Source organism: Balaenoptera musculus, chromosome 13 (genome assembly GCF_009873245.2).
Source record: "Balaenoptera musculus isolate JJ_BM4_2016_0621 chromosome 13, mBalMus1.pri.v3, whole genome shotgun sequence".
Lineage (NCBI taxonomy): Eukaryota > Metazoa > Chordata > Mammalia > Artiodactyla > Balaenopteridae > Balaenoptera > Balaenoptera musculus.
This window is the reverse complement of record NC_045797.1, coordinates 50,935,000-51,079,178: the sequence shown is the minus strand read 5'-3', so window position 1 is coordinate 51,079,178 and position 144,179 is coordinate 50,935,000. Positions and strand designations below refer to the sequence as shown.

Sequence of the window (144,179 nt, the reverse complement as noted above, 5' to 3'; positions counted from 1 at the left end):
AGTAATATTCCATTTTGTGTGTGTGTGTTTGTGTGTGTGTGTATATATATATGACATCTTTTTAATCCAATTGTCTGTCGATGGGCACTTGGGTTACTTCCATGTCTTGGCTACTGCAGTAAATAGTGCTGCTGTGAACATTGGGGCACATGTATCTTTTTGAATTAGTGTTTTCGTTTTTTTCCGGATATATGCCCAGGAGTGGGATTGCAGGATCATATGGTAACTCTATTTTTAGTTTTTAAGGAACCTCCGTACTGTTTTCCATAGTGGCTGTACTAATTTACATTCTCACCAGTAGTGCAGGAGGGTTGCCTTTTCTCATGTGCTTTTGCTCTTGCTTATAGCTTGTGGTATCTGCATGATTGGAAGGTGGAAGTTTCTAAGCAAAGGAGTTTCCATATTTCTTTTATACTTTGAATGAAACAAATAATGGACTCCAAAGTGTTTCTGTTAGACTCCACTATTTTCGCCCCTAAGCATCCTGAAAAGCAGACAGAAGGTTTTGTCTTTCAGGGTTGCTTTAATCCAGGTCTGGCTCCCTTCATCTGTGGCTCCCTAGGTTCTACCCTCTTCCCTGTGCAGCCTGCACCCCCAGCCTGGTGGTCAGGTGCCTCAGTCAAGCTGTCAGTGTCCCCAGGAGAAAGAGGAATCAGGTCTCGCCCAGCATTATAAGCAAGAGTCCCAAAAGTCATCCTGATTGGACAGCTCTTCCCACCTGGAATGTTCTTCCTACCATGTCCTCGTAATCAAACACCACCCTTAAAGCTGAGCCCGCCTGAAGGCCCCACCTCCTCTGCAGCACCTACTCCTCCACTCAGGGCTCCTGTGGGATGCTGTGCTCTGGTGTGGAGGAAACAAATGAGCAAAAGTCCGCATCTGCACAACTCTATCCTCTCTCAGTGTGTCCACATTTTCTCAGTCTGTTTCCCCTGTGCCCTGACTGTACTATGGAACGGAGACAAGTGTCATGACCCATACCGGGAGGGGACGTGTGACTCTGGCCTCCCCAGAACAGGCCCTAAATAGCGGAGCTGACAAGGCCTGGAGCACAAAGGTGCACTGATTATACTAACTGGGAGTATTTACTAGTAACCAGGAATTCAGGTAAGTAAGTAGCAAATTGCATTAATTATTAGATAGAAATGAGTTACTCCCTTATTCTCTCAGACCCTGACAGAAACAGCCTTTAAGAGCCAAAGACTGTGCGGGGGGACCTCAGCTGAAATAAATAAGAACTTGTTGAACGTGTTCTTTGTTTAATTCAACCCATATTGTTTGAGCATCTACTACATGTCGGGAAATGTTTTAGATAGTCAGGATATTTCAGTGAACAGATGAAATCACCATTCTTGTGGAATGCCCTTTCTAGAGGAGAATGGCAAATAATAAAGAAGTAAATATATTATTTAGAATGCCTGATGGTAATAGTACATTGGAGGAAAATAAATTTGGGAAATTGGCTAGGGGATGAAGGGAGGAAGAGAAGGTTTGGAATGTTCAATAGGGCCATCGAGGAAAGGTTCATTGATGAAGTGACATTCGAGCAAAGGCCTGAAAGAGAGGAGGGATCAAGGCCTGAAGATTGCTGGGGAAGGGCTTTCTAGGCAGGAGGAGAGCAAGTGCAAAGGCCCTGTGGTGGGGGTGGGTCCAGGGAGATGGAGGAACAGCAGGCAGGGAAGAGTAGCTGGAGCAGAGTCAGAGTACTTGGTGCCCAGACCTGGGCTTGGCCTTCAGAGCAATATGAGAGAAGGGAACAAACAGGATAGTCCTTGGTCTCAAAGAGGCCACAAGCCACTAAAGCCCACACAGCAAATGGTAAAATAATAGCATACCTAGGAAAGATGGAGTCCCAGTCCATTCTGTGCACGTTCAGAAAACTCAAGGCCCGGGACTTCCCTGGTGGTGCAGTGGTTAAGAATCTACCTGCCAATGCAGGGGACACAGGTTCGAGCCCTGGTCCAGGAAGATCCCACATGCCACAGAGCAACTAGGCCTGTGCACCACAACTACTGAGCCCGCGAGCTACAACTACTGAGCCCGCGAGCCACAACTACTGAAGCCTGCATGCTTAGAACCCGTGCTGCACAACAAGAGAAGCCACCGCAATGAGAAGCCCGCGCACCGCAACGAAGAGTAGCCTCTGCTTGCCACAGCTAGAGAAAACCCGCGCATAGCAACAAAGACCCAACGCAGCCTAAATAAATAAATAAACAAAAAAGAAAAGAAAAAAGAAAACTCAAGGCCCTGGAGCAGGCAGAGAGGGCTTCAAGGAGCAGGTGGAGACCAACTGAGAGGCCCTGACAAGCAGGGAGGAAGGGGGTGTGGACTCCGTGCCTGCCGTGGGGCATTCTGACTGAATGTCAGCCACATTCTCTGTGCCCTGAGCAACTTGGAATTATTATAGCTTGAGATTTTTGGAGACAAAGCAACAGAGACTCATAATGTGCAGGTATTTCCTCCCAGGAAGAGAAATTCCATATCAAGGCTCCCCTCATCACAGGGTCTTAACTGCTGTACGGTATGAACGTCTTCTAGACATCAGCATGAAAGCAGTGCATAGGGAATTGTAGCAGACTGACCAGTCAAGGATCTGGACTGCCCAGAGCAGCCTCTGCAGTGAGATTCAGGAGCAGCCCTCCCCCCAGAGCCCTCAAGAGCTCTCTATGCCACAGATTTTTCCTGCTTAGCCTTTGCTTTCTGTTCTAAGGCCAACAACCCTAAGGGGATCATAATTGGAGCCCATCACACATTTACGCCTTGTCGTTTTCCTTTGCTTGTTGTTTTATTCGTTCCTTTGTTTATCCAGCAATTTATTCAGCAAATATTTCTGCTCATTCATTATTCTCAGGTTGTCAGTGGCTACCTGTGTGACCCCCACCCCTAGAGAAGCTGATAAATCAGCTTTAATAAGGACACAGGAACTTCAGATGCCATATAGACAGAACCAGAAAGGTGGTCCCTACCCTCTGCCACAGCCAGGGCCAGCTCCCTAACTGATGAGTCCCACTGCAAAGTGAAAATACAGGGTCCCTTGTTCAAAAAGCAGAGGAAAAGTGCCATTAAAGTCACTAAATATGAAATTTTTTCTTTCTTCCATGGTCTCTCTCACCTTCTCATGGTGTTTCTTATTTGCTCTATAATGTACTGCTTCTTCCTCGGACACAGGGATATTTGTAAAATGAGTGTAGACCCTCACAGGCACTGGGGTGGGGTTGGAGTGGGCTGCCACCTGATTGCTCCAGCTCTGGGATTCCTCCTCCAGCCACCAGACTGACATGCCGTGCTGTGGATGGGAAAGCCCCAGAGGATTAAATCTCTGTGCCAGGACATGCTTGGTACCTGGATCGGGGGTGGGTGAGAGGCTCACCTCTGCTGCTACCTGTCAAATGCACTGTGGCACTGACAGCCCAGGGTAGGGACAGCTGCCACTAAGCCTCTCCCAGAGGTACTGCAGGGCACACGTGCTCAACCGCAATTCTCCCTGTGCCGGTACCCAGGTGGAGGGGGCAGAGAGGAGGAAGCCAGGCAGGGCCCAGGGAGGGAGAGAGCAGGGAACAGACAGCCAAGGACCCATCGCAGGGAGGCAGAGAGGCAGAGAGGCAGCAAGAAGCAGACCTTGCATGCATGAGGCTCCAAGCCTGAGTATACACTTCATTGTCCCATCAGACTTCACATACAAAACATAAAATTCAAAGATAATGTAATTAAGAATGGTGAGGGTGGGGCTTCCCTGGTGGCGCAGTGGTTGAGAATCCGCCTGCCAATGCAGGGGACACGGGTTCGAGCCCTGGTCTGGGAAGATCCCACATGCCGCAGAGCAACTGGGCCCGTGAGCCACAACTACTGAGCCTGCGCGTCTGGAGCCTGTGCTCCACAACAAGAGAGGCCGCGATAGTGAGAGGCCCGCGCACCGCGATGAGGAGTGGCCCCCGCTTGCCACAACTAGAGAAAGCCCTCGCATAGAAACGAAGACCCAACACAGCCAAAATAAATAAATAAATAATTAATTAATTAAAAAAAAAAAAAAAAAAAAAAAGAATGGTGAAGGCTTCCCTGGTGGCGCAGTGGTTGAGAATCTGCCTGCCAATGCAGGGGACATGGGTTCAGGCCCTGGTCTGGGAGGATCCCACATGCCGCGGAGCAACTGGGCCCGTGAGCCACAAGTACTGAGCCTGCGCGTCTGGAGCCTGTGCTCCGCAACAAGAGGCCCCTACAGTGAGAGGCCCGTGCACCGCGATGAAGAGTGACCCCCGCTTGCCACAACTAGAGAAAGCCCTCGCACAGAAACGAAGACCCAACACACCCAAAAATGAAAAAAAATAAAAAAAAAGAATGGTGAAAGTATTCTTAAAATTATCTTCTTTAATAATTCTTAAAGTGATTAAAGGTGAAAGCTTCAAGACAGTGGCCACAGAGCATTAACCCCAAGTGTGGGACCCCTTTGAGCCTGGAGCCCTTCTGAGCATGTGTGACAGTGACTGCAGTGGTTACACACCCATGGCTACGACTTTCAAGGCACACATCTTTCAGTTTGGGTTCTCAGCAAAGTCTCTTGCCCCACTTGCTCCTATCAGAGCTGAGATGGGTTCTGAGACTGGCTTTAGGAGAGGCATGAAGCTCCCCACTCTAATAATAAAACATCAGCGACGGCCTGAGGAGTTGCGGTTGAGCATCTTGACACTCAGCTCACTGCCACTTCCTCAGCTTCTTCCAGAGGCTAAACAGCACCTCAGCGTCTCGGGAGTTTGGGTTGTTTGTGTCACAAGTAATAACTTGCATTTTATTTGCTTTTAGAAATTGGATATGCTTCCATTTGCCAGCCTCTGAAATCAGACCCCTGTTTCATGTTTCCCAGTGTGCTTTGAGAAAGCTCTAAATAACCATACACACTTTCTTTTTTTCTCCCCAAGGTGAAATTTAACCCTAGTACTTAACGCCACTGATTACTGGAGAGTCGTGCTGGGAACATCTTTTTCTTTTAGGCTCCATTTCTTTTTTTTTTTTTTTTTTTAATTTTTATTTATTTATTTTTGGCTGTGCTGGGTCTTCGGTTCGTGCGAGGGCTTTCTCTAGTTGCGGCAAGTGGGGGCCACTCTTCATCGCGGTGCGGGGACCGCTCTTCATCGCGGTGCGCGGGCCTTTCACTATCGCGGCCCCCCCCCCGTTGCGGGGCACAGGCTCCAGACGCGCAGGCTCAGTAGTTGTGGCTCACGGGCCTAGTCGCTCCGCGGCATGTGGGATCATCCCAGACCAGGGCTCGAACCCGTGTCCCCTGCATTAGCAGGCAGATTCTCAACCACTGCGCCACCAGGGAAGCCCTAGGCTCCATTTCTTAACCTAAGGGATTTGATCAATAGCATCCACTCTTCATTATGGAAAGTTCTGAAGGCCTCTGAAGAAAAGAAAAGCAGGTTTTGAGTTAAACATTACCAAGAAATAGAGAGAAAATACTAGGGAAGTTTTCACTGTGATTTCAGAATTGATTTGTGGGAAATTCCCAAGAATGAAAGAAAGCCCCTAAGCATGGACGCTTAATACCCAAACATAACACCAGGCAAATGAGAGCATTTAAGTTGAGTTATTTAGTCATACAAGTATATCTGAATAAATCCCAAATCTCTGCTGGGCCCCTTCTTCCTATGTCTGCACAGAAACTGGCACCAGCCGGAATGGCAGCTGTGGCAGAGCGGAGAATCAGCAGTGCCTGGGCCCCAGTCCGCAGTGTAGCAGGAAAGTCCCTTCAAAGGGCTTAACTGGCCAAGAGTCTCTGTAGAGCCAGGAGCCAGCGAGAAGGGCACGGCGGACTCTCCGTGGTGCCCACAGCCCCAGACCATGTGTCTCTAGCCCCTGAGAGCATTGCCGAGGCTCTGAGGGAGGCTTTGGGAGGTGGCCAAGACCCTGCAATCAGGTGGGTGGGGTTTGGAGCCACTGTTGTTTGAACATTTATACCAATGTGACCTATTTTGCTAAGCACAGGCTGGAGAAGCTAGATATACCTGTTTAAATGCAAACCCAAAAAACACTAAGGAGTGATCTCTGAGGGGGCGTGGTGATGGGAAATCCATTCCACATTTGATTTCTCTCCCACCTCATGTGGAGGGTCAATGCGTCAGTCTTCCCCAGATTGTGGGAAAAGGACTCGGGAGTCATCTTTGGTTTTGATGAGCTATGCCCACTGTAGCCGGCAGAGGGCAGTACTATGTTTCAAAGAGTTAGTCTGAGAACTATTAAAGAATTTAGACAAAGAATTTAAGCCCCCTCCTCACTCCCCACCCCCCTCACATTCTTAGTTACTTGTCTAAAAGAAAAGGCCTTATTTTCTTCTGTTTCCCAGTTCTCAGAAACCTTAAAGAAATTCTGGAATGATTTTGTGGCCGTTATGAGGGAAAAAAATTTTCTTCGTTGGATGGCCTTGAGCAAAATTATACCATACTAGACACCGCCATCACCAGCCCCCTGCCCGGCCAGGCCAAGGCGAACTGGACTTTCATGTCTCCTTCAATGTCATGTATGCTCTCTCTTCTCTCTTTCTCCTCTCACGGTCATTTTAAGCTTCCTCTTTAGTTCTGTAATGCAAGTCTTAGCTCCCTGTTAAAAGGAATGTCAGGAGTCAGTGAGCATGTGGGGAAAACATTTCAGGGGACAGAGAGCTTTCCCAGCACACCTGACATCAATCATACCTTGAAGGCAGGTCAAGCTAAGTAGAGTCTGAATCTGAATCTCTGGTCCCTGAAGCACCTGCTGCTCTAACCTGAGGGCCTGCCTCCTAGCTCCGGACCCAGCTTTCCACGGTGGTGACAGTCATGGCTTCCAAACTCTTTCTTAATCATGCCTGTAACTAAACGTAATGTGTTCACATTGTAACAAGGGGAAAATACACAAAGGAATTAAAGTCTAAAAGTGGGACTCCTAGCTTTGGCCAGAGACATATTTAAGTGGAGGAGACCATCACATAGGTAGCTGCCTCTTCACCCCTCACTGAAGCCAACCTTGAATCTAACCAGATAATACAGGGCCAGACACACCCAGCCAGGTTTGGGAAGCCACCACCTCTGCCAAATACTGTCTCTTTCACAGAACCCCAGGTGATCTCATCATGGAGGCTGCATTCCCTGTTGTCTGTTGCGAGCACAGAATCACCTCTGATAACCTTTGCAGGTGATCCTGAGCTCATTCTATCCGGAGCAGCTCCTCTATATACCACACTGGGCTAAACTCTGAAGAGGGGACAGTCAAAGAACCCATGATCCTTCAGGAAGCTTTCCACCCCCCTCCTCCCAGGAGCTATCTTCCCTCTCCATGTTTTTCTCATGAACTTTTAATGGGTCACTTCAGTAGTCCCCATCCATTGAGCAACATTGCATGTTGAAAAGGTGATGCCAGACTTTATGACACACTCCCATTCAAACTTCAGCAGGTAATAGTTACATCTGCACTGGCTCTCACCAAGGAGGTCAAAGCCATTTATGGATCCTGTCTCATTAGCTCCCACAGCAGCCCTGAAGGCAGAATAGCAGATTCATTCTACCTGGGAAAAAACAGGCTGGAAGAAATTTCCAGGCCTTCTCTGGTATAAGAAAAGAGTTAATCATGGCCATCAATCTGTGCTTTGTAGAAACATTTTGAGTTGATAATTCTAGGGCCATTTTGTGAAACTTGCACGTGCAGGATGATAATCCTCACTCAGGAGCCAATGTTTTCCTATCAAGTTAATGAGGCAAATTAGAACATTGTGAATTCTGTGGCAGGGGTCAGCATAAGGACCAAGGCTTAATAGCTTGCCTGGATGGTCATCCAGACCTAAGCGTTGCAAGCCCTAGGGGATTCGTCTCAGGTTAAAAACAGAAATTAGAACAACCTAGACATTTTTATTAGAATGGCAGTTCGTTATACAGACACACGAGGAAAGGTAAGAGCCCAGATGCGTGATGGCATATTTAGGGAAATGACAACAGGACAGTGTGTGGCCAGGAGACTGAGGGCAAGTGCAGTGTGAGAAGTGGCTGGAGAACCAGGTGGAGGCCAAACCACACATATCCTGTGACTTTCAGACTTTTAGACTTCTAATGGTTCTCTAAAGAGTTTAAATAGGAAAGAGGCCTAATTAGGTTGGCGTTTTGAAAGTATCTCTTGGCCTAAGAGGAGAAGAATAAGTTAGAGAGACCAGAGTAGGTGCAGGGAATCCAGGCAGAGGACAGTCCCCTGGACCAGAAGGGTGGCACGGGAGGCAAAGAAAGTCGATGGATTTGGGCGCTATTTAAGAGAGAATATCCTGAGGGAGATGCGGAGAGAGAGGACTCGATACTAGAAATTGGATTTCCCAGTATAAACTTTGGCTTCTATTACAGTTCTACAGCCCTTGAGCGGCCAGGTATCAGGGAGGATAATAAAGGGGGAATCTAACACCTGAATTCTCAGATTCCTACTATGTGCCAGGCACTGCCTCAAGCTCTTATAACCCATAGGTTAATATGGACTTTGACATAAGAAGGGTTCCAGCTCTGCCTTTATCACGTATTTGACCATGGACAATTTACTTAAACTTTCTTATCTATGCAATGAGGTTAATAATGTCTTTCATTCAGAGTTGTTGTGAAGTTCAAATATATGTGAGATACTTAATATGACTTACTTAGGTTGAGGCCTGGCGCCTACTAAGCACTCAGCAAACGGCAGCTACTACTATAAGCATGTATTATCGCATTTAATCTTCACATTATCTCTGGGATATACAAATCATTGGCTCTGTTCTATAGAAGAAGAAACTTGGGCTCAGAGAGGTTAAGTAATTTACCCAGAATTTTCACTTCTGGCCCACGGTGGAGTTACAGGAATCAGAATTACCTTCTCACTGTAAACAACCAGAAAACTAGACAAAAATATATAAGACAAATGTTGTTAGACATTGGACGGCAGGCAGCACAAGTCTGTGATCCCTAAGAGAAGGAAACAAAGGAAGTGAGACCTACCATTGCCCTGGTTCTGCCTGGAGGCACATTCTAGACCATGGCACAGGGAGAGCCCAGTGGTCTTGCCGAGTTGAGGAGAGAATCAGAGTTCAGGGGCCGGGGATTGAGAGTAGCTGGAATTAGTGGGACTGAATTCCAGGGAGGGTGGGTTTACAAAGGAGAAAGGGCTTGGGGGTCCCCTTGAATCGTTGCTGAATAGTAGGGTATACATGAGGAGTGAAACTCCATGAAAACATGAACACACAGAAGAGAAATGGAAGATGCTTTTAAAAAACCCAAATGGGGGACTTCCCTGGTGGTCCAGTGGTTAAGATTTTGCCTTCCAATTGCAGGGGGTGTGGGTTTGATCCCTGGTCAGGGAGCTAAGATCCCACATGTCTCGGTGCCAAAAAAATCAAAACATAAAACAGAACAATATTGTAACAAATTCAAGACTTTAAAAATGGTCCACATCAAAAAAATCTTAAAAAAAAACCCCAAAAACACCAAATGGAACTTCTAGAGATGGAACTAACAGTAGACTATATACTGCAAAAAACAAAAAAACAAAAAAAAACAAGATTACTGAACTTGAGACACAGAAAGAGAAACCAGCGAAAGTGGAGCAGAGGAAAAAAAAAGACTTTAAAAACTGAACAGAGCCTCAGTGATCTGTGGGACAATATCAAGTGATCTAACATAATTGGAGCCTCCCCAAAACAAGGGAAGGCACAAAAAAAAATTTGAAGAAGGGAATCGCCATTGTAAATCAACTATGCTCTAATATAAAATAAATTAAAAAAAAAAAAGAATCGCCAAAATTTTCCCAAGTTTGATACTATTTGAAGTAAAAAATAATAACAATGTCTCATGGGGTTTATAACATACGTCGAAGTAAAATGTGTGATCACACTAGCTTAAAGGATGGGAGAGAAGTGGAAATACTTTGTTGTGAGGTACTTAAATTTTACATGGAGGTGTATAGGAACATTTGAAAGTATTCTAGGATACGTGGTTTAGCCAAGGTTGCACATATGGAGCTGGGATTCAAATCATGGGTTCTAGCTAGCAAAGCCTCACATGGAGAGAGAAGATGGGAGAACAAATTCACATAGACTTAGAGCCATACATGCTCCAAGACAGAGTTTTACCAAAGGCTGTGGGAATTAAGCTCTTTTATCCCTGTAATGGGTAGAATTATGCCCCCTAAAAAGATATGTTCAAGTCCTAACCCCCCTGTACCTGTGAATATGACCTTATTTGGAAATAGGGTCTTTGCAGGTGTAAACAAGTTAAGATGAGGTCAGACTAGATTAGGGCGGGCCCTAAATCCAATGACTGGTGTCCTTATAAAAAAGAGGGAAATTTGGACACGCAGGGAAAATGCCATGTGACAGTGGAGGCAGAGAATGGAGTGTTTACATCTATAAGCCAAGGAACACCAAGGGTTGCCAGCAGTACAGAAGCTGGAGGAGGTTGGGAGGGACCGTCCCCTATGATCCTCAGAGGGAGTGTGGCCCTTCCCACACCTTGATTTTGGACTTCTAGCCTCCAGAACCATGAGAGAATACATTTCTATGTTTTTTCTTGTTTTTAAGTTGAAGTATAGTTGATTCGCAATGTTTCAGGTGTATTATAAGATAGTGAATATAGTTCCCTGTGCTATACTGTAGGTCCTTGTTGATTATCTATTTTATATACAGTAGTGTACATCTGCTAATCCCAAATTCCCAGTTTTTCCTTACCCCTCCCCTTCCCCTTGGTAACCACAAGTTTGTTTTCTGTCTGTGAGTCTATTTCTGTTTTGTAAATAAGTTCATTTGTATCATTTTTTTTTAGATTCCACATATGTGATGTCATATGATACTTGTCTTTCTCTGCGTTTCTATTATTTTAAGTCTCCAAGTTTGTGATACTTTGTACAGCAGCCCTAGGAAACTAATATAATCTCTAAATCTTTCTTTTCCCTGACGTTCCCAGTCTTTTTTTTTTTAAACATTAAAATTTTTTTAAAAATACATTTTCTTTTTTTTTAAATTAATTAATTAATTTATTTATTTTTGGCTGTGTCGGGTCTTTGTTGCTGCTCATGGTCTTTGTTGTGGTGCGCGGGCTTCTCATTGCAGTGGCTTCTCTTGTTGCGGAGCACGGGCTCTAGGCATGCAGGCTTCAGTAGTTGTGGCACGTGGGCTCAGTAGTTGTGGCTCGCAGGCTCTAGAGTGCAGGCTCAGGAGTTGTGGTGCACGGGCTTAGTTGCTCCGCGGCATGTGGGATCTTCCCGGACCAGGGCTCGAACCCGTGTCCCCTGCATTGGCAGGCGGATTCTTAACCACCGCACCACCAGGGAGGTCCAGTCCCCACTCTTTATAAGCTTTAAAAGCTCTGGGGGCCCAGGTGTGAAGAGAATGCTAAAAGCAGGGCTCTAAGCTGACAAAATAAACCAGCCTCAGGATCTAAGAGCCATGAAGGAGGGAACTGGTTGGACTGGTTTTCTCATAAAACTCAGTGACTTTAATCCCAACCAGGTCGAATTTTAAAGTTAATTGATTCAGTGAGTGGGCCTGAGCAGCTGTGTGTGAGGCCCTGTGCTAAGCCCACTGGGGAAAAGCCAGAGGAGTCAGATGCCCTCTGTCTGTGAGGAGCTCTTTCTAACAGGACTCGACTGAGTGCAAGGTGTAATGGAATACGTGAGTGATTAATCAAAGTGTGACTAACAGGCTGTAGAGGCTCAGTATCAAGAGAGTGATTCATTCCACCTGGAAGAGGGTCAGCCAGCCTGTTCCTCAGAGGAGGAGGAGAGGGTGGAGGAGGAGATGTCACCAAATAATGCCTGACTGTGGAGTCCACAGCCCAGAGGAGATACCAGTCTTATGAGCTGATCAGAGACCAACAGAGGAAAGCAAATCTGCCGGGAATGCTGGTGTTTTTCTGGGGAGTGTTTCACCACCAATTAGGTAGTGCTCTCCGCTCTGTGGAGAGGTATAAAGCTGTCCAGCCCCTGCTTGATCGGGGGCAATTCTCTGGGCTCTTGGAAACTTCTCTTCTTTTTCCACCTGGTTTTCCACTCAGTCAGTGTTCCTTACCACCTTCTGCAGAGGACGAGGAAGGTGTCGAAGTGGAGAAGGTATGGGGGCGATGTGCAACTGCTAACGAATGATCCCTTAACAACTACGTTTTGTTCGAGAGCTGGTGGTGTAAGGAGGAGGGGACAGGCCCTTGTCTGACATTTGCAGTTTCCAGGGTAAGAATACAGCCTGCTTGTCCAAGCTCCATCCACACTGCCAATAAGTGACACTCCTTGGCCCCAGGTGGGCCTCTTCAGTGGCATGGCCCACAGGTCTGGAAAAGGGACCCAGAGAAGAGACCATGTCAGCCCTGAAAGCAGACTTGACCCTTTTGAGAAAGGAATTTTGACGTGCCAGAATGTGGTCCGGAAGCGAGGCGAAGGCTCCAGTGGGCATATTCTCTTGGCTCTGTTGGTCCCTTGTCCCATGGGAAGGGACATGGCTGGGATAGGCCTAGAGCAGGATCCTCTAAAGCCTGGGACCCCAAGCTGACCGACCCTTAGATTTATCTAAGGTAGAACTGGGCAGGAGCACTCTTAAACTCAGCATGTACTGACATTAAGTTTCTTGGTTTTGTTCTGGTAGCTGGATGAACTAATACCGATCATCACAATAGAGTATATGAAGAATTTCACTGAAGGTAACTTGTCTGAGGCAGTGGTTCTCAACTGGGGGCAATTTTGCCATCGAGGGGCATTTGGCAATGTCAAGAGACATTTGGGGGATGTTACTGGCATCTAGTGGGTAGAGGCCAGGATGTTGCAAAATCTACTACTACCCAACAATCCTACAGAACAGCCCCCCTGCAACAAACAATGATCCAGCTCCAAATATCAATAATGCTGAGTGTTTGATAAGTGAATTTTAATATCTTGAGCCTGTGCATTCGGACCTGCCTGCTGCAGGATGCTGCGCCTGGAAAGTATAAGATCACAGGCAGTCAGGGCTCCGAAAGAAGGACCCAGAGTGACTGCTTCCAGAAAAAAAATGGGTCAGTATCAGCAGAAAAACAACTTGATGGCGAACTTGGAACTGTACTATCAGCCTCAACAGGTGCACTTGAGGCCCAGCAACTGGCCATGCCAAGCTCCCATGCGACCAACCAGTCCCGAACCATGGATCCCTCTTCCTTGTGCAACTTTGCCGCCATCGCCCCCCACCCCCAATCCCCTTGTCTTTGGTCTTCACAGGAGCAGCTCTCATTCAACTAAATCTCCAAGGTTGAAACGAATTGGCTGAGTTTTCTTTACAGCTTAACACCATGCCCCACAGTGTCTACTTTTCTTTTATCAGACTCTACACCTCAGGACACAGACAGAATTTGGACTTAGGTCTGTGTGGTCAACAGAGCAACCAGTACTATCTCCCCAGAGCAGCCAGGAGTCTGGGAGAGATGCTTTGGGCAACATTTTACCAAATGTTTCTGTCTTCCCTCTTGCCCAGAGCAGAAAGTGGTGGTCAGGACCGGTTGGGTTCTAAACACCAAGCCCCCTTTACCCCTTCCCCAGGTTGATGACAACTTTTTAAGGTGAGAATACTGCAGCCACTTAATTCTTCTAGACATAAAATAATCAGTAGCTGTGTCCACTCTGAGCCTGTGAGCAGGATGGACCAAGTTCAACACCACTGCCTTGTCTGCACTGTAAGTAAGGCCTGGGATCCCAGCAGTTCTGGGGTCTAAAGGCTTTTCAGGTTCCTAAAACTTCCTCTATGTCCAATAATATTTTTCTCTGAAAATTTCCCCAGTAATTAGCTAAGTGAAAAGGAAAAGGTGTACCTTTATTGACACTCAATTCTTGATTAGTCTAGGAGGAATCCTCCCATTTTAGATATCACCAGTTTCCTCTTTTGTTCCACTGTTCTTCATTCATTCATAAATATTTATCTGACATCTCCCAGGTCCCTTAGCACAGGGGTGTACAGTGGTGAAGGGCCATTTTCCTGTATAATATTACCCAGGCTGACTCCAAGATTTGACATCTCAGTCATGAAAAGGAGAAAAAGTTTTAATGAAATACGTGCCATGCAATTTCACCAGTGTACAAACAACATCCCAGGGAGATAATTCTTTATACCTCAGTTATTTGGGTGATATATGAAGGAGACTTAAAAATAGTGATATCATCCTAGAAAGGGAAGGGAAGGATCCTGAGTGACTGGTTGTCTTTAAAAAGCACCTTGATCTCGCGCATTTCCTACAAGTAAATAGGCGCCCATCTTTCAAGATCTGAGAACTACTAGTGAGTGGCAGTTTTATGGAGAAATAAAACAAAGCTTTCTTTCTGCAGTAAGGATATATTAGATTGATGTTGCTTTTTTTAAAAAGTTTCCACTGACCTTAAAAACACTGAAATCTAGGAAATTGGATACTGGAGTTTGAGGATGAGGGAATCCCAGGGTTGTGGACACAGAGCCATATCGACGAAAAAACAAAAGGAAAATGACAAAAGGAGGCCGCCGCCTGAAAGACTAGGAATCCTGGTCTCTGCAGGGATCCCAGGGGACTGCGAGGCACACGGCCCCATTCGTGCCACGTGACCCTTCTCTCTGCCTCCCCGGGGCCTGGAGACAAAGGAGACGGGAGGAGACTTGAGGACAAAGAGCTGTAGAAACCAGCCCTCAGGTGAGAGTTTCTGCCTTTGTTTTTGATCTCACCCCAAGGAAGTTAAAAAGTAACCCAAGCTGGTAAGAGGACTCAAGTCTGTAGAGGCTGTGAGGATCCTTAAGGGTCCCTGCTCCTCCGGTCTGTTCGCCGTTCTGAGACCGGAGAGCGGACGAGAAAGACTTTCCTGACACGCTCGAGCCCCGCCCCGACCCTCCCAGGAGCTCTGGGCAAACCTCCTCTCCCTGCCACCATCTGAGCGTTTGTGCCTTAAGTTCCCTGTAACCCCGGCCGACTGGTTACAGAAGAGAAACTGTGCAAATGAGTGTCACCGAACAGCCAAGCGTTGAGAAAGGAGATCTTTTGTTATTTGATGTTGTTCAGAAAAATGCAAACATCATGATAATGAGGCCAGACTAGAACAGGTGGGGAAAGCAGGACAGAGATTCAGGTCCCTGCATGGCCCTGGAATCCATTTCCTCTGGGTATGGTGAAACTATTTCCTCTAGCTTCAAACTTATGATGATATTCGTTATTTGGAGTGTTTGTGAGTTTCTCCTTCTCACTCTCTTCTCCCCCTGCCCCCTCCCGGCCGCCCCACACACACACACTGAGAGCGAGATGCAGTTTAGAAATCATATCTCTGTTGAACAGACTATGAAATTAAATTTTGGAGAAAAGGAATAAAAATCCCAGTTCTACAGCTCAATGTTGAGTTTATCTGCCTAGTCTGTTTATTAGTGGTTTTGTCTTGGTTTCCCACCTGCTCTCTTCTCTGATTTCTCTTCTGGCCGATGGAGAGGAATCTTGGAGTTGCAGGCTCTTCTAATCCTTTTCCAGTCTTAGAGTGAGGATGTCCATTGATGAGGTCAGTTTCTCGAAAGCGACCCGGTAGGCAGATATAAGGAAACGGCATGTCATATGTTTTCTTTGGTTGCTTATTAGTCTGTCATTAACTCTAAGGACACCATTTTCCTTTACTTTTCACTTTTTTGAAATTGAGGTACAATTTACAAACAATAAAATGCACAGATCTTAGGGGTAAGGTTCAGGGAGTTTTTCTTTTTTATCTTTTTTTTTTAAAGCATTTTTATTGTGGTATAATCTACACACCATAAAGTTAACTTAAGCATACATTTCAATGAGTTTTAGTAAGTTTATGGAGTTACAACCATCACCACAATCTAATTTTAGGACATTTCTCTCATCCCAAATCTGTCAACGTTTTTTTTTTTTTTAAATAAATTTATTTATTTATTTATTTTTGGCTGTGTTGGGTCTTCGTTGCTGCGTGCGGGCTTTCTCTAGTTGCGGAGAGCGGGGGCTACTCTTCGTTGCGTTGCGTGGGCTTCTCATTGCGGTGGCTTCTCTTGTTGCGGAGTACAGGCTCTAGGCGCGCGGGCTTCAGTAGCTGTGGCACGTGGTCTCAGTAGTTGTGGCACACGGGCTTAGTTGCTCTGTGGCATGCGGGATCTTCCCGGTCCAGGGCTCGAACCCGTGTCCCCTGCATTGGCAGGCAGATTCTTAATCACTGCACCACCAGGGAAGTCCCAATTCAGGGAGTTTTGACAAATGCATATAGTAGTGTAACTCACACTTCTATCAAAATAAAGAACACTTCCATTACCCCCCTACCCAAATTTCCTTGTGCCCTTTCCCAGTCACGCCCCTCCCAATCCCACCCCTGTCCAAGGCAACTCTGTTCTGATTTCTATCACTTTAGATTGATTTTGCCTGTACTAGAATTCCATGTAAAGGGAATCATACAGTATGTCCTCTTTTTATCTGGCTTTTACTGCTTAGCATAATATTCCTGAGATGCATCCATGTTGTTGCAGTTATGTGTAGTTTGTTCTAAAGGTACTTTGATAACAAAACCCCACAATTTATTGGGCACCCTCTGTGTGGAGGCTGATCTTAGGCCCTGTGCTTGGTATTGAGAGCATGTATGGCTTTGTTTTGTGTCAGCTTAGCTGAGCTGGAACTATGGTTCCCAGAATTCCCTTCCCTGTATATTCTAGGTACGTGTTGGCTACAACAGAAATTTGTGTGGTATTTGGAAGATGTACATGGAACAGCAGCCATGTTTTTCATTCTCTGAAGGCAGGTGTGGGGCACCAGGCACTGAGGCAGTTCCCACGCTCTCCTAGTAGTTCATAGGCATGAGGCAACATCCAGGCCGCAGTTTTGCCAGCTCCCGCCAGATCTCCCTTAGCTTCTCCACGGTCCGGGTCAAGTGCGTGTGGCTCCAGGTGAAGGTGACAACGTCTCTGGCAGGGCACCCGTAGCATCAAGACTGGAAGTGGTGAACATCAGGCCTGGGTTTTAGTTTGTCCTCATAAGTTCCCATTGTCCTCGCTCTCATTCAAGTCCAGCTTTCTTTCCTGACTGTCAGTATGGTGACCCATAGAGCCTGAAGGCTAAACACTAGATACACTGACAACCGCCTTGCTGTCTTCCACCAATTTCCACAGTTGTGTAATTCTATATAATCCCTATAATACATTGCCTATTCTGTATCATTCATAAAGTTTCTGCTTCTCTGCTCAAATCTTGACTGATTCAGGAAGAACTAGAAGTCAATATTCCTTGTAGGCAGTAGGCAGTGCATCCAACATAAAACCTAGCCTCCTAGCTCCTTAGATTTAAAACCCAGCAGTCCTGGACTCTGAAAACCCCTGGAACTGCTCCACCTCTACATCTCCCAGCACAAATGCTTTTACTTACCTTCCCCTCACTACATCTGCTCCTGGACCCCATCTAGACTGCCTACCCTTGACTGCTCCTTTTTTTCTCAGTCCATATCCTTCTTCTGGCTTCCCTTTATCTCTTCTCCAGTCTGCGTCTCATAGAAGACCGCCTGAATGACTTTCTTGCCATCAGCTTCAATGCCGTTAAAAAACAATTTCCAAACTTGGAAACTAAGCAAGAGGATGACTACATGTCCTTTCCATGTTAAGCATGGTTTAACAGGCTTACCCATGATTATTTAGTTATCTAGAAGAAAAAATCCAAGATTGACTTTGCTATTTACTATTGATTATATCCCAGGCACTGTGAAGTTACACGTTAACTTACAGATTGTTGTCCAATAGAGATGCAAATGATTTCTGTCCAGTGGGAAAGATAAACTATGGGTTTGTTGCCCTGTTGGCCATCAACCACTTTTGTATCTAACTTAGCAAACATATTCTAGCATTTTGTTTGTTTGTTTGTTTATAAATACCCAATTTCTCAGTGTTCTTAGAACAATATTTACCATCTCACTGGTTCATTCATTAATTGATGAATCTTTGACACGTGTTTGTTTCATATTTCTGTCAGAATCATGTTTTTAAATTTTGAAAATTTTACTTTAAAAAAAAAAAATTTATTTATTTGGCTGCGCCAGGTCTCAGTTGCGGCATACGGGATCTTCGTTGCAGCATGTGGGATCTTCAGCTGCGGCATGTGAACTCTTAGTTGCGGCATGTGGGATCTAGTTCCCTGACCAGGGATGGAAACTGGGCCCCCTGCATTGGGAGCGTGGAGTCTTAGCCACTGGACCACCAGGGAAGTCCCAAAAATTTTACTTTGACAATATCTTCACTCCTGTCCATTTGGAACATCAGGTCTATAAACCACCAACCCTGTGTGCATCCAGCCATTTGCACCAAACTGTTCTGGGATGTGGTTTTCCTCCAGCAGTGTCCAGCAAGGCCAGATGTGGATAAGGCAGTTATGGTTACTCTGCAGTAGCTGCATTAACCACCTCTCTTTCCTATATCTTCCCCTTCTTCCTCCACTCCTCCCCCTCAGCCACCAAATATGCTCAAATTTTGCCTATCTTGAAAAAATATCACTCTTGACCTGAGAGCATCCAAGCACAGGGGCAAACACCATGGTTGTTGCTTGGGTTATCACACTCTTGAATCACTGACCTTTCCTCTCTTGGAGTGGGATGAGCCAAGATTTAGGTAAGAAATTAACGGGGAAAGAGGAAAGACAGGCCTGTTTTGATTCTTGACTTGAGGTTACCCTGACCCCAAGCAAAAGTAGTTCTTCATATTTTCTGTCTTTGCTTACTGGATCCTCCTAGAACCTGAATTTCAAGGCCGAAGTCTCACTTATAACATTGGATTCCTTTGCTAGCCACATACCTTTCCGTGTGTATTTCTTATGAGGACCCTCATTCATTCATCACATATTTTTTGTCTACATAAACAATGCACTGCGCTAATTGCTGGTCCTTGCATCACAGAACCCATGGTCTGCTGTGAGAGATGGACATTATTCAAATAATCCCCCAGTACAGAACTACATCTGTAAAAAGTACAATAAAGGAGAGCTACTTAGGAGTCTAGGAGGATCTGACCTATCTGGTAGGATCAGTAAAGGTTCCTTTGAGGAAACAATGATCATGCTGATGTCTGAAGGATGAGTAGGTATTAATTAGACAAAACTGAGGAACCAGGACATTTTGGACAGGGAACAGAGCATTGGCAAAGCCCTGCAGAATTGGGGAGGATCAAGGGAGAGCACAGCATGCAAGGGAGGAGCAGAAAGAAGACTAGAATGACAGGGCCTCCACGAGGCTGGACAGGGAGGCAGGGCCAAACCACGAGGCCCTTAGGAATTAGGATTTCATTCTTAGAGCAACGGAAGGCCAATGGAATGGAGGTGGGGCAATCAGATTTGTGTTTTGGAAGATTACTCTGGTTGTTGTGTACAGAATGAGTCTAAGGGGTACATGAGTGGATATAGGAAGGGGTGGCTAGTTGAGACCAGGATGCAGCTTGATGCCAGGTCCCTTGACTAAATACATCTTTGTCTCACACCAAGCACTCCCACACACCTTCAACCTCTTCTCTGTTCCTCCTTGGAGGTCTCCATTACCCTATTTCTCCCTCTACCCCCACCTTTATAAAAGTGTATAATTATTGTCTCTTTCACTAGCATGAGCACTTCTCAATGGCAATGACTATGTCCATCACTCTCTCCCTTCCTCACCCTCCCGGTGTTTGTAAACTGATGATAGATGCATAGTAGGCTCTCAAATAATGTCTGTAGACCTGAAGTGTGTCTTCCTCCAGTTTTCACTCCAAGGTCAGGGAAAGGCTGTACTCGCTGCCACCACCCTTCCTCTCCCATTCATTTCCACCTCCTCTACATTCTGCCTCCAACACTCCAGTGAAACTTCTCTTGCTAAGATCACCACGACCTCTGGGTGGCCAAACACGATGGACAACTTTAGTTCTTGTTTTAGCTTGAACTCTGCCCATTAGTTTCTTTCAACTGTTCCTCCCTTTTGAAAACTTCTCTGCCCAAGTTTCTACAACACCACTCTCTTCTGGTACTTTATTTATTTATTTATTTTTAATGTTTTTTGCCGTGCCTCGGGCTTGCAGGATTTTAGTTCCCTGACGAGGATTGAATCCACACCCTCGGCAGTGAAAGCACAGAGTCCCAACCACTGGACTGCCAGGGAACTCCCTCTTCTGGTACTTTAATCCTCTGATTGTTTCTTCTCAATAATCTTTTTTTTTTTTAATAGAGTTTCTTTCTTTTCTTTTTTTTTTTTTGGCTCCATTCCGTCTTCATTGCTGCACATGGGCTTTCTCTAGTTGCAGCGAGCGGGGGTTACTCTTCGTTGCGGTATGCAGGCTTTTCTCATTGCTGTGGATTCTCTTGCTGCAGAGCATGGACTCTAGGCTCACAGGCTTCAGTAGTTGTGGCTCACGGGCTCTAGAGCGCAGGCTCAGTAGTTGTGGAGCACTGGCTTAGTTGCTCCGCGGCATGTGGGATCTTCCCGGACCAGGACTTGAACCCATGTCCCCTGCATGGCAGGCAGATTCTTAACCACTACGCCACCAAGGAAGCCCTCAGTAATCTTTTAAGAACTCTGGTTCTTCCATCTGTCCCTCAAATTGATGTTCCTAGAGATCCAGCCTCAGCTTTCTTTTCTTCTCTTCCTGGCTGATTAATTCATACAAACGTACAATTTCAATTATGACCTTAGGTATTGATGACTCTAATACCTATCCATATATCCATCTGAAAACTTTCTTCTTAGCTCCAGACGTGTATTTTCAACAGTGCTCTAAATAGCTGTACCTCGATTTACAACAAACACCTCAGACTCAAATATCCTCATCCTCTTCTTAGAACCCACCTCCAAACCTGCTCCCTCCCCTTCACTCCTTGATTCTGTAAATGACACAGCCATTTCCCTTGTCACCAAGTCTAGAAAACTAGACTCATCCTAAACTGCTGTCTTTTTCTTATCTCCTACATCCTGTTGACTCTACCTCCCAGACACCTCATAGGTCTGCACCCTCTTCTCTGGGACTTTCTCCCCGTCAATGTCAGTTCAAGCCCTTGTTTGCTCTATCTTTTTTTATGGTCTCCCTGCCTTAGTCCTCTGCCCCTCCAATCAATCCTCTGTATGACTATCGAAGGAATTTTTCCACGCATCTGACCTCATCACTCTCTGGATTAGTCATCACTTAGATAAAATCAAACTCCCTTAACATCTGGCCTTTACTTCATCCATCTCTCATCATCTCCCTGTATGCACCTTTTACTCAGTTTGGGAAGCTAAACTACTATTAGCTTCCCAAACTTGTCACACAGTTTCCCCATCTTTAGACCTTTGTAAAGCTGTTCCCTCTGTTCTGATGCCCTTTCCCCACTTGTTGACCTGACAAATTCCTGTTCATCTTCAGGACAATTTGAGCACCCTCTCCTTTGTAAAGCCTTCTCTGTGCTCTCATAGCACCTTCACATTTGTAAAGCACACTACTTACCTTCTACTCTAGTCATCTTGACCTGCCTGCATCCTGACTATGAAGTCCTTGAGCAGGTTGACCATGTCTTGTCCATCTTAAGATCCCCAGTGCCCAGCACTGTGGCGAATCCAGTAAACGTTGATTGGAAAGACAGATGATTATGTGAAAAGAAAGCCTCTTCAGTCAAGAATTTTACTATTGGATAAAAATAGCTAGTATATAAGTAAAAATGCAAAAGGAATGTAGAGTTATATTCAAGTGAATGGAAATTAGTAAAAAGCCATTAGACTAAGACCAGAACTTACTAATAAGACAAGCATCATGAGTCTCTCATGATGAAATGGGTAATTCGTTGAATGATATTGGAAATATATGTTATTTTTAAAATATATTAATTTAAGGTCTTGACCTCATGCCATGCCCCAAGATTAAGTCCATATGAGTTAAAGAATTACTGCAAATAATAAAATCATTTTTAAAAACTAGGAGAAAAACACATCAAATAGTTATTTGTTTTCTGAATAGGAAATCTCTTTCTAAGCATAACAGTAATAGAAGAAAAAAAACCTGAAACGGCTGAAAGATGTGATCACATGAAAATATAAATCTTCTGTAAATAAAAAAATCATAAAATTACAAGTCAAACAATAAACTGGGAAAAACACTTGTCTATAAATATGACAAAGAGTTTTCACCTAAGTGCTTACAAATTTTTTTCTTCCAGTTTTATTGAGATGTAATTGACATACAGCACTATATAAGTTTAAAGTATAAGCATGATTTGACTTACATATATCATTAAATGATTACCACAATAAGTTTAGTGAACATCCATCACCTTATATGATACAAAATAAAAGAAAAAGTATTTTCCTTGTGATGAGAAATCTTAGGATTTACTCTCTTAACTTTCATATATAACATATAGCAGTATTAATTATATTAATCATGTTGTACATTATATACCTAGTACTTATTTATCTTATAACTGTTACCCAGCTTGGGTCTGCTCACCTGATGCACTGTAGAGCCAATCTACTGACACTGGGTTGTGGTGAAGGAAAGTACAGCGTTTATTGCAGGGTGCCAAGCAAGGAGAACAGGTAGCTCATGCTCAGGAGACCCAAACTTCCCAGTGGCTTTCAGGGAAGGGTTTTTAAAGACAGTATGAGAGGACTTCCCTGGTGGTGCATTGGTTAAGAATCACCCACCAATGCAGGGGACACAGGTTCAAGCCCTGGTCCAGGAAGATCCCACATGCCACAGAGCAACTAAACCCATGTGCCACAACTACTGAGCCTGCGCTCTAGAGCCCACAACCCACAACTACTGAGCCCGTGTGCCACAACTACTGAAGCCCATGCACCTAGAGCCCATGCTCCACAACAAGAGAAGCCACCACAATGAGAAGCCCATGCAATGCAATGAAGAGTAGCCCCCATTCTCCACAACTAGAGAAAGCCCGTGCATAGCAGTGAAGACCCAATGCAGCCATAAATAAATAAATAAATAAATAAATTTATAAAAAAAGAAAAATAAAGACAGTATGAGGGAGAGGGTTGAGGTGTATGTGATCAGCTTGTGCACAGTTCTCTGACTGGTTGATGGTGACGTAACAGGGTTATGTTTCGGTAATCTCAGCATTCAACCTTCTGGCTCCAATTTGTCTAGGGTCTACGTGCTGGTGGTTAACATGCAGTTAATTTCTTCCACCTGGTGGGGGTTTTAGTATCTGCAAAACAACTCAAGGATATGTCTCAGAATAATATCTGTATCTCTTGAGGAGAAACTAAAGGTCCCTGACTTTGTTTTATGGCTAAACTATTATTATTTTGTCTCACTTAATTGTTTTCCTTTGTTTCTGCATTTTCTCATGTCTCTGATTAAACCTGCTGTTTGGAATTTGGGGAAAGCCTAGGAGGCTAAAGCTTTTCTACAAACAAGAGGTAGGGGATACAGGGCGTGGTCCCTCCCCAGGAAGACCCTACAGGGTACTGCTCAGTTTCATAACTGGAAGTTTGTACCTTTTGACCACCTGTATCCAATTCCCCCTCCTTCACCCAGTGCTTATAAAAATTTATTTTAAAAACCACTAAGATTTCAACAGAAAATATACAAAGGACACCTACACATAGTATAAAAAAAAGAAAGTGTAATAGTTAATAAATTAACATCATTTGTTATCAAAGAAATACAAATTAAAACAGTGATTAGGTATTATTTTTTTGCCTATCAAATTGACAAAGATTTAAAAGATGGTAATAGTCGGACTTCCCTGGTGGCACAGTGGTTAAGAATCTGCCTGCCAATGCAGGCAACATGGGTTCGAGCCCTGGTCCAGGAAGATCCCACATGCCACAGAGCAACTAAGCCCGTGCGCCACAACTTCTGAGCCTGTGCTCTAGAGCCTGCGAGCCACAACTACTGAGCCCGTGTGCCACAACTACTGAAGCCCGCACACCTAGAGCCCGTGCTCCACAATGAGAAGCCACCGCAATGAGATGCCTGCGCACCACAACGAAGAGTAGCCCCCGCTCACTGCTACTAGAGAAAGCCAGCGTGCAGCAACGAAGACCCAGCACAGCCAAAAATAAATAAATTTATTTTAAAAAATAGTATATACATTAAAAAAAAAAAGATGGTAATGGTCAATGAAAATGAGGGTCCAATGAATCACACACTCATGCCCAGCAGGAAGACGCTTAAATAGAATAACTTTCAGGAAAGCAATTTGTAAATAAGTATCAAGGGGCTAAAAATGCTCTCATCCTCTTACTCATTAATTCCATTTCAAGAATCCATCCTATGAAGAAAAGAGAAATATATGTAAAGGTTTATATGCAAATACATTTGTCTTGCCATCTCATACTGAAAAAACAAAAAAATAGAAGCAACCTATATGTCCAAGAATAAGGAAGTTATTGCTTAATTATAGCATACTCATACAATGGAATATTATGCAATAATTTTTTTAAATAATGTTTTTGAAGAATAATTAATGGCGTGGAAAATATTTATGATATAATGTTAAATATTCAGTGTATAAAACTATACACCAGGGCTTCCCTGGTGTCGCAGTGGTTAAGAATCTTCCTGCCAATGCAGGGGACACAGGTTTGAGCCCTTGTCCGGGAAGATACCACATGCAGCGGAGCAACTAAGTCCGTGCACCACAACTACTGAGCCTGCGCTCTAGAGCCCACGAGCCGCAACTACTGAGCCTGCATGCCACAACTACTGAAGCCCATGCACCTAGAGCCCGTGCTCCACCAACAAGAGAAGCCACCGCAATGAGAAGCCTGCACACCGCAACGAAGACTAAATAAAAAAAAAAAAAACTGTATACCATGTGATCTAATTTTTTAAATTAAATGTTCTATAGCATTCTAAATATGAATACAAGCAAATATTCTAGAAAAAAAGTAAGTATATGTGGATTTATGAGTGATTATGGTTTCCTTTTTTTATGATTTTCTTCTTTATGCTTTTATATATTCCTCCAAGCATGTGTTATTTTCATAATTATAAATCGGTTTGGAGTTGTTTTTAACATCTGATTATCAATTTATTAAAAAGGTTGGTTTAAGCATCTGCAATGGTGACTTCAGCCTCGACTCCTGGCTCAATACTGATGGAAGTAATCTGCTTGTCAATCTTAGAAGGACTGTGCAAGTCAATGAGTCGCTTGTGGATCCTCAACTGAAAACGACCCCAAGTCTTAGAACCTTCACCACAAGGAGTTTTCCTTGTAGTTATTCTCAGAGGCTTGGTAGGCATCCAAACGGGTCCTTTCACTTTGAGATTGTTTTTCTTTGCACCTCTGATCAGGTTAGCACAGACCTTCTCCAAAGACTTCACGTTGCGGCTGGTTAGAATAATTTTAATTCGGTGAATCCCCACCTCTGGCTCCACCGGAGTCTTTCTGGTATCTTTAAAAGCCAAGGCTGTGGTGAGGCTTCCTGACCGACTCGTTCAGCGAGAGTGAACAGCGGTGAGTCAGGGAAGCGGGCAGTCCGGGGCTCCGTTGCAGCGGCGACGGGCGATCGTGTCTTCCTCAAAGAGCCAGTTTTGTTTTTTGGTTTTTGGTTTTTTTGACCCACGTAGGTTTGAGGGGAAGCTGAAGTCCATGTGGAGGTGAGATCCATCAAGTAAAGCTGACTGCCCAGCAGGCGGCTGATGCCACCTTCACCTCTAGTCTTACCATCTACTGGAGATGCATAAGTTAGCAGCATCAGTTAGGAAACTGTGCTTCTACCAGCCAGTCATCTATCTTGGGCAGAGCTAGCTCATGGGGAAGTGGTGTAGTTCTCTGGGTTGCAGCCTGGCTCTGCTATGCGCTACCACTCTCTCTACTCTTGGGAAGCTACCTGACTGCCCTGCATGCATTTATAAAACGGAGGCAGTAATGGTAACACTTAACACCCATTTCAAAGAAGGAAGGTCCCCTGTAAAGATGAGCATTCAATTACAAGCTTCTTTTGGAATCAGGCGGAAGTTAGTAAGTGCCAAAGTTTATCTGATACACAAATAAACATGTCTTTTTTTAAATATTTATTTTATTTATTTGGTTGTGCTGGGTCTTAGTTGCAGCAGGTGTGCTCCTTAGTTGCGGCACGTGTGCTCCTTGGTTGCGGTTGGCGGGCTCCTTAGTTGTAGCATGCAAAATCTGAGCTGTGGCATGCAAACTCTTAGTGGCAGCACGCATGTGGGATCTAGTTCCCTGACCAGGGATCGAACCTGGGCCCTCTGCACTGGGAGCGCAGAGTCTTAACCACTGCACCACCAGGGAATTCCCACAAATAAACATTTCTGTTAGCCTTCATGACTTAGACATAAACTTTAGGGTTGACATCAGCATTCAGTGGGTTAATGCATATATCCAATCAATGATTTCACAAATTATTGAAATATTGTAGCTTAAGGTCTAAATTGTTACAATTTCTTAAAACTGGACTTGCATGAGAAATTAAAATATAATAATATGGTACTTAATTATTAACCAAAATGCTCTCTCAGCTGAAATGCTTACCCCTTGGGCTGCCATGAATGTGTTCAAATAAGAATCATTCTCTTTGCTGTTAAGGAGAAGATCAGTATCCAGACTGAACTTTGGAGCCCTGAAAGAAAAGCAATTAACTTCTCCTGAAAGATTCTTCTGGGAATTAGTTCATGAACTCCCCAGACCTCAGTCTCATGATGGATTTGGGTACCACAATGTATCTTTCTTCTGGAAAGCTTAATGTTGTACGCTAGTATTATTGTCTGGTGTTAATATGCAGCTCTTTATTTTTTAACTTCACGTGTGTCTGATCTCTCCCAGCTGGGCTGGAGGTTCTTGAGAACAGGCTCTTTTTCTTTTTCTTCCTAGACGCCATTAATTACTCCCTGGATGCCATTAAAGCTTAGTACAGTGTTGTATAACTTAAATAATTTAAGTACTTAGTATATATGTATTAAGTAAACAAGTTACAATTTAATGCCAAGCCAGCCCTGTGCTTCAGGGCGGTGATTTGACAGGTACCGAAAAACCATGCTACCTCAAACACCTCCCTCAGAGACATGCTTCTATGCTTAAGATTCCTATCATCACTTGCCTCTTTTGGATAACAATTGTCTCCAGAAGGCCTGAATTAAAATGTAAATATCTAACCTTGGAGATGTCACTCACTAGCGCATTGTCTTTAATAGTTTCCTAGCAGGGAGCTTGGGCCTAGGATTAGGTCCAGGGAAAGAGCCAGAGAACCTAGCATCCAACTTTGGGGTGCAGATTACATGGAGTACCCCAACAACGTCTGTGACAGAGGAGGGGTGGAGCACAGAGCAGGAGTCCACTGGGCTGGGCATCTGTGGGGTGGGGCCGGGAACGCCTAACTGGGCCAAAGTGCATCTCCCGAATGGAGCTATAGCATAGAGCCTTCGCAAACTAACACAGCGCTGCTGGGTATGAACCAAGTATTAGAGTGAATTCCCATCTGACCAAGAGGCACAAATGACTGGTCCAAGGGTACACTCGGAGCATTGTCTGAGTGGTGACTAGAAGCTGGGTCAGTGCTCTTTGCAGGCTGTTCTACTTTCAGAAATAAGTGCTGATTTCATTGCAATTGCAATGAGAACCTAAAGCAGGAGAGCAGAGGAGAAACAATTTGGGAGGGAACCAGAGGGCTTTATTAACTCAAGCCCTCAAGAGTCATGGGGAGATGGGTCGATGTGGTGTGGCCCTTGACCCACAACCAATATAGCTTCTGAATTCTCAGCCATGTGTACATAAACATACATGTCCACGTGCAACATACCTATGCTCAAGTGCCTCCACATATATAATTCCAATTTTTTTTTTCTATAAGTTTTCTGCTAGGGTGAGGTAGGAGTCAGAAGTCAGCAGCATCCCAAAGTGAATGGAAAGGTCATGGCTACCAGACAGGGTCCTCTCTCCTCTACCAACCCCCAGCAGGAAGCAGACAGGGAGGGTTCCAGTGGTTGTAAGGGCTTGGCTGCTTTATTACGTTCATTCTTATGGGCGTTTTTACAAGAAAGTACAAAATATTGTATAGCCTCTCAGTTAGAAAGTATGACATCCTATTTTAAAGAATGAAGGCCCCCTGTAAAGATGAACACGTATCTACAAGCTCCTTTGCGAATTAATCCAAAGTTATTAAGTGCCTGAGCTTATCTGATACACAAATGTTTATTTCTCTAAGTTTTGACAACTAAGACATAAGCTTTGGGGTTGATAGCACTGAAGCTACATGACGTGGGGAAAGAGTATAGGTTTTGGTGTCACAGACCTAGGGTCAAGCCTTAGCACCACCATTCACTAATGAGATTTTGGGTGTTACTTAACTTTGTTTAACCAGTTCTCTCACTTGTAAAATGGAAATAAGTGATACAGTCTCTGTGATAAGATAATGTGAATAATGTGAAGATAATGTGAAGAATGCACCTTGTGAGTGCGTACCGAATGTTCATTTTCTCTTCTCTTCCTTTCTAAATGGTCAGCTGAATTAACAAACCACTAAGGAAGATTTCTGACCAGGAGCCAAATAAGGCTCTGAAAACTTTTGAGGGTAAGAAGAATCCAAAAAAATAAGCTGAAAAAGAGAAAACAGCCTGTTTCATTAACATTTACAATGATCTAGAACTGGGTAGTAGCCAGACCAATCCAGATCCTATTAATTCTACACACTGGAGTTATCGGTGTGGGTATATGTCTCACCACTGAAGCTGGAAAGTCATCGACTGAGAGCCCTAATTCTGTCTTACTGAAACAGAATCTCCACAGAAGTAGAATGGAGACCCACAGTTTGATTGTTGATTAAAACAGAATCATTTTAATCTCCCCTCCCCTCCCCTCCAATTGGTTCTGAAATATCATTAGGTAATTTTGGATCCCCTTAAGGCTTACTCATTGGCCAACTTTCGCATTTTTGCCCCCACTTTATGCCCCCAAATGAATTTACCTATGCTTTCAGATGGACCTATTTCTACAGGGTGAACTAGCTTGGATGGCATATAAGCTGAGCTACGGCTGTGTCCTTATCTATACTTGTGAAATTCCACTGGTTAGCGATCTCCATTCAACACACCTACAGCTTTCTCCTACAAAGCCTTTTGGACCTAAGGATAGAAGCAGTGTGATGTCCTCCATGTTCACATGGCTTACTAACCCTTCATCAGTCTGAGATATTCTTTGAACTATTCGCAGCATTTAGACCCGCATGCTATTTTTTCTGGGCTGTCTTTTTGACCAAAGAGGAGATAGAAATTGGTCCCTAACAGTACTCCAACTGTGTAAGTGACTCAACTCACCACGCATTAGCTCCTAGCTGTATTCCAGCAAGTTCTGTCAGCAGCTGACCACAGGGGAAAATGCTAACTGTAGATTTGTTCTCTACAGGACTTTGTATCATCACCATCATCACACCACCCCTATTATAACCTGCTGCTTGTTCACCTAATAAATCTTTTGTGGAAATGATAATGTGGTCATTACTTTACCACAAGACTTCCTTACAAACTCCTGGAAGTTCCCATTCTTTTCTTTTTACAAACAGGGAACCAACAAAGAGATGACATGCCCTCCCTCCCCCCTCCTCTATCCACATCAGTGACTGATGATCCTTAGCACTAGGACAGGGGACAGCCCAGACTCCCTGGAACATTGTCAAACCGAGTACTTTCTGAGTCAGTACTATATACAGTGATGTGTGTTGTATGTGGTTCAGCTGGACTGTGACACTTGGTAATTCACTCATCCTGAGTAGGAGTACCAATGAAATTAAGTTTGTGACATTTAGTTCATTCTTATCACACATCTTGATTTTCTAGGGACTTCTCAGGGGTCCCTATTGGGACATACAGATAATTCCAGACAGGAAAGCAATCTAAGTGTGCATTTTTATCCTTTGTTGTTTCCTTATCATGCTTTGTAAACTGCCAATGGATTCATTCTCAACCAGCAACATGAGAACCCAGGGCCACCATCCTGTTGGGCCCTGTCCAGTTACCAGGAGAGGGAACTTCCTCACAGTTGTGTATGTATACTTGGTTGCTTCAGAGATGTCATTAAACATGAACACTGAAAAAAGCTCTCAGGTTTCATCAAGGCTGTTGCCAACACCATAAATGACCCATCATAAAGACCCCACCCCTCTCTGATACTGATAAGGCAAAGGTTAAGGTCCATCTCTGTTTGTTACACTCTTATTTCCTTCTGTCTAGGCCAGAATACAATTTCTGGAACCAACTGATTCCTCTCTCATCTGTCTTTAAGAACACTGTATTCTTTTTACACTGTTGAATTAACTCATACACAAAGTAAATGCCCAATATTTATTAATGATCATGACTCAATCATTCAGGTGGTTATGAGCTAAGACTGGTCACTCCATAGCCCCTATCTTACCATGCTCTCCCAAGAGACCACAGCCACCCCTCTCCATAAGATTGTCACCACCACTACACTCTGCGGGGGTGGGCAGTCATCCTGAAGCTCCTGGACCTTCCTACTAACTATCCAAAATGCACACATCTCAGGCTGATTTCCCATCTCCCTCCAAGAGCCTGTCAGGTTAATCCTGTCATGCTTTATATCTCATTTGCCTCAGTCACTGCCAGGAAAACAAGCCCTCTAGGAGACCCAGCATCAACACTGCACACTCATCCCAGAATCCCTGAGTTCATCGCCTAATCTGATCCAACCCTTCCCTGCCCTCCCTGAACTCTTCCACTGTGCCCTTTGCAACCCCAGATCCGTCACCATCAAACATCCTGATAACCTCCTCTTCTTTGAACATTCCCTCCATCTCCTGGCAGTAAGTGAAACTGGTGGTCCCTGATTATCCCATCTCCCGAGCAGCCCTCTCAGGTAGAAGGTACTCATATCCCAGGCACCTAAGGGCCAGGGGGTATAGTAGGTGTGCTGCTTGTCATTTCCAAATTATTTCTTTCCTCTCCTCCTTCTAAACATCCAGCTCCTTTGAAGTCCCTCCTATCACCTCCTGTCCTTCCAGATCACTTACTCAAGAACTCCCATTGTCACAGCTCTTCAACCTTGTCTGGCAGCTGCTTTTCTCTCCTCTCGTCTTCACTTCCAAACCCTGCTTAGGTCCCACGGCCCAGCATTTTCATCCCACTTCTGCAAACATCTTGCCTAACAATCTTGTCCTTCTCTCTTCTGTCATATTGGCCTGAAATATCCCATTCTCTTTGAACCCAACTTCCTACCTTCTCAGAGCCTGCACCCAAGCAGCTGGTCATTGCTGGAGGAAATCACACAAAGTAGTTGATAGATTTCACTTTGAGTTGGTGATCATGAACCTCAAATGAACACTGCATACTGCCTGGCAAATACTATCAAGTTTTCTGGGAAAGTTCACTTTCCCACTCTAAAATGACTTTCTCCATTTTTCCTCAAAATCTCCCACATTGCAAAGTTTTAAGGAAAAATAGAATGTTTACATAACCTCAAAGTATCTCCCCCAGAATATCTATTAAAATTCTGATGGTTTTAGGGAACTCCCTGGTGGTCCTGTGGTTAGGACTAGGTGCTTTCACTGCTGGTTTGGGCCCTGGTTTGATCCCTTGTCAGGGAACTAAGATCCCGAAAGCCACGTGGCATGGCCACCCCAACCAAAAAAAAAAAAGCAAACAAAAAAACCCAACTCTGATGGTTTTTTAAAATTAATTAATAATTTATTTTTTGGCTGCATTGGGTCTTCATTGCTGCATGGGCTTTCTCTAGTTGCCGCGAGCGGGGCTACTCTTTGTTGCAGTGCGCAGGCTTCTCATTGCAGTGGCTTCTCTTGTTGTGGAGCACGGGCTCTAGGCACGCAGGCTTCAATAGTTGTGTTACACGGGCTCAGTAGCTGTGTGGCTCACGGGCTCTAGAGCGCAGGCCCAGTAGTTGTGGTGCACGGGCTTAGTTGCTCCGTGGCATGTGGGATCTTCCCGGACCAGGGCTCGAACCCTTGTCCCCTGCATTGGCAGGCGGATTCTTAACCACTGTGCCACCAGGGAAGCCCTGATGGCTTTAACATCTGTCCACAGTTTCTTTTATACTTCATCATTCAGGAGGTGATACTTAACTTCCCTCCCCTTGAGTGTGGGCTGGATAGAGTGACTCAAATGAATAGAGTATGAAAATGGAAATGCAGCAACTTCACAGTGGGAAAACCTGGCAGACACCACCCTATACAAATGATCCAAGTAATAAATCATGTTGATATCTTGTACCCCCGATACGATTCAATGAGAAGTGTGTAACACCTCTGCGGCATTCTTCCCCCAAACACATAACCTCTGACTACTCATGAGAAAACCTCAGACAAACCCCAACTGAGGGACATTCCACAAAACTGTACTATACAAAATACTCTTCACAAGTGTAAAGGTCATGAGAGAAAAGGAAAGACTGAGAAGTTGTCACAGATTGGTAGACACTAAGGAGATATGATGCCTTAATGCAATATGGGACCTTAGATTGGATCCTGGAACAGTAAAAGATCATTAGTGGAAAAACTGGGAAATTCCCAATAAAGTCAACAGTTTAGTCAATAATATTGTACCAATGTTAACTTCTTATGGTTATGTGAGATGCTAACACTAGGGGATACTGGATAAAGGACATATGGGAACTCTATACCATATTTTCATCTCTTTCATAAAATCTAAAATTATTTCAAAATAAAATTTAAAATAACTCATATCTCCTCATCCTCATACCCTTCTTGCAGCTGGTCACCTCACCTCATACATCCTTGATAAAATAAAATGGTCAGAACAGTTTCATTGTCCACCACCACATTAGCTAGTATATCTGCATCTGCCTCCATCCTTCTGTTATGGTAGGAAACTGTCCCTGCTCTTCTCAAGGGCTCACCCCTCCACTCTGGGTCCCATCCTCTCTCCTCTCTCCCTTTCTCAAAGTTGTCCCTCCTCTAGCTATTCCTCATCTCCCCTATTTCGTCAATCTCCCTTCTCTCCTGGACCATTTCCGTCACCATAGAAACATGTTATATTATCCCTCAGATTAATAAGACCCTTCCTTGAGCCCTCATGTCTCTCAGGTTACTACCCTATTTCTCTCATTGCCTTGGCTACATAATTTCCAGGGCCCAGTACAAAATGAAAATATGGGTTCCTTATTAAAATATTAAGAATTTCAATATTGTTACAGTAGAGCATTATACCAAGTATGGGGCCCTTCTAAGCATGGGGTCCTATGTGACTGTGCAGGTTGCATACCCATGAAGCTGGCCTTGAGTGCTAGACTAGGCAAACTAATTTATGGTGGAAAAAATCAGAATTGGGATTGCATCTGGAAGGAGCAGGGATTGATTTGAAAGAGAAAAATAGAACTTTCTGAAAATGATGGTTATATTTATCTTGATAAGAGTCCATATCACAGGTGCATGAATTTGTCAAACTCATTTAATGTTACACTTACATTTTTTTCCTTCTTCTTTCACCACACCAAAAAACCCTCTAAGCAAACACTGATCTCTACATAATGATATACGTACTGAAGTAGTTAGAGAAAAATGTGTAATGAAGCCTGCAGTTGACTTGGAAATGCATCAAAATAATAAGACAGATGAGTAGATAAATGGATAGTTATGTGATACAGCAAGTACAGTAAAACATTAATGGTATAATCTAAGGCTGGATCTCTTCTCTCAACAACTGATAGAAGTAGACACAAAATCAAAAGGAATTTACAAGACCTGAAAAATACCATCAACCAACCTGAACACTCCACCTCACAAAATAGTTATTCTTTTCAAGCGCGCATGGAACATTCACCAAGACAGACCATATGCTGGGGATGAAAGACACCTTAAGAAAGTGGTTGCCTCTGGAGGAACAAGAATCAGGACAGGAAGGAAGCTCTTATTTTTTATTTTAAACTTTATAGTACTACTTGACTTTTATACTATGTACATGCATTTCTTTGATAAAAGTAAAACTTTACTGTATTATTTTAATTATAATAGATATCACTTAATAAGCATGTACATATTGATATTAATGTACTAAATAGCATACTAAGTGCTTATTATGTGGTGCTTTGTATTTTATAAAATAATTTCAGGGGTAGAAAGATATGAAAAGGGTTTTTTCATGGAAGGGGTTAGGCATTTTGCTTTGGAGACAAAGTTTACTTTAATGACAAACATAATGACACTTGATAAAAATTATACACACATATGGATATGTATTAAGGTGGACTCTGAATATACAGACTATTTTTATAAACCTAAACCAAACTAAATAATATCTCCCACTCTGCAGAGAGTACATCCTATGAAACCAGGTTCTTTAGGATATGTGAGAAGTAATGAACAAGTAGTATGAATACCAAACTGTTAACAAGGATTATCTAGGAGAGACAGGGGTTTGCTGAATAGTGGTCAAAAAGAGCTTTCATTCTTCATTCTATATAATGTACTTTTGTTTTCTACTAATGTATTATTCATGAAATAACTAAAATTTTAAGAACTAGTAGCCCTTTATAGCAAATGTTTACACATTACAGTCTCCTCTAGCCATCTGCAAGAATAACATTCATCCCATTTAAGGTTTCATTAAATTTTACATATTACACACATATACACACACACACATGCTCTAAAATCTATGTGAAGAAACTATACTATAGAATATTAAATAAGTAATTTTCTTAAATAGTACCCCTAGTTGTTTCTTTTTAAGGAACATGATACTAACTTTTCCCCAATATTATTTATATTTAACATGTTATCTTTTTGATTTAGAAGTATCTCTTAACATTCAAGAGAAAGTCACAACCAAAATCCCTATCCTAGCAATACTTTGCACTACCCATTATATCTTTTCTTGACTAGTTTCTCTCCTTTTCTATCCATTCTTTAGCTTTGATGTTGGTTTTTTAACAGGGTTCTTAACTGACAGACTGCAAGAGTTTGGTCAGAAAAGTTTAAATACAATTTTTAACACTGTCATATTTTTTCTTAGTCAAATATATATCAAACTGACTACTGTGAAAATTAAAAAGCAACATCTGTAAATTTTAAGAACAATCTAAAGAATATACTTAGGTAGGAAATCTTACCAAGATTTTACGAAATGTTCTTAAATACGGCACTGGAACTAAAAAAGATTCACAAAGCATAAAATGAGAGCAATTTTGAGCAGTGACAAATTGAGAAGGTGTTAAAAAGCTATAAAAATAAATAATATCTTGGATGTATACTCAGATACTATGAGTCAGATTAGTGTGGTGTTTTGTCATTTATTTAATAATCATGTTTATTCAATTCACATTATTGAAATGAACCATTTAATAAACAGCTGTCAAGTTATAAAAAGATGGGGTTTTTCTTAATTAGGTAGGTAACAGATTTAGACCTGGCAATGGAACATTTTGCAAATAAAGCCACAATAACCAGTTTTATTCTTGGGAAAAGTGTGTGTAGTTTGGGGGCTGAAGGTAGTGTGTACCTTCCTGAAAACATCCAAAATGCAGAAGATAACAAAAATCTGGTTGATAGTTGTTCCTGACTTGATAGTACTATTCTTTTCATTTAAAGAAATTTTTGAACAGATCACAAAGTTCCAGAACTAGGTCTAGCTCAGATTTACAGATTTAAAATATTGATAGGATTTCCTTAATATGTCAATAATCAAATAGTTAAATAACTTATTTAATGTCCAACTAAAATCACATTATACTGGTATTTACTGCAACAAAGTTATTATTTACATTAATCAACTGGCAATAGGCGGGTACAACACACTTAAATTATTGCTCAATAAAAGCATAATCCATGACTTGATATATATTTGTAAAAATTAATCAAATTTAGTTGAATCTTCAAATTGCCTGTTCACTTTTCCTCTTTTGAACTTTCTCCGATGATTTAAACTGAAAAAAAAAAAAGACTTTTAAAAACAGGTCATAATGATATTACAGCTAACAAAAATACCATTAAAAACACTTAATACTTTTAATAATTATTAAAAGCTTCAAGTCACTACACTTATTTTAAGAGTGTAACCACAGCGTATTGTAATTTGAATTCATTTGCACTGAAATAAATTATTGTCCTTCGTTTCTATTTCCTTCTATTTTCGAAATACTCATCAACGTTGTTCTCTAATATTAATCGACCCTGGTAATCTCAGTTTCCAGCATTTCGCTCTATGGGAACACCTTCAAGTGCTAAAAAGGCTTATAAGAAAAAGAAAAGAATTATTGAGAATAATTATAAAGATCACATGAATTTGTCATCCCGAGAGCTAGGCACATTCTTCTTTTTTTCTAGTTTCAAAGGAGTACAATTAAACGGCCAGGTAAAGCTCGAAGGTCTTTTTTTATTGTGCTTGGGACGGTCTTCCGCTTCTCTTTGTATTCCATTTTGCCTTCCGCCTTCATCCTCCCGGCCCCCTCACTCTTTCCTCCAGGTCCCATTTCTTCGAGGTTTCAGAGTCGTGCTCCCTCCGGTAAAAAGGAAGTCTCAGTATTTTCAAACTTTCTCCGTGGCCACCCAGGGTCCCACCCTTCCCGCCCCCACCGACCGCAGGAGCAAGCACCTGGCGAACCCGGCGCACACCTGGGGAGGGGGTGGTATCCCAACAGCCGCGTTCCGAGTGGGGGAGGGGAGGGGAGTCTGTTCCCTCCCCCCGCCTCCCGGCGGTGACTCATAGCCGAGAACTGGCCGGCAGAGGTGAGCAGCCGTGGGCAGGGGCCGGGGGCGGGGCCGCCAGGTCTGGAAGGTCGGCTCCGCCCCGCCGAGCGTCCAAAGCGCGCAGTCCGTCGGCCAGCTCGTACCGTGCTCTCGGCCCCGGGGCACCTCGCTGTCGTCCTCCCGACGCGCGCGTCCCAGGCCTCGCGCCGTCCCGCCGGCCAGTGGGCTCCCGGCGGCCTACTCTGTCCGCGCGTCCTCCCGCGAGCCCCCGGCCCGCCTCGAGCCCCTCGCGCCCTTGTCCTCGGCGCGCGCAGCATGGCGCTCCCCCACGTCCTTGCGTTCGGGCTCCTGCTCGTCGCAGCGACGGCGGCGGTGGCCGCGGCCCAGGAAGGTGAGGAGCGGAGTTGTGGGGTTAGGAGGACCAGGGGGTGGCGGCCCTCGGCGCCCTAGACGTAGACTGCGGGGACGGGACGGGCGGCCGCACTTCTCCGCCCGGAGACGGACGGCGCGGGGCTGCCCAGGCTCTCTGCGGGTGGGAGGCAGCGGGCAGGCGCCCACTCGCGCGGGCCGGAGGGAGCCGCCTTGCTTGGCGCTCTGCGCGCCTCTCTCGGGAAATGGACCGGGGCGGGCGGGGAGCAGAATGGCTGCGGCCGCGGCCGCCTCGACGTGCCCACCTCCTTCAGCCCCTGCGCACTTGGGGTTTTGGCGAAGCGGAAACCTGCCCGGGCCGGGAGGGGACTCTGCGACTGCGACCTGCGGCCCCGCCCCTCCCCGGGCACCTGCGGTGGGCCCCGGATGTGGGTCTCGGGCGGGGACTGGTGGCAGCGGTGAGGCCTCCGGGGCCGCTACGCACCTGTGCGCGGGGAGGAGGGCCTTGACTACGAGGTGTGTGTATGTTTTCTTTTTAAGGATCATATAAATAATGCCAAGTTTATTGTAGGGAACCCAGATATATCGATAATCGTGAAGAGTAAAAAAAAGTCATATTGGAACCACTTCAAGAGAATCCCGTAATTAATAATTGGGTATATTTTTCTTTTAGACATTGCTCTAAACATTACCCTAAACCTAAACCCATTGTTTTATGTCTTGATTTTTTTACCCCTACATAATATACAGAGTTTTCCGTTTCTTTTAGTCTTGAAAAGCATGATTTAAATGGTACAAAACAATCTATAGCCTGGAAGGTTGCACCATTATCCTAATGTTGGACGTGTAGTTTGATTCCAGTTTTTCTTACTCTGGAATAAACATCTTGGCTGCCGTCTCTTGATTTATTTGTAAGGTGGTGGCTAGCAGTGAATTGTCAGTTAGCCACAGTTTTGTGGAAAGGCTTTTGTAGTCTCACCAGCAGGGCTCAGCCTATTTCATTACACTTTCAAAATAATGCAGTTTAATCAACTCATGTTTTTTCAACTTCAATCTGAGGCTAAATACTTAATTTTAAATTGCTTTAAAGTGATGATAGCTGCCGTAGGAGTATGTTCAGAAAGTCTGATTGGTCTCTTTTAAATTTCACATTGTTTAGGCATAAATATGTGCTCTGAGCAGGTATAGCGTAGTGCTGCATAAGATTTTAACTCCTTGAGGACTGGCAGTATACTTTCTCCTTTTGTGACCTCGATACTGAGTTTAGTGCTGGACAGATTATATAGGTGGTTCGTATTGATTATAATTTAAACAGGGAAAAACTAAAGCCAACTTGAGATATGAAGGAGCAATATATAAATTCTTTGGTCTGTCGTAATTAGTTTTTGTTTGTAAAGATTGCACTCTCTTAGCTAGACGAAGAAATTAGATGTGCTTGCCATTTGAAGTTAAAATGAACTTTTGAGATAGTCGAAGATATAACTATTAAATTGACATCAGTATCCAGGATGGGCTGCTTAATAGCACTTTCAAAATCAGGTTCTAGAATTTAATTTAGTTAGGAAACGCACATCCAGAGGTACCTCCAAATTCAATTGAAAGTATAATTTTTCTAAGATACGAAATTGTCCAAGGGTTGAATATGTTCCCATTAAGTCTCAAGAAGCATCTCTTATTAAGAAAATGGGGTGGGAAGAGGGAGGTAATGTGAGTTATTCACTGATCATAGAATTGGTACTTTTTTAAATTTAATTTTTATTATATATTGGGATCTAGTTGGTTTTACAATGTGTTAGTTTCAGGTGTACAGCAAAATGGTTCAGTTATACATATATCCATTCTTTTTCAGATTCTTTTCCCATATAGGTTATTATAGAATATTGAGTGGAGTTCCCTGTGCTATACAGCAGGTCCGTGTTATCTATTTTATTTTATTTTACTTTTTAAATTAAAAAAATTTTTGGCCACGCCACGTGGCATGTGGAATCTTAGTTCCCTGACCAGGGATGGAACCCACGACCCCTGTACTGGAAGCATGGCGTCTTAACCACTGGACCGCCAGGGAAGTCCCTTGGTTATCTATTTTATATATACTAGTGTGTTGTTGATATTGGGGAAAAGACTCCATGACCGACAGGCAAGTGTTTATCCAGCAGGACAGGAGGAGGGAAGAAGCTGAGTCTGGGAGTATCATGAAGGCAAAGCTGAATCTGGTGTTTGGAGGGTTTATTCTTGGTTTAAAACACAAAAATTGGAATGCATGTAAATTAGACTGTCTATATAATATATGCAAACTATTTAGCATAGTGTCAGCCACTCCAGTTATAGCTGAAAAATGACACATTCATTTTTTAAGGCTGTATGTTCCTGTAACTTGGGCATTATTGTCAACATAATTTAGCTGATCCACCATCAGAGTTGATAGTTGGAGCCTCATTTTTTTTTTTTTTAATTAATTAATTAATTTATTTATTTATGGCTGCATTGGGTCTTCGTTTCTGTGTGAGTGCTTTCTCTAGTTGTGGCGAGTGGGGGCCACTCTTCATCGCAGTGCGCGGGCCTCTCACTGTCGCGGCCTCTCTTGTTGCGGAGCACAGGCTCCAGACGCGCAGGCTCAGTAATTGTGGCTCACGGGCCCAGTTGCTCCGCGGCATGTGGGATCTTCCCAGACCAGGGCTCGAACCCGTGTCCCCTGCATTGGCAGGCAGATTCTCAACCACTGCGCCACCAGGGAAGCCCCGGAGCCTCATTTTTAAAGTGGATTTTTTTCCCCTGCAGGATGTGTGTGTGAAAACTACAAACTGACCACAAACTGCTCTGTGAATGCGCATGGTCAGTGCCAGTGTACTTCAATCGGTACACAACATTCCATCATTTGCACAAAACGTGAGTAGAATATCCTCATTACCTTTAAGTTTTATTTTGACTTATACTTCTTTAATTGATTTGTCTTGAGTCGGGAAGCGTTTAATTGGCTTAAATCTGAATCATGTTATTTTGTCCACATTGTCTCATCTCTGAAGTTTCTTATGATTTAGAAAGTGAACCTGGGAACTTGTAAGTCTACAGTAATCTTTGGCCCTGGAAGTTTGGAGTAAATTAATTTTTTTCCTTAAGCATACAACTGCAGTTATTTTTCACTTTGACATGATGCTTTCTTTGCAGTGGCTTCCAAATGTTTGGTGATGAAGGCAGAAATGAGTGGGTCAAAGGCTGGGAGAAGAGTGAAACCAGAGGGCGCTATCCAGAATAATGACGGGCTCTATGATCCCGAGTGTGACGACAAGGGGCTCTTTAAAGCCAAGCAGTGCAATGGCACCTCCACGTGCTGGTGTGTGAACACTGCTGGGGTCAGAAGAACCGATAAGGACAGTGAAATATCCTGTTCCGAGACAGTGAGGACCTTGTGAGTTGGGCTGCCTATAAATTACTTGTTTTCATGCTTTTCGGATTTGTTTAATTAAATTTAGTTTTGAACATGTAATATGATTTTATGATTTAGAATTCAAAAGATAGAAGAGAGTGGACAGTGACAAGCCCCCATCCCATCTCAATCCCCCATTTACTCAGTTTACTTCCGTAGAGCTGATGTCATCAGTTTACGCCATAACCTTCCAGAGATCTTCTGTGAATTTACTAACAATGTAGTTTTTCTTATTTTTAAATTTTTTTCTTATGGTAGCATACTAAACATAATTTTCCATAATATATTTTTACTTAACACTGTTCAGTATTTTAAAGTATGATTAGTGTTAAATGTGTATGAATGATTTAAGCTATGTATATATTTGCTCATTTATTGTGTCTTAAAGCGAGGTATGATTGTTTCAGGGACTATGTAATGGAAAGGAATGGAAACACACTCCAGCTAGCTTAAGCCAAAAAGATTTTATTGGAAAGAACTAGAAAGACCAAGGCAGGCACTCTCTCCGCTTCTGTCTTCTGGAGCCTTGTGGCCACTTTTCTGTTTCTCTCAGTGCCTTTTTGTCTCTTCACATGAACGTGACCCAACATGACCAACTAAGCCTTAGCTGCCTATATATTGCTTGTTTTCATGCTTTTTGGATTCATTTAATTAAATTTAGTTTTGAATATGTAATATGTGATCTTGAGTGTGGTGACCAGAGGCCAGAGGGTCCATGTTAGAAAGCCTGAGTTCTTTATGAATGATGTATGTAAGGGCCAAGGAAGAAATGAAGGGCATATCTTTTGTATAGATCCTTTTTCTGTTAATTCTCCTGTAATTCCACTTGGGAATTTGGGTATTAGCATATTAAGAAAATAATACAAAAGGCTGAGTTGTTATGGTCAATCAATACTGTCTTTTTACTTTATAGCTGGATCATCATTGAACTAAAACACAAGACAAGAGAAAAACCTTATGATGTTCAAAATTTGCAGGCGTAAGTGCTATTAAATGCATTATGTACAGTTGGTACTCAGAACTTCCATCCTACACCATTAGATAAACTAACTAAAACAAGTCTCAGTGCATTTTCATATTTCTGAAAAATAAAATACTGTAAATAATATTTTTAACTTTTTTTTAAAAAATAAAGGTTCAAGAATTGTACAGATTCCTGTAGTACCCTTCGCTCAGATTTACCAGTAAACATTTTGGCACATTTTCTTTTTATATGTGTATGCATATGTGTGTGTACTTTCTATATCTATCTGAGCATGTATAAATATTATTTCCCCAGAACCATTTGAGAGCAAGTTCTAGATGTCATGCACCTTGACCCCTAAATACTGTGGTATCTTTTCCTAGGAACAAAAGACATTCTCTTACATAACCACTATACAGTTACCAAATTCAGGAAATTTAATGTTAAACCACATTGTGCCAGTTTTCCCGATGTCCTTTGTGGCAATTTTTTCCCCTCTGACCCAGGACCCAGTCTAAGATCATGCACTTAGTTGTTATGACTGTTCAGTCTCTTTAAATATGGAACACTGCTTTGGCCTTTCTTTGTCTTTGTTTTTCCAATAAAATTTAAATTTTTAATTAATATTTGAATTATAAACCATGACATTGATATTTTTGAAGAGTATGGGCAAATTGTTTTGTAGAATATCCCTCAATTTTGGATTTGTCTCATGTTTCCTCATAATTAAATACAGGCAATTCATTTTTGACAGGAAAGCTACTTAAAGTGATCTTGTGTCCGTCTCAGTACTTCACATTGGGAGGCACACGACATCAGCTTGTCCCTTTACTAGTGATGTTAACTAGTGGTCAGGGTGGTGTCCACCAGGTTTCCCTACTATGGAGTTAACACTTTCCTCTTTGTAATTAAAAAGTATAATCTGTGGGTAGATACTTAGATACTGTGTAAATATCCTGTTTCTAGTCAAACTAGAACTCAACAGTTTTTGCATCAATTATTATGATGATAGTTGCAAAATGGCATAAAATTTTTTATTTACAGTGCACTCAAGGAGGTAATCACAAGTCGTTATCAACTGGATCCAAAATATATCACAAATATTCTGGTAAGTTTTTTTTTTTTAGCAAGTGAGCTTTACCAGAAAATTGGTCGGATAGTTTGGTTTGGGTATGATTTATGATAGTGGTTAAACTGCATTTGAATAACAGTTTAAGCCCTGGGCACTTAATCCTGCAAATCTCCTGTTATTGTTTTCCTTCCATAGTCTTTGAAAACCTCAGTTTACCCTTAAAGAAAATGTAGTGTCTCTTACTATTCCTAACACATGCCAGTCTTCACACCTTGGAAAACCTCTTTCTGTGGTTGTTTTTGGCAATACTTAGGATGCTACGTAGTCCTGTTTTCTCTGGTTTCAGGAGCTAGTCTTTAACCAGTTAGCCCTTCCTTAACTCTTTCAACTTTGGTTGAAAAATGCTTGAATAGTGTGATGGAACTCTTTCAAGGCAGAAAATTGCTGTCGTTTTTTAAAAGACTTTTTGATAGTGACATACTTTTTTCCTTCCTAAAAACAGAACATGGTAAATGCCACTGCATTTTGGATTGCATTTCTTTAGCATTTTAGCATTAAAGTAGTTCTAACCAAATAAGGTACTTTAATATCTTGTTTAAAATCTTTTGAAAAAAAAAAAAAAATCTTTTGAAAATTCTCTTTTGAAAAGAAAATTATAATTATCTTTGGATGCTTGCATTGCTATTTTAATTCCTTTGGGTAGATTTTTAAAACCTCCCAAAGATTTTGAAATTATTAGTGATAAACCCAATTATCCGCTAATGGCAAGAAACACCGACACATGCAGATTACAGAAAATCAAACACTGAATATTCTGATAATTGAACAATGATATTTTCATACAGTTTTGGTTATAGTAATATTAATTTGTATTTTTCAATTTTTCCCCCAGTATGAGAATGATGTTATCATTATTGACCTGGTACAAAATTCTTCTCAGAAAACTCAGAATGATGTGGACATAGCTGATGTGGCTTATTATTTTGAAAAAGATGTGAGTATAATCTTCCTCATTTTATTCCTCTGTTTAGAAATGTAATGTTGTCTATCATGCCTCAGTGGATTCAAAATCTTTCATCTGTTTCTCTACTTTTAGATCAACTGTATGAATAACTATTCTCCAACTGGTTCTCATGCTGCAATTAATTTTGTCGTCCTTGTTGTTCACATGCACCTTTCTTATACACCTTTCTTACTTGTTTGTATATTTATGCCTTTTTATCACATTGTTCTGCCTAGAATATCTTCTCTTCTATGATTCTTATTACCTCCTTGGCAGTTATTTAGTTTGTGAGTGTAGCCTTCCCCTACTATAATTTCCATTAACAAGAGACTATGTAAAAGATGCTGTGTAACTGGTGTGATTAAAATGTTTGTTTAAACTTTAATATACTGAAGTGAGCTATTTTCTTTTTTTTTTTTTCCTGAGCCCATCTCCTGGAATTTCAGTTACGTGTATGTTAGACCACTTGATAGTAACCACAGGGGCACTGAGACTTTGTTCTTTTTTTTGAATTTTTTTGGCCGTGCTGTACAGCATGGGAGATCTTAGTTCCCTGACTAGGGATCGAACCCTTGCCCCTTGAAATGGAAACATGGAGTGTTAACCACTGGACCACCAGGGAAGTCCCTAAAGTGAGCTATTTTCTGTTGAGATCTGGGATCCACTGCAAAATAACAAGGCCAGGGAATTCCCTGGCAGTCCAGTGGTTAGGACTCCGCGATTTCACTGCCGAGGGCTTGAGTTCAATCCCTGGTCAGGGAACTAAGATCCCACAAGCCAAGCGGTGCAGCAAAACAAAACAAAACCCCACAAAACAAACAAAACAAAAAACCAGGCTGGGAGAGGCTGGGGGTGGGGTGGGGATAGAAGGAAGAGTAGATAAAATAAGGTTGGCCATGTGTTTATGTTATTGAATCTGCGTAACAGGTACACGGGATCTCATTATACTATTCTTTCTACTTTTGTATATGTTTGACATTTTCCTGTCATTAAAGTGGTGGGTATTTTTTGTTTTTTTCTTTCTTATGTTTCAATGGATGAGATTGTTATCACCAAAACCATAAAGATTCTTGGCAGCAGTTCTTTTGGTACATAATCGGCACGTAATTCTATGTGGCCATGGTAGGTTATCTTAACTATTTTAAATTGCTTTTCTCCTTCTCAATGTAGGTTAAAGATGAGTCCTTGTTCCAGTCCAAAAGGATGGACCTGAGAGTAAATGGGGAACTACTGGATCTGGATCCCGGTCGAACTTCAATTTACTATGTTGATGAAAAACCACCTGAATTTTCAATGCAGGGTCTACAGGCTGGTATTATTGCTGTCATTGTGGTTGTGGCAGTAGCAATTACTGCTGGAATTGCTGTGCTGGTGAGCATAGGACAAGTAAAATTTCATTTCAGGGTCTCTTCTTTAAAGAAAAGGTGATAATATGAAAAAGCCACAACCGTGTTCCAAAACAAGTTAATGAAACCAAGTCTTCATTTTTTGTAATCCTTTATGCTGAATGAATCTGTTGCATTTCCGGTCCCTTTTTATAAAATAGTCAACCTTATGAAGCAAGAAAGGATACTGATCTGAGAAAAGCTTGTAGCTGAGCACCTCACAGGTTGGTTACATTGCTATCAAATAGCAAACGTCCTTCAGTTGTCCTCACTGCACACAGGAGTGCAATTCAACACTGTTGCCAGGGTTAGTGCAAAATAACCTGAATTCCCAAACCATTCAGTGAGGTGAAACTACAGAACACAAATTAATGTTAGCATAAAAAAGAATTAAAAGGGATAAATATGAAGCAGCAGTTCAAAATAAAAGATTTAATGTAAACTGAACTTAGCAGTGCTTCAGAAGAAGACTGTATCACCTGAACAAGCAACGTTTGTTCTAAATATGTAAGGGTACTTCAGCATCAGGAAATTTTACCAACACAACAAATTCAGAAATAGATTTGATGGTATATGAGAAGTTATATTTTCAGTTCAGCAGCATTATCACACTTCGCTATCCATCTGGAAGAAAACAAAAGTTGGATTCCTGTTTCACCCCACCAGGGCTGGCCGTATTGCTCAACTGTGTGTGAATAGCATGTTTTGGAGCACAGCAACGTGAAAGGAGTTGGGCAGTGCACCCATGTTCAAACACATTCTAGACGGGTTATAGTTCAAAATGTTAAAGAATAAAATAAGTCTCAAAGTTAGGAGATGTACAAACTTGTGGTAAAAGAAACCAAGTAAGGTGGGAAATCTGGAATCCATGAAGGAAGAAGTATATATTTGACTTCATTGAAATTAAATATTTTGTATGGCAGAGATACTGTAAAGTGAAAAAAATGTCAATGATAGGCTGGGGGAAAATATTCACTATGCATAAAACAAAAGATTATTATGCATACGATACAAAGGGTTCTTAGAAAATGATGAGGAAACTAAAGAAAGAGTGGTAACAGATGTGAATAGACAATTTACAGAAAAGGAGTTCCAGATGGCAGATAAACACATGAAAGGTTCATCATAGAAATCTAATTGTCCTACAGAAATGAAAGCACAAGTACATAAGGAAGCATGGCCAAGGTCATGTATTCCAGCGTTGCTAGTAAGGGTGAATCTGGAAACAACCTGAGTGTACATCCAGAGGAGGATGGATGAGTAAACTAGGTATCCATGCCATGGAATAAAGTGGCTATTAAAAAGAAGGAGTTCAAAAAAAAAAGTTCAATCTATAGCTTTTGATCTGGAAGGATTCCTGTGATGTGGATACAGGCTGTGCAAAGAGGGAAATGATACTCTGCATGATCCCATTTTTTTTTTGAGACCCCCTAAAACTTATATGCATATGTTCATATATTTGTATTAGGATGGAAAAAGAAGTGGAAGGATGCACACTAAGCTGTTAAATTTCACTAAAGATTATTCATTGTTTTCTCAGTGCATTTGAGAAACAGTGTCTACAGATAGATTTTAAAATTAAATCTGTTCATATCAGAATTGTGTTCATTAAAAGCATATGTGTCAGTTTAGACTAACTTTTTGTTTGGGTAGCAGTCCTCAAATAGTAATCATTTTTCTTCCATGTAGGTTGTTTCCAGAAAGAAAAGAATGGCAAAATATGAGAAAGCTGAGGTAAGTGGATTATTTAATTAAAAGGCCCTTGTTTAATCTCTTACTCCTAATAATACCTATACCTTCCAGACACTGACAGGTCTCAGTTACACTTGAGTCCCTTTATAGTATAGTCCTTAGGGTCTTAGGGAGAGTCTCACAATGCTAAATTTTCTTGCACGAGTTCCATAGCAGACCAGATTATATTGAATTCTGACCACTTATTGGCTGGGCAAGTTATTTAACTTCCCTTACGCCTCCATGTTTCCTTTGTCTGTAAGAGGGGATAATAGTACAGACCCATTTTAAGGATTTAATAAAGTAATCTGTGTAAAGTGTCGATCCCATGCTTGTCGCACAGCAAGATGTTTGCCATCCGTAGTAGTTGTCATCATCTTGTCTCGGTTCTGCCTGTAATTAATTGTGCGATCTCAGACAAATCAGTTAATTCTAAACTTCAGTTTCCTCACCCATAAAGTAAAAGATTTGTAATAGAAAATGAATTGGTTCTTCCTATATTTAAAAATGGTATATACATTGAACAAAAATATTACCCATTCTTAAAGATCTAGCTTACCGGCTACTTCCCCCTGTCACTTTGGCCATCTTATCTCTAAAAAGCAATTTGGATCATGTACTTAATGTGTGCTTCCTTGTAATATACCTTTTTTTAAAAAAAATTTAAATAAGTCATAAATGTGGAAGAGAATTTTCTTGCTTTCCTTTTTGTTTTTTAAGCTATTTTCAGAATGAACAGAAGACTGGATCCAAAGTTATTTTAATTTTTTCTTTTTCCCTCTATTTCAGATAAAGGAGATGGGTGAAATGCATAGGGAACGCAACGCATAACACTAATTTGAAGAGTAACTATAAGAAGGGAAATTAGCAAACAGACTCAGATTACAGACGTATGAACATGGGGCAAAGAGAAGATCTTTGAAGACCACTATTGTGTTAGTTAACATCATATATTTGTAACAGTTAAACCTGTACTCAAAATATAAGCAGTTTGAAATTGACTTTACTAATCTTAAAATTTGACCACAAGTGTCATATATATGCAGATCTGATATAAAACCCAGAATTTGAACTGCGTAGTTTGAATTATTTATGCCTAACACTGAAGGGTATGCATTAAATATGCTTCCACAGTAGAGTCTGAGTGACTACTGTCTCATCTGTTTGTGATTAAATAGCTACCTTTCTGTCTACTTTGAGTCTTGTACATATAAATGTTTTTTATGAACTATGAAATAAAACATTTTAAAAATGACTTTCCTAACTTCATTTGAATCATATTGAATCAAATTTCATAGTATACAAATAATAGGTTAAGAAATGCTCTGAATGCTAGCTACAAATTAGAATTTGCATGAGTCCTTATAATCATGTATATTCAATATAAAATTTATAACCTGTAGTGTGTAACTTCTTTATTTTTTTAATAACATCTTTTTAAAAAATATATTTATTTATTTAGGCTGCGCCAGGTCTTCGTTGCGGCACGCAGGCTCTTTAGTTGTGGCTTGTGGACTTCTTAGTAGCGGCATGCGGTATCTAGTTCCCCCACCAGGGATTGAACCTGGGCCCCCTGCATTGGGAGCACGGAGTCTTACCCACTGGAGCACCAGGGAAGTCCCTGTAGTGTGTAACATCTACACAGAAAAACCAAACAATTTTATTCTGCATGCATCTAAGATTCTATTTTGGACAAAGGGGCATTTTGACAGACACTTAATACTTTGAGGCCAAATTGATGGAGAATGTTGTGAACCATGAATTCCATGGTTGGTTGAAGTAGAAGCACCAGTTTTTCAACTGAATAATTATGGTACAAACACGTTTTATATGAAGTTAAAGTATCCTGAAATATTTTGCTTTTCTTAGGAAATTTTTGAAAACACTATGAAAAGAACATTAAAGAAAATATAAAAACTAGATTTAAACATTAACCTATGATTTTTATCCCTTCCGTAGTAGGCAAATTCTAGGATGGCCCCTAAGATTTCTTACCCATGATATATATGCTCTATGTAATTTCTTCCCTTAGAGTGTGGGCAAGATCTGTGAATATGATAGGCTATCACCCCTGAGATTAAGTTATATGGCAAAGGTGAAGGGATTTTGTAGATGCAGTTAAGATCCCTCATCACTTGACTCAATTAAAAGGGAGATTACAAAAGAGTGCCTAAAAGTAAGAGACAAAAAGCAGAAATAGACGTGCTCTGCTGTTAGCCTTAAAGCAAACGGCCGTGTTTTGGAGAGTCACCTATCAGGAAATGGCAGGCCAACCCTAGTGGCTGAGGGCCTCAGTCCCTCAACCATGGAAGTGAATTCTGTCAACAACCAGTGAGCTCGGAAGAGGACCTCAGCTCCTGATGAGAGCAACCCTGGTGACATTTTCACTGCAGTCTCGAGACCCTGAGGAAAAGACCCAGTCACGCTTTGCTTGGACTCCAGACCTATAGAAAGTGAGGTGATAAATGTTTATTGTCTTAAGATGCTATATTTGTGGTAATTTGTTACACAGCAACAAAAATTAGTAGTAGAAAGTAATGAGAACTTTAAAGACAGAATAGCAGATACAAGGAACAGCCACCACCGCAGGGCTGAGAGCACCCAGAGAAGAGACCCTCTACTTCCGCCAAGCCCCATACCCTGGGCTGGAATCCAGACCTTGTGGGAGAGGGCCTTATGGCTTGATGAAGAGCAGAGAAGTTGCTGTGGTGCTGCACTGGCAGAACTTTTTGAAAATCTCTCTTGTGGAACTTACTGGAAAAATTTGCTCTCAAGGGCAGGAGTCATCAAACTACAGCCTGCAGCCTGGTCTGCCACCTGTTTTTAAACAGTCTGGGAGTTACGGATGGTTTTTGCATTTTAAATGGTTGAAAAAATTTAAAGAACATTTCATGATATATGAAAATTACATGGAATAAAAATCTGTGCCCATAAAGTTTTATTGGAGCACAGCTACACTCATTTGTTTATGTGTTATGTGTGGTTGATTTGCACTACAAGGGCAGTTGAGTAATTGTAACAGACCAGGCCAGTGGAATGCAAAGCCTAACTATTACTCTGGTCCTTTACAGAAAAAGTTTGCTGACCCCTGCTCTAGGGTGCTAAGAGATAGCTCCTCATAGGGAGGTGTCCTGCCCGACACCTACGGCACTGTATAAAGCTGCCTTTTAGAGCTGGGGTGTAGCAGTTGGTGCTCTGGGAAGCTGCCATCTGGGTGCTGCAGGAGCTGGGCACTGGGGAAGCAGCAGGTGCCACAGGGGAAACAATACCTTCTTGCAGTGTCTCTCCAGCGCCCTCTACCGACAAAGCTTCAGAGCATGCACAAAGAGTGAATTTGGAGCTAAGAGGCAGTAAATGAGTAACTCTTCAACCCAGTGCCTTCTACTTTCTGTTCTACCTCTTCTGAAGCTACTCCTGCCAAAAGTCAACACTGACCAGCTAATTGCCAATTTCCCCAGTATTGAATCGTTTGATCTCTCCACAGCTTATCACCACAATGACTGCCCCATATCCTACCCCAGTATGTTGCTTACAGATTTTCTTCTTTGGCTTCACTGGCATTACTCTCCTCTTGTTTTGTTTTGTTTTCTCTTCTGCTGACTCTGAAATACTGATGTTCCCAGGATTTATCCTTCCTTCTATTTTTTCCTCTCTTTTTCTTCTGGGAGGATTTCATCATTCCTTTGCTTTAGTTACCATCCAAGTCCTGATGATAACAGAAATATCATCTCCATTCTTGTAATTCACCCTGAGTTCCACACTAAACTACGATTCACTTAACTAGCCTTTAATGACCTCATCATCTTCCTCCAAATCCTAGTGAACTCTTATATTCTCAGAATCAGTTAATGGCATTGTCACCAGGTACCAAGTCCCAAGTTCTTTTTTCTCTCTTAACTTCTCCATTCTTTTAGTCATCAGGCCTTGAGATTCTCCCTCAGGAATAAATCTGCCTCTAATTTGCCTCTCTTAACGCATTTTCACTGATCTCTTCGCCCCCAATCTATTCCCTTTCTAAACCAAATCCCACATTGCTCCCAGAATTATTTGCCTTAAGTTGATCATAGCACTTTTCTGCCCCTTCCCCCTGCCAGTCTGGCCCTGCACTGGGTGCTGGTTCCCCTTTTGGCTGCCCAGCATCCCATCTCCTCTTCCATTTGGGGAGAATCCTCCTGTGTGTGGTGTTGGGAGCCAGTTCTCCAACTCCCTCTGCAGAAGTTTAAGGGTGGTTATCCTCCCTGGGCTCTGAGCATCAGGGCACAGGCACCTCCGCCTAGGACTTGGAATCTTGTGATGAAAACAAAGAACAGTTGAGAAAACTCTCAAGGGCAGCGATGGGGTGAGACCAATGGCAGCCACAGGAGTGTTCCACGGGTGGGATCCCAGCCCTCTAGCTATGGTCACTCTGCCTGGCCTCTCTTGGTTCCGCCTTTGTCTCCAGTGCCAATACCCTGCTCCAAAACTTTACCACTTGCCTAGATGTAATTTCTGGCTTCCTTCCTCTTCGCTCTCAATCCTTCCTGGGTATTATTCCCAGAACAACGAAAATGGTCACAATCTACCTTATTTCCCATTATACTTCAATATATCCAACTTTGCTGCATTCAAGATTTTCCTTCCCATTCCTCAAATGTTCCTGTTCACCAGTCCTTTTAGGACTGGGCTTTTAGGACTTGCTTGGGCTTGACCATGCCTTTGCTTATGTTCTTTCTTTTCTTTTCTTTTTTTTAATTGAGGTATAGTTGAAGTACAATGTTATATAAGTTTCAGGTGTACAACATAGTGATTCACAATTTTTTAAGTTTATATTTTCTTTTTTAACATCTTTATTGGAGTATAATTGCTTTACAATGGTGTGTTAAAGGTTATATTCCTATGTTCTTTCTTACATCTGGAATATCCTCTACTTAGTCAAGACCCAGCTTAAGATTCCCTTTCATGAAGCCTTTCTTAACACTTTAGTCTCAGCTCTTTCTACTTCTTTCAACATGAAGGGGATCAGGATATGCTACCCCCAAATATGCCACTTTGGCATAAGGATTTTTTTGAGCTAAAGGCAATTGAGAATCAACAGATGCATAAAGAGTTCTCTGCCCTCCCCTTATCTGCCTAAAATCAGGGCATAAATTTCCCTTTGTGAAGGTGTTTCCCCCCGACCCATCACCAGAGAGAGAGAAGTGACACTGAGATGAGTTTGCATAACTAGACCTTACTACAACAGCCCTTATCTTCCATTAGTTCTCCCATATATTTCCTGGTTACTTCCACACAATTGTCATCTCTGGAAGCCCAAACCCTCTTTCCTTTGTTAAGAGGATATATGAGACCCTGAGTCTAACCGATTCTTTTGATATCTACTTTTCTGTGAACTCCTGTGCATGTATATATTAATAAAAATTGTGCCTTTCCCCCCATTAATCTGTCTTTTATTAGTTTAATTCACATACTACCAGTAACTGAACTTAAGAGAGTAGAGAAAAAGTTTTCCCTTCTCAATAAACACAACCCTTTCTGTAGATACAACATAATTTCAGTTATTTCCCATCATCCTAAAACATGGCCCCCCAACCCCTCTAAAAATTCCCACTGACCTTGCTTCCCTAACAAGCTGCCATTTCTAGCTCTTTTCCTTTCTTAACACACTTCTTAAATAGAACTAGCACATTTTGTTTTCAGAATGAAATTTTCTATCCATAGAGTCTCTGTTGCCCACATCAACCAACCAAAGAGCTTTCTCAAAAACCAATGACTTCTTCAGATCATTTGCCCACTTTTAAACTGGGTTATTTATCTTTCTATTATTGAGTTGTAAGATGTCTTTATATATTCTGAATGCGAGTCCTTTGTCAGATATATAATTTGCAAATATTTTCTCAGAAGAACATACAGAGCACATGGAAAGATACTCAATATCATTAGTCAATATCATTAGGGAAATGAAAATCAAAACCACAGTAAGATACCATTCATACCCACTAAGATGGCTAGAATCAAAAAGACAGACAGCAACAAGTGTGGGTGAGGATGTGGAAAAGCTGGAACACTTATACATTGCTAAAGAGAATGTAAAATGTTGCAGGCATTTTGGAAAAGTTTTACAGTTCCTCAAAATGTTAAACATAGCATGTTAAACGTATTGGTTATAGTTTAACATGAGGACTACAGCTAAACATATATTTAAAGTATGATACACTAGTCCCACTTCTAGGTATATATCGAAGAGAAATAAAAACATTTGTCCACATAAGAACTTGTAAATGAACGTTCATAGCAGCACTATTCGTGATGGCCAAAAGTGGAAACAATCCAAATGTCCACCAACTGATGAATGAATAGATAAAATGTGGTATAGCCATTCAATAATACATTATTTGGTAATAAAAAGGAGTGAAGTATTGACACATGTTATGACGTGAATGAACTTTAAAAACATTATGCTTAGTGAAAGAATCCAGTCACTAAACACCCTATATTGTATGATTCCATTTATATGAAATGCCCAGAAAAGGCAAATTTATAGAGACAGAAAGTTGATCTGTGGTTGCCAGGAACTAGGGGGAGTAGGAAATAGGGAGTGACTGCTAATTTGTATGGAGTTTCTTTTTGGAGTGACAAAATGTTCTAAAATTAGATTGTTGTGATGGTTATACAACCCTGTTAATATACCAAAAATCATTGAGTTATATACTTTAAATGGATGAATTATGCAGTATGTAAATTATATCTCCATAAAGCTGTTTAAAAAAGAAAAAGATGTCTTAATACTCAGCTCCAGGGGCCATTTTTAGTTGTCCTTTCTCTGAAACTGCAGCTTCTGACATGGTTGACAGCACTTTACTTATTGTCATTTTTTAATAATGGAATAATACAACCAAATTACAAAAATTTTAGAAACTAGAGTGGTGGCAAAATTAGTGTTGAATATGAATTTCTCATGGGCATATTATCATAGAAAACTGAGCTAACAATAATTTATTTATTTTTATAAATTTATTTATTTATTTATTTTTGGCTGCATTGGGCCTTGTTGCTGCGCCCGGGCTTACTCTAGTTGCGGCGAGCGGGGGCTGCTCTTTGTTGTGGTGCATGCGCTTCTCATTGCGGTGGCTTCTCTTGTTGCCAAGCATAGAATCTAGGTGCGTGGGCTTCAGTAGTTGTGGCACGTGGGGTCAGTAGTTGTGGCTTGCGGGCTCTAGAGCGCAGGCTCAGTAGTTGTGGCACTCAGACTCAGTAGTTGTGGTGCACGGACTTAGTTGCTCTGCGGCATGTGGGATCTTCCCAGATCAGGGCTTGAACCCGTGTCCCCTGTATTGGCAGGTGGATTCTTTTTTTTTTTATAAATTTATTTATTTATTTATTTATTTATTTTTGGCTGTGTTGGGTCTTCATTTCTGTGCGAGGGCTTTCTCCAGTTGCAGCGAGCGGGGCCACTCTTCATCGCGGTGCGCGGGCCTCTCACTGTCACGGCCTCTCGTTGCGGAGCACAGGCTCCAGACGTGCAGGCTCAGTAGCTGTGGCTCACGGGCCCCGTTGCTCCGCGGCATGTGGGATCTTCCCGGACCAGGGTTCGAACCCATGTCCCCTGCATCGGCAGGCAGACTCTCAACCACTGCGCCACCAGGGAAGCCCCAGCAGGTGGATTCTTAACCACTGCACCACCAAGGAAGTCCCTGAGCTAGCAATAATTTATTTTTAAGATTAAGTTAAGACGCAAGAGGGAGGAGACATGGGGATATATGTATATGTATAGCTGATTCACTTTGTTATAAAGCAGAAACTAGCACACCATTGTAAAGCAATTATACTCCAATAAAGATGTTAAAGGAAAAACGATTAAGTTAAACACTTTAAAATTTACTAAACACTTTTCTATTTTTGGTTGTTTAAAAATCTTAATTATTACTTCTTTGAAGAGCCTCTTTGTTAGGTACATGTGCCTTTTTGCCCAATACTTACTTACTCTGATTATAAATAGGTAACCGTCATTATGAATTTGGAAAATATGAGAAAATTAAAACCCATTTGGTGGTAATGATTTTATTGCACCCTATCAATCATATTGTACCATGTCTTCCAGTTATATTTTTGCAAAATCCCTCTTTTCTGTTATTTTTAGAAATTCATAGTTTCCTATGTAGGACTAGAAAATATGAAAAATTTCTATAAGACAACTATTTGACATAACTTTTGAAATTATCATAAACATTTAATCTGTGCACATGGTTTTAAAGAAAAGATATTGTTAAAACAACCTCTTAGGGAGTTCCCTGGTAGCTCAGTGGTTAGGATTCCAGGCTTTCAATGCCATGGCCTGGGTTCAATCCCTGGTCTGGGAACTGAGATCCTGCAAGCCACCCGGTGTGGCCAAAGAAAACTCAAACAACAAAAACAAACAAACAACAAAACAAAACAAAAACCTCTTAGGCAAATTGATTACAAGCACATTTCAAAGTTTTATTTCAAGCTTTTCTCTAAGCAGGCTAATTTAAAGGTTCCTCTTCTCGAAGACATTTTGGCATTTTGGAGGAAAAAAGCCTGTTAGGATCATTGTTATTATTAGCCTGGATACAAAGTAAAGAGTGTCTGAAATCATTAGGAATCTTTTAAGTCTGGTGAAAGGTCATTGTCCTCTGCCAAGGCTGATAGTCCTCTAGATGAATTTCTAGACTTTATGCTCATTAGTCTACCAGAAATGGTAGTAACTCCCCAAAAGGAGCAGTTAATGACATCAGACTATAAGGCTTAGGTCTGAGACACATTTTCTTTCTCAGAACAAAAGGACATACAGAAAAAGCTCCTATTCGGGCTGCTGGCCCTTAGTCCCCCTGCCCAGAAGCAGCCATGGTTATGTCCCTTGTACTAGGTTCACACTCTGGAGATCCATCTGTATCAGCAGAGCTATGCATCTAAACTGTACAAATATTATAGCTCATAATCTAAGGTGGATTTTTAAAAATCTTGTTCATCTTTAAAGACTAGAGAAAAATCCACTGCCCTCATCTAGATGAAATCAAACCCCCTCCCGTCAGGCTCTCTACCTCCACCCTGTAAACTCTGTCTTTCTTAAATTGCCATGAGAAGCTTATGTTTTGATATTCCATTACCTTGAACTGCCCTCTAGTACACGTCCAGGTCCTAACTCTCTAGATAGATCAGGCAAGTCCAGGTACTCTCTTTATTTTTAGAATTAATAGACTCAATTGATAAGCAAATAAATAATTCAATGAATAAGTGAAAGACATAGTCTGGGTGGGGGGAAATGTGATGATAAATAGTATAAAGCCTTTTTACAAAAGATAACAAAATATTTTCAAAGCTACTACCTCATTTGATCCTGACATCAACCCTGTAGGTAGTTATTATTACTATTTTGCCTTCCTCTGAACTATTTAGAATGTGAATTAGGAAAGGGGAGAAATGGATGACACTCAAGGCCAGGTTATCATGTAGAAGTGGTTATTGTGATACACAGTTCATTCATTTAAAAACATTTCCTGTGTACCTAGTATGTGCCAGGCCCCCTCTGGCGCACAGGTGGTTAAACTTACTGAATCTGGAGACTGAACTCTAGCTCTGTCACTTACTATTATCTCTGGATCTTGGGCAAGCTACTTCACATTTCCAAGTTTCAGTTTCCTCAATGTAAAATAAGAATAACAATAGTTCCTAATAGAGTTGTAAAAAGTAAAACAGTAAGCACATGTAAAAAATTTAAAAGTCAATAAATGCTGATGAACATTAGCCCTTATTATTAACTATAAAAAAATGTAAATACTCATCTGTGTTCTTTCCAGGTGTTTAGTAAGAGAGACAGGTGAACATATATTTCTTTTTTTAAAATTAATTAATTAATTATTTTATTTTTGGCTGCGTTGGGTCTTCATTGCTGCACGCGGGCTTTCTCTGGTTGCAGCGAGCTGGGGCTACTCTTCGTTGGGGTGCGTGGGGCTTCTCACTGCCGTGGCTTCTCTTGCGGAGCACGGGCTCTAGGCTCGCGGGCTTCAGTAGTTGCAGCACGCAGGCTCAGTAGTTGTGGCTTGTGGGCTCTAGAGCGCAGGCTCAGTAGTTGCGGCGCAAGGGCTTGGTTGCTCCGCGGCATGTGGGATCTTCCCAGACCAGGGCTCGAACCCGTGTTCCCTGCATTGGCAGGCGGATTCTTAACCACTGTGCCACCAGCGAAGTCCCTGAACATATATTTCTAAAACAATGCAGCAAATATAATAGAGATATGAACAAAATGATACTCCAGAAGATAATTCAACTAATTACACCTGGGGGGACTGGGCATCCTTCAGGCCTGAGGACTGAAGAATGACCAGTAGTTTGCTACACAAAGGGCAGCGCAAGGCCATTCCAGAACAGAGGGACAAGTTTGTGTTAGAGCCACAGGTATTGAAAGGTAAGGGGAAGTTTATTGCTCCAGATCACAGAGTTGGGGTGAGAGGAGGGAGCACTACAGGAAGTGGGAGATGTAGTCAGCAGTCAGATGGTTCAAACTTTCTCTGCTTCTGAAACTATTTGAATTCAGTGGTTTCTAAACTGAGCTGATTGTCAGGAATGTCCAGGGAGCTTTCTTATGAGATCCCAAGATCCCACCTTCAGAAATTCCAACCCATTATGTGTGGGTGGGGCCCAGGAACACCTTTGAAAAGCCCCCGGGGTAATTCTGCTGCTGAATCAGGGTTTGGGGCTGCTTTTATGGGGGAAGGGTGAGCAAACAGGAGAGTGCAATACCTCTTGTGTAAGGCAGGTAACTGTGCAGGACGTATCCTGACCTCCTTCAAGTCTTTGCTCAACATTAAAAAAAAAAAAGTCAACCCCCCCATCTTTTTTACCTAAACACTTATCTTCTAACAGTTTACTTACTATAAGTTTACTTAGTATATTAACTGAATCCATTCATTAGAATGTAAGTTCAACAAAGGCAGTGGTTTTTCTCTTTTCTTTACTAGTGATCCTCAGATCCTAGAAGTCTGGCGCATAGCAGGCCTTCTGTTTTTGAATGAATGAATCAATCAAGGAGTGGACGATACGAGAATTTGGCCAGGACGGAGCCTGTGGAGAAGAAACGTGTAACCTTGATGCAGGCAGTTTGCTTAAAAAGGAAAAGTGAGGCAGTTGGAGAGAGAGGGGCACAGGTTAAAAAAATACTGTGATAGGGAGGAAGGCTAGTTTTTCCTTGTTTTCAAGTTTCTTTCCGATTTCACTCTCTTGCTTCCGGGTACATAACAAACTCAAAGCCTGCCAGAACTTCCCACCTGGTCTCCTAAACTAGCTAACCGTACACCTGGGACCCACACCAGTGCAGCCGAAAAAACCCGGAGAACTCAATTCTTTCAAGGACGGGCGTCTGCCGAGGCGGCGCGCGACCTAGGCTCAGGCATGCGCAATAGACAGAGTCACCAGCGTGCGCGGGAAGCTGGGCCGCGTTCGATTATGATTGGCTGTCGTGGCGCACTCCCACCCACCGAAACGCAGCGCTGGATGCTGATTGGGTGTCTCCGCAGAGGCCGGACGCCGCACGGGGGACGAGGGAGGGGAGGCGGGAAACAGCTTAGTGGGTGCGGGGTCGTGCAGTTCCATCAGGCAGGCGGCGGAGAGGTTCCGAAATGGCGGTGCAGCCGAAGGAGACGCTGCAGCTGGAGAGCGCGGCCGAGGTCGGCTTCGTGCGCTTCTTCCAGGGCATGCCGGAGAAGCCGACCACCACGGTGCGCCTCTTCGACCGGGGCGACTTCTACACGGCGCACCGGGAGGACGCGCTGCTGGCCGCCCGGGAGGTGTTCAAGACCCAGGGGGTGGTCAAGTACATGGGGCCGGCAGGTGAGGGCGGGGACGGCGCGGGCTCAGGGGAGGACCCCGCGGAGTTGGCTCCTCTCAGGAAGTGGGAGGGTTTCGGGCAGGGAGACACGGGGGCGGGGACGCTGGTGCCTCGTGGGGGCACTGCGCGTGCTCCGGCCCCTGCCTGGCCGAGTGGGGCACCACCCGCCCCCTGCCCTGCCTCCGCCCTGAGTCTGTTCCTCCGGAGCTGCCTCAGATCTGACCTAATAGCGATGGCTACGTGCCAGGATTCGTGCGAGGCGTTTTAACACATTGTTCTATTTAATTTTGCTGCAGTCCGCGTGGGTGTCTGCTTCTCGCTCCTGCCTTGGCTCTGTGGATATCATCACAAACGCCGCCAAACCTCTTTATCATAAACGCCAGTCCAGGATTGAGATTTAGAATAGAAGGGGGTTAGGGAGACCGTTTTATGTCACCAGCGTGATTTTGCCTGTTGGGCGAACGTGATTTATATCGCTGTTCAGCGCAGGGACCTATAGTGTCTACTGTTAATAGGCAGTATTGCCAAGTGGTCAGGACCTCGAACTGGAGCCAGATTGCCTGGCTTCAAGTCGCAGCCCCTCCACTTACCAGCTGTGTGGCCTTGAGCTAGTCATGTATGTCTGTGCCTCAGCTCGGCATTCAGTGCCCTCGGTAACCCATCCCCATTTCTCTAGCATCATCTCTCCCTGGAAAGCTACAAACTTCTCACCTTGTAGTTAGATGTTCTGAACATCTAGTTTTATGTTAATCTCTTTTATCCCTGGCTCCTAGGAATGAACATAATAGGAGGAGTAAGGAGTTGTGGGTTTTAGTCCTGCCTCTGCCATATGCAGATGGAAGGTTACTGACAAAAGATGTTTCATTCATTAGATAGACATTTATTGAGTGCTGCCTTGTCGGGCAGGGTTATGGACACTGGGAGTACATAGATCAAAAGGCAGTATCACCACCTTCACAGAGCTCCCCCTAGTGGAGAGCAAGGCAGAAGTAATTCCAATTCCAGGTGAAGACCTATGGAGGATGCTCCATAACAAGTTGCCAAAGAGGCAGAGGCAGGATTGCCTAAGACTGGAGCCATCATAAGAGGCATTACAAGAGAGCTTAAATTTCACTTGAGTCTTGAGAAACCCTGTACCCATTAGCAGGAACTTTCCGTTTCCCCTGAGTCCTCCCAAACCCAGGCAACCGCTAATCTGCTTTCTCTCTCTAGATTTGCTTATAACATAGGTCTTTTGTGACTGACTTCTATCACTTAACATTTTCAAGGTTCATCTGTGTTATCAGTACTTCATTTCTTTTTATTGCCAAATATTCCATTGTATGGATATACAATATTTTGTTTAATCCATTCGTTAGTTGATGGACATTTGGGCTGTTTCTTGAACCGATACTTTTAATGTCGTCTGTACCCATTCTCTCCCTCCCTGTTGTGCCGGTGAAGAGATGAGCCTTTTGCTGTGGTCTGGATCCCCTCTCCTCTTCTCACAGATGGCTTTTCTGTTGATCATTTCGTCTCTCTTTGGTTCATTCTTTTGGCATTTAGGCTTATTCATATCCTTTTAGCTACTTTCCAACAACTATCAAAACATTATTATAATAAGGCCCTGTGAGGTGGGTTAGTACCTAGCTTCAATTTATAGATAAGGAATCTGAGTCCCTAAAAAAGGAAGTTCCTTATCTTTTGCCTCTTTTGCTGTCAGAACTCAGCTTAGAAGCATCTCCTCTTGGAAGCCTTTCTTAATTCCCATCTTAAGGCTGCCTGGTTAGCTGCCCCTCTTACGTGTTCCCTGCCCTAGGACCTTCTCATTACCCTACACACAGCATTTATTTTACTCTATGCCAATATACTGAAAGCTCCCAGAGGGCAGGAACTCTGTCTTAACCAGTCTCTGCCTTTGAGTCCCAGCACCTGGCATAGTGCCCACATGTAAGCAGACACATTATCAGCTGAATGAAGATGGGGGTTCCAAATTATTCTTGAAGAGGAGAATCTTGTATCAACCTGAGGTTTTTCTTCTGCGCCAGGTGGAGGCTGGGTAGCTTTCTCTTCCAGTTCCCCTTCAGTCTTACTTCCCAGCTTTCAGACTTAAAGTATACAGCCAAGCTCTTCACCAGGAACATCCAGTGTGTCACAGACACTCCTTTGAGAGAAATAGTATCTTCGGAGGATAACCTTGATGGTTGGGCAACCTATCTGGAGATTAGTAATGGAGGAAGTAGGGGAGGCCATGGTGGGGAGGGGAATCACATTTGCCTCTTCACCCACCCACTCTTAAGAAATCAGCACTGGGGACTTCCCTGGCAGTCTAGTGGTTAGGACTCCATGCTTCCACTGCAGGGGGCACAGGATTGATTCCTGGTTGGGGAAAGATCCCGCATGCTGCGTGGTGTGACCAAAAAAAAAAAAAAAAAGAAAGAAAGAAAGAAAGAAATCAGCACTGTTGTGAATGTGTTCCTGTTGATTGTGTCTAGAAAAAGACTGAGGATTGCTCTGGATCCCTCTGCCCTTGGCCTGTCAGATAACATTGATGTGCAAATAGTCAGGTATAAGTAATAGGGAGTGGTGGGGCTTGTGGATCTGAGAGTGCTTGTTCAAGTGCTAAGCATTCAAATTCAAATGCTTTAAAAGCCCAGTGCTGGCCAGACAGCTATGCTGGTACATCCTATTGGGCTGATGATTTAAGACCTGTTTCTGAATTAGGTGCCAGACCAGTGTTACTTTGTCTTCTAAATTAAAGGATGATATAACACTGTTTTGAAATTCATTGCTGTATTTACTGGAAGTTGCTGACCGATACTTACAGTGGCATTTATAAGTGTCTGTGGGAGAAATTCATCTCTAATTTTGTATTAACTCTGGTTCAGTGCTTTCCGTGAGCAAATTTTTTTTAATGATAATATTTTGTCATATGAGTAATGTTACTTATGTAGAATTCAACTGGATAAGCTGATAGTGTGTTCAGTCATTCTGGTTTGCTTGAGACTGAGGGGGGGTGGTCCTGGGATGCTGGACTTTCAGTACTAAAACTTGGGGAGTCTTGGGCAAAATGGGATGAGTTGCTCACCCTATGTGCTAGGCAAAAACGGGAAATAATTTAAATGGGGCCTACCATTCCACTGAGGTTCTGGTCCTGAGGGAGTCTTAATTGGGAGATATGAGTCTGTTGCAGCCTGGATAGGCCTTAGATCCCGCTTATGCCTCTGAGAATGTTAGTACAGGCCTTGCTGAATGAGTAACATTCACAGTAAACATAATTTTCATGCAGCTTTCCAAATGCAAGGTAAAGGAACACCAGTATATTCAAGTCTGTAAGAATGTGGCTGTGTTGAACTTGCCGAGTTGAAAACTGGTGGCCTAAATAGTGTCTTCTTAGAAGTTTGAATTAATTGCCTATATTTTAAAGATTGGGTAGTTTCATGAAAAAATTCAGATTTTGAGCTTTTGAAAATTCTGCACAGTTGGAAACTCTGGGCAAATTAGCAGTGGGTTGGAGTTGAGTGGCTGCTTCCTCTGACCTACTGAGTCTAGATTTTTCCTTTACCCTGACGTGCTTTCCTTGTTTTGCCACAGTTCCCACCATTTGAAGTCATTTTTCATCTGTCAGTTGTGTTCTTCCTTTGGCTTTCTCTGCTCATTAGATACCTGCCTGGTCCCTGTAGGTATGTTCGCCAGTTCTAGGTTAGATCTTAAGGAATGTTCTAGGGAATAACTTTAGAGAGGCAAGATTTGAGCCAGTTTTCAGGGTGTCTGTGACAGCAGGGGGGGATTCTTTTTTTTTTGTCTGCATTGGGTCTTCCTTGCTGCGCGCGGGCTTTCTCTAGTTGCGGTGAGGGGGGGGGACTACTCTTTGTTGTGGTGCGCGGGCTTCTCATTGTGGTGGCTTATCTTGTTGTGGAGCACGGGCTCTGGGCGTGCAGGCTTCAGTAGTTGAAGGACATGGGCTCAGTAGTTGCGGTGCGCGGGCTCTAGAGTACAGGCTCAGTAGTTGTGGCACACAGGCAGCGGGGATTCTTGTCCACTACTTATAACTAGTGAACTGATATTGAAAGTACCAGCTGCGTTTTGCTGTACAAAACAATTGTATTATGTCATTTAATTAATCTTTATGCTTATTTGTATTTGATATTTGTACTTGATATGATCTATTGTTAAATTTAGGTTAAATCTTTCATAAGATCCAGAATTGTCAGAATAATCTACCAGTATAATCTGAATTACCTTTAAGTGAATAATTTGTATTACCTATATTATATGAAAATTGAGTTTTAATTCCATTTGATGATGTGGGTGATTTTATTTATTTTGTAACGAAATTGTTATTTACAAATCAGAACTAAGGTGAGACACTATATTCCATCTAAGACAATTTTTCAGCCTTGGCACAATTGATAATTTGGACCGAAGAATTAATTCGTTACTGTGTGGGGCTATCCTGTGCACATTTAACAACATCCCTGCCTCTTCCTACTAGATTCTGTTATTATTCCCTTTCCCCAGTTGTAACAACCTAAATGCCCCCCAGGCATTGACAATTGTCTGCTAAGGGAGCAAGATCGTCCCCCGTTGAGAACCAGTGATGTAAGATGAAGGCCAGGAAGTTCGAAAACTCGGTTGACTGGATAGGGGAAATAGATGCACTCATACTTTATGGGTGGTAGTGTTAATTGGTACAGCCAACCAAGGGGGATAGTCTGCAATATTTATAAAAATCACACATATCATCCTTTGATAAAATCCAGTTTTAGGACTTTATCTCACAGATACACTCAAATGTTTGGAGAGTGAAGCACATACAAAGTTATTTATGCAACACTGTTGTAATAACAAAGATTGGAAACAACCCATAGGTCCATCAGGAAGAGGCTAAATTATAGAAATTCCTTAGGTTCATTGGAACGTTTGCAGCTGTAAACAGAAAGAAGCTGATTATGTACTGATGGAACAATCTCCAAAATACTATATCAAAGTTAAAAAAAAAAGATACAGTACAGTGTGTATAGTGTGCAACTATTTATGTAAAAGAGGAAAAAAGCAATACTTTATATTTGCTTGTGTGTGCCTAGACTATGTTTGGAAATATATTCTATAAACTGATAACACTTGGGTGGTGAACTGGATGTGTAGGGGACAGTGGTGAAGTGCAAGTCTCCTTTTTGATGTACCTTTTTGAGCCTTCAAGTTTTTTTTTTTTTTTTTTTTTTTGATGTGGATGATTTTTAAAGTCTTTATTGAATTTGTTACAATATTGTTTCTGTTCTGTGTTTTGGCTTTTTGGCCGCAAGCCATGTGGGATCCCACCTCCCTGACCAAGGATCGAGCCCACACCCTCTGCATTGGAAGGCCAAGTCCCAACCGCTGGGCCGCCAGGGAAGTCCCTGAACCTTCAAGTTTTGAACTGTGTTACCTAGAACATTTTATTTTATTTTATTTTTAAATTTTATTTATTTATTTATTTATTTATTTTTGGCTGTGTTGGGTCTTTGTTTCTGTACATAGGCTTTCTCTAGTTGTGGTGAGCGGGGGCCACTCTTCATCGCGGTGCGCGGGCCTCTCACTATCGCGGCCTCTCTTGTTGCGGAGCACAGGCTCCAGACGCGCAGGCTCAGTAGTTGTGGCTCACGGGCCCAGTCGCTCCGCGGCATGTGGGATCCTCCCAGACCAGGACTCGAACCCATGTCCCCTGCACTGGCAGGCAGATTCTCAACCACTGCGCCACCAGGGAAGCCCACCTAGAACATTTTATAATGAATAATAACTAATTTATTTTTATGGACCTTTTGAAAAAAATCCTATACAAATACTATTGTAGTTATTACATAAGAGTTTTGTTCAAACTTGTGAAAAACAAATGATAAAAAAGGACAAGTAGGATTAGCTGTATATATATATATATATATATATATATATATATATATATATATATATATATATATTGACTCATTCTTTTGTCTTTGTGTCTTCTCAATTTTTTATTTTGATGTGTAGGCTCCCCAGGTGCAGAGGGTTATGTCTATCCACCATTTTATACCCTTCATCTACTAAAGTCTCTAGGATATGTAATAGGTGCTTGATAAATAGTTTATTGAGTGAATGAATTACTGGGAAAACATAGCTTGGGGGGAGGCATTGTGTTAGGTCTTCAACACTTAGGACTTCAAATCCTCAAATCTGTAACATGTATTTTTAATATTTTTCTTTAGGAGCAAAGACTCTGGAGAGTGTTGTGCTTAGTAAAATGAATTTTGAGTCTTTTGTAAAAGATCTTCTTCTAGTTCGTCAGTACAGAGTTGAAGTTTATAAGAATAGAGCTGGAAATAAGGCCTCCAAGGAGAATGATTGGTATTTGGCATTTAAGGTAATTATCTTCCTTTTAAATTGAGTTGTGTTTTTAAGAGTAGACAAAATAAAAACATGAGAGAATTCTGTGTTGGTTTAATATTTTAGCCAGGGTGTGATAGTAAAATGCTGTGAGAAACTTTAATATTCTTTAACATGTGGTTTTTAAAATCACAGTTTAATAGCAATTCAGAAATTCAGAAAATCCTTATGATGAGTATGAATACTCTGAGCTTTGTCACTGTCCCTAAAACCTAAATAATAAATAGCCTTTACATAAAGTTGAATACCAGCATTAAAGAAGATTTGATTTTACTGTTTTTGAAGTAATATCATTCAAATTTACATATCCCAAATATCTATTTATACACATTGGTAATGTGTTTGGATATTTGTATGTTCCTTTCTCTTTCATTAGAGTGTAATTTTTTTAGAAGTGTGGAACTTTGTTTAATGCTGATCATGTTCCTAGGTGTGCCTAGAAGGGCTTATTGACATGCTTCTAATTCCTTCATGGAGATGGGGGTACTATTTTGTTTTATTTAAGGACTATCTTTATTTTTAGTCTGTAAAATCATGTTTCTGTTTGTTCACACACAATACCTTCACATAAATATTGGATAATGGTTAAAATGTTGGGGAGGTGAGATTTATCCTTGAAAGGGAATAAATGTGTGGTAAGGCGGGACAGTGTTCTGGGCTTGTATTTGGCTGATCTCATTTCTCCTCTGTCCCTCTGCATGACCTTGGCAAATTTCCCAGCCTTCTCCTGTATCTGTTTCTTTGTAAACAGTAAAATTAGAAGGTTTTTAAGATGTTTTCTGACCTGAAAGGCCTGTGAAAGTGTTTTTGTGAGGTTTAATACAACATTTCAACATTTGATGTTGGTGCTGCCCCAGATAGAATGTTCTTCAATATTCCTTCCATATTGCCTGCTGTCACCACCCCCCCGCCTTTGTAAATGTCGACATTTACTGAAGATTATATCTGAGAGCATTTATCATTCTTTATTATGGAATTTCCTCGGAATTTTCATTGCTGCTTTACTGAGAAAAGTGGGACTTATAGTTTTATCCTACATTTTGAAAGATTTTAATAGAAAATTGAGGGTCTCGCAAAGTGATGTTTTTCTATCTCATTCTTCACAGAGCTCAGTTAGTAACAACACCAAAATGTGGGATCATGAGTTCAGCTGATCAACTGGATTATCAGCCCATCACACGTCACTCCTTTGTGTCATCAGAATCCTTTGAGATGCATTGTTTTTAACCCCTACCTTTTAGAACAGGGGGAAAAAAATCTACAAATACGTATCTTTATCAGGTTAAAAGATAGTATCTTCATCCTGATATTTATTTTAAGAAGTTCAGATCTAAAACTGCTAAAACTGATTTATCTTTTTTTAGCTTATTGATTCTGTTGTAAAGTATTAGTGATATTTAGGGTAGTTGACCTCTATAATTGACTTTTTTTTTTTTTTTTTAAATTTTTGGCCTTGCTGTGTGGCTTGCGGGATCTTACTTGATAAGCTAGCTACTAGTTCACTTTTGAGAGTTTTTTTAAGGTGTGCATAACCTGTGCGTGTAAATCCAAAGCATGTATGTGAAAATATGATGTTCACATTTGTGATTGAATCAGTGCTTTTAAAATTTGAGTATCAGGTAATACTAGCTTTCCATTTCTTTTCTTTTTTTTTTTTTTTTTTTTTTTTGGTCGCAGGGATCGAACCAGTGGCAGTGCGAAGTCTTGACTGCTAGACCGCCAGGGAACTTCCTCCATTTCATTTTTGATGCAGATTTTAATCAATAATCCATACATAGTTACAGGATATTCAGAACCATATTGAGAAAAGATAAATGATTATCATGATTATGATGCTAAAGACATTTGAGAACTATTGATGGCTACTGGTTGCTTAAATTTGGCTTGTCACTGTGCTCATTCGGACTATTTCTGACTCTCTCAAGTTTCATACCATGGTCCATCAGTTGGCCCAGAAATGCCTCACGTTAACAGCAACCTGTCAGCTTCTGATCATGTTGAAGTACTGTTACCCACCAGCTTGACACAGGTGGAGCCAAAAGCAAAGAAACTTGACCCTTTACTTACCTTGTACAGTCTTAAAGAGATTTCTGATCTTTTTGAAATTTTGAAAATAGGTCAGGGACTTCTCTGGTGGTCCAGTGTTTAAGACGCCGCACTCTCAATGCAGGGGGCCTGGGTTCGATCCCTGGTCAGGTAACTAGATCCCGCCTGCCACAACTAAAGATCCCGCATGCCGCAACTAAAAGATCCCGCATGCCTCAACTAAAGATCCTGTATGCCGCAACAAAGATCCTGCGTGCTGCAACTAAGACCACCTGGCACAGCCAAAAAAAAAAAAAAAAAAATTGGTCAAAGACCCTTTATTTGGAAATCATAGATCTAGAAGAATCTCTGCATTTTACAAATAAATACATTGATATAAAGAGATGTCTATCCAAGGTTAATATTTAAGCTAATAATACTGTTTTTCTATGTGGTATAACTACTCAGTGAAAATTCTGACATGTGCAACCTATAGGTAGTTTGGCAGAGTGTAGAAATTTAGGCATACCATTGAGAGGGTTATCACTTTGGGTACCTCAATGATTGTGTGAGTGAGTGTAAACTTAGATGCTAAATTTCAAACTGAAAATCGCTTTTGATACTATTATTTTTAGATGTGCCCAAGTGTTCTGAAATTAATTGGAAAAGTAGGGAGGATACTTTATAGAAAATGTGGTAATATTAATTGGTTATAAGTAATTTTTTTTGGTAAGAAAACGTTTCATTAATAAAATTCATCTAGGTTGGGTAATTTCTGTTGGCTAGTAAAGTTTTAAAGTACATTCAACAGTTTCTTAAAATTTTTCTTTATTTTTGCTTAGGCTTCTCCAGGTAATCTTTCTCAGTTTGAAGACATTCTCTTTGGTAACAACGATATGTCAGCTTCCATTGGTGTTGTGGGTGTTAAAATGTCTGCAGTTGATGGCCAAAGACAGGTTGGAGTTGGGTATGTTGACTCCACACAGAGGAAGCTAGGACTGTGTGAGTTTCCCGATAATGATCAATTCTCCAATATGGAGGCTCTCCTGATTCAGATTGGACCAAAGGAATGTGTTTTACCAGGAGGAGAGACTGCTGGAGACATGGGAAAACTGAGGCAGGTAAGGAAATGGAGTGTAGAGATAGAGGAGAATCCAAGGCTAGGAATGGCTCTAAATTAACATAATACTGTTTTACTTAAGGAAAAAAAATTTACAAGTCAAAACCTCTTAAATCTAATCATAGCAGGATTTTGAGGAATGTCTTGATGTTTATCTTTGACAGAAACTTTGTATCTTTAATAGGACTTCAGAAGGAGCTGTTTCTTGTTTAAGACTTGTTCTACCTCAGATCATCCCCCCTCCCCCTGCCTCTCGAAAGAGTAACTCAGTGCCATTTTAAAGGGATTACAATTGATAAAAGGAGTGCTTTCACAGTTGGGGGGTGCAGGGTGGGGAAGAGGTGATTTAAGACCATTAAAGAAAAAAAAAACTATGACTGCATTTAGCATGGATATATCAAATAAGTTGCAGTTCTTCAGGATTAATTTTTAATAGTTCAAGTGGAACTTTAGCCTATTATTATTATTATTTTAATTAATTAATTTTTGACTGCATTGGGTCTTCATTGTGGTGCGCTGGCTTCTCGAGAATCGCGGTGGCTTCTCTTGCTGCGAAGCACGTGCTCTAGGCACACAGGCTTCGGTAGTTGTGGTACGCAGCCTCAGTAGTTGTGGCTCGCAGGCTCCAGAGCGCAAGCTCAGCAGTTGTGGCGCACGGGCTTAGTTGCTCCGCGGCATGTGGGATCCTTCCGGACCAGGGCTCGAACCCGTGTCCCCTGCATTGGCAGGCGGATTCTTAACCACTGCGCCACCAGGGAAGCCCTAGCCTCTTATTATTTTACTGATTCTTTTATTTTAACAAAGTTCGATTTTGCTATTTGTATAGATATATGGTTTATTATTTAGATATTTAAGGGATGTTGTATTCCCCCCAAGGATCCTATTCTTCTCATGAGCCTCAAATACAATAAGAACTACTTGAGAGTTAGCATATCTGTGATGGGCATTTTTAGCATAAATAGTATTTAGGCAACTTTCCACAAGTATTATTCTGTTAAGAGTTTTTACTATTGAGACTATTTTTTGAAAGCTTTATGTGAGCCTAATTTTAAATTTGCATGAAAATTTCATTTACAGATTTTAAAAATACATGTTAATACATATATTACCAATGTCTTCTTGCATGTTGTATAAAAATTTAATGTGGGTTAATAATTTGTTAAGCTGTTGTCACTTTATATTTGTCAGTGATACAGCTTTCCTTATTGCTTTTCTTGTTCCTTTTCTCCTAGTAATTTAAAATATTTCTTGTAAAATAGGTTATTCAGAGAGGAGGAATTCTGATCACAGAAAGAAAAAGAGCTGACTTTTCCACAAAAGATATTTATCAGGACCTCAACCGGTTGTTGAAAGGCAAAAAGGGAGAACAGGTGAATAGTGCTGTGTTGCCAGAAATGGAGAATCAGGTATGTGGATTACAAATGTGAATTTACCATTAAATAGTGACTTTTTAGAAGGCTGCTTCTGTCATCTATATCTCAAAGCCTAAACTGGATCACTGATATTTAAGCTTATTTTAATCTCTGAAGAAGCTTGTGAAAAACTCAAGGACTGACTAGAAAAATCTAAACATAACCTTAAATATAATTTCATTATATTTACACAATATATATCCTTGGGGTAAGGAAGAGTTTATTGTTTTATTGGTTTCACCTGAAAGAGCCTGATTACTGTCACCTAAGTAGGTGAGGTAGCTTAGTTGTTCAGGGGGAAAAAGACGTATCAAAGTTTTATAACGTACGAGCTGTGGGGTTTTTAATAAAGTACTTCAGTTTCATTATCTGTCTTAAAGGATCGTTGTGGAGATTAGGAAGTAATAAGGGTGAAAGTATATACAGTGCATAATAATTGCATAATAAATGTTACATTTAAACAATTCAAAAATTGGCACTGGTTATGTATGTTCAGTGTAGAAATGAATATGCAAACGATGTAACTTTTTATGGGATTTTTCAGTGGTTGAAGTTTATCTTCAGTTTTTCAAATCTTTGAGGCAAGTATGGTTTGAGGGATGTATTTTTATGGTAAAATATTAGAAACTCTTGACAGGTTATTTGTGGATCACTGATAAGTAAAATGAATTGTATATTTAAATAAGAGCAAGCTCTAGCTTCTTATAATTTTGAAAATTGATTTCAAACTACAATAAACAGACTATTATTACTATCATGATTTTGCAGTGATTGCTTATCACATAATAGTTTGATCCTTATAAACTAAGTTTACCTTTGATCCTTATAAACTAAGTTTACTTTTCTTGTGACAGAATCAAAAGCAGTTGTGTATGAGCAATAATCCCAATATAGACGTTCCCTGACTTATGATGGTTCAACTTACAATTTTTTTTTACTTTACAATGGTGCAAAAGTGATATGCATTCAGAAGAAACTGTACTTCGCATTTTGACCTTTTCCCGGGCTAACAATACTCAGTGCAGTTCTCTCATGATGCTGGGCAGGGCAGCGTGCAGCAGCTCCCAATCAGCCACGCAATCACAAGGGTTAAACGGCCGATACACTTACAACCATGCTGTACCCATAGAACCATTCTGTTTTTCACTTTCAGCACAGTATTCAATAAATTTTGAGTTATTCAACTTTATTATAAAATAGGCTTTGTGTTAGATGATTTTTCCCAACTATAGGCTAATGTAAGTGCTCTGAGCACATTTAAGGTAGGTGAGGCTAAGCTACAATGTTCAGTAGGTTAGGTGTATTAAATGCATTTTACATTTATGATGCATTTATTGGGATGTAACCCCATCATAAGTCAAGGCAGATCTGTATTAGAGAAACTTACTTCAGTGTTGAAAATGGGAAGAAGCTTTTAGGGCTACTAAAAGGTGTTATCATCTGTGCCTTGTGGTGACGTAGCAGGAGATTCTTGTGACAACCTTATATATTTGTTAGAGTTTGGCAGAGGCAGATAGATGACTGTGTTATCAATTAGGAAATACATGCACTTTCACAATGAATCTGGTATCGAGTATAAGTAGAACTTGTCATTGGGCTATCAGTTTGATGTCCTTAGCTTCTTTATTTTATGTTATAGTAGTAATATAGGCAGTTTATTTAAACTTTTTATTTAAATATACATGTAGGAAAGTGTATCTATCATAAGTGTATAACTAAATTTTCATAAATTGTAAGTACCCACATGACCAGCACCCATGAAACAGAATAGTACCAGGATCGCAAAGACCCTTTTTTTTTTTTTTAAAGTTTTTAAGTAAATATATTTTACTTTAACTTTTTTGTTTTTTTTTAATTAATTAATTAATTTATTTTTATGGCTGTGTTGGGTCTTCGTTTCTGTGCAAGGGCTTTCTCTAGTTGTGGCAAGCGGGGGCCACTCTTCATCGCGGTGCGCGGGCCTCTCACTATCGCGGCCTCTCTTGTTGCGGAGCACAGGCTCCAGACGCGCAGGCTCAGTAACTGTGGCTCACAGGCCCAGCTGCTCCGTGGCATGTGGGATCTTCCCAGACCAGGGTTCGAACCTGTGTCCCCTGCATTGGCAGGCAGATTCCCAATCACTGCGCCACCAGGGAAGCCCGTAAAGACCCTTTTTGTTTTCTTCCAGTTGTTAACCTCCACCAAGGGTAACCCTGCTTCTTACCTCTGACAGTATGGATTAGTTTGGTCTATTTTTGTAGTTTATATAAATGGACTCATACAGTTCATGCTCTTGTGTTTGATTTCTTTTGTTCAGTATCATGTTTGTGAGATTTATCTATATTGTCGCATGTTGTTGTGGATTGTTTGTGCTTATATCTGTTGTTGTGTGTAGTATTCCACAATGTGAACATGCCAGGATTTATCCATTTTACTCTTGGTGGACATTTGCATAATTTCTGCTTTTGGCTATTATAAATAATGTTGCTGTTACAGTAAATTTTCACTTTCTGAAAATCAGTTTTTAGTCTTAGGTTTATTTAAACTTCGTCTGATTTTCTTGGTTTGGATTGGGAAAGAACAGGGAAAATTATAGTGTTTGAAATTTATTTTCATCTTGCCATTTGTTTTTTTAAAAAATCTCTGGAATTCTAGTGATAGTCATCTTTTATTTTAAATTCTTAATCTTAGGTTGCAGTTTCTTCATTGTGTGCAGTAATCAAGTTTTTAGAACTCTTATCAGATGATTCAAACTTTGGACAGTTTGAACTGACTACTTTTGACTTCAGCCAGTACATGAAATTGGATATTGCAGCAGTCAGAGCCCTTAACCTTTTCCAGGTAAAAAAAATACATGGGTTAAAAATATTGAGTGGTTAAAAATGTTTCCCTCTCTCTCGCTCTCTCTCTCTTTCTCTCTCTCTCTCTCTATATATAAGACTCTTACTAAGGAGCTTAAATATTTTGAAATATTATACTTAAAATAGATAGTTTTGAATTGCTGTATTTTTCTAATTGCAAGCTATATAAATAGTATTTGTCCTGGTTTTATGAATAATTTTGTGTATTAATAGTAGTTTTAAAAAATTACATTCTAAGAAGTTTTATGTCTAGAACTGCAGTAATTTGGTGGTTTTGGTTTGGGGAAAAATATACAGCAGAAAATCAGATTAACGGGTTGAAAGTTTGATTTTCGGATGAGGAACTTTTGTGTACATTTCTGTTTAATATTTGAAGAATGTTAAGTGTTTTTTGTTTGTTTGTTTGTTTTTACAAGTTTGGGGAGTGTAGGGGTTGGTTATTTAAAAATTTTTTTTGGCTGCATGGCTTGTGGGATTTTAGTTCTCCGACCAAGGATCGAACCCAGGCCCTCGGCAGTGTGAGCAGAGTCCTAACCACTGGACTGCCAGGGAATTCCCAGTGTTATGTGTTCTTGTTCCCCAAATTACTTAATCATTATTCATGGCATAGTAAGGTTTTCACTAATGAGCGTGTCATTTTTCTATTTTATTTTTTGTTCACTAGGGTTCCGTTGAAGATACTACTGGCTCTCAGTCTCTGGCTGCATTGCTGAATAAATGCAAAACCCCTCAAGGACAAAGACTGGTTAACCAGTGGATTAAGCAGCCTCTCATGGACAAGAACAGAATAGAAGAGAGGTATATTACTAGTATACACTTTTGTAAGCTCTGAGTAACTTACAGTCACTCCATATGATTATACCACTTATTGTAACATGCAATTTTGCACCTATATTTTAGCATCTAACTGCACAGAAAGCTAATAAAGTAATGGAGTAGTAATGATTTAGATTGATTAAATAACTTATTTTCTTAATTATTTTTTTTTTCCTCCACTATGAAAAAGTAAAATTTTATTAAAGAGGTGGTATGGTTAATGTCTCAGCATGAGCTTGGGAGCCGGATGACCTTGGTTCATGTTAAGTCTCTACCACTTAGGAGCTGTGTTACATTGGGTGTTACTCAACCTCTGTGTGGCAGTTTCTTCCCTTTTAAAATGACAGTAATAACACACCTACTTCTTAGGGTTGTTATGAGGATTTGATGATTTTCTGAGGATTAGATGATCTAATGTGTATAAAGTACTTTGAACAAGGTCTGGCACATAGGAAGCACTTATGCTTTATTATTCTAGAAAGGATTTAAGGCAGCCTAAATGTATTTCAGAAAATCTTTAAAATTGAGGAAATAAAAGAAAAGTTATATAATGCTGCTGTCGTAATATAATTAGCATTGGAATAGGTTTTATTTTTATCTTTTGTTTTAGATACAAGTTTTAAAACTTAAATGAAGTATACTGTGCATAAGAGCACAAATCCTAAATGTGTAGTTTGATGGATTTTCACAAAGTGAACACATTGGTAACAACACACAAGTCAAGAAACAACATAACTAGCATCTCAGAAACCCCTCAGTTATCCTGCTGGTTACTACCTCTCCTCACTTCAAGAGTAATTACTATCCTTCTAACATCATAGATTAATTAATTTTGCCTGTTTTTGAACTGCATATAAATAAAATAATTTTCTATAGTGCACTCTTATGTTTGATAGTCTTTTTAAAAACATAATTGTAATCCTAATATAGTTTTGTGCCCTTGTTTTTTCCCACTTGTGCTTATATTATCATAAGCATTTTTTAGTGTTGTTTTATGTTCATATTCAGCATTTTTAATAAGTACATAATATTTTATTGACTGGATATACTTTACCTTTTTCAATAATTAGGTTATTTCATGTGACCTTATTGTATACCCAATGTTTTCGATTTGGTAAGTTAAGGTATATTGCCAGAATAGGTAAAAGAGAGTCAGTATTTTTATGGATTTGACGTTGTAAAATTGTTCAAGAATTTGTTGAATATCTACTGAATTCTGATGGTATAAAAAAGCATGGTGATCCCTTGACTATTTGGGACTCTGTGTATGCCAGGCAAACGTAAAATAGTTGATCAGTATCTATAAGACACCCTGGGGGCTTCCCTGGTGGCGCAGTGGTTGAGAATCTGCCTGCCCATGCAGGGGACACGGGTTCGAGCCCTGGTCCGGGAAGATCCCACATGCCGCGGAGCAACTGGGCCCGTGAGCCACGATTACTGAGCCTGCGCGTCTGGAGCCTGTGCTCTGCAACAAGAGAGGCCGCGATAGTGAGAGGCCCGTGCACCACTATGAAGAGTGGCCCCCGCTTGCCACAACTAGAGAAAGCCCTCGCGCAGAAACGAAGACCCAACACAGCCATGAATAAATAAATTAATTAAAAAAAAAATCTGTAAGACACCCTGCAGATAATTACCAAGCTAAGTGGTTATCCTGTGGATTCTAAAGGGTCTTACAGTAAAAATAACTCATGAGGTCAGTGATTCGTGGGTATGTTGATATATCATTGAAAATGCAAAAGCTGAAATGCTAAGGCAACTTTCCGAAGCCAGGTTTGTTGGGGAAGAAAAGTGGAATTTAGTAACTTAAAATAAGAAATAGGAAGGATTGGATATTTGCAAGTAATTAAGGTAGTTTACAATTTTTTATTTTAATTATTTGTGAGTAAGTAACTACATTAACGTGTGTCAAAAGTCCAACAGAACAGAAGGATATACAGTGATGAGTCTCTTACTCTTGTCTCCCAGTTTCCCAGTACTCTTTTCTGAGGGCCTCTGCACAGCTCCAGGGACACATTTCTTATTGTACTCTATGTGAATTGCCAACACCTGCCCTGGGAGCAACTGGTCTTAATCAGTTTCTTGAGTATCCTACCATGGAAAGCCTGTGCCTAAACAAGTAAAAGTTTATGTCCATTCTCCCTCATCTTTTAGTTGTTTCTTAAAAGAAATATTAAGTAATTTAAATAATTACCAAGATCTAGGTCATTGGTTTTATTTTTAACTTTGGGCCTGTGGGAACAGGGCACGTGTCAGTGGTCCTCTTCCGGCTTAACAGCTAGAGCCTGCATGTATTTAAACCCTTCAAAAACCTTACATACTATTACCAGAATAACAAATTATTTAGAAGACAAGATATCAAAATTAATTTTTTTTGACTGTAAGTAAAGGTTATTTTCGTAGGACATAGCAGTAATTTCCAAAATCTGGTGGCCTTATAAGACTTACTGATTAGAAATAACATTTGCAAGAAAGGCTTTATAATCAAAATATGATCTACTAAGATAAGAGGAAATATTTTCCCCTTTTTATCTTGGGGAGAATTTTTTTTTTAACCAGCAATTACTAAGGCCTGTGGTTTTCAAAGCCAAATGCTGAAATTCCACAAACCAGGAAGAAAAAGTTATACTCCTTAAGGCAGACTTTCATTGGGACGGTCTCCTTTTTTTTTATCACCGTTTCTCAATTCCACCTGCTGTGATACCTCATGCTTTCTAGTTTATGCCTTCCTGGGGTTCTCAGGGCAAGTCTATTATCTCCCTCTCTAAGCATTTAAGATTGATCTTCAGGATTACACACTGAATCAAGTTTTTTCTTTTTTAATATTTATTTATTTTTTGCCTGTGTTGGGTCTTAGTTGCGGCGCATGGGCTTAGTTGCCCTGCGGCATGTGGGATCTTAGTTCCCCGACCGGGGATCGAACCGGCGTTCCCTGCATTGCAAGATGGATTCTTAACCACTGGACCACCAGGGAAGTCCCCAGTTTTTTCTGTTTTTTACTGTCATTGTTTTGGGATGATTTTCTAGCAGAGAAAGTGGTGGAAATCTCTACTCCACCCTCTTAAACAGTAAGTGAGGAGTTAATTTTAAAGTGTTTGGCTGTGCGGTGAATTCTGTTAAGGAAAGCAAAGATTTCTCTTTTTCTTCTATTTTTATTAGAGCAGACATAGGGACAGTTATGACTAGATCTTTGAGTTTGATGCATACATCTTGTCCAGGACTATAGCCCAGTGATAGGTTCAGGAATAATGATGAAAATAGGATTACTTTTAAGTTACTGTCAGGCTCTTAGGAGGAAGAGAAGACTGGTTGCCTGGCACTGTGCTAAGCATCTCATGTTCATTAGCTGTGTGGTGATGGAGGCTGGCTTTAAAGCCAGGCTGGCCTGACTCCAGAGCCCATGCCCTTAAACGCTGTACTGTATTTCTATTTTTTTTAATAAATTTATTTATTTACTTTTGGCTGTGTTGGGTCTTCGTTGCTGCATGCAGGCTTTCTCTAGTTGCAGCAAGCAGGGGCTGCTCTTCATTGCGGTGCTCAGGCTTCTCATTGTGGTGGCTTCTCGTTGCAGAGCACGGGCTCTAGGTGTGCGGGCTTCAGTAGTCGCAGTGTGTGGGCTCAGTAGTTGTGGCTCATGGGCTTTAGAGCTCAGGCTCAGTAGTTGTGGCGCATGGGCTTAGTTGCTCCATGGCATGTGGGATCTTCCTGGACCATTAGCAGGTGGATTCTTAACCACTGTGCCACCAGGGAAGTCCCTGTACTGTATTTCTTGTTTCTGTCAATTGTGTTTAATTTGATCCAAGTTGGATTAACATCAGAAGTGAAATGTACTATTTTGGCTTTTATTTAAGTTATATGCACGGAATTGCTTTATATGTTGTAATGCTCATTTTTCCATTCATTAAAACCTATTTGCACTGAGACTACAAATACTTTTTAGCTAATGGCTTAAATACTTTAATCTCCAGTGAGAATTGATATGTTATTACCTTTTAGGAGTGAGTTTCTGGGTATTTCTTCCTTTTGTGCTTTATCTAACAATCAAATTAGGAATTATAAGAACACTGTCCATATTACTATTTTTGCACTTATTTTCTGATAGGTCCAAAGAGTCCTCATGTTTGCACATACACTAGGACTGTTACTATTACTTTTAATCTTCTGGGATTTTTTTTGTTTTTGCTTTTTTGTCTTTCCATAAATTCATCTGAAGCCTTGGTAATTTTCCCATGTCTTTTCAAAGTTAGAATTCTTTAAAGAACATTGAATATATGTTAGCATATGAAATAGTTCACTCGTGAAATTGCTGATGATATCATTTGCATATGTTGAATTTGGTATTCTTATTGCCTTCTAGTTTAAAATTGAGTATTTCGTTTTCTATGACATTTAATATGATTAATGTAGCAATCTTATTAGAAATATATATCTCCAAATAAAAGTGGTTCCGGGCTTCCCTGCTGGCACAGTGGTTGAGAATCCACCTGCCAATGCAGGGGACACGGGTTCGAGCCCTGGTCCAGGAAGATCCCACATGCTGTGGAGCAGCTAAGCCTGTGCACCACAACTACTGAGCCTGTGCTCTAGAGCCCGCAAGCCACAACTACTGAGCCCACGTGCCTAGAGCCTGTGCTCCACAACAAGATAAGCCACCACAATGAGAAGCCCACGCACCGCAAGGAGGAGTAGCCCCCGCTCGCCGCAACTAGAGAAAGCCTGTGCGCAGCAACGAAGACCCAACACAGCCAAAAATAATAAATAAAATAAATAAATTTATTAAAAAAAAAAGTGGTTCCTATAAATGTAGAAATGGTGGTGGTGGTGCTTATGTGATAATATATCATGCTTCTTGAGGCAGTGTACTTCCAGGGTTATATTAAGACTTAGACCTAGACTTCTTTCCAGGTTATATTAAGTATCCTTTTATGCAAGGATGCCTTTAGTTAGTAGTCTGTATTCTGTGGAAACAGAGAGGCCTGGCGGTCATACAGTGAGTGCAGTTTCTTTAAAACAGCAAAGCATTGCTCTGGCCTCAGAGGAAGAACAGGAGGGCTGTCACTCTACTGCTTTCCCACCACTTTTCTCTGCTTCCAAATCAAGTTTAGTGGAAACCCCTTTTTTCTGGTCTCTGGGCTGATCTGCTCGTCCCTTATGAATTTTATTTGCCTTCCTGTCCAGTCTGCACCACAAAGGCAACCCTCTTTCCAGTGCTTTCATGGGGGCCATAGAACTTCTTGCCCCATTGGTCCTTTGTCATACTGGCCACTCTCTCCTTAGCTTTCTTTCTCAATTAAAAGTTTCTGGAGAAGGTCACACAGTGCTGATTGGACCCACTGTACTTTCAAACTATCTAGTTTTCACTGCTGCCTGGTCTTACTTTTGTTACATGACTCATTTCAGTGATCAATCTAACATTTTTTATTTTCCCTTCAGCTGCCTGCTACGTGTAAGCAGACGATCTCCTCCCTGATTCTTTTTTTTTTTTTTTAATTTTATTTATTTATTTATTTATTTATGGCTGTGTTGGGTCTTCGTTGCTGTGCGAGGGCTTTCTCTAGTTGCGGCAAGTGGGGGCCACTCTTCATCGCGGTGCGCGGGCCTCTCACTATCGCGGCCTCTCTCGTTGCGGAGCACAGGCTCCAGACGCACAGGCCTAGCAACTGTGGCTCACGGGCCCAGTCGCTCCACGGCATGTGGGATCTTCCCAGACCAGGGCTCGAACCCGTGTCCCCTGCATTGGCAGGCAGAGTCTCAACCACTGCGCCACCAGGGAAGCCCCCTCCCTGATTCTTATAATCTCAAAATGTACCTGTATTTTCAGTCTTTTACTCCCTGGCTCTTTCTCAGAAGAGGAAATAATGCTCTTTCCTTTCCAAAGGCAACCTTTCCATTTTGCCTTGGTTACAGTTTTTTTCCCTATTCCTTCTCTGCTTCAGTTTTCTTCCAGCGCATCCTGTACTGTTCTCCCTTCAAGTCTCTGCTGTTGCTGCTCCACCCTCCCCTCCCAAGTATTTTCCTCAAGATCCTATCTCTTTAAATCCCAACTATTTAGAGTATAGGCAAATGAAATACCCCAAAATGAGGTTCCCCAGCTCCCGTAGGAATTCTCTGCTTTCTTACTTGTGTCACATTTCATTGCATTTTGTATCTTGGTTGTTACTCAGCACTAACTGTAAGATGCAACGTGTCCTTCTCCTCCACTAGATTGAAAGTTCCTTGAAAGCATGTTCCTTTCTCTTATATTTTGCCATACTTCTTTTTCTTTTTTAATTTTCTCAAGCCTATGTAGCAGATTATCTGCTATTTAATGTATCAAATGAGTGGTTCTGTCTGCATTAAACCATGTGAAGAAAGATAAAGAAGAGGCTCAAAAACTTGTAATTGTATTTAGGTACCAGATTTGTTCTCAGCCATATAAATAAGCTGTCATGAAATTCCAGTCAACTGTTCTTACAGTGAGAGATCAGAAGTGCTGGTTTTAAAGAACAGAATGGTGATTTTAAAATAACAAAAATTTCATGACTAATGTTATAATTTATTCTTTTGGAATTTTAGAGATTAACTGACCCTAAAAATTATCTTGTATTCCAGTCAACTTGTGAATTAATGTATCAAATTGTGACAGCTGAGTAATTTTGAGTAGGATTGACAGGTATACTCTGTTTTGCCAACACTAACTTTGGTACTTCTGAAATTGTGATTTGAAAGTGGGATTGTCATGGAAACAGTAGAGCAGTCTTTTAAAAAAAAAAACCTGTTAGCCAGAACACAAACTAATACTATAATTATTTCTGAAATGGCATGTTGAATAGACTTGTGAAACTAGCAATTTATTAGACTTTTTTTTTTTTAATAAATTTATTTATTTATTTTTGGCTGCGTTGGGTCTTCGTTGCTGTGCATGGGCTTTCTCTAGTTGTGGTGAGCAGGGGCTACTCTTCACTGCGGTGCACAGGCTTCTTATTGCGGTGGCTTCTCATTGCAGAGGACGGGCTCTACCTGCGTGGGCTTCAGTAGTTGTGGCACGTGTGCTCAGTATTTGTGGCGCACGGGGGCTTAGTTGCTCCCTGACATGTGGAATCTTCCCGGTCCAGGGCTCGAACCCGTGTCTCCTGCATTGTCAGGTGGATTCCTAACCACTGCACCACCAGGGAAGTCCATTATTAGACTTTTAATGATATCCAGACCAAAGACTGAGGGGGCTGTGTATCTTGCCTTGTGCTATGTGTTTTAGAGGCTTTTTCATTCCCTTGCTGTTTTACTTCTTAATACTCTTTCTGGAACTTTATGCTCTTTTTTTTTTTTTTATTAAAGTATAGTTGATTTACAATGTTTTAATTTCTGCTGTACAACAAGGTGATTCAGTTATATATATGTATATACATTCTTTTTTTATATTCTTTACCATTATGGTTTCTCATAGGATATCGAATATAGTTCCATTTGCTATACAGTAGGACCTTGTTGTTTAGCCGTTCTATATATAATAGCTTACATCTGCTAACTCCAACCTCCCACTCAATCCCTCTTGCCCTTGGCAGCCACAAGTCTGTTCTGTATGTCCATGAGTCTGTTGCTGTTTTGTAGATAGATTCATTTGTGTCATATTTTAGATTCCACATATAAGTGATATCATATGGTATTTGTCTTTCTCTTTCTGACTGACTTAGTACGGTAATCTCTAGTTGCATCCATGTTGCTGCAAATGGCTTTATTTCGTTCTTTTTCATGCCTGAGTATTATTCCATTATATATATGTACCACATCTTCTTTATCCATTCATCCATCAATGGACGTTAGGTTGCTTCCATGTCTTGGCTATTGTGAATAGTGCTGCTGTGAACATAGGGGTGCATGTATCTTTTTGAATTATAGTTTTGTCTGGGTATATGCCCAGGAATGGGATTTCTGGATCATATGGTAATTCTATTTTTAGTTTTCTGGGGAACCTCCATACTGTTTTCCAAGTGGCTGCACCAACTTACATTCCCACCTTTTCTCCACACCCTGTCCAACATTTGTTACTTGTAGACTTTTTAGTGATGGCCATTCTGACTGGTGTGAGGTGGTACCTCATTGTAGTTTTGATTTGCATTTCTCTAATAATTAGCGATGTTGAGCATCTTTTCATGTGCTTATTGGGCATCTGTATGTCTTCTTTGGAGAAATGTCTATTTAGGTCTTCTGCCCGTTTTTCGATTGGGTTGTTTGTTTTTTTGTTGTTGAGTTGTATGAGCTGTTTGTATATTTTGGAAATTAAGCCCTTGTCAGTCTCATTGTTTGCAAATATTTTCTCCCAATCTGTAGGTTGTCTTTTCGTTTTGTTTGTGGTTTCCTTTGCTGTGCAAAAGCTTCTAAGTTTGATTAGGTCCCATTTGTTTATTTTTGTTTTTATTTCTATTGCCTTGGGAGACTGAGCTAAGAAAACATTGGTAGGATTTACGTCAGAGAATGTTTTACAAAATTATGATCTCTTCTAGGAGTTTTATGGCATCATGTCTTATGTTTAAGTCTTTAAGCTATTTTGAGTTTATTTTTGTGTGTGGTGTGAGGCTGTCTACAACTTCATTGATGTACATGTGGCTGTCCCAACTTTCCCAACACCACTTGCTGAAGAGACCGTCTTTTTCCCATTGTATATTCTTGCCTCCTTGGTTGAAGATTAATTGACCGTAGGTGTGTGGGTTTATTTCTGGGCTCTCTATTCTGTGGAACTTTATGCTCTTGAACAATGTTGGTTACTTATGATTCTGTGGTCAGCTTGAGAGGAAACAGTGATAAGATACTTGGTGGAACAGGAAAGAAGCATAGGGAGATTCTAGATCAGAGATGTCTTCTCTATGGATACTTACCATTTATGGAGAGTGGCCTAAGGAGTTTTAGGAAAAGAAGAGGAAAAGAAAGATGAGGTAGGTGAAGCCAACATCAGGTTTCTTTCATCCTTTTCCTGACCCCCTTAAACTTCTCTTCCTGCTTTATCATGAGAACTCAGAAATTTCTTGTGATTGTTAGAACTCACTTTTTAAAACTGTTCCGGGCGGAAGAATCGCTTGAGAAGCTCATTGCAGTTTCACAGGTGGGCCCCAACCTTGGGGATTCTGTATTTCACCTCCAAGTGATTTTATTGTGGGTAATCTTGGATCAAACTTGGAGAAGCCCAGTTAGAGCCAGAGGATTAGCTAGGAAGGCCCAAATTTGCTGTGATTTGGCTGCATCCCTTACTCAGTTTTGTTTGCTTTGTTTTAAAAATCTAGAGTACAAGGCATAGAAATCTTTTCTGGAGCAGTAAGTGCCTGAATAATTGTGTTTGTTTGTGTAGCCTGTGACTGGTTCGTAATACAAGCTTGGTAGCAGATTATTTCCCCACTGATTTGGCATTTGCTACAACAAATATATCTACTGCCAACTCCCTAAATATTATCTTGACATTCTATAGAGTTTGTTATTTTTCTCTTTATTTTCATCTTTTAAAGTGTTTCAGGGTCCTTTAAACCAGTGGCCTAGCCTGGGGCTGTCCTCCCCTCCCCTGCCACCTCTGGGACATTTGGCAGTGTCGAGACATTTTGGGTTGTTACTCTGGAAAGAGTATAGTGGGTGGAATTCAGGGATGCTGTTAAACAGCACAGAACAACCCCTCACAGCAAAGAATTATCTAGCCTAAATGTCAATATTGCCAAGGTTGCAAAATCTTTTTTTTTTTAACTTTTTACTTTATATTGGAGTATAGCTGATTAACAATGTTGTGATAGTTTCAGGTGCACAGTTTCAGGTGCACAGCAAAGCGACTCAGCCATACATAAGCATGTATCCATTCTCCCTCAGGCTCCCCTCCCATCCAGGCTGCCACATACCAAGGTTGCAAAATCTTGCTTTAATATTTGTAGTCATTGTATGATTACTACAGGGGCAGCATATTTTTCCCTTCATATGACATGCTAGATGAACATTATGATGATGCAGGAATTGTAAATGCTGATGGAGAGATCAGTAAATAGTTAAGAAATTTAGAAAGCTGATTTGGTTCCTTTTCCTGTTCCTGTGCAATTTGAGGATTAATTTACTACTCGTATAGTTTACAAATGTAAGGAAAATGGTTGTTCATCTGATAGTGTTCTAAACCTAGGATCGTCTTCTGTGCCCACGCCATTTCCCCTACCTTTGAATGTTAAAGTTTACCTTTCAGCTATTACTTCAGTACCATCTACTACATAGTTTTTCATACTGCATGTTGTGACCCAGTGGTGGGTTGTGAAGTTAGTGTAGCAGGTGATAACTAGCATTTTTGAAAAGTTAAATACAATAGAAAAATAAAAGAGTGCACCACATATAGTAAGAGTTAAGTTTTGTCTTGCAAAACCTATTTTAATTATATGTTGTCAGGGAGGAAAGTTTCTTTATCCTACTACTCTCCTGGTTCTTTGGCTGTGGCCCTATGAATTGGACTGACAAAAGACAGATTAACAAGAGAAAAAACAAACAGAAGTTTATGCTTACATGTGGGGGCACTCAGAGATGAGTAACCCTAGGTTTAGTTGGAACTTGGGCTTATATAGCATCTTAGCAAAGGAATGATAAATTTTCAGAGAAGTGACAAGACAAAGGAAAAGGACTTTGAGTTCCTAGGGCTACAAATTGTGGGAAGGGAAATGTATGGAAACTAAAGGTAGATAAAGGCTAGCTGGTAGGGTTATGTAGGTTCCTCTGTTGTCATCTCCAGGCTGTTAAGGGTCTAAAGTTGAGATTAATTGTTGTCCTTCCTGGTAAAGAAGGAAGGAAGGGGGAGCACCTTGGTAAATTTATGTCCTGCTTTTGGGCAAATAGGGAGAAGGCAAAGAGCTTTCCTCCTTTCTGCTCCTTCTCAATTGTCCTCAACTAAAAATAGTCCTTAAGGACCAAAGTAGTCCTTATGGACACTAGAGTGGCATGTTTTGAGGTGGCTTATTTTGCCCGCTACAATATCTGTGCATGTGTGTGCTGGGTCATGTTGTAAAACTATATTTGTTGCTGTGGATTACAGGGAAAAAAATGGAAAGCCACTGATTCCAATAAATTACAAAAGCAATATTAGCTGCGTGTTTTATAGTTCTTGAAACAAGCTAAGATTTTATTTATTGATTTTGTGAAGCAATAAACTTATTTCAGTTTTTTAATTAGAAAATTTTGGCTTTGTACTATCATGAGGTAATTTTAGAATGCAGTTTGAATTTATAAGACTTTCTGATAGAATCAGTATTGAATTTGGCAACATTCTTGAATTGTAATTCTGTTTCATTAAAGATCATTGTTTCCATGTGCAATAATGTGTCAATATCAACAGAGTCCCAACAATGAGATTCCTCTATTTAAGAAATGTCAATTTGATGAAAGGCAAACAAAATTGGGTATATTTCAGTATCATATGCTACTACTTAACTAAACATTAATTTGGTTATTAACTAATCAGAAACTGCTTACATCACAGTGTTATGGAGCTTTCCCTCCTCTACAAAAAACTAACATTTCAGAATAGATTCAAGCTTCTTACATGGAGTTTTTGAGTTGAGACATGCACCTAGTTGACAAATTCTGGTTTCATACTAAAATATTTAAGATTAATTCTAGTATAATTTATTTCAGATTAAATTTAGTAGAAGCTTTCGTAGAAGATGCAGAATTGAGGCAGAGTTTACAAGAAGATTTACTTCGTCGATTTCCAGATCTTAACCGACTTGCCAAGAAATTTCAAAGACAAGCAGCAAACTTACAAGATTGTTACCGACTCTATCAGGGTGTAAATCAACTCCCTAATGTTATTCAGGCTCTGGAAAAATATGAAGGTAATAAAATGATTTTGTTTTTGTTTTCCTTCACTCTCAATATACTTAGCAAATGTTCTGTCCTTTTAAAGTTGGTTCTGGTGACTCATCTTTAAGTTTTCCTAAACTTAAACTTAGGTTTGTATTGCCCTCTGGTTGTATCACAGAAGCCACAAGTCATGAGACAATTTAGAATTTTTGTTTTTTAGAAATGAATATTAGCATTATGAGGTTTATTAATAGGTGTCTTGCACTAACAGTGGCAGTTGAACAGGGTTTGATTGCTAAAGACTCACAGGACGCGAAATGACAGTGCTTAACAAACATTTGGTTTATTACGGGAAAAGGATACAGTCTAGCAGCTGCACTAAAGTAAGGATAATGCATCACAGCCAAAGGCTGTCACAGCAAGGGGGCCAGGGAGGTCAGGTGCAGGTACCTATAAAAAGGTCCTTGGTGAGGTGCACCTTCTCAGATCAGGGACCATTATTGTATGCAGAACACCCTGGAACCAGGGAGCCTAAAACAATCTCGCTGGGCTTTTTAATATTTTGCTGGTCTTGTGGGCGTATTCCTGTTCTGTAACTAGCTTCTACAGCAGAGCCCTCTTGGGGCCTCAGTGAGACCAGGTGCAAATCATCGATCACATGGTGCTAAGCTGAATGATCCACCTTGAATCTCCTGGGACTAGAGATTACAAAACAACACAATTAGTATGTTTCATGCCTTGACCAGGGGTCATTGCCAAGCAGGAACTTTAAGAAAACACAGCAGGCTAATTCCAGGCCTGCTGGAATTAACCTTTCCAGTACACCTATGAAAGAAAGTTAAGACAGAAGGTCTTGGTGGTAACAGTTAAAGTCAGAGGGAAGTTACTACAATAAAGTAAGCAAAGTCATATATTAGTTAATATAGTATTGGTAGGTAAAATCAACTTGCTCTTACAAGCATAGTTTTTTTTTTAAATTTTTATTTATTTATTTATTTATTTTTAATTTATGGCTATGTTGGGTCTTCGTTTCTGTGCGAGGGCTTTCTCTAGTTGTGGCAAGTGGGAGCCACTCTTCATCGCTGTGCGTGGGCCTCTCACTATCGCGGCCTCTCTTGTTGCGGAGCACAGGCTCCAGACACGCAGGCTCAGTAATTGTGGCTCACGGGCCCAGCTGCTCCGCGGCATGTGGGATCTTCCCAGACCAGGGCTCGAACTCGTGTCCCCTGCATTAGCAGGCAGATTCTCAACCACTGCGCCACCAGGGAAGCCCACAAGCATAGTTTTTAACTTTAAGTGAACATAAGTTTCTACAACAAATATTTTAGTAAGTACAGAGTTATATGTCTAATACATAAAGCATTTTAAGTTTCAGAGTTAAAAATCGACATCTCTTAGAACTATTGAAAACAAACCTTTCAATATTTTGAGAAAGCTTTATGAATTTTTTTGTAGGCAGACTTAAAAAACTATGATGACTGGTACAAAATAAGTATAGATTTAATTTAAATTTTAGGGTAACCTTTCCTCTTATCTAACAGTGTAAAAGCATAGCTAACTGCTTATCGTTTCAGAGTACCACTGTATAAAAAGTATTCCTATTCTAGTCAAGGCTCCTCTTTAGACTGATGAGGCTTAAATGCCCTTGAATTTAGTTCCACCAAAGTGGAATTAAAGAAAATGGGTCTTTAATCTTTTCTGTTTCCATTCCTTAGTGTGGCTTAATTTCCCTCCTTTGTGGCTCAATTTCCTCATCCTGTAAATGAATATCTTCTACTGCTATGATTTTCTGATTCTGTCTCCTCTGGCCTCATTCCAACAGGATCAGTTGGAAGCACAAGGGGATTGACCAGTGTTAGGGGTGTAATCAGGGTGTAATCGTGGAGATAGGCTCTCTAAACAATTTACTCTTACCACTTAACATCAGCTGTTTTAAACATTTCTCTCACATCTCTTCCCTCATGAGGTAAAAAAGCCATCCTTGTCCCTGTGTCCTCCTCTTGTACCTGTACTCAGTGAAGTTTCTGAAAGCCTACATTTCCATATTCCATTCACTCCACTGGCTTCAGCCCTGACCACTGTACTGAAATGGCATTTGCTAAGTGACTTACTTGTTGCTAAATTCAGTGAACACGGTCCAGTCCTTATCTTACTAGGTTTCACTGGTGAGTGTGACAGGCTTTTTTTTCCTCCCAGTTTTATTGAGATATAATTGACATATAACATTGTATAAATTTAGGTGTACAACACGATTTGATATGTATATATATACTACGTAAATGATCACCACAGTAAGTTTAGGTAACATTGTCACCTTACGTAGTTAGTGTTTTTTTTCTTATGATGAGACCTTTTAAGGTCTAATCTCTTAGCAGCTTTTCGAATATACAGTACAGTTTTTGTTTTTGTTTTTTAATTACAGTCACCATGTTGTACATTACCTTGCCAGGACTTAAATCTTATAACTTGAAATTTGTACATTTTGACCACCTTCACCCATTTCCTCCACCCCCTGCCTCTGGCAACCACCAGTCTGTTCTGTATTTATGAGTTTGGTTTTATTAGATTCCACATATAAGTGAGATCACAAAGTATTTGACTTTCCCTGTCTCACTCTTTTCACTTGACATAATGCCCTCAAGGTCCATCCATATTGTTGCAGATGGCAGGATTTCTTTCTTTATGGTTGAAGGATACTCCCTTGTACATATGTATCACAGTTTCTTTATCCATTCCTTCGCTGGTGGACACTTAGGTTGTTTCCGTGTCTTGGCTGTTGTAAATGATGCTGCAGTGAACGTGGGGGGTGCAGATATTTCTTCGAGATAACCATTTTGTTTCCTGTAGATATATACCCAGAACTGGAATTGCTGGATCCTTCTATTTTTTGCCATCTTCTTCAGTGTAGTCACCCCACACCCACCCCACAACCCTCAGTTCTATTTTTGGCCCTCTTTTCACTCAATACCTGAAACCTTAAACCTGGGATTTTTGAATGAGTTCTTGAGAGTATCCTGAAATTTTATGCCAAATTTTGTATATATGTATTTTTGGAGGGGGAAAGGATCTGCAAGTTTCATCAGATATTCAAAAGTCTATGTAAACCACCACCACCCCCCAAAAAATGTAAGAAATATTGCTCTGCATATTCTCTGGCGAATCTTTCTTATTCCCTGAGATAAGCACAGAAGTTAGGAATTGGATTTGAAAGGCTTGGCTCTCTTCATGAACCTCTCTGCATATGTGTGGCTTAATGTACTTGAGAGTTTTCAACAAGTCAGTAATTCCCTACTTTTTCGGTGTTACACTTAATATAAGACCTGTGAGATATCATAACATTATGTAAATCAAATGCTTTACATTGTCAGTTTGATAACTGATGTCCAGTTAAGATATTTGAAATCACCCAGCCTAGAAAATATTAAAGGAGGAAGACTGTTCCAAGTTTCGTGGTGCTAAGAGCTATGTATTTTCTTTCAATAACATGGAACATTGGAGAATCTAGGTGTATCCTAGTCACTGGGAACCTAACTAATCTCTCTTGAGTTGATTTACAATATTAGTTTCAGGTGTACAACATAGTGAATCAGTATTTTTATAGATTATACTCCATTTAAAGTTATTATAAAATATTGGCTATATTCCCTATGCTGTACAATATATCCTTGTAACTTAATTTACCCATAGTAGTTTTACCTCTTAATCCCCTACCCCTATGTTGCCCCTCCCCCCTTCTCTCTCCCCACTGGTAACCACTAGCTTGTTCTCTATATCTGTGCATCTGTTTCTGTTTTATTATATTCATTTGTTTGTTTTATTTTTTAGATTCCGCATATAAATGATAGCATACAGTATTTGGCTTTCTCTGTCTGACTTCATTAAGCATCATACCCTCCAGGTCCATCCATGTTGTTGGAAATGGCAAAAATTCATCCTTTTTATAGCTGAGTAATATTCCATATATACACATGTATACACACACACACACACACACACACACACACACACACATCTTCTTTGTCCATTAATCTGTTGATGGACACAGGTTCCTTCCATATCTTCTTGGCAATTGTAAATAATGCTGATAGGAATATTGGAATTTGTGTATCTTTTTGAATTAGTGTTTTCATTTTCTTTGGATATATACCCAGGGGTGGAATTGCTGGATCATATGGTAGTTCTATGTTCAGTTATTTTTTTTTCCATACTGTTTTTCACAGCGGCTGCACCAGTTTACACTCCCACCAACAGTTTATGAGGGTTCCCTTTTTTCTACATCCTCGCCAACAATTTCTTATTTGTGGTCTTTTTAATGATAGCCATTCTGACAGGTGTGAGGTGATGTCTCACTGTGGTTTTGATTTGCATTTTTCTGATGATTAGTGATGTTGAGCATCTTTTCATGTGCCTCTCTTGAGTTTAAAATGGCATTTTGCAGAGTTCAGCATAGCTCCTTAGCCTACTGACTTCATGGAGAAAGTCAAAACTGAGGCTAATTTATGAGGAAAAACCAAAGGCACTGTCCTTAAAAGTAAAATCATTAAAAGTTTTAAAAAATATATTTGTATATTACTAGAAATTGAGTGTATTCTGCCATCTTGTGATGTTTTGGTTTTGATTAACTCTAGGTTTAATGTTATTTTAATGTTATTCCTGGAAAAAAATGAAAATAAAGTAAATTCAGAGACAGCAGAGGGCAGCAACAGTTTAGAAAGTAGATTTGCATTGAGTGATAAAAGCTTTACTCTAAATTATCTTTCTCCTGTTAAAAAAGAAAGGCTATTTGAAAAATATACTTGGCCTCCCTTATTCCTCATATCTTTATTTATTTATTTATTTATTTTTTTATTTTATTTTTTATTTATTTATTTATTTATTTATTATTTATGGCTGTGTTGGGTCTTCGTTTCTGTGCGAGGACTTTCTCTAGTTGCGGCAAGCGGGGGCCACTCTTCGTCGCGGTGCGCGGGCCTCTCACTATCGCGGCCTCTCTTGTTGCGGAGCACAGGCTCCAGATGCACAGGCTCAGTAGTTGTGGTTCACGGGCCTAGTTGCTCCGCGGCATGTGGGATCTTCCCAGACCAGGGCTCGAACCCGTGTCCTCTGCATTGGCAGGCAGATTCTCAACCACTGCGCCACCAGGGAAGCCCCTCCTCATATCTTTTTAAATTGAAAAGTTGAGACACACATTTGCAGCAACATGGGTGGATCCAGAGTTTATCAAACTAAGCGAAGTAAGTCAGAAAGAGAAAGACAAATACCATATAATGTCACTTGTACATGGAATCTAAAATACGACATAAATGAACCTATCTACAAAACAGAAACAGACTCATAGACATAGAGAACAGACTTGCGGTTGCCAAGGGGGAAGGGGGTCAGGGAGGGAAGGATTGGGAGTTTGGGGTTAGCAGATGCAATCTATTATATATAGAATGGATAAAAAACGAGGTCCTACTGTATAGCAAAGGGAACTATATTCAGTATCCTGTGATAAACCATAATGCAAAAGAATATGAAAAAGAATATATACGTGTAACTGAATCATTTTGCTGTACAACAGAAGTTAACATAACATTGTAAATTAACTATAGTTCAGTAAAACTTTTTTTAAAAGTTGAGGCACAACCTAAAACAATGGTATTCTGCATTTGGAGCAAATTTCTGATAGTGCTTAAAACAACTCTAAGTATCTAGATTTTGTTGATGAATTTTATTGTAACAGCTATCATACTGAGGTATTAACCCTTCCCTCTGCCCACATCCAAGTAATCATCCTTTTCTGTTTCAGTATATTTAAAAACCTTACATGTGCTATTTTCCCTCCCCTGGTCATTGTATCCTCCTCAGTGAACCCATAGTAATCTTTCTTAGCACGTCTGATCATACCATTTCTTCCCTTTCGGTTATGAACACATTAATTTGCTTCCCGTAACCTACCAGAAGAAGCCCCATTCCTGTGCCCGGCTGGCTGCTACTTCTCAGTCAGCCTCCCTTATACTCCCTCACCTACTCTTCTCCTCACTGTGCTGGTTCTCCAGACTGCTCTGATGTTTTATGCTTTTCTCCATGTTTTTCCTTTGTCTTAAATGCCCTTCACTACCTTGTCCACGTGATGGAACCCTACGAATATTTAAGACTGAGCTCAAATATCACCCTTTCTGTGAGGCTTTCTCTGCCCTCCTCGTGCAGTTTTCTGGTTTCCGTAGCACCTTCTGCTTATATCCATTGCTTTTTAACCCTAAATAACATAGTAAGTTAGTCTAATAATAATCCCCCCTTTTAACCTGATTGCTCAGTTTCCTTCTAAATAGAAGATAAGAATATGAAAGCAATTTATTTAGCATTTCTGAAAAGGAATCTGCTTTACTAATGTAGCACTTTTTAAACTTTAGCCTATAAAGCTGCAATTTAAGATCTGGTTGGATTTTGTATTTTGGAGATATTTTCTTTAAATTTCGTCTTTATCAGTTTATAAAAGCAAGGTAAACTCTGTAGTAATTATTCTACCATCCAGAGGTAATCATTATTAATATTTTGCTTTATGTTGTTTCATTCTTTAAGCAAAATTATAGAAGGCCAGTTATGCTTAACACTTTCTTTGACAAGGAAGACTTGTTCTAATGTAGTTCATATATTAGGAAACAATTTGAGCATAATGTGAATTTTGTGTTGCTTATGCACATTTTGCCCGTGGGAAACACTGGGTGAATGCAGAAAATTGCACCCAGCTGAACTGAGCAGTGTAGGCATACACAAAGTGTACACAGACACACACACACCTCAAGCATCCACCGTGTGTTCATGAGCCACACTCGTTTGCATGTGGTGTTACAGCTTTGCACTACATTTCAGAGGACTCACCATTTCACAGTAACTTACAAGCTGCAACCTTTTGGAAGTGCACCTCCACAAGCAAACTTCATGTCTTTTGTGAGGTAAAATGCGTTATTTATTGTAGTATTTTTGTATTTCCTATACATTTAATTTAATTTAACATGTGTAAAACTGCCCTTTAAAATTTTTTTGTTTTTTATTTCTTTTCGTAATTTTATTTATTTTTTCATGGAAGTATAATTGACTTACCCAGTTAGTGTCAAGTAATAGAGGTTAAATTATGGCAACTAATAATTAGTACTATTTTTACTATTGTAAAATCAGTACTGTTTATTTATTAAATGTACAATTAGAACATTTTTATCCCACCAATATATTCTATTACACTTTTGCATACAGCCAGTTCTGTTATAATGCAACATATGCATCCCTATGCAAAACTGTGCAATAAAAACTAGTTTACGAGATAAAAGAGGTCAAGGCACAACACTCAGAAACTTCATCAGTCACACTTCTGGTCACCAAATGTGTGGAGGTTTTGCCCCACACCAAGTGATTTCCTGTGACACTAACTGGGTGTTCTGCAGTTTAACTCAGTTCTGACACTGTCTCCCTGGAGATAGCATCAGATCCCATAGGTTAAGGGCTCAATCCCACAAGCCTGGTGCCCTGCAACCTCTCCACCCAGTCTCAAGCCCAGGTATTACCTGTACTTCTGACCAACCGATTACAGATGAGGTCCCAATGACCCCCCTTCTCGGGTTTAATCAATTTGCTAAAACAGCTCACTGAACTCAGGGAAACACTTACTTACACTTAACAGTTTATTGATACAGGACGCAGATGAACAGCCAGATGAAGAGATAGGGCAAGTCTCGGGGGGTTCCTGAGCACAGGAGCTTCTGTCCTATAGAGTTGAGTTGCGTCACCCTTCTGGTGGATGTGTTTCCTCTCCTGAAAGCTTTCTGAACCGAACATGCCCCCCGCCACCACTACTGGGGTTTTAGGAAGCTTCCTCACGTAGGCATGATCAATTATTAACTCCATTTCCAGCCCCTTGCCCCTCTCTGGATGACAGGGGTCGGGGGGGGGTGTAGAGCTAAAAATTCCAAGCTCCTAAGCATGGCTTGGTCTTTCTGGTGACCAGCCCATACTCAAGAGCTCCTCTCGGGTCACCTTATTAGAACAAGAGTTGCTCCTAGTGCTCTTGTCACTTAGGAAATTACAAGGGTTTTAGGAACTCCGTGTCAGGAACCAGGAGCAGAGACCAGTACATTTTCTGTTATCTCACAGAGACTAGCGTGGTGTAAAATGATACTCATAACTAATCAGTGGAATCAGAAGAGAAAGTCAGCATAGGAAAGAAAATTACTGTTTTGTCAAAATGACAATAGTAAAAAAGGAAAATGAGGTATATTGTCAGAGAAAGTATTACCTGCAAATGAAGGAACGGAAACAGGTGGCTGTGCTCAACAAAAGGGATGACGTGACCCAAGAATCTGAAAAGGAAGAGAGGGCAGGGGCCATGAGGGAGGATAAGAGGCCAAAACTATAGGGCGGCTGTTGGTGGTGGAGGAATAACGGAGATGCCCTTGTGCTAAAGGTTGTTATTCAGAGCGATTGAATTATTTTATCTTTTACCATGATTGACTGCACTTCAACTGTTGGCTTCTTTGCTAATTTGGTAGTGTTTTGGCTCCAGCCTCATGTTTGTGTGAATACTGTAAACTTTCATTAGCAGCATCTTGCTAGCCTTTTTTCCACTTATGTGAAATTTTTTTTTAAAGTTTTATTCACTTTTTAAAAAAAATTAATTAATTAATTAATTAATTTTTGGCTGTGTTGGGTCTTCGTTTCTGTGCGAGGGCTTTCTCTAGTTGTGGCAAGCGGGGGCCACTCTTCATCGCGGTGTGTGGGCCTCTCACTATCGTGGCCTCTCTTGTTGCGGAGCACAGGCTCCAGACGCGCAGGCTCAGTAGTTGTGGCTCACGGGCCTAGTTGCTCCGCGGCATGTGGGATCTTCCCAGACCAGGGCTCGAACCCGTGTCCTCTGCATTAGCAGGCAGATTCTCAACCACTGCACCACCAGGGAAGCCCCTTACGTGAATTTTTAAATCCATTTCATAAATATATTTAAAGGGTCAGATAAAGTTTAATTGTACTTCATAAAACTTCTAGGTTGGAGTTAATAATACAAGGAAATTACGTTAAATTAGTCAAGAGAACATGGGCATAGAATAAATTTTTAAATCTTTGTTAATTGAAACTCATGTCTTTTTATTACCATTTACCAAAATACTTACTAGAACAAGGATGTTAATACTAACTTGATAATTAATTTAGACTTTAGGTTGGTTTTTCCCGTCGTATTCTATTTGGAAAGTCTGATTCAGCAGATTTGTGACTAGTGGTAGGCCTTGGACCTGAGTTAGTGTCGGGAGGACACGTGTAGGGAGGCACCTCATATCTGTTACCCAGAACTCTCCTATAGTTCATTTTGATTTTAGTGTCACTTGCTCATTTAACTTGATTAGAAAATCTTAGTGTCTTTTTCTTAATTATTTTGCCAGCCGTTTCCAGTTACTTCTCAGTTACATTAAATAAAATGTAAATGATTTGAGAGAGAAGACGTTTACCAGTGAGTATCAATAATTTAGGTGCAATTACAGCCAATTTACCCAGCAGCCTCAACTTTGCCAGACACAGATCTGGGAAAGTCTTCTCGTGGTGGGAAGTTGGGGGCCTGTGGTGTGGTTGGTGTCTGCCTGTGGTGAGTAAGACCAGGCACTGCAAGCTCGTGCCTGAAGGGGCCCGTCAGATTACAGATAATGAGGCAGAATGGTGGGCTGATATTCTGATGAGCTAAGGAAGTCATGGTCTGACTAAAGTGGACCGCTGCTGGTCGGACTACCTGATTATCACCGAATGGGAATTCTGACTGAGGATTTCTCATATGGGCCCATGTTTCAAAGTCTACTCTGAATTCCTCTCTCTAAACTCTGCTTTTGGTGTTCTCTCTCTCAGTAAATGGCCCCATTATCTACCCAGTGGTCTAAGCCTTGGGAATCAGCCTTAACTGTTGCCTCTCCCTCTTTGCATTCACTCAGTCACCAAGTCCTATTGGTATCGCATCATATATATTCTTCACCTCGGACACCTTTCCATCCCGCCGCCAGCACCCTAGTCCAGGCTATAGCATTTCTTACCTGAACTACTGTCAGCCTCCTAATGCTTTTACTATCTCTTGTCTTGGCTCTTTCTAATCCTTTCTCTTTGCTTCAGCCAACTGTCTTTCTCAATATGTAAATATATTTATAAATAAAAATATAAGTGTGTTGTTAACCCTTCAGGGGTTTTTCACTGCCTTTATATATTCACTGCCCTTACATTTCACTGCCTTATATTTTTGTGTGATTACTTGTCTAATGTCTGTTTCCCTTACATGCCATAAGGGCAGAGACAAGACTGTTTTGGGGTTTGACAGGCCCCTCATAAATTGTTGCCTCTGCCTATCTCTCTGTTTATCCTTTCCCTCCTAGGACTCATTGCCAGTGTTTCTCAGACTTTTTTGACCATGTCTCACAGTAAGATATACATTTTCATTTGACTTAGTGCATACCCATGGGAGTGTCTATGCAGTGTTAAAAAACAAAATTCAACTGAGTGGATTTTAAAGATCTTACTGGCTTTAATGAACAATTCATGAATTGGGCAGCATCCCATCCAGGAGATAGAAAGGAGCTCTCTAGAGCTGTACAAAATGAAAGACATTCATAGGCAGAAGGGAGCTGAAACAAGGAAGTTATAAAAAGCGGGTTGGTTATTGTAAGGTTACTTTCCTTTAGGGGATTGTAGGGGTCTATCAGGTGTATTACCTAACTGGTGCTGATCAGGTGATTCCTGATTGGCTGGTTTAAGATTCCATTTCTGGGAGAGCCGAAACTGTAATTAAGGTAAGCCTCGATTTGGTGACATGGGGCTTAGCATAAGCGACTCCATTTGGGGCCTGTTGTCTTGTTTTTAACAACATGTATACACGGTCTATATAAAAACTGAAATAATTATATAATTAATTATATAAACTGAAATAATATGTAAAATTGAACCAACAATACAGTGTACTTTGACATTTTTCAATTTTTTCACTGAAAAATGCTAAGATTTATTAAATTAATTTTATGATGGAGAAAAGTCTGCAGTTTGAAAAAACAAACTGTATTTGTTTTTTGCATCTGTTCAAGTGAACTTGAACATCCTCTGGATCTCACATATACTGCACACTCATTGGCCTTTGTATGTGCTGTTCCTTTAGAGTCAGACATTTATCCCTTCCTGTCTCACCTGGCTTTGTTGTCTTCATCTTTAGATTTTCACCTTCAAAGTCATTTCTTTGGGTAGGCCTACCTTGTTCCTGCATTTGAGTACACTCCTGTCCTGGTTATGTGTTTCCAAAGCACCCTGTATTTCCCTGTCATTATACTTGCCATCCTTCTTTGTAATTAGTTTAATGACTGTGTCATCTCTCCCCGACACCTGAGTGTACGGTATGTCCCCAAGGAACAAGTATTCCAGCCCAACTTCTGACATGTAATAGGCCTTCAGAAACTTCTTTTGGGAGAATGACAAAACACCACTTAGTGTAGGAGAGAGAATGTGTCAGAAAGGAAACTGAAAAGCAGTAAAAGAATGGGAAAGTACTTAATGATGAATGATGGTGCTAGGAGTTCAAGATGCTTTGTCTTACCATTGTTATTTAAGAGGTCCTGAAAGCTTACGGTGTTCTTTATTTTACTTTAGTGTCTATACTAATAAAGGTATGTTAGCAAAAATTGATTAATTCATTGCTTACATCATAACAAAGGACTGGTATCCAGAGGTTGTTAGAGAAGATAAGGAAGAAGCAGAAACAGCGAGAAGGTTTAGCAAACACTTGGGAGTACTCACTGTGTTCCTGACACTGCTAGCTGCTGAGGCTGTGATAGGACCCCAAAACAGTCTCTGCCCTTATAGCATGTGAGAGAAACAGACATTAGACAAATAATCACACAAAAATATAATTTTGATAGATGTCATAAAAGGAGAGTTCTGAAGTGGTATATCAAGAAAGTGCAACATTTTATTTTGGGGCAGTGCACATGCCAAGGTGGTTTTCATTGCTGTTTTTGCCACTTGACAAGTAGCCGTGCGGCTTGCGGGCTCCTAGTTCCCTGACCAGGGATTGAACCCGGGCCCCAGCAGTGAAAGCGCTGAGTCCTAACCACTGGACTGCCAGAGAATTCCCCTGAAAATTAACCTTTCTAAATTAACTAAGGATAGTTTCCATAGTATTTCTCAGTCTATGATTAAGTGGCATGAACATAGGCAAGATGGAGAAAACAAGTCCCAAAACTGGTGTTAATACACCAGTTAAGGCTTAGATTTAGAAGCTGGCCTGGGCATCATTCCAGGAGTATATTTAATGAACCACTTACTCTTTTTTTTTGTTTTTTTAGTATTTAAATATTTATTTATTTATTTATTTTTGACTGCATCGGGTCTTAGTGGCTGCACGCGGAGTCTTCGTTGCAGCATGTGGGATATTTCATTGCGGTGCGTGGGCTTCTCTCTAGTTGTGGCATGCAGGCTCAGTAGTTGCGGCGCATGAGCTCGGTAGTTGTGGCTCACATGCTCGGTTACCCCACGGCATGTGGGATCCTAGTTCCCTGACCAGGGATCGAACCTGCATCCCCTGCATTGCAAGGCGGATTCTTAACCACTGGACCACCAGGGAAGTCCCTGAACCACTTACTCTTGATAGACTCATGGGCTTTCAGTTTATCCTGAAATTTGTTATCATTTTTATCATAGTAAATGATGATGAAATGTTTGATAGTGATTAGATTATGCTTTGGGTTGTTACAGTAGTGTAAGTACTTATGCTTATTGACCTAAACGTTGCAGCAGTTTCTGAGGCACATAGCAGCATTCTTTTAAAATTTTTCCTTGTGATGAGAATTCTAAGGATTTACTTACTCTCTTAACAGTTTTCATACGTATCATACAGCAGTGTTAACTATAGTCGTCATGCTGTACATTATATCCTTAGTGCTTATTTATCTTGTAACTAGAAGTTTGTAGCTTTTGACCACCTTCCTCCAATCCCCCTCCCCTCCCAGCCACAAATCTGATCCCTTTAACTATGAGTTGTTTTTGTTGTTGTTGTTGTTTTAAGATTTCACGTATAAGTGAGATCATAAAGTATTTGTCTTTCTGGACTTCCCTGGTGGTGCAGTGGTTAAGAATCCGCCTGCCAGTGCAGGGGACACGGGTTTGAGCCCTGGTCCAGGAAGATCCCACATGCCGTGGAGCAACTAAGCCCAAGCACCACAACTACTGAGCCTGTGCTCTAGGGCCCGCAAGCCACGACTACTGAGCCTGGGGCCACAACCACTGAAGCCCGCACGCCTAGAGCCCATGCTCTGCAACAAGAGAAGCCACCGCAATGAGAAGCCCGCACACCACAACAAAGAGTAGCCCCTGCTCACCGCAACTAGAGAAAGCCCGCGTGCAGCAATGAAGACCCAACGTAGCCAAAATTAAATAAATAAATAAATTTATTTAAAAAAACAAAGTGTTTGTCTTTCTCTGACTTATTTCACTTAGCATAATGCCCTCCAGGTCCATTCATGTTGTTGTAAATGGTGGTATTTCCTTTTTTTTTTAATGGCTGAATAATATTCCATTTTGTGTGTGTGTGTGTGTCTTTGTGTGTGTGCGCGCACGCCACATTTTCTTTATCCCTTTATCCATCGATGGATACTTAGGTTGTTTCCATATCTTGGCTATTGTAAATAATGCTGCTATGAACATGGGAGGTGCAGATACCTTTTCAAATTAGTGTTTTGGGTTTCTTTGGTTATATTCCCAGGAGTGGAATTTCTGGATCATATGGCAGTTCTATTTTTAATTTTTTGAGGCTCCTCCATACACAGTTTTCCATAGTGGCTGTACCAGTTTACAGTCCCACCAGGAGTGCTCAGGTATTCCCTTTTCTCTACATCCTCACGAGCATTTGTTCTCTTGTCTTTTTGATGATGACCATTCTAACAGGCATGAAGTGTTATCTCATTGTGGTTTTGATTTGCATTTCCCTAATGTTGAGCATCTCTTCATGTACCTGTTGGCCATTCATATATCTTCTTTAGAAAAATGTCTGTTCATGTCTTTTGTCCATTTTTAAATTGGATTAATTGGGGGTTTTTTGCGATTGAGTTGTGTTGTTAGTTTTTTATCTGTTTTGGATATTAGTGCCTTATCAGATAAATGTTTTGCAAATATTTTCTCCCCTTCCACAGGTTGGCTTTTCACTTTGTTGATTGTTTCTTTTGATGTGCAGAAGCTTTTTGGTTTGATGTAGTCCCACTCGTTTATTTTTAATTTTATTACTTGTGCTTTGGGTATTATATCCAAAAAATTATTGCCAAGACCCATGTCAAGGAGCTTCTCCCCCATGTTTTCATTTTTCTAAAAAATTATTTATTTATTTATTTGGCTGTGTTGGGTCTTAGTTGTGTCACGCAGCATCTTCGTTGTGGCATGTGGGATCTTTCATTGCGGTGTGTGGGTTCTTTGTTGCAGCACGCGGGCTCTAGAGCGCACAGGCTTAGTTGCCCTGCGGCCTGTGGGATCTTATTTCCCCCACCAGGGATCGAACCCATGTCGCCTGCATTGGAAGATGGATTCTTAACTACTGGACCACCAGCCAAGTCCCTCCCCCATGTTTTCAGGTCTTAACAAATTTAAGTATTTAATCCATTTCAAGTTAATTTTTTGTAGGTGGTGCAAGATAAGGGTCTAGTTTCATTCTTTTACATGTGAATATCCAATCTTCCCAGCACTGTTTATTGAAGAAGATTGTCTTTTCTCCATTGCGTATTCAGCAGCATTCTCAAAAATGAAATCTTCAGCGAGTTATAAATGAATCTTTAGGGGCTGACAATGAATCTGGAGTTCTTAGAGAAATTACTGAATTTGATTGCTTAGATATTCCACATTTTGATGCATTTAAGGAGTTAACAGGGACTTCCCTGGCGGTCCAGTGGTTAAGACTCTGTGCTTCCACTGCAGGGGACGCAGGTTTGATCCGTGGTCAGGGAGCTAAGATCCTGCATGCCGGGGCCAAAAAATAAAAATTATTAAAAAAAAAAAGAAGAAGAAGAAGAAGCTAACAGTTATTTCCCAATGTGATCTTTTGTATTTTTCCTCGGTGAGTGTTGCGTGTATCAGAACTAATGACCAGTGATTGGTTGCTTCATTAGTCCCTTGCTCCCTTCATAAAGTCATTCATTCAGCATAGAGTTATCCATTGCCTACTTTGTGCCAGGCATTGTTCTGGGAACTACAATGGTAGATATGACAGAGAAGGTCCTTCTTCTTATGGAGGTTCAGTAATAGTGGAAGGGGAGAGAGAGATAAATAAATGAGCAAGAATTTCAAAGAGTAGTAAGTACAACAAAGAAAGCATAATATTTTGATGTGACAGAGTGACTTGGCTGGGCCAGGAAGATGCTGGATATTGTGGTCAAGGATGGCCTCTCTATGGAATTGCTGTCTCAGGTGAATCTCAAATGATGACAAAGAGCTCACTGTTAAGATCTAGGGGAGGCTAGTGGGGCCAGCTAGTATAAGTGCCTACAGCTTGACTTGTTGAAGGAGTGAAGGGAAGCTAGGGTTGTCAAGCATAGAGATAGAGAATAAGGGCGCTTGTTAGGAGGTGAGGCCAGAGAGGTGAGGCCTATCCAAGGTTCTTAACATTTTTCGTGCTGTGGACCCTTTTGGCTTCCAATAACGTCTATGAACCACTTGTCAGAATAGCGTTTTTAAATGCGTAAAATAAAACACATGGAGTTAAATAGGAAGCCAATTATATTGAAATACACTTATCAAAATATAAAAGAAATTCTTGAGAAATAAGTCCTTTTTATTAATGCATTAAATAACATGATCTGAGTGAAGTTCGAACTTCTTTAATTTTGAACTAATGAGTTTAAATGTTAAAGTTATCTCCAAAAACTATAATATGATATGAAAATATATCTGGAATTTTAATTGATGACAAAGACACAAGTACTGATGATACTACTGTGGTTTATTACTTACATTAACAGTGGAAGAAAATGCTTGATTCCAGTTAGAGGTTAGAGAAAATGAAGATGGGATTTACTTCTCTTCTTTGTTTATGTACTACCTTGAATTCAAGGATCTATGGACCTTTGTTTAAGACCCTGGGATAGATCATGTAAGGCTTTTTAGGTTGTGGTAACTAGTGGAAGATGGAGTTTATCAAAACCCAGTGGGTGGTGCTCGCTTTGGCAGCACATAACACTAAAATTGGAACGATACAGAGAAGATTAACATGGCCCCTGCGCAAGGATGACTCACAAATTCTTGAAGGGTTCCATATTTTTAGGTAATAGTATTATTAAGATTTTATTTTAGTTTCTGTACTTCTGTAATTAAAAACAATCGTACTGAAAAGTATGTTATTTTGTTACTAGAAATAAACCAAAAATGATTAAAAAAAAAAAAACCCAATGGTGCCCATCAATTGATGAATGAATGAATAAAATGTGGCATATCTATACAATGGAATATTGTTCCTCAGTCAAAAGTAAGGAAGTACTGATGCATGATACAACATGGATGAACCTTGAAAACATTATGCTAAGTGAAAAAAAGCCGTCACAATATAGTGTGATCCATTTATATGAAAAGACCAGAATAGGTAAATTTATAGATTCAGAAGGTGGATTAGTGATTGCCTAGGCTTGGAGGAGTGGCAGGAGGTTGGAAGGAAATTGTAAGTTACTGCTAATGGGTACAGGATTCCTTGTTTCTTTTGAGGGCAGTGACAGAGTTTGAAAATTGATTGTGGCGAGGGTTGCACAAATCTGTGAATATACTAAAAACCATTGAATCGTACACTTTAAAATGGAGAATTGTTTGGTATATGAATTATATCTCAGTAGAGCTGTTATTTTTAATTAAAACCATAACCAATTGGGGGAAAAAAAAACCCAGTTGGAAATTGCCAACTGGGGCTCAGTACAAATTACAAGTAGGGGAAGGAATTCAAGATGCTAGTGAAGGCTTGCAGGATATGGAACAAGTGAGCAGAGGAAGGGACTTTTTTTTTTTTTAAAGATTGCACAATTTTATTAATTAATTAATTTATCTTTGGCTTTGTTGGGTCTTCATTTCTGTGCAAGGGCTTTCTCTAGTTGCGGCGAGCGGGGGCCACTCTTCATCCGCGCGGGCCTCTCACTATCGTGGCCTCTCTTGTTGGGACACAGGCTCCAGACGCGCAGGCTCAGTAGTTGTGGCTCAGGGGCCCATTTGCTCCGCGGCATGTGGGATCTTCCCAGATCAGGGCTCGAACCCGTGTCCCCTGCATTGGCAGGCAGATTCTCAACCACTGCGCCACCAGGGAAGCCCAGAGGAAGGGACTTTAACTCTGAGAAGAGCTGCAGCAAGGTGGGCCTTTGTGTGTGAGGGGCTAGAGGACATGTTCTGAAGTTTATACAGGTACTTCTGTAATAATACTACTTGTGTTTTCTTGGAAAACCTTACCTTCTTCAAAGTCATGTGCTAGAAAACAGAACTTACAGAAAAAAATAGAGATAAGGTAGACCTCAAAATATATGAAAAATTTTAAGTGATTAATAACAAAAGCATTAACAACCTTTAATAAGAACAATAGCTTGCGTAAATCTCCATTGCATTTGTAGCCAGCATCAAGTGACTCTTTGCATCTTTAAAGTCTGGGGCTCATTTCCTCCTTTGAGATGCCCTTTGAGGGCATTTGCTTCAAATGTCACTTTCAACAAAGTTAGAAATCTGAACCAGGGTATATAGAATTCAGTTAAATAAAATATTTCTTTTTAAACAGTGGCAGATGTTTTTGTACTTTTCATCTGTACTCAGCCTTTCCACATATCTTAACGTAGTGGAAAGTATAATGGTCATTAAGCCAGCTACTCTGAGGTCTTTGTATGTTGCTAAGCTTACTCTTAATTGTGTGAAAGCTTTCCCTTGACCTCTTCAAAACATTAATGGGCTGGGGGAAAAATCATTTGTGAACCAGTGCCACCACCATGTTTTGCTGCCTTCATTCCCCTTTTTACCAATACCATATGAGCTAATTCAGAATAAAGAACCAGGCATTGTAGCACAACAGACATTATGTGGGCAAAGTGTTGTTTATAGACTGTCTAAATAATGTTTCACACATATGTACTATTTTCTAAATATGTCTCGATGCTGTTGTGATTAATGATAAAATATGAATTCTCACAGTAGTTTTACTGACTGCCATCATAACGTTTTCATCATTTTCTCAATCAAGAGCTATCAATACGTCTGGAAAATGTTGGGAATTATTGCTTTGGAGTGAAATGCAGTATGCTAGAGATCACTTGCAGCATTCTCCTAAGGGAATTTATTGGAGATCAGAAGAAAATCCTTGTATTATAACCAGTAATAATGCGTGGTAACTATTGCTGAGCTTCTATTGTGTCAACTACTGTATATATACTAAGTATGGTTGTCTTATTTATTCATCTTCTAGGTAGCTGTTATTATTACTCCCGTTGTAATAGACAAGGAAAAGGAGGCTCCAGATCACAGAGCCAGTAGATACCAGAGCAGGGCTTGGCTTCCAGGTCTCTCTACTCATGCCTTTCACACTATAGACTCTGTTGCTTCACTTACTTCTCCTCACATAATTCCCCAGCGTGTGCTCTTAAACAGCATCAAGCGAAGTTCCATTTACTTGTGGCTTGATTTAACCTCTGTTAATTGGAACACTGTATTATTAATGGAAATTAGGGATTTATAAGGTAAGTTAGATATTTTATTTTAATGACTTCAACTTTGCGTTATTAAATCTAAAAAGAAATGCTATTCATTTGGTTGTAATTAATGTCACGTTTCTCCATCTATAGTACCTCTTCTGAAGGAGATTAACAGACATGCAGGGCAGGCAGTGTTTTGTTAGTCGGAAACTTTGAGTGCGAGATCATCTCCCTTACTATATAAGTACTAAACACATTTGAATTAAGATACCTGAGTAAGTAGTAACTTCAGAGATCTGCTACACAGTTTGTGCTTTTGGGATCAAAGGCTGCTCATTATCGCAAATTTTCATGATTTGTAGTTTTGTATTTTTAATATAGGACCTATTTATTTATTTACTTTTTGCTTTCTTTTAGGAAAACATCAGGCATTGTTGTTGGCAGTTTTTGTGACTCCTCTTATTGATCTTCGTTCTGATTTCTCCAAGTTTCAGGAAATGATAGAAACAACTTTAGATATGGATCAGGTATGCAATATACTCTTTAAAACAAGCAGCAGAATAGTTTTGAAAAGCAAAGGCACATCAGAAAACTTTCCAGATTTCTCTTTTTAATATTTAATTTTGGTACTTTTGTAAGGCACCTTTGAGACAGTGGATGTAAGATTAAGTGATGGGAAAAGGTTTCTAAACTTTTTTTTAATAATCATTTCAGTGGACGAAAATTAAGAAAGATTAACAGAGGAAGTGAATATTGGGCATAAGTGGTCTGGTTAAAGGCAATTTCATAAATAAAAGATTTCACATATGCAAGCTGAGTTTTGTTTTAATTCCAAGAAAGAAGGAAAGTTATAGTCACTGGAAAAGGGAAGGGTATAGAGGTAAATATGGAACATAAGAGAAGTCAGCTTCTCTTGTTTTATTTTCCACGTAGGGAAAGTCTTTGGGGGAGAAGGTTAGAGTATGGGTGGAGGAGGTTAGAGTATGGGTGTATCTCCTGAGTAGTTGTATACTAAAAAGTTAACCATGACTCTAAATACTAATATTTTGAAATTTTCTACACTAACTTTCCTGTTAAACATGATCATGCAAGGAATATGTGCTTACATTATTCTTATTAAAGAATAGTTAGATCCTTTGCATTCTTCTTGATAACTGGATTAAGTGGAGTTAACATTTGCCATATATGATGTTGATTTATTTTGTTTTTACTGGATCATTAACTGAGATTTAAAGAAATTAAACCCCGTTTACTCTGTGCTCTTTGGATTTTAGAAGCACGTGTGTGTGTGTAGGTATAAATGCTTCTTTTCTGGTAATTTGTCAGTGATAGGGCAATCTTTTCCATTTACTTGTAGGTAAAGCAGTCAGAAAACTTGCATCGTTCATCCTTTGTTTAGGAAAACTTGTGTTTTGGCTCTTGTTTCCTCTGTAATGTTGCTATTAGTGGAATGATTTTAGGTGCACAACTTTTAGATCATTGGGAGCCCAGAAATCTGTTTTAACAAGCCCACCAGGTGCTTCTGATACATGATTAAGTTTGAGACCCACAATATTAAGGCATGGAGATAGCAACTTAGAAGTTTCTAATAAAGCTGGCCACAAAGGGCAAAATCAACTGCAGCATTTCATCAGAGCTTTGCCTGGCCTCTGGGTTCCTTCAAGTGTGTAAATAGGTATAATGACATGGAAAAGTTCAATTCTTGCTTTCCCACCCCTCTATTTTAGTCAGAGTTTTTGTTAACCATCAAGAGCTACACATTTACTTGCTTTCATTTAAAGGAATGTTTACAAATATCCAACTCTGCCCAATCACAGGTAAGGCCACATCCTCACCTGTTGGGAAGAAGGGAGCAGCAGTATCCAGATGTTTAAACTCTGTGCTCTTTGGATTTTAGAAGCACGTGAATGTGTGTGAGTGTGTGTGTGTGTGTGTCGTCTATGTGTGTGTAGGTATAAATGCTTCTTTTCTGGTAATATTTTGTCAGTGATAGGGCAGTCTTTTTCATTTACTTGTAGGTTAGTGTGCTTGTGGGTAGTTTTCCAGAAAGATATTTAAAATACCGAGATATAAATTTTTAAAGTGTTTTTCTTTATTTGGTGCTTTTCTACTTATAAATGGAACACATAGTATTAGAACAAGTGAAACAAAATGATGGAAAGAAATACAGAGTCAAAAATGGCCGTCCTTGATATTTTTCCTTCCCTCTTTTCAGATGAACAATGTTAACAGCCTGGTGTTCTTTCTTCAACTCCATTGTATTATCCTTATTGTGGGTTAAGAATTTTTACTTTGATCTGAAATACTTGACACATATCTGTTAAAGTAGAATTTGCTGTGACTGTAAAGTAGTAGTCAGTGTTAATTCTTGAATGATGCTATGGGATTAGAGCATTATAAGATTTTATAAATGTCTGGGAAGAGTGGATTGGGAAGGTAAGCAGTGCAATAATTGGTCGGATATAGACTGAAAAAGAAGAGGTCATTTGTCCTAATTTCATTGCTGTCACTTTAGATAGACAAGCCCCAGTTTTTAAATCTGAAAGTAGAATATTAAGTAGTTAACTTTGTAGGGGAAGAAAAACTTTTCTTCTCCTTTCTTAGGTTCATTGTTTGGGGGACTGCTAATTAAACTGACCAAAAAAAAATTAGCAAGAGAACAGACTTTGAGTTCACAGAAAAATGTGACTCAGGGAAGCTGTTAGCATTTGGGAATATTAGGGGAAGGGGAGTGGGAGAAAAGGCACTTGTTGGAAAACAAATGGCTTTTAGGAAAGGTAAATGAGCTCTTTGGAGAAAAGATGGAAGATATGATAGTTTTGACTTCCCTGGTTGTGAAACTCCCTGGGAAAGGACTTAAGGACAATTGAGTTCTTTGGGGAGGCTCTGCTTTTAAGAGAGTTCAGAAACAAAGTCTACTCTCATGCTTTCATCTCAATATAATTTTTATGCCACAGTGACATGTTGTGGACCCCTTCAACATAAGCACTGTGCCAGTAAGATGTGAGTTATGGGTTTGCTTTTTAAAAATTTTCTGAGTAGATTATTTGTGGTTAAACTTAATATCGATTAGGACTCTTTATTTTTGCAGGTAATCTAAACTCTCAATACACCTTGGCTCATGAAATTTTAAGTCTAGAGATATGGTAGGCTTTATTTAGAGTTGCTTTATTCAGCAGCTCTGTGAGGCCATCCAAAGGACCTAATTTCTTGATCTCTTCTATTTTTTTGTGATTTAAATTTTGACCTAAGGCTGGTTCCTCTTTTGGCTCTAGGATGGCTACCTACCAGTAGCAGTTCATGCCATATTCCAAGAAAGAGTCCTGAAGTTTGCCTTGATGGGACTATTTAAGCAATGATTGTGGCCAGAGAAATAGAATGTGATGTTTGGCCTAAGATACAAGGGGTAGGTTATTTCTCTAGTTGGAGATACACAAAGTAAGAGCACTACTGGGAAGGGAGAAGGAGGGAAATAACTGTTGTAAGACCACCAGGAGTGTCTCCTAAGATTCTGTCTTTATTCTCAGTTAGAAACTTTTAAACTTAACTCAGGTTATGAGGTGAATTCAACCCTTCACTGTCATTGTAGATATTTGTAGTGAATTTAGGCATTTCAATTACATGACTCAGAACCACTTTGAGAAAACCTCAAGAGGATATCAGTCGTTTCATGTATGATCTCATATTTTCTACCTGTGCACTTAGGAATTCATGTGATGAGAGGAGCAGTCATTTATATGAGTGGCTGGGTTAATTTTTATTTTTTCCTAGGCTTAGCTTTTTATATAAATGCATTGGGTGTTTTTTGTGGCTGCTTTCCATAAATCTTATAGAAAGGTTTTCCATTTTTGAAGTAGATGTAGAACAAAACTACCCCAAGACAGGGTTCAAAAAAAACAATGATTTTTCACAAAAATGTAAACAATATTTGTTTATTGGGTGGTTCAGTGAGATGTATTAAATTTTAAACCTTTCTATATGTATTTGGACCATTTTATCTTTGAATCTTAGTTTTCACATACACTTATTACTGATATTTCATCTACTATTGGAAAAGTAATGACTTTAGATAAATTTTTATTGAAAATACTGGGACAGAAGAAATTGAAATAGTTTTTAAAAAGCCACAATTGAATAATCCTCATACAACTATATCATTATTGTATAAGTATATGTAAGTTATAAACATACTTTATAACTTTAAATTAACTATAACTTTAAATTAAATATAAATACTTTAAAGTTTTTGTACTTGGAAACGAAAAAGAAATACAAAAAACGGAAGTATTCATATTCTTCCATCTAGAATTAACTGTCAAAATGTTGACATTTTTTCTTATAGTTGTCCTATGAAAACAAAACACTATTTTTGTAAAACTGATACCTATATAAAATAGCATTCATACAATGCAGAAAGGTAGAGAGATGGTAGTTAAAAATATCCTCCACATCTACCACCCAGAAATAACTAACATTTAGTCTTTTCTCAAGTATGGGCAGTATTGAAGGTTTAGAGGACAGATGTTGAAATTTTGTGTTTTAGTCCCTTACAATAAAGTATTGTCCCACTCAAAATCCTAGTAGTGCCTCCATTGAGACACAGCTAATGGTACAGCTAATGGTCTTTTTATGGTTATGTACAGACAGATGCATAGACAGAGAAACGAGCTCATACTATAGAAGTAACTTCTAATTTTAAAAGGATCCAACCTAATGGTTTTCAGTGTAACAGAAAAAAAAAATTATGGGAGGGAATTGTTGAACTTCAAATGAATAATTTTTCACCATAAGAGAGGGAAAATAATCTAAAACATAGGTTAAAGAAACTTACATTAGAAAAAATATGAGGAGATTGGAGATTTCTTTGAAGGACATGTTTCAATTTTGGAGTATTAATTACCTGCTCTGAAAGTTGAGCAGTTAACCACTCTTGTATGTGCTTCTATAGAACTCCCTTCATACCTCTTGGTTTTTAATAGTTATATTTTTACACTGGCCAGGTCTAAAACATGCACAACATGTCTGTAGCCTTAATTCCAATTTCCAGGCTGTTTAATGTTCATGTTTATATGTAAATGGATTCAGTGCTTACCATGTCCTTTTACCATGGCTTCCTCATTCCTAGCTTTAAAATGCTTGATTCCACTTTTATTTGGCTAGATCTGTTTTTCAGGTGTTTTGGGTTTTTAAAAAAGAAATGTTGATGGATATTATAGTCCTTGAATTATTTCATGCTTGATAAGCATATCTGTCTTTCAGCTTTATTCTCGAGCAAATCTTCATTATTGTAGTTACAGCTTTCCTAAACTTTGATTGTGATGCACCACTATCTTCTGACATTCAGTGTTAATGAAATGTCTGTTATCACTTTGATTTACTACCGCCCGTTCCTCCCACCCGCCTCCCCATCCCCGCATTCCAGGTAATCTGCTCTGCCTGGATGCCTGAAGAATTCTTCGTTCCTGTTCCCTTTCCTTCACCCCTTATCTTTCCCCACTTTCACCTTCCCCCTTTCCTCTGTCTGGCCCCCTCTGGGCCTTGACTCCTTTTTCTTTCCTTCTCTCTTCCCACCCCTTTTCCTTCCTTTCCCCTTCTTTCTATCCACATCCTTTCTCCTGTTAATTTCTCCATCCACTTTCCTCCTTTTTGAGGTATTTAAAAGTTTAAAATTTTGATTATAAAATACTTGTCATACTGATATAATCAACATTTATATGCACACTATAAAGTCCTGTTTGCATACATCCCTCCACAGAATTACATGCTATCCTGGAATTGGTGTTTATTATAATTTCATGCATTTCATTAATATTAATATTTTCATATTTCATTAATATGTACTGTTGGTTATTTCTAAACTTTATAAATAATATTGTCTTACAAGTATTTTGATTGAAATTGCATTTAATTTAATGATTAACTTGGGGAGAATCAACATCATTACAACAGTGAGTCTTTTTTAAAATTAATTAATTAGTGAATTTAACATCTTTTTTGGAGTATAATTGCTTTACGATGTTGTGTTAGTTTCTGCTTTATAACAAAGTGGATCAGCTATACGTATACATATATCCCCATATCTCCTCCCTCTCAACATTGAGTCTTTCTATCCATAAATATATTTCTCCTTTTTTCTTTTCTTTCCAGTGATTACATTTTTTGGAGGGGAATTTACATAAAATTAACCAATTTAAAGCATGTTATTCATTGGTATTTAGTACATTTACACTGTTGTGCAACCACTACCAGTTCTAAAATATTTTCATTACCACCGAAAGAAAACCCATACCCATTAGCAGTTACTTACTTTTCCCAATTTCCCTAGATGCTGGCAACCACTAATCTACTTTTCGTCTCTATGGACTTGCCAATTCTTGACATTTTTTATAAATAGAATCATACAATATGTGACCTTTTGTGACTGGCTTCTTTTATGACTCAATAATATTCCATTATATGTATATACTACATTTTGTTTATCGAGTCACTTGTTGATGGACTTAAAGGTTGTTTCTACTTTTTGGCTATTATGAATAGTACTCCTTTGAACAGTCATGTACAAGTATTTGTTCAGTTCTTTTAGGTATATACCTAGGAGTGAAATTGCTGAGTCATATGATAATTTTATGTTTAACTTTTTGAGGAATCACTAAACTGTTTTCCATAGTCCCTGCACCATTTATCATTCCCACCAGCAATATATGAGGATTCCAGTTTCTCCACATTCTTGCTAATACTTGTTATTTTCTGTGGGTTTTTTTTGTTTTGTTTTGTTGTTTTAATAGCCATCCTAGTTGGTATGAAGTTGTATTTGATTGTGGTTTTGATTTGCATTTACCTGGTGTCTAATGATAAGTATCTTTTCATGTATTTGTTGATCATTTTATTTTATTTTTAAATTTTATTGATTGATTTTTGGCTGCGTTGGGTCTTCATTGCTGTGCACAGGTTTTCTCTAGTTGCGGCAAGCGGGGGCTACTCTTCGTTGTGGTGCATGGGCTTCTTATTGCTTTGGCTTCTCTTGTTGTGGAGCACGGGCTCTAGGCGCATGGGCTTCAGTAGTTGTGGCACGTGGGCTCAGTAGTTGTGGCTCGCACGCTCTACAGCGCAGGCTCAGTAGTTGTGGCGCACGGGCTTAGTTGCTCTGCAGCATGTGGGATTTTCCCGGACCAGGGCTCGAACCTGTGTCCCCTGCATTGGCAGGCGGATTCTTAACCACTGCGCCACCAGGGAAGTCCCTGTTGATCATTTTATATCTTTGGAGAAATGTCTCTTCAGATCCTTTGTTCATTTTTAAGTTGTGTTGTCTTTCTGTTGTTGAGTTGTAAGTGTTCTATTTATATTCTGAATATATTTCTAGTAGATATATATTTCTGAGTTTTCCAATTGCTAAAAGTTGTTCATAGTGATTGCTTATTATTTTTAAAAGGACTGCTGTATTTGCAGATAGATTTCCTGTTTATTTTTAATATAATTTGTTTGTGCCTCCCCTGACACTTCTTCCTTTCCATAGTTTGTCTGTTTTTTAGAGAATCAACTTGTCCAAATTGACCTTTAAAATCCTCTTTTGTATCTTTGGGGTTTTTTTTTTTTTCCATTAATTTCCATTCTTACATATATATTTCATCTATTTTTGGTCTCTTTTCAGCCTCTTTAGTTGAGCGTTCACTATTTTTCCAGCCTTTTCTTTTTTAGTAAGCACTTAAGATTATACTTTTCTTTCAATGTGGTGTTTTAGCCAACTGAATCCTATACGTTTTGAGAGGTACAATTTCTTACTTAGTTTTAAGTCCTTTATTCCATTATCATTTATTTGTTCTTTGGTTTGTCATTTGTTTAGAAGTAAGTTTTTGTTCAGAAGTAAGTTTTTAAATTTTCAAGCTTGGTATGTGTCAGTTTCATAAAAATTCTCCATGTATTTGTGGATTATGAGTGCTCCCTAATTTTGGTTGCAGAGCTCTCTATATGTCCATTAGATAAAGCTTTAGTTGTTTTGTTCACATTGTCTGGATACTTGCTAATTTTAATCTGCTGAGTTACTGAGAGAAATGTGGATATCTTCATAAATTCAATACATTTTTGCTTCATATGTTTTCAAGGCACAGAGCTGTCATTTATTTTGTGTGTGTGGGCAATTGAACCTTTATCATTCTTAGGGATATTTAAATAATAGTAATGCTATTATTATGTAATGCTTTTTGCCTCAGATTTATTTTGTCTGATAATAAGAAAGCAGTGCCAGAGTCCTTTTTTGTTTTTTACATGGTATATCTTTTCGCATCCTTTGTGAGTCTTTTTGGTTTAGGTAAAACTTATAACTGGATTTTATTTATTTTAAAATTTAATTTGAGGGCTTCCCTGGTAGCACAGTGGTTGAGAATGCGCCTGCCAATGCAGGGGACACGGGTTCGAGCCCTTGTCTGGGAGGATCCCACGTGCCGCGGAGCAACTAAGCCCGTGTGCCACGACTGCTGAGCCTGCACTCTAGAGCCCACGAGCCACAACTACTGAGCCCACGTGCCACAACTACTGAAGCCCGCACGCTGCAACAAGAGGGGCCACCGTGGTGAGATGCCTGTGCACCTCAGCAAGGAGTAGCCCCAGCTCACTGCAACTGGAGGGGGCCTGCGGCAGCAACGAAGACCCAACACAGCCAAAAATAAATAAATAAAGTAAATAAATTTTTAAAAAATTAAAAAAATTTTTAATTTGATAGGGACTTCTCTGGTGGTGCAGTGGTTAAGAATCTGCCTGGCAGTGGGTTCAGTCCCTGGTGCGGGAAGATCCCACATGCCGTGGAGCAACTAGGCCCATGAGCCACAGCTGCTGAAGCCCGCGTGCCTGGAGCCTGTGCTCTGCAACAAGAGAAGCCAGCGCAGTGAGAAGCCTGCGCACCGCATGGAAGAGTGGCCCGGCTCGCCGCGACTAGAGAAATCCCGCACACAGCAACAAAGACCCAAAGCAGCCAAAAAAAAAAAAAGTTTAATTTGATAATCTCTTTTTTTAAAGTGGCAATTTGGATTTATTTCTACCAAATTATTTTGTGATTCTTATCGTTCCTCGTTCCCCTTACCTGTTCTTTCTTAATTTTATGTTGATTGGGTTTTAAAAATTCCCGTTTTCCCTCTTCTTATGCTCCTCCTCTATCCTATCACACATGCACTGGTTTGAAGTTCTTCACAAATTTTTTTTAAAAATGTGTATACATAACTCATCAAAGTCAAAAACGTTATCAGCATCTTCTTACTTCTCCTACAAAATACTAGGACCTTAGAATACCTTAGGTCAGATTATATTTCTTCATTACTGGCTGATATTTTAGTTCTATCTTTTTTACCCCTTAGATTTCTCTATAGTCAGTGTTAAGATTTGCCCATATGCTTACCATTTTCTTTGCTGTTCATTTCTTCTTCCTGGATATTCTTTAGGAGTTCCTTTATTGGTGGGGGGAGTCTGTTAGTCAGATTTTGTTTGTTGGAAAATGTCTGTATGTCACCCTTGTTCTTTTTTTTATTGGGGTATAGTTGTTTTTACAATGTTGTGTTAGTTTCTACTGTACAGCGGAGTGAAGTAGAATTCCGTGTGCTATGCAGCAGGTTCTTATTAGTTATCTATTTTATACATATTAGTGTATATATGTCAATCCCAATCTCCCAATTCATCCTACCCCCGAACCCCCGCTTTCCCCCGCTTGGTGTCACCCTTGTTCTTGAAGGATATTTTATCTGAGTGTACAATTCCACGTTGACCGCTACTTTTCCTTAGTACCTGTAAGATTGTGTTGCATTGTCCTTTGGTTTGCACTATTATTGTTTACAAGTCTTGATCCCAGATATTGGTTCCTTTTACTACACTGGGTCCAAAAGTGGATTTCTTTTTTATTTTTCCTATTTGGATTTGCTGTGTTTTCTTAATCAGAGAATTTATGTCTTTTATCAGTTCTGGAAAATTATCAGTCATTACCTCTTTGACTATTGTGTTTCTTTACTCTTTTTTTCTAAAGCTATGATTAGACATGTGTTAGACTTTTGCATTCTTTTTCTGCCATGTGTCTGTGCTTCTCTCTTTGTGATTATTTCAGATGGTCTAATTCTTCAGCTCTAATATGTTGTTTAACAATCCCATTGGGTTTTTTAAAAATAAATTTATTTATTTTATTTATATTTATTTTTGGCTGTGTTGGGTCTTCGTTGCTGCGCGTGGACTTTCTCTAGTTGTGACGAGCAGGGGCTACTCTTTGTTGCTGTGCACAGGCTTCTCATTGTGGTGGCTTCTCTTGTTGCGGAGCACGGGCTCTAGGCAGGTGGGCTTCAGTAGTTGCGGCACGTGGGCTCAGTAGTTGTGGCGCAGGCTCTAGAGCACAGGCTCAGTAGTTGTGGCACAGGGGCTTAGTTGCTCCACGGCATGTGGGATGTTCCTGAACCAGGGCTCAAACCCATGTCCCCTGCATTGGCAGGCGGATTCTTAACCACTGCACCACCAGGGAAGCCCGGGTTTGTTTTTTTTTTTAATGATTATATTTTTCATTTATAGAAGTTGTTTGGTTCATTTCTAAGTCTGCCTAGTCTTTTTTTTTTTTTTTAAAGTGGTATCTTGTTCTTTGCTCATGTGTTCCATTCCCATTCTTAATACTCCATCTCTAAAATTTCTTGGATTTAAATCTGCTCCTTGTCTTCTTTCTGCTGAGTCTTACCGCTTTTTTTTTTTTTTTTTTTGACTCTCTTACTCGTGGTGGCTTGTTTCCTTGTCTGTTATGTATGTTTAGATTGTGATATCTCATTTATCTGGGTTCCTTCTGTGCAAATCATACAGGCAAATCATATATCCTCTCAGATAAAATTTGCTTTTGCTTTTGCCTTATACCCTACAAATGTAATTAACCCAGTAACACATTTAAGTTAATTTCTCAGCCTGTAACTTTCTACATTTGTTAGGGCAAAGATTTAGCTGTTGAAAAAGAAACCTCAAATAAATAAATAACAGTGGCTTAAACAGGAATAGGGGTTTCATTTTCTGTCACGACAGTGTGGGCATAGCAGCACATGGCTGGCAGGGCAGCCCCACTGTCTCTGCACCCTGTCTCCTCCTTTACTTCTCTAGCATCCTTAGGGTGTTGCCTTCATTTTCAAGGTCCAGGATGGCTTACTACCTTATCTTTATTCCAGCCAATGGGAGAGGACTAAAGGGGAAGAGGAGGACACATTCTGGAAATGATACACATCATTCCTGCTCACATTCTGTTGGTCAGAATTTAGTTATATGCCCACACCAGCTGCAAGCGAAGCTGGAAAATGTAGTCTTTGTTCTTAGTAGTTACGTGTCTTGTGAAAAATTGTCAGTTCTGTCACTGTAGAAGGAGGGGATAATAGAAATGGCCACACCCAGCAGCCTTTTTCACTGCTAAGACATACAGCAGACATTTGAAATCCCAACCCCAGTGAAGGCAGGCTTTTATTTATTTATTTATTTAAAATTAATTTTTATTGGAGTATAGTTGATTTCTAGTGTTGTGTTTCTGCTGTACAGCAAAGTGAATCAGTTATACATAATACATGTATCCACACTTTGTTAGATTCTTTTCCCATATAAGTCATTACAGAGTACTGAGTAGAGTTTCCTGTGCTAGACAGTAGGTTCTTACTAGTTATCTATTTTATATATAGTAAAGGCTGGCTTTTAGTCATACATTGTCAGAGAGGAGATTCTGCACCCGCCTTCCCTTTTCCAGGCGCCCAGGCAGATAGAGGCAGGTTTCCCTAATTGTTACCATATCTCATGAGGTAGGTTTTTAACATGGTCCCCCGGCCTTGCCCTATGCTGGGGACTCTCCACTTTGCAGGAGCTCAGACATAGTTTTCCCTAACTCAACTACACATTTATTTGAAAAAGTGCTTATAATATTTTATCTAGTATTTCTAGGATAGTGGAGTGTTTGCTTTTGTTTTTGAAGATTTCTAGTATCTTCCATACTTATTTTCTCTAATTAATCTCTTTCATGTGAATTCTCTCTGATTATATCAAGTCTTTTCTACTATGTCAGTACAGGTAATTTGATTCAGCAGTATCTCTCGTCTTCTTTGTTGTGTTGTATTTATTTGTATTTTAATGCTATTGCTAGGATCTAACTTCCCTTCCTTATTCTTTTTATCTTGTTTCTTGATTTCATTATCCCGTTTTGGAGTTCTAAGCCTGGGATTATTTTGTTCCATTTCCTTTATGTAGTCTGGTGTAATGGGTGTGTGTGTGTCTGGAGCTAGGTGGGTGATAATCTGAAAGACAACTCGTAGAGGTCATTATGTCGTGTTTGTTAGAATACCTCAGTTCTAGGTTAGAACACTTAGTTGGGTGGTATATTTTCTTATCCCTTGTTTGGGAGGAGTAAGGCATTACTGAAGGATACTCCATTTGGTGTGTGGCCTAAGAGTGTTTACTAAGTTAGAGCTCAGTCATCACTTTCCCTTGCTTCACTGGGGTCTCCCAGCAGCATTTTCAGAATAGTATTCCCCCATCTGCAGAAGGAGAATGTAAGGGCACCCCTCAACTTTCTACTCTCCAGGTTGGGATTATTAGTGAGATTTCTCAGGGTTTTGTTGACTCACCAGAGGATTTCTGGAAGGTGGGAGTGAGGATAGGAACTAAGCCTGGCTCAGCCTCACTTCTCTTTAAGTTTCATTGGAAGAAGGCAGTTCTGTAACACTGTCAATCCACCATTGTAGCATTATTTTTTTCCTTGGATTATCATAAGTCTTGGTCCTTGTTTCTAGATCATCTTCGTTGTTTGTTTAAATAACTATAATATTCTAGTGATGTACGATTGTGCAAATATTGTGATGTTCTGTTATTTCCAGGTCTTGTTGTAACAGATAAATCTGTAGAGATTTTATTCATCCCTGTGTTGTTTGCTTCTGTTGCATTATTTCCTTAGATTGAATTCCCAGGAGTAGAATTGCTATGTCAGAGTATAACAAATATCTCTGAGTCTTGTCTCATATTGCTTTTTCTTTTTTAAAGGTTATAACAACTTAGATTCTCACCAGAAATGAATGAGTATACCAATTTCACTATAGCCTCATTAGTATTTGGTGATAGGTTTTTTCTTTTTCCTTAAAAAAAATAGCTATAGAATAATATCTTAAGGTTGCTTAAATATTCATGTGTTTTATTATTATGGAGCTTTAGCAGTTTTCTGTAGCTTTAGTTTACTACTTATTTTCTCATCTGTGAGTTGTATGTTTTTATGCCTGCCCATTTAATGACTTGATGTTTTTCTCATACATGCGCACAAGTGCCGTTTTATAAAAGAAAACGTCAACCTTTACATTTTTATATTTTGCAAAGCTATTTTTACAAATCTTTTGCCTTTTAAAAAATTAGGTTTATTTGAAATTTTAAATTTTAGTATATTATATAATTAAATCTTTTGTTGGTTTAAATTGAGAAAGTTATTTGGTAAATGTTTTATTCTCTTTTTTGCTAGCTTTCTGTATTGTGATTTTATTTCCTTATCGTGGTGTTCAATTTTGGTATGTGAAGAAGGTGTGCTCTGATTAAGTGGATAGTAATTGGGAGGAATTTGTATCAATCTCACTTATTGAATTTTTAAAAATCTTGTTTTAGAAAACTGACTCATATTTTTACATAAAATTAGGTCTTTTCAATAGTTCTTAATGTCTATAAGGATAGGATTCATTCTTTTTAAAAAATATTCTTTCATAATTTTGTTCAAGTTTTAGTCATTTTGTTTTGTTTCAAAAAGGGATTTCAAGAGCTAACTTTTCGAGATTCCTAAGATGGATCATTGATTTGGGCAAAAACTACATATTCTGTTACAGTCTTTAAACATTGCTTAGGGAAAAATATAAATAAAAATAATGAATACTGTTAGGGACAAAATTATCAGCACTATGTTTCATATGAATAATTTTTCTATATCTAGAGATCTAAGCTCCTAATAAACAGAGCTCTTTATATCTGTTAAATTGTAGAAACTCCTTATAGTTGTGACTGAGTAACTTATGGATAGTGAATCACTTAATTCAAAACATTAGTGAATTTTAAATTAAATAAGCAAAATACTTTTCATGACTTCCATCTTTACCCATCATTGATAAAATTTAGCTACTCTTTGTTCTGTCTCTAGGTGGAAAACCATGAATTCCTTGTAAAACCTTCATTTGATCCTAACTTGAGTGAATTAAGAGAAATAATGGATGACTTAGAAAAGAAGATGCAGTCAACATTAATAAGTGCAGCTAGAGATCTAGGTAAGAATGGGTTCTTGGAGGTTTGAATAATTCTTTTGTCTACATAGTATCCACACTGGAGCCAGAATTGCTTTCCTAGAAGAAACAATTGATCATGCCACTTCCTTGTTTAAAGTGCCAGCCCCCTTTTCTACTGAATAAAATTACAGTCACATAAAGTTTACATACAGGGTTCTTTACATCTGGAGCCTGGCCTCCCCTTCAGATTCTTCTTTTACTAATTTCCCTAATCCCAGGATGACCCCACGTTCCTGCCAGACAAATCACCCTACATGCCCTTGCATCGTGTCTTTTAAATAAGACCTGTTTTAAATGTTACCTCCTCTATAAGCCTAATTCTACTAGGAATAGTTCATTGATTTGGCTTTGGGGTTCCCAAGCACTTCATTAATACCAACTTAAAAAAATTATTAGATTTGAATTCCCTAGATTATCAGTTCCCTAATTAGTCTCACACTGTTTTGTTCTCTTTTGCTCTGAATTTATAAACCTCTTTGTTCTGAGCATCTCTCACATGTATGTTGAACAAACAAATCTCAGCATATTAGAAGACCCCTCAGAGCAGTAATACTCTTGTATATGCCCATACCAACATATATAAAAATTTTTGCAAATAGTTTCCTTGGAGAGTCTTTATATGAACTGGATCCTAGATTTAAGAATCTTTGCCTTGAAGGATATTGAAATTTACCCTCCTCATTTCATAGATCTCTCCATGTTCTCTCTATGTCTCTTTCCTCCCTGGTCAAGTGAGGTCTGTCTTTAGTTGTTTGCTGCTTCTAACCTTCCATAGTCATGCTTTAGCAAATAAGTTTGTAGATACTATCTCTCTCTTCTGGTTTGGGGTCTAAAAATCACAATGATGAATGAGATTATGAGGACAGGACAAACATAAAAACTCAAAAATCTTAGATGCATAAAGTCTAGCTGATTGATCATTGCTTGTTTTGTGAAGCTTCCTACATTTAACACAAAGTATATGTCCTAGTTTTTCTAGGGCTTCATTGTCAGAGTCTCAAGTTTTTGTTTGGAAAGTATATTTGTTTTCTTTAATTATACTCTATATTAGTTCCAGAGAAATGCTTTGGTTAACTGAAGAACCCTCAGCAGAACTCCTCAAGGACAATGACCATTTCTTATCTACCCTCATGCCCACAGCATCTTAGAACAGTGTGTGCTACCCACTGCTGGTGCTCTGAAGCCTTGGTTGGGTTTACCTAGAAAGGCCTCCGCATCAGAAGCTAACATTAATAAGGGGATTTAAGTATTTTCATGTAGTTTTTTGAGTGAAGTACGTGAAGTAGGATGTGCATCTTTCCCAGTTGGATAATATTAATAATTTCCAGTATGCTGTCATGTAATAAAAGTGTATTTTTCACTATTTAGATTTAAGTATTTTAAACACTTACATTGAAAATGGCTGTAGATATCTATGACATACTTTTTCTTTTTTTCCTGATCATGAAGGCTTGGATCCTGGCAAACAGATTAAACTGGATTCCAGCACACAATTTGGATATTATTTTCGCGTAACATGCAAGGAAGAAAAAGTCCTTCGTAATAATAAAAACTTCAGTACAGTAGATATCCAGAAGAATGGTGTTAAATTTACCAACAGGTTTGTAAGCCTATGTTAAATTAAGTCTTTACTAGTCCCATGAAACTATTCTCTGATGAAATGTGAATGTTCTATGATAAGGAAGTTTTACCGTATTTATTGTTAATTGATATAAGGCATAAGATAAGATTGAAGCTTTTTTTCCCTTACAAGAGGTTGGTCAGATATCCCAACACCACTTGTTAAATAATTCATTTTTTCCTCATTGACTGAAATGGCACTTTGGGTCTATTTTTAAGATTATTCTTCCATGTATGTCTCTTACCATCCTTTTATCAGTATGAAATACATTGTATTACATTTATTTTATGTTTCCATATCTATTAGAGTTAGTTCCCCTTCATATCTTTGTTAGTTATTTTCACATTTATTTTTTCTAAGAAAACTTTGTTAACCTTGATCAATTAAATTCTTCTGGTGTATCAGTTGGATGTATCATTTAGTTTAGGGAGATGTCTACCAGCCTTAATAAGGCCATTCATTAGACTACAGCTTTTTTTTTAAAAAAAAAAAATGTGTTCCATGTTGTAAAAAAATCTTACCAGTTTTTTTCTGCGTTTTCTCTTGCTGATGTTAGGAAGTTCCTGAGGCAGATTATTCATGGGTGAAAAAAGAATTATTTAAAAATAAATCTTTTGTGACTGGTAGAGGGAGGGCATTTATCCTTTCTCTTCTGTATTGTTCTAGAACTTATGGCCAGCCTTACTCCACTCTCCTGAATATTCTTAGTATTTACAGCTAACTTTTGTATATATGATCCTCTTTTATCCATTTATTTAGTAAGTGTTTTGAGTGTCTGTTATATGCAGACGTTCTTCTAGGCATTCAGACAACCTAGTAATGAAAACAGTCGGTCTGTTTAGTTTGTTTCTCATAACAACTCTCTGAGATAAATAGGACAGCTTACAGTTCTCTCACTTTTTAGATGGAGAAACTGAAACTCCAGTTCCCCAGGATTGGACAGCTAGTAACAATAGATACCAAACCTGGATCTTCTGTTGCCAAATTTATTAGTTGCTGTTTCTCAATCACACTATATCCCTGATTCAAGAAATTTATATATGTTATAACTAACCAATGGGTGACTGGAAGATGATTATAACACTCCAAAAGTTCTATCTAAGCCAAAATATATATAGAGGTTGAACTGACCACAGTGGTTCCAAAAGTTGTGAAAAATTCTTTCGTTCATTCATTCATTGCTTTTTGTCAACAGATTGCTTGCTATGGATCTGACTCTGAGATCATATAATTGTCCTTCTTAAAAACCTCCAGTGTCTGGAGACAGAAAAAAATTAAATGTTTACTATAACCTGTACAATCTGATTCCTGCCCACCTCTTCTTTTCTCTCTGTCAGCTCTTCCCATCACACAGCAGTCTCACTTTTATAATGTCTTTGCTTCTTTCTTTTCTTCCTTTAATTCTTTCCAGTTGCCTGTTTCATAGTCTTTTTGTGCCAATGTACTGTTCTTGAGCTGTATGTGCATGTTATGGCATTGGCTGGTTCCATCATGTTCACAATTATTGCCTTGATTGACTAATACCCTCCTCCTTCTGTTAAGTACTTCCCCCTCTTTCTCGTATCCTCTGTGACCCCCCTCATCTTGTCTTTTTGTTTTTAATTTCATTCCCTTCCTTTGATACCAGTGAATATTTTTTCTCTCTATTCTCATCTTCAGCAATTTTTATTTCAACCTTTAATTTTCATTTACTCTTTAAATTGCTCAATAAGATTGTTTTCAAAACATTTACCTTACTTTGACAACTTTCAGTATCAAAGACTGTTTCCTACAGTAATGAGAGAAACTGTGTGTGGGGGGGTGTGTGTTATTTATTTTTTAATCCAAGTATAGCTGATTTACAGTATTATATTAGTTTCAGGAATACAGCATAGTGATTCATTATTTTTATAGTTTATACTCCATTAAAAGTTATTACGAGATAATGGCTATATTCCCTGTGCTGTACAATATATCCTTGTTGCCTTATCTATTTTATACATAGTAGTTTCTATCTCTTAACCCTATACCCCTAATTTCCCCCTCTCCCCACTGGTAACCACTAGTTTGTTTTCTATATCTGTGTCTGTTTCTGTTTTGCTGTATACATTCATTTGTTTTATTTTTTAGGTTCCATTTAAATATTTTAGAAAAGGTCACAGACCAGAATTTTACTCAAGGAAATAATTGTTATAGCAAGAATACTGTTGGTGCCAACGGGCCATTCCAAACAGCATGAATGTTAATACACTGAATTCCAGCCACATTCGCCCCTAATGAGTTGCCCATTTTCTACTGATATTTCGATTTTAATTGTTTTGATGCTTTATAGGATAATACTTTGGATATATTTTATATAGTGCACATTACCTCCAGTAGATGTTTTAGTATTTTTAATAATACCATTATCTTGATTTGCAGTAAATTGACTTCTCTCAATGAGGAGTATACCAAAAATAAAACCGAATATGAGGACGCCCAGGATGCCATTGTTAAAGAAATTGTCAATATTTCTTCAGGTAAATTTAATAGAACCAATACATTAAATGTCGAAGGTTTGTGGCAACCTACCTTGTCAAATGATGGTTAGCATTTTTTTAGCAATAAAGTATTTTTTAATTTAAGGTATATACATTTTTTGTTATTGCACGCTTATAGACTACAGTATAGTGTAAACGTAACTTTTATGTGCACTGTGAAACCAGAACATTTGTGTGTTGCTTTATTGTGATATTCCCTTTATTGCCGTGGTCTGGAACTGAAACTGCAATATCTCCAAGGTATACCTGTAGTAGTCTTGAAAAATATGTTGAACCTGAATAGTAACAAGAAGAAAAAAAATTGGATAAATTTAGATTGTGGGACATACTTTTTAAGGCCTGCACTCTTTAAAAATGTCAGTGTCATGGAAGCAAAGAAGGAATGGGCAGGTTCTGTTCCAGATTAAAGGATACTTAAAGTGACAGAACAGTCAAAGGCAGAGGATGATCCTTGATTGGATCCAGTACTAGGGGTTGGAACTGGGGACTAGCTATAAAGGACACTATTGGGACAAATTGGCAAAGTTTAATATGAGATACTATGATATTGGTGTCACATTTCTTGGGTGTGTATAGTGATTAAGTAGGAAGATGTCCTTGTTCTCAGGTTATGTGTGCTGGATTATTTAGGGGTAATAAGTCATTTAAAAAGTATAAGCATGTATAATTCTGTAAATTGTTTTATTATTATGAATTTTTATAGTAAGTCAGAAAGAAACATAAAACTTTTAAAGGGTTTTAGTGTAATTTATATATTTGTGTTGAGATGAATGAGATTTGTAAAGGTTACATTTTTGCTTGGTGGTATCAGATTGCTGTAGCATGGTAATCTTCTAGTTGAATTATGTTCCTAGCCTAGATTGCATTTGTAAGGACCCTAAAAAACACTACATATATTCAAACTGGGAGTCTTCCCCCAAAATAATATTAACTAATATTCATTAAATACCTAGTAGGTTCAAGCTGCTAGATTTTAACATTTAAATTGAAGGTTTTGTATTTGGAGTCACCTTGAATTTAAATGAAACCTCTTCTTGGTCTAATATACACATTATAAATTATCTTTATTAAAAATGTAACAGATCATTTTTGTAATTTATCTTGCTCTTAAACCAGAAAAGGTGATGCTGTGAAGAGCCAGGTGTTGTGAGATACCAAATATAGACTCTCGATTAAGAGGCTTTTGGTTTTCTTTTATTATAAACCTGTTCTTGTTGGTATGTTAGAAATTTTATGAGTTAAAGTAATTATGTAAGTACTCCACTAATATTTAAGTAATTCTCACAGGTTCCTATTGCTATATGGTAGGGTAGTATGATGAAGTCTCCCCCTCCCCCCCTTTTTTTAATATGTTAGGTAAAACAGGAATAAATTTAAAAGTGGTGAAACAGTAAGAATTATTTGTTTTTGGCCATTCATAAGTTAATTTTTATTTTCAAAAAATATATCACTTTTGTGGGGAACAAGGGAATCAGAGATGAGTCAGATTTCCTGCCATTTGATTAAACTCATAATGTTGTATTTTTCTAAAATTAAACAGTGTTCTCTTGATTGTCTTTTGAAGCTTTTGACACATTGATGTCCATGTGATAGTTCCGTGTGACCCATGTGTCTGTTACACCAGCCCCTCCAACCTATTAAAATTTTAGAATCTATTCTGAAAATTTTGACCATTTTTATTGCCTAATCATGCTTTGCCTAGCATGTGTCAGGGACTGTTTAATGTATGTAATAGCTTTTAGTTTTACTGCTCTAGTGGAGTGTTGAAAGTGTTTTAAGAGACAATTATGGAACTAAATTTATGCTAAAATTTAACTGCATGGGAAAAAAAAACCTCAAGTAACAATCTTGACAGTCACATTATATCTTATTACCTTGTGTTTGCAGGTATCTTAGGATAATTGTGAAATGCCATTCCTGGTTTCAGACTCTTAAAATTTAGAAATGTGCCTCACATATCACTGCACCCTGCTTTTCTTACCTTATCAGTATATCATGAAAGCTTTTCCACAGAAGCTTTTTCTTGTTAGTTTTTTTTTTTTAACCTCTACCTCATTTCCTTATATAAGCAGCTATGCACTCTTCTTTTTTTTTTTTTTTTTTTTTGAGAACAGGCCATTTATTTTGTAGAACATTTCTCAGTTTGAGTTTGTCTGATGTTTCCTCATGATTGTTTTCAGGTGATACAGTTTTGTCTGGAATACGCAGACGTTACCGTTGTCTGTGGATTCATATTAAGGGGCACATGATGTCTTTTGCCGTATCATTGGTGATGTTAACTTTTGCTGCGTGCGGGTTTCTCTAGTTGCCATGAGCTGTGGGCTACTCTTCGTTGCAGTGTACAGCCTTCTCGTTGCGGTGGCTTCTCTTGTTGCGGAGCACGGGCTCTAGGCACGCCGCCTTCAGTAGTTGTGGCGCACGGGCTTAGTTGCTCCACAGCATGTGGGATCTTCCTGGACCAGGGATTGAACGATGTCCCCTGCGTTGGCAGGCGGCTTCTTAACCACTGCACCACCAGGGAAGTCCAAGCAGCTATGCACTTTTATATTTTAATGGATTTTGGTAAGGGAGGGCATCATACTCTATTTTTGAAATCTGTTCATAGTAAGGGAAAATGTGACAACACATTTTAACCTCATGTTAAGTTTTAGGTGTTCCTTTCATGTTTAGTTATGGCAAACCTCTGTTTTTAAAAACTATATAAATTAGGAAATGGTTTTTGAATTCCCAAATGGAGGAGGGTTGAATTTATTCTTACAGCTGCTTATATGTGTTTTTTCTTATCCAGTGTTCCTGTGTACCTTTTCTGTTTTTATATAGGCTATGTAGAACCGATGCAGACACTCAATGATGTGTTAGCTCAGCTAGATGCTGTTGTAAGCTTTGCTCATGTGTCCAATGGAGCACCTGTTCCATATGTACGGCCGGTCATTTTGGAGAAAGGACAAGGGAGAATTATACTGAAAGCATCCAGACATGCTTGTGTTGAAGTTCAAGATGAAGTTGCATTTATTCCTAATGATGTTCACTTTGAAAAAGATAAACAGATGTTCCACATCATTACTGGTAAAAAACCTAGTTTATGGGCTTTTTGCGGGTAATGTTTCCCATTTATTATGTTGGAGTGGAAATATATTTCAAGTTGATGAAGAAAATCCTAGTCCTTGATGTTAGAAAAAGAATGTTGTTCATTCTAGTTAGTAGTATATTAATAATATATGAATGAATGAATGAATATATATGAACAGAATGAAACTTCTCTTCCAGGGGTTCAGTTCATTTAAAAATGAACATCTCTTCATCCTCCAAGCTTACCTTTGGGCCAGACCTTTCAATAGTGAGGTCATTGAAAGTCAAGCAGAATTAGGTGCTGGAATGACCTCAGCTTAGGGTAGCAGTTCTTTAAAAGACATGATACTGTATTCATGTGAAACTCGAAAAAAGTAGACTTGTGTATAGACTAAGGTAGCTTGTCTCAAACTAAAGGGTTTTGAGAGATCTTAACGAGATTCTAGAAAATAAAAGTGTTAGGGTACAGGGGTGATAGGAGTCTTCGGGCAAATGTGTTTGGGAAACAGTCAATGATTGTATTTTATTTCCCCAAATGGATTTTCAAGTTGTTCATATAATCTAACACCATTAATTGGTAAATTGCACATTTTCCAAAAGTAAGGTCATGTCTTTGGGTTTTATTGTGGAATTTACTTGATTTGAAGGATTTGATCATACTGATTCATTCTCTGATAGATGCATTTATTAATGAATTATAGTGTTTAGTTAATTAGTTAGGTACTGCTTTTCTGAATATCATAAAATTATCCTGCAGGCAGCTTTGTGAGCTGTGGGGAAGTGGTATGTTCTTTCTAGACCATAGTCAAATTATAGGTAGGATATGTTTTTCATGGGTCCTCTTGAAGAAGGGCACAGCATAGGTTTGTCTGAAGAGAAAATAACATTGTTTCAGGGACTAGTATAAGGCAGGACCTTTGTTCATGCCTTTGGGCAGCCTGTCTGCTTCTTGTATGTCATATCACATGACCTAGGTAATTAGTCACCAATGTGCAATTTAGGAGTAATATTCAATTTATTAGTAGCACAAATAAGTTAATAATCTTGCTTGTTGATATGATGTTTTGTAGGTCCCAACATGGGAGGTAAATCAACATATATTCGCCAGACTGGGGTGGTAGTTCTCATGGCCCAGATTGGGTGTTTTGTGCCATGTGAGTCAGCAGAAGTGTCCATGGTGGACTGCATCTTGGCCCGGGTAGGTGCTGGTGACAGTCAGTTGAAAGGAGTCTCCACATTCATGGCTGAAATGTTAGAAACTGCTTCTATTCTCAGGTGAGTTCATTTCCCAGTCTCCTGAAAATGGAAATGGATGTCTCTGTCCTTTGAAAAGTAAATTTGCAGGTTCATCTATAAAACATCTGTGATCTTTTATCTAGTTTAATAGTTTTCCTGTGAGCTTTATGCACTTTATATTATCTTGAAAGGGTGACTGGCGATAGTTGTGGAAAGCTTCTTTGATTTTTAATGTTGTCTTCTTAAGGTTTCTGGTAGTTGTTCACCTTATGAATCTCCCCACTGCCATGCTTTTGCTTATGCTGTTCACACTACCCGGAATGGTCCTTCCCTGCTGTTTACCCAAGTCCTTTCTAATCTTTACAGGCCCGTAATGACAGAAATCCACTTCTCTGATGACTTTCCTTGTCACACGTGCCTAACTAAGGTCATGGGTGTTTCTTCGAACTCTGACATGCCTGTAATTTATTAGCTTTTAATTTTAGAGTTTATGAAATCTCTTGTCTTTATTTCATTTTTAGGAGCTTCTTTGAAGACAGGGAGGCTATGCCTTCTGTTTCTTGGAGTCTTCTAAAGTACTTTGCATATAGTAGATCCTTAATAAATTATGCTTTGATTATTGTTTGTGGGGAATTATAAAAGCAATACAGATGTTCAGTAATTAGTCAATAAGTTAATATGCATAACTTAAAAAATTAAAGAAATAAGCAAAAGGTGTCAGTGGCATTTCATGGAGAAAGAAGGAAATGACCAATAAGCACATGAAGAACTGTCAAATTCTCTAATTAAAAAAAAAAGTTCCCCATCCTTGCATTTGGTTAAAGAGAAAATAAAATGCTAATATCTGGTGTTGGTAGGGCTGCGGCAGGCACACAGATTCACGTGACCACCAGCCGTGTATGTGAGTGTTCGTGTCACCACACTCTTGTCCCATCTTCTTGTGGTGTTATTTTTTTTAATCTTGACTGATTTGATTGTTAAGAAATGAATGATAGCTGCTTTATTTGGAAATTCTTAGATTACAGCTAATGAGATTGGTAATTTAAAAAATATTTATTCACCATTTGTTTCCTCTTATGTCAGTTGTTTGTTCATGTCCATGCCCATTTTCTTACTGAAGTTTTAGTGCTTTTCATTGACCTTATTGAATTTTTGTATATATTAAGATAATCTGTTACATTTGTGGCACATCTTTCCCATTGTATTGCCTTAATTTGTTGTGTGCATTACCACATGCTATATCATGGGAAATTTTCGTGTAATTATGTGTTTCAGGTCTGCAACCAAAGATTCTTTAATAATCATAGATGAATTGGGAAGAGGAACCTCTACCTATGACGGATTTGGGTTAGCGTGGGCTATATCAGAGTACATTGCAACAAGGATCCGTGCTTTTTGCATGTTTGCAACCCATTTTCATGAACTTACTGCCTTGGCCAATCAGATACCAACTGTTAATAATCTACATGTCACAGCACTAACTACTGAAGAGACCTTAACTATGCTTTATCAGGTGAAGAAAGGTGAGTGCATACCACTGGTGTACTGTAAATTCGGTGTTCCTATCCTTGGAATCATTAGTAATTGCCTTATTCTGCATTAGGATGAATTATTGATGTTTTTACAGAACACATTTACCTCTTAATTTACAGTCTGGGGACAGGGACGTGGTACGTTATCTCTGTTTCTATGTCTCATAGTAGAACCACTCATTTTAAAACAGTCACAGAAAGAATGATCTGCACTTTTGAACATCCTCACAGGGGTTTTGTCCTACCTCCCATGGCAGCATGTTTTCTTGTCAAATTAGCTACTTGATAGTAACAATAAGCTTTGCAGTTCTGAGGCTCTAGCTGTTACTGTTTAATAAACTGTCATAATTATCTGATTATATTTTTAAGAATGTGTTATATAACAGGTTCATTTAAAGCTGGGGTTTCCAGAAATCTTGAAATTGTTAGTAGTTATCAGGTAAGGAATGACTTATTTGTTGGCATTCCATCCTTTGAGAAAAGTTTGTCATTAGTGGACCTGGCAGCTAATCAGGTGACTGCGTTGATGAGATTAACATACTGTAAAGTTTTTATTGCTTTAACATTTCACCAATCATCAGAATAGCTTTTTCAGATGGCTCTCTGATTTTCCATGAATGCATTTTTCTGCATCAGTTGGTTGCACATAAATGAGATTGTTTTTGATTCTTCGTTGCTTATGCTTCTTAGGAATCCTTCTGAGTTACTGTTTGCATTGTTGTTGTTGATAGAGAATATAGATACTCTTGGTTGGACATGGCATTTAGCATGATGTTGAGGTTTTGCTTTTAAAAGGTGTTTTGTGTGATAAAGAAATGGGTTCAAAGTATTAAAAAAGACCAGGTGAAGTTTGGGGAAGATAGGAACAGGTTCCTCCTTCACTGCGGATGTTTATCAAACACTTGCTTCTATTTTATTTTTGTTTCTCTAAGCTGTGCAAAATATCCAGCTCCAGAATGCATGGGATACATAACTAGGCTAAAGGAAAATTTACGGTTGAGGCAGAAATGGGAGCTCCATGATAACACTGTGAGCGTCACTGGTATTTAACATTTGGAAGGAATGTCTTAAGTCAGTTTATTTTCTGCAAATGTGGGTGAAGTTAACATACCTAGTCTAAAAATTTACTAGACTAGATTTGGGTCAAAAATTTCATTGTCATTTGAAATACATTTTGAATTAAATACTCCTCCTAATTAGTGACACTTTACATTTATCTTTTTGTTTTTTCACAGTACTTTAGTTCCTCCCTTATGAAATGAGAAAACCTCAGAGATATTGTGTTGATTAATTTTTCTTCAGATTCAGATAATTGTCTAGGCTCTTGAGGACTGTCTGTCAAGCCTTTTATCTGCTATTTTTACTTTTCCTACTACATTTGTCGAGGATAAAATACAGCACTGTGTGCCAAGTCATAATCACTTTTCACTGGAGGCTTAAGTAAAATTTCTTTAAGTTACTGTGAAACACTTGGCTAATGTATTTGAAATAATACAAATTACGTTTCCTAATGACAAAGTGAGAAAGTAAGTTCCATTTGCATAAATTGCTGTCTCTTCCTACCCTGCCCCTCACACTCCTCAAATTTCTTACAGGTTCTCTTCCTACCCTGCCCCTCACACGCCTCAAATTTCTTACAGGTGTCTGTGATCAGAGTTTTGGGATTCACGTTGCCGAGCTTGCTAATTTCCCCAGGCATGTAATAGAGTGTGCTAAACAGAAAGCCCTGGAACTAGAGGAGTTTCAGAATATTGGGAAACCACAAGAATATGATGAAATGGAACCAGCAGCAAAGAGGTGCTATCTGGAAAGAGAGGTTTGTCAAATTATTTTTGTAGTTATTTTTTTCCTATATGATTCTAATGTTTGCTTATTGATCATTCATTATTGGTTTCCACTTAACATTTCTTTGCACAGTAAAGAATCCATCTGTATCATTTTGGTTTCACCACTGCACACATCTGCACAATTGAAAGATAGCACTTCAAGTACCAGATTTCAAAAGCAGGAGGATAAGAATATTAGTGTAGGTTAAAATACATAATTCAAAGGAGTTATAGAGGTCTATGCACATCTTTGATTACTTATAAACAAATAGATCGAGTTCAGTTAAATTACATATTTACTCAGTGCTTAGCTAAGACGATGAAGAAATGAACACAGTTGCTGCCCTCCAGTTGTGTAGAAACTAGTTGGGGAGGTAGTAATAGTGAGCATGTCATAGAGAATTATGACAAATGTTTACTCAGGAAAGCTCTCTGCGGGCAGGATGTTTCAGTTCTTGTGGGAGCAGTGGATCTTATGTTAGGCCTTCTGAGTGGTGGGTGAAATTTAGATGTTCACACAGAAAGGTATAAGCATATGCCCAGTGGATTTTTTAAAAATTAAAGGATTATTAGTTTTCTGTAATAACGAAAATAAAAGAATCTTAATTTACATCTAGGTCCTGGCAGCATTTACTGTGATTATGCATTGTGACAACTTCTTGTCACATTGTTAGCTTTTACCAGGTGAATTTTTTATTGTTCTTACTTGAAGGATAGATGATGTTACAATAATAGATGATGTGTATGGTTTGGGGGCTTAAAAGATAAGGTTTTATCTGTTGTACCTATACAAGCAGGAGATATGTATTATAACTTGTTAATAGTTTTAAGTAGGGAAGGTTGCCATCCTGGATATGAAACGGTCTTGGTATCACCCCCACAGCTATCCATGATCCAGGATTAGGTAGGCTCCTTTATGTAAATGATTCCCAATTAGAATAGAAGTCATATACTTTTGATAATATTAATTACAATGAATTTTTAAAAAATTTTAAGCTAAGGGAGACATATAACAGAATTATCCATGTTACTCAATCTAGATTTTATTTTTTGGGAGAAAGAGGCACTTGTTATTTAATAGAGATGTGTTTCTTCTCTATCTTATCATTTGGATTATCTACCTTTCACCTCTAAGGTACATATTACTAACTGGCTCCCTGGTAAAAAGCAGACTTTTTAGTTCAGCTTCACATGCAGTAATAAACATTATGTCCTTTGCCAGGCACTGTTCTTAGCACTTTACACTCTTTAACTCTTTAATTCTCATAACAGCCCTGTGTGGTTGGTAATATTATTGTCCCCATTTTACGGATGAGGAATGTGTGTTAAGGAATTAGCCCACGGGTCACATAGCAAGTAATAACCACGTTCTTTAGAATGGCAATAACTAGGCAGTAAAATAAACAAAGAAGAAACACCCCATGTGTGTATGAGTATTAAATTTTCAGTGACTGTTTATACCTTATAGTATTTGTAAACCTTGAGTTCTTTTTCCCCCAGAAGGTTAAGTTTATACATCAGTTATAAAAGCTGAGGGATTTGGGAACTACTAAAATATTCAGTTTCTTTGGCATTAGCAGCTGAAAATATATTTATAAATACCCTTTAAACGACTTGCTATGAAGAAATAGAGTCAACTAAGGGCTTTGCTGTAAATTCTAGATGGTGCACACTTAAAATTTAAAGAATGTTGTTTAAATATTGGGTGGAGTGTTTAGATTGAAATTATAATGGGACAATTCATTACTATTAATGTGACTTTTAGAAAAGTCATTTTAAAGACTAATGGAACGTTCACATGTTTTTCAGCAAGGTGAAAAAAATTATTGAAGAGTTTTTATCCAAGGTGAAGCAAGTGCCCTTTACTGAAATGTCAGAAGAAAACATCGTAATGAAGTTAAAACAGCTGAAAGCTGAGGTGATAGCAAAGAATAATCGTTTTGTAAATGAAATAATTTCAAGAATAAAGGTAACTACATGAGTAAATTCCACTAATGGAATGAAGATAGTATTGATAAGCTATTGTCTGTAATGCTTTTGTACTATTTTATATTAACCCTTTTTCCATAGTGTTAGCAATTGATGTCCATGGGATATGAAGTTAATAAAATATTTAGTATACTTTGCTCTACCTGAGTATATTCTCAAAGATCTTTATTTTGAAAAATGAGAGCTGTAACTGAGGAATACTTAAATGGACATGGGCAATAGTAGGCAATATGTTGAATTTTATAAATAAAATCATGTAGTTTTTAGAATTTGATATGTGTTGTATTTCTTTTTGATAAGACTTTTACACATATTCCTGAATGGTATGGAAGAAACAAGTAGCCCAGAGACTTTGTAAAAAAGTAAGGGATCTTAAAGCTAGAAGGAACCATGGAACCCATTTCCAGTGATTCCCCACAGTGTCCATCTGTTGGCACGAGCCAGGTTGGCTGCATATGCATTAGCCAAGGAACCTATTATAAATCCAGGGTCCTAGTGTGATCCTCCAGCCCATCTGCCATTCTCCCACCCCCAGTTTGTGATGAGATTTAGAAATCTGGATTTTAACAAAATCTTTCAGATTGAGAACGCTGATTTTAGTCTACTTTTATTTTACAGGGAGATGGAGAGGTTAAGAGTGTAGTGGCTGGTCCTGCTGAACATGGGAGGAAAAGGATAGCCTTTTTAATAAATGGTGATGGGATGATAGGGTATTCATATAGGAACAAAACGAGATTGGATCCCTATTCCATATCATATAGAAAAATCAACTCCAGTGAAGTTTTTACCTAAATGTACAAAGCAACACTACCAAGTTTTTAGTGTTTGTAGTTCTGTAGAAAATAAAATAGGGAAGTATTTTTATGACTATAAAAATATAGGAAATATGAAGTTGGCTTTGGGAAAGATAGTTCTTAAGTCACAAACACCATCCATAAAGTTTGACACACTTAGCAATATTGAAATTAGGAACTTATTTTCGTAAAAAGGCATCACAAAGTTCTAAGAGTACAGTTGACCCTTGAACAGCGAGCGGTCTGGGGCACTGACCCCCTGTGCAGTCGAAAATCCACATATAACTTTACAGTCCCTTCATATCCACAGTTCCGCATCTATAGATTCAAACAACTGTGATCATGTAGTATTGCAGTATGTATTGAAAAAAAATCCAAGTATAAATGGACCACAGAGTTCAGACCGGTGTTGGTCAAGGGTCAACTGTAGATCCATAATGGGAGAACATATTGGTACCACATAAAATATCAAAGAATTTATATCCATGATATATAAAGAACTATAAAAATCACTAAACAGACACGATTCTTAATACAACTCATTAACAAAAAGAAACCCAGTTGAAAGGCAAAGGATCTGAATAGATATTTTCCAAGGAAGATATGCAAATAGCCAGTAGGCAAATGAAGGATGCAAGATGTTATCAGGGAAATGCACATAAAAACCACAGTGAGCTACTACTTCACACCCATTAGGATACTAAAATCAATCAGATAAACAGTATTGAGGATGTGGAGAAATTGGAACTCTCCTACACTGCTATGAAAACGTAAATGGTGCAGTCACTTTGGAAACAGTCTGGCATTTCCTCAGTTAAACATAAGAGTTACCAGATGACCCAGTATTCCATTCCTAGGTATATATCCAGGAGAAACATGTTTACGCAAAAACTTATACACAAATGTTTATAGCAGAATTATTATTTTTTTAATTAATTAATTAATTTTTATTTTTGGCTGCGTTGGGTCTTCGTTGCTGTGCGCGGGCTTTCTCTAATTGCGGCGAGCGATTGTTGTGGTGGGCGGGCTTCTCATTGCGGTGGCTTCTCTTGTTGCGGAGCACGGGCTCTAGCCATGCAGGCTTCAGTAGTTGTGGCACACGGGCTCTAGAGCGCAGGCTCAGTAGTTGTGGCGCACGGGTTTAGTTGCTCTGCGGCATGTGGGATCTTCCCGGAGCAGGGCTTGAACCCGTGTCGCCTGCATTGGCAGGCAGATTCTTAACCACTGCGCCACCAGGGAAGTCCCAGCAGAATTATTTATGATAGCTAAGAAGTAGAAACGATCCAAATGTCCATCAGTGGATTAATGAATGGATGTACAAAATATAGAATATCCATACAATGGACTATTTTTTTTAATTTTATTTATTTTTTGTATGTATGTATGGCTGCGTTGGGTCTTTGTTGCTGCGCGCGGGCTTTCTCTAGTTGCGGTGAGCAGGGTCTACTCTTCATTGCAGTGTGCGGGCTTCTCACTGTGGTGGCTTCTCTTGTTGGGAGCACGAGCTCTTAGGCACGAGGACTCAGTAGTTGTGGCACCCGTTGCTCCGCGACATGTCGGATCTTCCCGGACCAGGGCTTGAACCCGTGTCCCCTGCATTGGCAGGCGGATTCTTAACCACTGTGCCACCAGGGAAGCCATATACAATGGACTGTTAATTGGCCATAAAAGGAATGAAGGACTGATACATGCTAAAGCTAGGATGAGCCTTGGAAACATTAGTGAAGAAGCCAGGCACAAGAGCCTCCGTAATATGTAATTCCGTTCGTGTGAAAGTCCAGAATAGGAAAAGGTATAGAAACAAAGTAGATTAGCATAGGGCTGGCAGGCAGGGCATGGATGGCTAGGGAGGTGATAGCTAAAGGATATGGGGTTCCTTTTTCAGATGAAAATGTTCTAAAATTGGTGATGGTTGCACATATCTGTGAATATACCTAAAAACCATTGAAGCATACACTTTAAATGGGTGTACTGTACAGTGTAAATTATATTTCAAACTTTTTTTTAATTTTAAAATTTTTATTGAAGTATAGTTGATTTATAATGTGTGTTAGTTTCTAGTATAAAGCAAAGTGATTTGAGTTTTATATATATATATTCTGTTTCATATTCTTTTCCATTATGGTTTATTACAGGATATTGAGTTTAGTTCCCTGTGCTATACAGTAGGGGCCTTGTTGTTTGTGTATTTTATATACAGTAGTTTGTATCTGCTAATCCCAAACTCCTAATTTATCCCTCCCCCATCCCCTTTCCCACTCTGGTAACCGTAAGTTTGTTTTCTGTGTCTGTGAGTCTGTTTCTGTTTTGTAAATAATTTCATTTGTATCATATTTTAGATTTTACAAGTAAGTGATATATGATATTTGTCTTTCTCTGTCTGACTTCACTTAGTATGATAGTCTCTAGGTCCATCCATGTTGCTGCAAATGACATTATTTCATTCTTTTTTATGGTTAGGTAGTATTCCATTGTATATACAACACCTTTATCCCTTCATCTGTCGTTGGACATTTAGGTTGTTTCCATGTCTTGGCACTTGTAAGTAGTGCTGCTGTGAACCTTGGAGTGCATGTATCTTTTTGAATTATAGTTTTCTCTGGATATATGCCCAGGAGTGGGATTGCTGGATCATATGGCAACTCTATTTTTAGCTTTTTAAGGAATCTCCATACTGTTTTCCATAATGGCTGCACCAATTTACATTCCCACCAACAGTGTAGGGAAGAGTTCCCTTTTCTCCAACAAAACTTGTTTTAAAAGAAGTTCAGGCACTTTACCCAAGAGGAAATATAAATGATCCATACACATGAAAAGGTCTTCAATCACCAGTCAGAAAAATGAAAATGAAAACTATTCTGGGTTACACCCTCCTGTAACTCCCAGAGTTCTGGGAGGACTCTGCCCTCCCCATCAGATAGACAGTCCTTTAAAATGTGACAATACCAACTGTTGGTGGTATTTGTTGATGTGGCACAACACTGCTGGTGAGAATAATTACCTAGTAAAGTTGAAAACAGACATATGACCCAGCAGTTTTGCTCCTAGATGCATACTGTGGAGATACGTATACACATTGTACAATGATGGTATACAAGAATATTTGTGATAGACCCAAACTGGAAACAACCCAGCTATGAAAACAGACTATAGCTACTCAAAATAACATAGATGGAATCTTAAAAACAGTAAGCAAAAGAAATGACAGATAACAAATAATACCGTTTTTCTCCCAATCATATGAAGTTGAAGAATAGGTAAAATACTGTTTAATGGTGCATTCATGGGGGTGAGATGATAAAGAAAAGCAAGAACTTGACTATGTAAGTCGGGAGAGTGGTTGGCGGTGCTGATGGGGAGGGGCTTCTAGAGGGCTTCTGGGGTGCTACAGCATTCTGGTTATTGACCTGAGTGGTGGTTGTGCAGGTGCTTGCTTTATGATTATTGCTAAACTCTGCAATTATGTGTTAAGCGCTTAGTTTGGTATGAGAACAAATGAAAATTTAATGCCAATAAGCCCTTTAAAATGCTCATCTTGATTTACCATGCTCTTTTTCATCAGTGATAATTTAGAGTAAGATACATCAGCTTTTCTTTTCTGGCTATCAAATGCTTGGGTAGGAGGCAAACTTAACAGAGAAAAAATTTAAATGTGGACATTTTTATTGGTTTACAAAATCATGTAGCTGCTTGTAAGCGGAAGACTTTTTTATATAATTCAAAAGGCAATTTTAAAATTCCAGTGAAATATTTTATCCCTGGTTAGCTATGAGCGCGTGTTTTTAGATTGCTGTACAAAAGCATGTATAAAATGGAGAGCCCATGGGGGAGGTGTTGTGTGATTTAAGAAAACATGTAGTCTCTCAAGCTCTGATAAATCAGGCTGCTTTCATTTCTCTAAAAGAGACTTAATGTTTAGTTCTAAGATGTTTTTGAAAGTGAAAAAAACATAATAGACCCTTTGTTTAAGATGTTTCAGACTTAAGCTGTGCTTATTACATGAATATGCTAATGAAGCAACCAGTCTCCTTCCTTTTGGAATGGTAGATGTAAAGCAAAAGATAAACTAATTTCTGACCTGTCAAAAGACAGTTGCATTTTAATATTCTAATTGCAACGTGGCTTGGTTTTCCTTCTCCACTCAAACACGAACTTGGATAATACCAGAATAAAGCCGAATCTATAAATATTATCCAAGATTTAGAACTCAACCATACTGTTACCATGAAATCTGTTGGCCACATAACCACGTTTCTGAGAAAATACATGGCTTTTCTGCATTTTAAAAAAGTTAGCACTAAGAATCCATCCAAGATGCAATTGTTTTTGTAGTTAGATTTTTTTCCTTAAAATACTCTTTTGAGGGTAAAAATTAGAACAGAAGGAAGATGTTTTAGGATATATTTAAAGAATAACTTTTTCCCTGTAAACTCTCAGTGTTCCACATACTAAGCACATCCTGTTAGACTTCATGAGTATTAAATGCATCTTCTATCCTTAGTCTTTCTGCATTTAGCTTTTTTTGGGAAGTATGTTTTACCCACAGCATATGTATGAGCTGCTGATTCAGTGCTGAGCGGTCCTTTAAGCTTGTTAGTTACATTCTGTTGATTAGGATGGTGTGCAGAATAGTCAGAAGGAAAACCAGTGCCTGGTCTGAAATAATTAACCATGTTTAATCAGCTATGGGGAAGAACAAATGAGTAAAGAGAATTTTCATATACAAAGGAAATCTCTATTATTGCCTTCCTAGGGCCGGTCAGTGTGTTTGGGATAAGGAGATAGGGTGTGGCCGGGAGAGATGACGAAAGTGCCCAGAATGCTGCACATATTTTCCGACTAAAACTGGAAGTGGAGCCCAACTTAAAATAATAGTTTCCTGTCTGATGGTCTCCCCACTCCGCTTCCCTTGATAGACAGAGCCACTGCTTTCTCTTATTATTCTGCTCCAGAATTTACCTATTTGGCCAGCTTTCAGGTGTCTGTGAACATTGTGGTACAGAGCCAGGGTATCCAGAGGAAGTAGTCCCTTGCAGACACTGTCTCATTGCAGGTAGCAATGCCTCCTGTTCTTTGAGGAGGAAAGTGGGGAGCCCTCGCCTTGCCTTTGACACAGCAGCTTTCCCACGGTCCTGGAAGCAACAGTGTTTCCTGTGTCAGACCACATTCAGAACATGATCCAAATTCAATGTATGTTAGCATATTTTTGCTTTGGCATGTGGTTTGTCCAAACAAGTGCCCACACACATCTTTCATCCAGCTATGTGGGGAACTCAGCAGTGGCATGAATGATACTGGATGCTGGGTGGCCTTCACTGGACCATTCCCATCCTATTTCTAGACTTGGTAAATAGAAGACCAGACTGCTGCTGCCTTTGCTTCACCTCAAAGAGATAAAATTATAAACTCCCTAAAATTGTTAAATTTAGAAGAAAGGATAATTCTGTCAGTGGACAATTTCTTATTCTAGCAAAAGAACAATGGCAGTGAATTCCTCAGTGTTCAGAATCAACCAGTAAATGAAACCCTAGGGATTAACCTGTATTATCACAATATTATTATTGCATTTATTTCCTAGAATTTTGTTGACACTTATCTGTTAGCAGTCAGTTTAATTTTATGAATAATCTTGATATGGTTTAAAACCAGATTAAATATAGTTAAATCTAATTAAGGAAATGCAACCACTTTCAGTTCAGCCACTAATCTGAAATTTTATGGTGCATTGCCCATCTAGCAAGATGTGTTTTATCAATTTTTTCTTCACATAATGATCAGGACTTCATGTTTATTATCAATTCTAATGTGATGTTTTATTGCTAAACATTGTTTGGCTCAGCCAAATCCATCATGAAAATGACTTCCGCATTGAATCCTTAATATTACAAAGTAGATGCACGATTTGGCAACATTAAATACTTTGTGAATATCTGAAAATGGCAAGATGCTGTGCTGGGCTCCTCAAAAGACTCGTCCTCTTCAGCAATACTGAAAGGTGGGTACTTCTATTACCTGCGCTTCACAGATGAGAATGTCGAGGCTCAGAGGTTGAGTAACTTGCCCCAGGCACCCAGCCAGTAAGTGGCAGAGCTGGGGTCTGAACCCCAAGCAGTGTGTCTCCAAAATCCGTACCTTTTTTCTTTCCATTTAAAGGCTTAAAATAATTGTTAGGAATCTGAGATGCGCATGTGACAAATTTAATCTTTCTAAATATTATTTAGTGTCAAAATGAGTGATGTCGGGGCTTCCCTGGTGGCGCAGTGGTTGAGAGTCTGCCTGCTAATGCAGGGGACACGGGTTCGAGCCCTGGTCTGGGAGGATCCCACATGCCGCGGAGCAACTAGGCCCGTGAGCCACAACTGCTGAGCCTGCGCATCTGGAGCCTGTGCTCCGCAACAAGAGAGGCCGTGACAGTGAGAGGCCCGCGCACCGCGATGAAGAGTGGCCCCCGCTTGCCACAACTAGAGAAAGCCCTCGCACAGAAACGAAGACCCAGCACAGCCATAAATAAATAAATAAATAAATAAATAAAGAGAAATGTTCAAAAAAAAAAATGAGTGGTGTCGGCAGTGCAACAGGAGTTAAGGAAGATGGGAGGTGTGGTGCAGACATTAAGCAGTACTACTTCTGTTCTCTTGTGGAAGCTGGTTCTCCTGTGGAAGGCTTCTCTCTCGGTGCTGTGGCCACAGCAAGAGGCATCCACCTGGGGCCCTGCCGCCCATCTGGTTCATGGCAACTACATGGCTGCTCTCTGGGGCTTGATACCCCAAAGGAAACAGGAGCTAAGCAGCTGCATTCTTTCAGAAGTTCACCAGTCACCAAATGCCAACATCTGGCCAAGGGATTACATTGAACCGTTTGGACAAAGGATTATGTTTAAATGAGAAGAGAGACAGTCAGCCAGAAGCTTGCAAAATGAGGAGATGGAATTAAATGTCAGCAGTGTTTCGAGCAGGACACCGAATCTGGCACACTCAGATATTCGGATCATTTAACTTGGAGGTTATGTATGTTCTCTCTTGAGCCAGGAAAGTTTTATCCAGCCTGTGGGGAATAACCCCGGAGGTTTTCTCCACCGCTCTGCTCTGAATCTGTGCCTAGTGAGTAAAGTGCTGAGTAAGCCTGCACAGGTCAAGGTACGGGTGAGTTAAAGTGAGCAGCAATGTGGCGCATCAGGAAGGCTGCTTGAGTTGGATTAGCCCTTGCTTGGCCACTTAGCTGTGTGACTAGAAACTGCCCCTCCTTGGATTTCACCTCTTCTGTAATTTAAGGGGGTTGGGTTGTTAAAGAGTTCTCAAATGCCACACCTTCAGGGCCAGGCAGGTGCAGAGTACAAAGCATAGTAGGGTTAAGGTGAATGCCCCAGCCTAAAAACAAATGATTTTTTTCATAGGTACTATAAAAGGGCTTAAGCCTTGGTTGCAGGTAGTCTAATCCAGCATCCAAAGAGCCACCCTGAGGTGATACCCGCTCTCCTCAAAGTGCCATGTCAGTAATCTAGCTCGTAATTCTCTAATCAGCAACAGAGCACTTTGCTGCTTTATTTTTTATTATTATTAGCTGTGATCTTGGCATCCAAGTACTTTGAGGCCTAGAAATATTCATTGATAATGCTTTTCCCTGAAACCCTTTTGGTGGCCCTTTCACTAGAATCAGACATGGAGAAAAAAGGTCCAGTGAATTCCAAGCAAATAGAATGGGGGAGTCTGGTTACCTGAGAAGGGTAAGGCAAGGCGGTCAGACCAAAGTGGCACTTCCAAGCCTCTTTCAGCTCCATGAGCTTAAGTCTAGGTTTTGGGGGCAATGCGGATGAGATAAAGCAGGCTGTTTCCTTCAGGATTGGCTATGACTGAAGTAACTTTCAAGATTGAAAAATAGTAGCTTGAAGTAAGTCTATGAAGCAACCAGGTCAAGGACAGGAATCCCCAGAAGGATGGACTTGAGGAGGAAATGGGACGAGTGGACCTGCCGTGTTTGAGTGCAGTGAGGGGAGCATGGGGGTGAGTCAATAATAGCTGCAAAGAGCAATTGAGAAGAAAGGGGGCGGGATTATTAACTCCAGGAATATCAAAACAGTATCATGTCTAAAACTGGAAAATAAAGAAATAGCAGTATAAGCATGTTAAAAATATGGAGATAAATGCTAGAGGATTCTAAGAGAGCTGAAAGTGAGCAGGGCAGCATTGAGAGGGGGGACTGGTATTTTTTATTATAAACCTCATGATGCTCCAATTTGATCTTTTAAAACGATACTGCTTTGATAAAATCAATATTAAATTGAAAATGACTGTCTTATCTTAAATCAAGGACTATCTAAGATTACAGAATATCTTCAAGCACCCTTAAAATTGTGACTAAAGAGAATTTACTATTAAAAACAAAACATACCTAGGGCTGGGGAGGCAGAGGCAGAAATGGGGAGTGACGGATAATGGGTACAAGCTTTCTTTAGGGGATGATAAAAATGTTCTAAAATGAGATCATGGTGATAATTGAAGAACTCTGTAAGTATGCTGAGTTGTATACTTTAAACAGGCAAACTGGTATGTAAGTTTATATCTCAATAAAGCTGTTAAAAATAGTAGCTTAAATAAGATGTAATAATAGCTATGTGTCTGGCACCCAGTTTATTCTCAACCTATTAGGTAAATACTGTTCATTTTAGAAATGAGGAAGCTGGGGTGTAGAGAAGATAAGTGACTCTCCAAAGATCATCAGACATGAGTAGATTAGGGTGGAAGTTATTTTTCTTTCATGTGAAAGAAATCTGGAGGGAGGAAGACTAGGTAAGGTGGCTCTATGAGCATCAGGGACCCTGATTCTTCAAGCTTGTTTCTCTGCTGTGCTTGGATTCTCTTTCCAAGGTCCCCTCATGGCCCAAGGTGACTGCTGGGGCTCCATCCAGTGCACCCACATTTCAGGCAGCAGGAAGGAGGAAGGTGTAAGGATGCTCTTCCTAGCTTTAAGGAATCGTGGACGTTGTACACATTGCTTCCACTTACATCTTCTTGGCCAGAATTAAGTCATGTGTCCACACAGAGAAAGCCAGGAAATGGAGTCTTTTGGCTGTCCTCCCTACCTCATAGGGGGCAGTTGGACCAAACTCATTTTGAAAAGTGTGTTTTGGGAATGGCAAGGATTTGGTGCTTTGGGATGATGATGTTTCCTCTTCAGCCTACCATCTTCAAAGCCCCACCTTGTCTAAATGTTAATTTATTACTATTATTATTATTTAATTTGTTCTCAAAGCATGTCTTGGCTTCTGTTCTTTCCTTCTCTTTCCCAAATAATAGCTTCTTTGGACTCCACTCTGTTCTGTAATCTGTTTCCACTGAACCCAACTAAGCTAAAAACTCAGGACCTCAGCACAGCAGGCATGGAGTAGTTTCTTAGGAAAGACTTGTGCACAGAGCATGAGCTCGCTGGGGACTTGGGTCACTGACACCATGGAGCAGGGACTCTAATGTGGCCCCGTGCAGATACTTCTCCCTCTGTGCTGTCGTGAAGGGTAGCGGAGCACTTGAACATTGGCACAGATGGAACAAGATGACCCTCCATAGGATGCAGAGGGCGGGTGATGTGCCGATGACCTCATGGCTGGTTGGTGGCAGAGCTGTCCTGGAGGGTGAGCCTCCTGACCCTCCAGCACCTCTGACCGTAGAGCTTCTCAGTCAGACACTGAGTTCCAGGTGGAGCCACTTCACACAGGGTCATTAAGTAAAAGAGAAATGGATGATAAATTTTTATGTATTCAGAAATTGTTTCTCTCCTCCCCTCCTCTTGGGATTGATTAACTTAGTTAGAAATAATGAACCTGAACTGATTTTTGAGTACCAGGTCCAAGTGGTAATTACTATACTTGTACCTTGTTTGCAGACTTTCCAGAGACCGTAATACTTACTAAGATGGTCCTTTTCTCTCCCCTACTCTCCCAGTTTTTCCCTTGGTGTGAGAACTGACAAGCCAGAAAATAAATGAGCTGGAAAAAAGAATAGTTTTATTTTTCTAGGAGTTGTGTCCTTTTTCTAAAGGGCGGCGCTGGAAGTGCCATCTTCCCTTTGGGGAGGCGATCATGCTTCAAGGACACTCATGGCGGGCAGGCTACAGGGCAGAGCGGCCAGTTCAGGACCTACAGTCATTGGCCAGACTCCTTCCTTCCACATCTTGCTGACGGAGGCCCCAGGGTCACCTCCAAGGGTGTTTTGAGGCCATTTCTTCTGCTTTCTTCTTCTGACTTTTCTCAGTAGATTTTTGTGCTCTCTTAATGATATTGTCTCTCAGGCCACTTGGAATCAATCCACATCTATCTCTTGGTTCCTCCTCCTATGTGAAGTCGACTCCTATTCTCAACTGGCTTCACAGGTTTTAAAGGCAGCCCTTTCTCCGAGTCTCAGGGGTTGGTGGGCAATTCTGTCTACCTAGCGAGGGACATGGAAGCATCACAATCTCCCCTGGGGCTAGTCCGATGGTGACTCCTGCCCAGATTCTGTGGTCACCAGAGGTCCCAGGTGACAGCTCAGAGAGGGCACCATCCCCTGGAAGCCCTGGGACTCGTCCTCTTATTAGCTTGAAGATGTCTCTGTACTTCCCACCTGGGCCCTGGCAGCACAACAGCCAAGTAAGAAGAGGCCCAACCTCCTCGGCCTGAAGCTGAGTTGCTTCCTCTATACATGTAGCTTTTACCCTCTCTGGTTCCTTCCTGGAGCTTCCAGATCCCTGCCATCCTGGCCCCACATTCTCCCCAATAGTCCAGGCAGACTGAGGACCGAGTTCCTGGAGCACCTTCACCACTTCCAACAGTCTGATGCCAGTTCTTCCTCACCCACAAACAATTTGATCTTCCAGTGATGCCAAGCCCAGCTGCTTCCTGATCTTTGCGAGGGCTGGCCTCCGGTCCTGGCTTCGGCCCTTTCCCCTGCCTTTGGCCAGCCCCCCGCTTTAGCTACTTTAGCACCAGCTCCTGCACAGTTTGGGGCTCAGGCTGTGGCAGGGACCCCTTTCCCAGGAGGGCTTCATGTCTTGTCGCTGTGACAGTCCTTGGATGATCAGCGCTGGGAGGGTCTTCAGACAACTCTGCCAAGTTCAAACGCTGGATTTAGATATGAGGAAACCAAGGAACCGAGGCCACACAGGTGGTATGAAGTGCAATTGCCAGGAATGGAGATGGTAAGCAGCTGTGTGCCCCCATCCCAGGGTGTTGGGGGGAGGCTTTACTGGACATCCTCCACTGAGCCTTCCACAAACTCTAATCCACTTTGACAGTGAGGTGATGTCTGATGTTTTGTCTGTTCACCATCCCCTCCCTCCCCACCTTTCTTGGTGAAGCCCCTCTATGTAGTTCCAAAGGTGCTGCCAGTCACAGGGCCCATTTTCCTGGCCATAGAGGTGGGCCAATGAGCCAAGCTTCCTACTAGAAGGAAGCTCTCCTTCAAGATGGTTTGGGATGTTGCTTACCCAGAACTGTCTATGGGCATGCCCCTCCCCTCCCTTCATCTTCCCTCACCCACCCAGCCATCATCACATGGAGCCCAGCAGCAGCAGGAAAAATCGAGTCAACATCCGGAGAGAGGAGAGCTCTTAGTTGTTGGTGGGGGAAAGGTGCAAAAGCAGGCTGGCCATGTTGTTGTGGTCCCTGGGGTTTCTGAGGGCAGCTCCACCCCTGGGCTCTGAGTCACCAAGCCAACCAATTCCCTTTGGCTAAGTTACTTTGAGTGCAGTTTTCTGTTGCTGGTGACCAAAGGGGTCCCCTGGATGATTCATGCACAGATTTCATTCTGAGCCAGAATGAAAACCCATGACAGCCAACTCCTAATGGGCCTCAAAAGAGACATAAGAGACTCATGCTTCTGTGAATTATTCAGGCATCCACTGTTTAGGGCAACTCTGCTGTGAGTTGTTTTGAAGCATCATGCAGACCGTAAATATGGCTTTGCATACGTGGATTTGAATAAAG

At 39.9% G+C, this 144,179-nt stretch overlaps 3 protein-coding genes and 1 non-coding gene across 6 annotated transcripts; 3 read left to right on the top strand and 1 right to left on the bottom strand.

Moving 5' to 3' along the window:
• Positions 1 to 24,967: 24,967 nt before the first annotated feature.
• Positions 24,968 to 26,917, bottom strand: LOC118905765 (40S ribosomal protein S20-like). Its single transcript, XM_036872567.1, has 2 exons — positions 26,907 to 26,917; positions 24,968 to 25,352 (listed from the first exon to the last, which is right to left on the bottom strand). The coding sequence occupies exons 1-2, from the start codon at positions 26,915 to 26,917 to the stop codon at positions 24,968 to 24,970; spliced, it is 396 nt and encodes a 131-aa protein (XP_036728462.1).
• A 9,742-nt stretch (positions 26,918 to 36,659) lies between these two features.
• EPCAM (epithelial cell adhesion molecule) lies at positions 36,660 to 47,761 on the top strand. Of its 2 annotated transcripts, none has more exons than XM_036874002.1 (9): positions 36,660 to 36,940; positions 39,697 to 39,804; positions 40,084 to 40,324; positions 41,256 to 41,321; positions 42,351 to 42,414; positions 43,271 to 43,372; positions 44,552 to 44,752; positions 46,456 to 46,500; positions 47,287 to 47,761. In XM_036874002.1, exons 1-9 carry the CDS (start codon positions 36,865 to 36,867, stop codon positions 47,326 to 47,328), a joined length of 945 nt encoding a protein of 314 aa, XP_036729897.1. In that variant the 5' UTR covers positions 36,660 to 36,864; the 3' UTR covers positions 47,329 to 47,761. The 2 variants fall into 2 exon arrangements, with proteins under 2 accessions (XP_036729897.1, XP_036729898.1); XM_036874003.1 differs by having other exon boundaries at positions 44,552 to 44,689; positions 47,287 to 47,752.
• Positions 47,762 to 58,029: 10,268 nt separating this feature from the next.
• Positions 58,030 to 131,706, top strand: MSH2 (mutS homolog 2). 2 transcript variants are annotated; one of them, XM_036874000.1, is made up of 17 exons: positions 58,047 to 58,317; positions 64,519 to 64,673; positions 67,564 to 67,842; positions 69,101 to 69,247; positions 71,924 to 72,073; positions 72,758 to 72,891; positions 84,523 to 84,722; positions 103,776 to 103,885; positions 117,499 to 117,622; positions 119,090 to 119,240; positions 121,662 to 121,759; positions 124,601 to 124,846; positions 125,920 to 126,124; positions 127,361 to 127,608; positions 129,258 to 129,433; positions 130,797 to 130,799; positions 131,257 to 131,706. In XM_036874000.1, the coding sequence occupies exons 1-17, from the start codon at positions 58,107 to 58,109 to the stop codon at positions 131,422 to 131,424; spliced, it is 2,805 nt and encodes a 934-aa protein (XP_036729895.1). In that variant the 5' UTR covers positions 58,047 to 58,106; the 3' UTR covers positions 131,425 to 131,706. The 2 variants fall into 2 exon arrangements, with proteins under 2 accessions (XP_036729894.1, XP_036729895.1); XM_036873999.1 differs by lacking the exon at positions 130,797 to 130,799 and having other exon boundaries at positions 58,030 to 58,317; positions 131,253 to 131,698.
• On the top strand, positions 100,866 to 100,973 carry LOC118906547. The gene has a single exon (XR_005022528.1). It is a non-coding gene; the product is annotated as a U6 spliceosomal RNA (small nuclear RNA).
• Positions 131,707 to 144,179: the final 12,473 nt, after the last annotated feature.

Coding starts and splice junctions, on each gene's coding strand:
- EPCAM (XM_036874002.1), top strand. CDS start 36,865: ATGGCGCTCCCCCACGTCCTTGCGTTCGGGCTCCTGCTCGTCGCAGCG. Junction 40,325..41,255: donor TCCGAGACAGTGAGGACCTT/GTGAGTTGGGCT, acceptor TTTACTTTATAG/CTGGATCATCATTGAACTAA. Junction 42,415..43,270: donor AATATATCACAAATATTCTG/GTAAGTTTTTTT, acceptor TTTTTCCCCCAG/TATGAGAATGATGTTATCAT.
- MSH2 (XM_036874000.1), top strand. CDS start 58,107: ATGGCGGTGCAGCCGAAGGAGACGCTGCAGCTGGAGAGCGCGGCCGAG. Junction 84,723..103,775: donor GGCTCTGGAAAAATATGAAG/GTAATAAAATGA, acceptor GCTTTCTTTTAG/GAAAACATCAGGCATTGTTG. Junction 124,847..125,919: donor GATGTTCCACATCATTACTG/GTAAAAAACCTA, acceptor GATGTTTTGTAG/GTCCCAACATGGGAGGTAAA.